Source organism: Coregonus lavaretus (genome assembly GCF_964263955.1).
Source record: "Coregonus lavaretus genome assembly, chromosome: 14".
NCBI classification, from domain to species: domain Eukaryota; kingdom Metazoa; phylum Chordata; class Actinopteri; order Salmoniformes; family Salmonidae; genus Coregonus; species Coregonus lavaretus.
Window position 1 is genome coordinate 48372842 of NC_140001.1, and position 144179 is coordinate 48517020.

General features: G+C 43.2%; 4 protein-coding genes across 6 annotated transcripts; all 4 read left to right on the plus strand.

Moving 5' to 3' along the window:
* The first annotated feature begins 15497 nt into the window (after window positions 1-15497).
* Window positions 15498-60005, plus strand: qsox2 (quiescin Q6 sulfhydryl oxidase 2). Its single transcript, XM_084176604.1, has 12 exons — window positions 15498-15833; window positions 41463-41563; window positions 41652-41700; window positions 50156-50261; window positions 50483-50573; window positions 52253-52398; window positions 52702-52851; window positions 52954-53083; window positions 53201-53323; window positions 58257-58407; window positions 58599-58787; window positions 59029-60005. The coding sequence occupies exons 1-12, from the start codon at window positions 15560-15562 to the stop codon at window positions 59532-59534; spliced, it is 2016 nt and encodes a 671-aa protein (XP_084032730.1). The 5' UTR covers window positions 15498-15559; the 3' UTR covers window positions 59535-60005.
* A 19543-nt stretch (window positions 60006-79548) lies between these two features.
* nacc2l (NACC family member 2-like) lies at window positions 79549-87671 on the plus strand (the record flags this gene model as incomplete). Its single annotated transcript, XM_084176411.1, has 5 exons — window positions 79549-80344; window positions 80464-80637; window positions 86576-86681; window positions 86882-86979; window positions 87106-87671. The coding sequence occupies 5 exons, from the start codon at window positions 79549-79551 to the stop codon at window positions 87669-87671; spliced, it is 1740 nt and encodes a 579-aa protein (XP_084032537.1).
* Window positions 87672-134693: 47022 nt separating this feature from the next.
* Window positions 134694-138218, plus strand: LOC311141479 (endothelial differentiation-related factor 1 homolog). 3 transcript variants are annotated; one of them, XM_084176822.1, is made up of 6 exons: window positions 134694-135444; window positions 135555-135646; window positions 136102-136153; window positions 136958-137118; window positions 137284-137377; window positions 137639-138218. In XM_084176822.1, exons 2-6 carry the CDS (start codon window positions 135569-135571, stop codon window positions 137698-137700), a joined length of 447 nt encoding a protein of 148 aa, XP_084032948.1. In that variant the 5' UTR covers window positions 134694-135444; window positions 135555-135568; the 3' UTR covers window positions 137701-138218. The 3 variants fall into 3 exon arrangements, with proteins under 3 accessions (XP_084032948.1, XP_084032949.1, XP_084032947.1); XM_084176823.1 differs by having other exon boundaries at window positions 135421-135435; XM_084176821.1 differs by lacking the exon at window positions 134694-135444 and having other exon boundaries at window positions 135482-135646.
* Window positions 138219-141059: 2841 nt separating this feature from the next.
* On the plus strand, window positions 141060-142347 carry brd3os (BRD3 opposite strand). Its single transcript, XM_084176221.1, has one exon. It carries the CDS (start codon window positions 141509-141511, stop codon window positions 141767-141769), a length of 261 nt encoding a protein of 86 aa, XP_084032347.1. The 5' UTR covers window positions 141060-141508; the 3' UTR covers window positions 141770-142347.
* Window positions 142348-144179: the final 1832 nt, after the last annotated feature.

Sequence of the window (144179 nt, forward strand, 5' to 3'; positions counted from 1 at the left end):
GGCTCGAACCCACTACCCTGGCGTTACAAGCGCCATGCTCTACCAACTGAGGAGTGACTTCCGTCTGGCCACTCTACCATAAAGGCCTGATTGGAGTGCTGCAGAGATGGTTGTCCTTCTGGAAGGTTCTCCCATCTCCACAAAGGACCTCTGGACCTCTGTCAGAGTGACCATCGGGTTCTTGGCCACCTCCCTGACCAAGGCCCTTCTTCCCTGATTGCTCAGTTTGGCCAGGCAGCCAGCTATAGGAAGAGTCTTGGTGGTTCAAAACTTCTTCCATTTAAGAATGATGGAGGCCACAGTGTTCTTGGGGATGTTCAATGCTGCAGAAATGTTTTGGTACCCTTCCCCAGCTCTGTGCCTCGACACAATCCTGTCTTGGAGCTCTACAGACAATTCCTTCGACCTCATGCCTTGGTTTTTGCTTTGACATGCACTGTCAACTCTGGAACCTTATATAGACAGGTGTGTGCCTTTCCAAATCATGTCCAATCAATTGAAGTTACCACAGTTGGAATCCAATCAAGTTGTAAAAACATCTCAAGGATGATCAATGGAAACAGGATGCACCTGAGCTCAATTTCGAGTCTCATAGCAAAGGGTCTGAATACTTACGTAAATAAGGAATTTCTGTTTTTTATTTTTTATAAATTTGCAAAAATGTCTAAAAACCTGTTTTTGTCATTATGCGGTATTGTGTGTAGAATGATGAGGATTTTTATTTATTTAATCAATTTTAGAATAAGGCTGTAAGGTAACGAAATGTGGAAAAAGTCATGGGGTCTGAATACTTTCCGATGCACTGTATCTTTGTTCTTCTTGTGCTCTTTCCACAAATGGCTCTGGCTTGCTGATAACATCTGATCTGATTAGACTCCCTATGTGATTTGACTCCTGTATTACTGCCTGTACTCAATAAAACGTCCAATGCCAAATTGAAATAATCTTACACAGTCATTCGATAGACAATGGTTCTTCCCAATCAGACCATAAAATCAACCATAAAACATATCTGTTTTCCTCAGTTAATTGTTTGGTGAATACATGGTGTTGCTTTGTCCTCAAACCTCCTTTGAATGAATGCTGTGTGTACCATGACATGTTAACCTGAGTTTAGCTAGTTAATCATATTGCTTTCCGTTTACATGCTATTATTTTGGTTATGTACTGTATTAATGTAGCAGGTTCTCCCCTTCGTGTCTCCATATAATTCAACATTTCCATCTGCTGTGTGTGTGTGTGTGTGTGTGTGTGTGTGTGTGTGTGTGTGTGTGTGTGTGTGTGTGTGTGCCCTAGGGCTCATGGGCATCATTTCAGCCATTGTGACATTATCACCTTGGCTGCTGTAGCTTCATTCACCTCAGTTGATAGGGGACTTAACATTCTACAAACACAGCAAGTATCTGCTACGCACTAGCTCAGCATCGTTTCATGTCATGTCAAGCAGCAGTTACCTAGCAATCTACTACAGCCATCTTCCACTTATGCACTGTTTTGAGAGAAAAGCGCTGTTTCCTGCATCTGTGTCGATACGCTCTCCATAAAGCGGCACAGGTCCAAATCCAGGCACTTGTCATCTCCCGTCTGGATTACTGCAACTCGCTGTTGGTTGGGCTCCCTGCCTGTGCCATTAAACCCCTTCAACTCAACCAGAACGCTGCAGCCCGTCTGGTGTTCAACCTTCCCAAGTTCTCTCATGTCACCCCGCTCCTCCGCACACACCACTGGCTTCCAGTTGAGGCTCGCATCTACTACAAGACCATGGTGCTTGCCTACGGAGCTGTGAGGGGATCGGCACCTCCTTACCTTCAGGCTCTGATCAGACCCTACACCCAAACGAGGGCACTACGTTCATCCACCTCTGGCCTGCTAGCTCCCCTACCTCTACGGAAGCACAGTTCCCGCTCAGCCCAGTCAAAGCTATTCGCTGTTCTGGCACCCCAATGGTGGAACAAGCTCCCCCACGACGCCAGGACAGCGGAGTCACTGACCACCTTCCGGAGACACTTGAAACCCTACCTCTTTAAGGAATACCTGGAATAGTATAAAGTAATCCTTCTTCCCCCACCCCCCATAAAAAAAAAAATTTTTAAAAAGGTGGTTGTCCCACTGGCTATCATAAGTTGAATGCACCAATTTGTAAGTCGCTCTGGATAAGAGCGTCTGCTAAATGATGTAAATGTAAAATAAACAGCCTGCCTGTCAGCTCTGAGCCGTCTGCATGGTCCTAAAGTCCGGCCACTAATACCGCTAAACTACATTTGCCTTTTAATCACGATTAGAATGATTTTACTAACCTATTTTCAATTGTTGGTGTTGAGCTAGGGTATAGCGACTGCTACCCAATTGATGCCCCTGCTTGGGCTTAATAAATACCCTAAATAGTAGATCCCGCCTTCATCTCAACTTCTGTACTTTCTCTTAACTAGCGCACTTGTCCTTCCTGTCTTTCAATGTTATCATCATTATGCCATTATTATGTGTGTATCCACATGTTATTCCCAACAATGGAGTCATTATATTTAGCTATATCAAATTATGGCCAGGACCTAACGTTTGATGAATTAACTTGTTACATCAAAGCCACATTATGCCCATACCCCACTTATTCTTTGACACATTGGGGTTAACTCCCTTACATCAAGCAAACACATACCAGACACTTTGTGGAAAGGTGAAGAAAAACAATTAGCTAGTGGTGGACTTTGTGTGTGCTTTTCTATTAAGGGTATGAATGGATTAATTTCATTGACGTACACACAGAGATAGCTCCAAGGGTGTACACACCCTTCTCTCCTTATGTCATATGCAGATCCATGTACTAAGGAATAAATGTTTGCATCATTTGCTTCATTTGAAATAGCACAGAGAAGAGATCAAAGATATTTGCCATTTGTGAATAGGCTGAGATCCAGCACTGGCGTAATGTCTACTGATGTAGGAGGCAACAGATGAAGCTGCAACTCCAACACCAGAGGGATATTCAGAATATCAGGAGTACTGCAGCCCAGTTCAGACATAAGCTGCAGGACCAGAGAGGAACATATTTAACCCTCAGGCAGAAGGAATTCAACACTCAGTGGAATGGATGTCTGCACTGGTTTCTCACCTCCCTCTCCTAGCTTACATAGCACAATAACAACATAGTGTGATGCTTTGGCTAATAACACAACGGGGCCCTGCATTACTGTGGTGTATAACAAAACGCTAGCTACGTATCCCCCAGTTACTCAACCACCTGCAATGACAAGAGTAGACTCTGCCCACATAACTAGAACCTAACCATAAATATTAGTTATTTCCTTCAACCCCGTTACACCAGGACATCACTCTAGCCATATTTTATTATTAGCTAGCTAGATGGTCTTGAATTAAGGTGTAGTTAATTAATTATACAGACACAAATAAATCATATCATAACCACCATATTGCTTATTTTCCAGAACATCATGCCAAACATTAGCACATTGAGAAAGAACCCCAAGAAGATAAGGAAACTTTACTGCCAGGAGGCTATGGCTGCCGCACTTGTGGAAGTGAAGGAGAAAAGGTTGTTAGTTAGGGATTGGCGGAGAGAGCCTCAGGCAAGATCAAACATGCCATGTCTAGCTAACATTTTGCTTTCTCCTCACAGATGGGACCACTGCCGCCTCCTCCTCAACCACCCCAGCTGGACCCCAAGACACGTGTTCTGCCTCCTATGCCAACCGGTAAAAAACGTTGTATTTTCTAAGCATTGAATCTAATGTACAACAGATGTAAAGACTTCAGCACTATCTAGCTATCACAGTTTATTAAATTCTCTCTCTCTCTCTCTCTCTCTCTCTCTCTCTCTCTCTCTCTCTCTCTCTCTCTCTCTCTCTCTCTCTCTCCACAAAATAAAAAGTACATTTAAAGTCAACAGTTCCTTGTGTGGCCGATTCAAGGGGGAGTTCCCTCCCACTAACGAGGACACACCGTCTTGGGTCCAGTGTGAAAACTGTAACAAGTGGTTTCACTTTAGTTTTGTGGAACGGGGAAGAGGAGGAGGATGTACAAAATACAGTGCATTCGGAAAGTATTCAGACCCCTTCCCTTTTTCCACATTTTGTTACGCTACAGCCTTATTCTAAAATGGAATACATTTAAAAAATCCTAATCAATCTACACACAATACCCCATAAAGACAAAATCAAAAACAGGTTTTTAGACATTTTTGCTAATGTATTACAATTCTAATGTCACGGTTTCGGCCGAGGCTGCTCCTCCTCCTGGTTCGGGCAGGCATCGGCGGTCGTCGTCCCCGGAGTACTAGCTGCCACCGATCTATGTTTCATGTTCGTTTGGTTTGGTCTTGATGTTGTACACCTGTGTCTAGTTAGTCCTCATTAGTGTTCTATTTAAGTCTCGTTGGGTGTGTCTGTGTTTGTGTGTGATTATTTCTGTCGTGTGTTGTGCTTGTATTTGCTTTCGCTCGGTTGAGCTTCACTCCACTGTGTTGGAGCGTTTACGCACATGTTTAGTGCGCCTTTTGTTTGTGTCGCCTTCGTGCGTAGTTTCGCCTTCGGGCAAGTTTTGTTCGTATTTTCCTTGTTGGAATTTGAACTAAAGTCTTTTGGACTATACTTCGGTGTCCTGCGCTTGATTCCACCACTACACCCACCTACAGCATTCTTGACAGAATCACACACCTTCAAGAATGGAATCAGCAGGAGCCGCAGCAGCCCAGGCGACGCTGGAGGACAAGGTCCGTGAACAAAGTGACCAGATCCTGCAGATGGGGTCCGCACTGCAGGAGGTGATCACCACCATCCGAGGCTGGGGGACTCCTCCACCGCCATCCTCCCTGCCAGCACCATCGGCCAGTCAGCCCATTCCCGTTCCGGAACCCCGAGGAGTTCGACTCTCGCTCCCGAGGGCCTACGATGGGACCGCGGCCGGGTGTCAGGGATTCCTTCTCCAGGTGGAGCTGTACCTGGCCACCGTGCACCCGGCGCCCTCGGGACATGAGAGCGTGTCCGCCCTGATCTCCTGCCTTTCCGGGAAGGCGTTGGAATGGGCCAACGCGGAGTGGAGGAGGATCGACGCGGATACCATCACCTACGACGAGTTCTCCCGCCGCTTCAGGGTGGTGTTTGACCATCCCCCGGAGGGGAAAGCGGCGGGGGAGCGTCTGGTCTTCCTCCGGCAGGGGAGGAGGAGTGCCCAGGAGTTCGCCCTAGAATTCCGTACTCTAGCGGCAGATGCAGGGTGGAATGAGTGGGCTCTCGTCGATCACTACAGATGTAGTCTTCGCGAGGACGTCCGTCAGGAGCTGGCCTGTAGGGACACCAGCCTCTCGTTCGACCAGTTGGTCGACATGTCCATCAGGCTGGATAACCTGCTAGCTACCCGCGGACGTTCCGAGGGGGGTCCGTCCATTTCACCCTCCAGCGCCTCCGAGCCGTGCCCCATGGAGCTCGGGGGCGCTGGCGCTAGAGAGCGGAGGAGGAAGAGCCCGAGGGGGCCTGTCTCCTGCACCAAGTGCGGTCGTGGAGGACACACTGCGGCCAGGTGCTGGGGAGGGTTCTCCGAGGGAGAGGACAACAGGCCACGCACTGGGGGGGCCTCCCAGGTGAGTAGACGCCCCGCTTACCCAGAGCTTTCTGTTGCGCACTTTTGTATACCTGTTGGTTTTCCACAGGTTGCACCTCATTCCCAGCATAAGGCGCTAGTAGATTCAGGCGCAGCTGGGAATTTTGTTGATCGAAAGTTTTGTTTAGAGTTAGGGATCCCTCTCCTACCTGTTGACAAACCTTTTCCCGTACATGCCTTAGATAGCCGCCCGTTGGGGTCGGGGTTGATCAGGGAGGTCACAGCGCCACTTAGGATGTGTGCGCAGGGGGGTCATGAAGAGACTATACAGCTGTATCTGATCGACTCTCCTGCGTACCCAGTGGTGCTGGGGATTCCCTGGTTAAGCACCCATAACCCTGCTATTTCGTGGCAACAGAGGGCTCTCGATGGGTGGTCTGCTCAGTGTGAGGGGCGATGTCTGGGTGTTTCCGTGGGGGCGACTTCGGTGGAAAGTCCAAACCAAGTGCCCGCACTGCACATTCCGCCTGAATATGGGGATTTAGCTCTTGTGTTTAGCAAAACTAGGGCGACGCAGTTGCCTCCCCATAGACAGGGGGATTGTGCGATTGATCTCCAGGCAGGAGCAGCGCTCCCACGGAGCCATGTGTATCCTTTGTCTCAAGAGGAGAGGAAAGCTATGGAGACTTACATAGCCGAATCTTTGAGACAGGGATACATTCGGCCTTCCATTTCCCCCACCTCTTCGAGTTTCTTTTTTGTGAAAAAGAAAGATGGAGGGTTGCGCCCGTGCATTGATTACCGTGGTCTCAATCAGATTACTGTGAAATACAGTTATCCACTCCCTCTGATTGCGACCATGACGGAGTCATTGCATGGGGCGCGGTTTTTCACAAAATTGGATCTCAGGAGCGCGTATAACTTGGTGCGCATTAGGGAGGGCGATGAATGGAAAACGGCGTTTAGTACCACGTCAGGTCATTTCGAGTATCTTGTCATGCCATATGGGTTGATGAATGCTCCATCAGTCTTCCAATCCTTCGTAGATGACATTTTCCGGGATATGCAGGGACAAGGGGTGGTCGTGTACATTGATGATATTCTGGTGTACTCGTCTACCCGAGCCGAGCATATAACCCTGGTGCGACGTGTATTGAGGAGGCTGTTGGAGCACGACCTATATGTCAAGGCAGAGAAATGTCTGTTTTTCCAGGAGTCGGTCTCCTTTTTGGGTTATCGGTTGTCCGCGTCAGGGGTGAGAATGGAGGTGGATCGTGTGTCCGCTGTGCGTAATTGGCAAACTCCAACCACTGTAAAAGAGGTGCAGCAGTTCTTGGGCTTTGCGAATTACTACCGGAGGTTTATCCGGGGTTTTGGACAGGTGGCAGCTCCCATCACGTCCCTTCTGAAGGGGGGTCCGGTGCGCCTGCAGTGGTCAGCTGATGCGGACAGGGCCTTTGGGAGACTGAAGGACCTGTTTACGTCGGCTCCGGTGCTGGCGCATCCGGATCCCACAATTCCATTTCAGGTTGAGGTGGACGCGTCTGAGGCTGGTATAGGGGCCGTTCTCTCTCAACGGTCCGGCTCGCCACCTAAACTCCGCCCCTGTGCTTTTTACTCCAAAAAGCTCAGCCCGGCGGAGCGTAACTATGACGTTGGGGACAGGGAGCTGTTGGCTGTAGTTCAAGCCCTTAAGGTGTGGAGGCATTGGCTTGAGGGGGCTCAACACCCTTTCCTCATTTTGACTGACCATCGGAACCTGGAGTACATCCGGGCAGCGAGGAGACTGAACCCTCGCCAGGCTCGATGGAGTATGTTTCTCACCAGGTTTGTATTTAAAATCACGTACATCCCTGGGTCCCAGAATGGTAAGGCAGATGCACTGTCCCGGCGGTATGACACGGAGGAGAGGTCCGTTGAGCCTACTCCCATACTACCGGAGTCTTGCCTTGTGGCACCGGTGGTGTGGGAGGTCGATGCCGAGATCGAGCGAGCGTTGCGTACAGACCCCAGCCCTCCACAATGTCCTGAGGGTCGGAGGTACGTTCCGCTCGAGATTCGGGATCGACTCATCTACTGGGCTCGCACGTCACCCTCCTCTGGACATCCGGGTATTGGCCGGACAGTGCATTGCCTTAGCACTAAATACTGGTGGCCTACTTTGGCTAGGGATGTGAGGGTTTACGTCTCCTCCTGCTCGGTGTGCGCCCAGTGTAAGGCGCCCCGACATCTGCCCAGGGGTAAGTTACAGCCCCTACCCGTTCCGCAACGACCATGGTCCCACCTCTCTGTGGATTTTGTAACAGACCTTCCCCTCTCTCAGGGGAATACCACCATCCTGGTCGTTGTGGACCGGTTCTCTAGGGCCTGTCGTCTTCTCCCTATGTCGGGTCTTCCTACTGCCCTACAGACCGCTGAGGCCCTATTTACCCACGTCTTCCGGCATTACGGGGTCCCCGAGGATATAGTGTCTGATCGAGGCCCTCAGTTTACCTCCCGTGTGTGGAGAGCGTTTATGGAGCGTTTGGGGGTCTCGGTTAGCCTTACCTCGGGGTACCACCCGGAGAGTAACGGGCAGGTAGAACGTGTTAACCAGGATGTGGGTAGGTTTCTGAGGTCGTATTGCCAGGACCGGCCTGAGGAGTGGGCGCGTTACATTCCCTGGGCCGAGATGGCCCAGAACTCTCTCCGCCACTCCTCTACTAACCTAACCCCTTTCCAATGTGTTTTGGGTTACCAGCCGGTTCTGGCACCATGGCAGCAGAGCCAGATCGAGGCCCCTGCGGTGGATGATTGGATGAGGCGCTCGGAAGAGACGTGGAACGCTGCCCACGTCCACCTGCAGCGGGCCGTCCTTCGTCACAAGGCGAGCGCCGATCTCCACCGCAGTGAGGGGCCGGTGTACGCACCCGGAGATCGAGTCTGGCTCTCTACCAGAAATCTGCCCCTCCGCCTGCCCTGCCGGAAGCTGGGTCGGCGGTTTGTGGGGCCCTTTAAAGTCCTGAGAAGATTGAACGAGGTGTGTTATAGGTTACATCTACCTGTTGAATATAAGAATATTAACCCCTCGTTCCATGTGTCTCTTCTCAGGCCGGTGGTAGCTGGTCCACTCCAGGACAATGAGATAGGAGAGACTCCTCCGCCCCCATTGGACATCGAGGGGGCTCCGGCGTACACCGTTCGGTCCCTCTTGGACTCCAGACGCCGGATGGGGGGTCTCCAGTATCTCGTGGAGTGGGAGGGGTACGGCCCGGAGGAGCGGTGCTGGGTGCCGCGGAGGGACATCCTAGACCCATCTCTCCTGTCGGAGTTCCACCGGGACCATCCCGCGCGCCCTGCTCCGCGTCCTCCTGGTCGTCCCCGAGGCCGGGGTCGGCGCACGGCTGGAGCCGCGCGTCAAGGGGGGGGTACTGTCACGGTTTCGGCCGAGGCTGCTCCTCCTCCTGGTTCGGGCAGGCATCGGCGGTCGTCGTCCTCGGAGTACTAGCTGCCACCGATCTATGTTTCATGTTCGTTTGGTTTGGTCTTGATGTTGTACACCTGTGTCTAGTTAGTCCTCATTAGTGTGCTATTTAAGTCTCGTTGGGTGTGTCTGTGTTTGTGTGTGATTATTTCTGTCGTGTGTTGTGCTTGTATTTGCTTTCGCTCGGTTGAGCTTCACTCCACTGTGTTGGAGCGTTTACGCACATGTTTAGTGCGCCTTTTGTTTGTGTCGCCTTCGTGCGTAGTTTCGCCTTCGGGCAAGTTTTGTTCGTATTTTCCTTGTTGGAATTTGAACTAAAGTCTTTTGGACTATACTTCGGTGTCCTGCGCTTGATTCCACCACTACACCCACCTACAGCATTCTTGACATCTAAAACAGAAATACCTTGCATTAGTATTCAAACCCTTTGCTATGAGACTTGAAATTGAGCTCAGGCGCATCCTGTTTCCATTGATCATCCTTGAGATGTTTCTACAACTTGATTGGAGTCCACCTGTGGTAAATTCAATTGATTGGACATGATTTGGAAAGGCACACACAGGTCCCACAGTTTACAACGCATGTCAGAGCAAAAACCAAGCCATGAGGTCAAAGGAATTCTCTGTAGAGCTCCGAGACAGGATTGTGTCGATCTGGGGAGGGGTACCAAAAAATGTCTGCAGCATTGAAGGTCCCCAAGAACACAGTGGCCTCCATCATTCTTAAATGGAAGAAATTTGGAACCACCAAGACTCTTCCTAGAGCTGGCCGCCTGGCCAAACTGAGCAATCGGGGGAGAAGGGCCTTGGTCAGGGAGGTGTCCAAGAACCCGATGGTCACTCTGACAGAGCTCCAGAGTTCCTCTGTGGAGATGGGAGAACCTTCCAAAAGGAAAACCATCTCTGCAGCATTCCACCAATCAGGCCTTTATGGTAGCGTGGCCAGACGGAAACCACTCCTCAGTAAAAGAAACATGACAGCACGCTTGGAGTTTGCCAAAAGGCACCTAATGGACCCATGAGAAACAAGATTCTCTGGTCTGATGAAACGAAGATTGAACTCTTTGGCCTGAATGCCAAGCGTCACGTCTGGAGGAAACCTGGCACCATCCATACGGTGATGCATGGTGGTGGCAGCATCATGCTGTGGGAATGTTTTTCAGTGGCAGGGATTGAGAGACTAGTCAGGATCGAGGGACAGATGAACGGAGCAAAGTACAGAGAGATCCTTGATGAAAACCTGCTCCAGAGCACTCAGGACCTCAGACTGGGGTGAAGGTTCACTTTCCAGTAGGACAACGACCCTAAGCACACAGCCAAGACAACGCAGGAGTGGTTTCGGGACAAGTCTATGAATGTCCTTGAACCTGATCGAACATCTTGGTAGAGACCTGAAAATAGCTGTGCAGCGACGTTCCCCGTCCAACCTGACAGAGCTTGAGAGGATCTGCAGAGAAGAATGGGAGAAACTCCCCAAATACAGGTGTGCCAAGCTTGTAGCGTCATACCCAAGAAGACTCGAGGCTGTAATCACTGCCAAAGGTGCTTCAACAAAGTACTGAGTAAAGGGTCTGAATACTTATGTAAATGTTTTATTTTTATAAATTAGCAAAAATATCTAAAAAACAGTTTTTGCTTTGTGATAATGGGGTATTATGTGTAGATTGATGCTGATAAAAAATCAATTTCATCCATTTTAGAATAAGGCTGTAATGTAAAATTTTTTGGAAAAAGTCAAGGGATCTGAATACTTTTCAAATGCACTGTATATGCACATGGTGTAGCTCTTGAAATATAAATCAGTTAAAATAATTTTTTGTAAAGTCTAGGGTGGGTGGGATGTGGAGGGTTTAGTTAAAATTGTTCAAGTGAAATTGCTCAACAGTAAAATGCCCCTGGTAGAATGTTTGTTGCTAATGCGAACTGAAAATAAAGCAAAAGACAGGTTAGAATTATTATATTCATAATTACTATCATTTTTAATGTTGATACTATTACTAATATAATTAATTACTAATAATCAAAGATGATTTAAATATTATCAAGGCTTTTAGGAAGCGAATATCACGAGATGTGCTTGTTATTATGCTTTTCTTGTCTTGTTCCTGAGAATAGTGCTCAAATAAATATCCACAGGGTGGCGACATTCTCTAAGAAATTAGAAGAAGTCCCATGGAACAAGCAAAAGTAAAATGCCCCTTGTAGAATAGAATGTTTGTTTGACGTAAATGCAAACTGAAAAAAAGAAGACAGGTTAGAATTATTATTTTCCTAATGACTATCATTTTGATTGTTGATACCATTACAATGAATTAATCAAAGATGGTTTAAATATAATCAAGGCTTTTAGGAAGCAAATAGCAAGACATTTGCTTGTTATGCTTTTGTTGTCTTGTTCCTGAGAATAGTGTACCAATAAATATCCACAGGGCGGCAACATTCTGTAAATAATGAGGATTGTGTCCCATGAAGTGGCAGGCGTCGATACTTTCATTGTTGATCAATAGAATTAGATGAAGTATAGGCAGAGTGTTCGCCAATGCGTTGATCACGTGACTGTTAAGCGGAAACCGTTAAGCAAAAATGTGTTTTCACCCGACGACGCCCTCGTTCGGACTATTGACCCCCCCAAAAAATTGGGTAAAGTAGATCAGACATACATTATACATACTTTGTTATAACCCTGATGGACATGTGAATCCATCATGTAATTTTGTTTTAACGGAAACACACATATATATGGTTTATTTTCCTTTCTTTTTTTTTTTTCTTTTTTTTTTACGGAAATAGTGTCAGATAGGGGGCATCAATACACTAAATTAATTTGGGGTACAGGTCAAAACACATGAAACATTCATGGGCATTTAGCTAGCTAGCTTGCTGTTGCTAGCTAATTTGTCATGGGATATAACCAGTGGGTTGTTATTTTATCTGAAATGCACAAGGTAACACGCTGACTACACCGAGCACATGCATGCGCATGTTGATTTTGTCCATCCACACCAGACACGATCACGACACATAGGTTGAAATATCAAAACGAACTCTGAACTAACTATATTAATTTGGGGACAGGTCGAAACACGTGAAACATTCATGGACATTTAGCTATCGAGCTTGTTGTTGTCCTGGGATATAAACATTGGGTTGTTATTTTACATGAAATGCACAAGGTCCTTTTCTTCCTGGATTTTTGTAGAATTTTGACCCATTCTGAGTCACACAAAATCGTGTGTTCTCTACTCTGACAATTAATCCACAGATAAAAGGGTAAACCTAGTTAGTTTCTAGTAATCTCTTCTGTGGACTTTATATGGCTGTTGGCAACCAACATGAAGATGCATCACCACAACCAACTGGACTGGAGTGTGGACCTCAGTTTAGCTTTCAATCACCCACGTGGGTAAATGCTCTTAAAAACCAATGAGGAGATGGGAGAGGTGGGACTTGAAGCACATCAAGCATAAACTGTATGCGTAGGCGGCTTCACAGAAATGGCAGCAGAAGGTGAATGATAAACTTTTGTTGCACACATATCCAGATGATGCTGTGTAACCATTTTGAGCAATGACACTGTTGGTGTGATCGAAGCGTTAGTAGAAGTAGTGAGATAGTGTATCCAATATCAGACCAGGTTGACAGCTGAAGCACATTTATTGTAGTGATTTTCACAGAAAAACTACAACGAACAATTTACTGAGTGTGCAAAGCTGTCATCAAGGCAAAGGGTGGCTACTTTGAAGAATCTCAAATATAAAATATATTTAGATTTGTTTAACACTTTTTTGGTTACTACATGATTCCATATGTGTTATTTCATAGTTTTGATGTCTTCACTATTATTCGACAATGTAGAAAATGGTAAAAATAAAGAAAAACCCTTGAATGAGTAGGTGTGTCCAAACTTTTGACTTGTACTGTACGTGTTTTAGCTCTGAAGCGGAAAAAGATGGCGGAAGTGGACGATGAAGTGGATTCTGAATCCAATGGCGGTAGAATCAAGGAGATTTGGAGCATTGTCCAAAACAATGGTGTGCGGTGATGATAATGTCCCTTCGTATCTAGTAGGAGTACGGTTTGTTAATGAGGAGCAGCTGAGGAGTTTACCAATCTTGAAGAAACCATTTGAGATATCCAAACTGGTGGAGAGAGTGCTGGGTAAAGTGAATGCTGTGAGGATCACAAGAGGCGGGCTTGTTTAGATCTGTTGTGCTCTGCGGATCAGAAGGAAAGTGCGTTGCGTCTCACCTGATTTGATACGTTTGAAGTGTCATGTGTGTCTCTTCAGAACAGGGCACCCCTCAAGGGGGTTATATCTGGCGTCTTGTGGGAAGTTGATTTTGAAGAGATTGGGAACTATGAAGCTACATCTTTCGATTGCCTTGGTGACAAGGGTGAGGTGGCCAAAGTCAGGGATGTCCAGAGCATGTCATATGCAGCAGCTGTTAAAAGTGTTGAGGGTTTGAATGGTGCTCCTGAAGAGTCCATGGTGGTGGATAGGCCTTCGCTGCAGGGGATGTCTTTCACCAGCAGGACCCTGACATTTTAAAGGTTAAGAAGGTGGACTTTGTGGCCTTTATAGCTATGGTGATTAATGGCACTGCCAAGGTGGAGAGAAGATCCAGGAAGATAGATATTATTGTGGATGCGGCGGAGTGGTTCCTGGGACTGAAAGATTTCTCTGCGGAGGAGTTACATGGAATATTGTCACAAGCCGTACCACCCTCTCAGGCCCTAGAGTCTGAGAAGGGAGATATGGAGATTTGAAAGAAGGAAGAAGTGGGAGTTTTGTTTTGGTCAATGTACTATTTTATTTGGGTTTCCCTATCACATATGGATTTTCTTTTTACCTTGTTTTGGTTTTTCAATCCGTCCAGTTGGTGGCGGCAATACACCTTTTTGTGTTGTAGTCCGTCATAAAACCCACAGAAGAAGAAGAAGCTGCTCGACATACGTCACAAATTTTGGCACCAGGCGTGTCCGTCCGTAAAGGATTTGAAAAAAGTGGATCCTTGCCTTTTGGCTGATCCCTTTGTGGTTTCAGGGTGGGTGAAAACAGAGTTGGGTGATGTGGAATCGGTGAGGGTAACCAGAAGTGGTCTTGTGATAATTGTTTGTGTTTCTGCTGGTCAGAGGGAGCAGGCGCTCCGTGTTAAACGAATGGGGACAAGAGATGTGAAGTGTTTTGCTCTCAAGAAAAGGGTGCCATTGAAAGGCGTGAATACTGGGGTAGTGGTAAATGTGAAAGCTGACCAACTGAAGGGGAAGATTCACAGTGTTTGTGATTCACGTCGCTTGGTGCGACGCAGACAGGGTGGCGTGAGTGGAGAAACTGAAGAGTCATTGTCTGTTCTTTTGATTTTTGATGTTGAGTCTTTGCTCATCTGGTATGAGCTTTTGTGCAGAATACATTACATTGTTACAGGTATCAAGCTTATGGGCATGTGGCAGCAGTGTGTAGGAGGGAGGTTCCTAGTTGTGAGAAGTGTGCAGAAGGGCATGAGAGAAAGGAAAGTGTAGCATTAGGGAAAGTATTTTTTACATTTTAGTCATTTAGCAGACGCTCTTATCCAGAGCGACTTACAGTTAGTGAATATTTTTTTTTTTTTTTATACTGGCCCCCCGTGGGAATCGAACCCACATCCCTGGCGTTGCAAACGCCATGCTCTATCAACTGAGCTACATCCCTGCTGGCCATTCCCTCCCCTACCCTGGACGACGCTGGGCCAATTGTGCGACGCCCATGAGTCTCCCGGTCGCGGCCGGCTGCGACAGAGCCTGGATTCGAACCAGGATCTCTAGTGGCACAGTTAGCACTGCGATGCAGTGCCTTAGACCACTGCGCCACTCTAGTGGTATGTGTTAATTGTAGTGGTGCCCATGGGGCTGTGGATCAGAAATGTCCCGTGCGAGAGAGACAGGTTGAGGTCTCCAGGATTAGAGTAGTGCAGAAGTTGTCATATGCTGAGGCAGTGAAGAAAGTAGAGGAAGATGGGTCAAGGGGGAGGGATCCTGAGAGGAATGGTGTGAGTAGTAGATCTGTACCAGTACAGAGGGATAAACCAACAAGTGATATATGTTTCAGTAAGATTGGATTTTGGGCATTTATAGCAATGGTTATCAACTGTACTGCAGGGATGGAATGTAAGTCGCAGAAAATAGAGGTAATGGTGGCAGCTGCAGAGAGGTATTTGGGTGTGGAGAGACTTGACATCAGAAGAGTTACAGGGTGTGTTAAGTGGTGGTGTACCATCCGTTCAGGCTGTTGGCCTGAAGTAGGAATAAATAGATTTAAATAGTGGAGTATGGTAGTTATTATTCTTTTTTGTTAATTTTTTTGTGAGTGTATTGTTAGATGGTAGGGTATTGGTTGTATTATTTATTTTTGAAAGCAAAGTATAAGGGAGTTATACTCCAGTCTACTAGGTGGCGGTAATGCAACATTTATTGGATGCCAACTGCCGTTAAACCTAATCGAAGAAGAAGAAGTAGAAGAAGTAGAAGAAGTGTCGGTCCGTAGCCTGTCCCTGTCGATCTCCACGATATGGCGACTCTGTGTGTTGACTGCTTCCCTTCGCTCCGAAAAACATGCTTTTTATTGTTCACAACGAGCAGTATTTTAGTGTTTCTATTTAATCCGTCTCTAACCACTCGGCTGTATTCTGAGGAGGACTCCGTGGTTATACTGACAAGCGCGACTGTCAAGCAGACTTTGCTCAACTCTTCCACCGCTTGGCTGGTCCAGTTCTACTCATCATGGTGTGGTCACTGCATCCAGTACTCTCCTACCTGGAAGGCACTAGCTGGCGATGTAAAAGGTGAGTCATATGGATATTTAGCTAGCTAGCATGGACAAAGAAAAGGTTTGCTAGCCTTTGCTAAATTATCCTTCTTTTGTTTCTGCTATCTTTTTAGCAGATAGCTAACTAACGTTAGCTGGCTAACATTATTAGCTGGCTATCATTATTAGCTAGCTGCTAACTAGCTAGCTTAGTAGCTACCTTAATTGTGTTTGGATTAAAGTGTGACACACTAGTTAGCTAACGTTACAAATAACGGTAAACATAGTCATAACGTTAGCTCTTGCGTGCGTGTTTTCTTAGCTAACTAGCTATTTCGATGTCGATGTTTTTTTCCTCAAATCTGCTCTTCTAGTCTGTCAACATATGGTACAGTTTAATACCGTGGTAACGTTAAAGTTGGTTTGAGATTAGATATTTATTTATTTTTTATTTAACCAGATAAGCCAGTTGAGAACAATTTCTCATTTACAACTGCGACCTGGCCAAGATAAAACAAAACAGTGCGATAAAAACAACAACAACAACACAGAGTTACATATGGAATAAACAAAAACGTACAGTCAATAACACAATAGAAAATATATATACAGTGTGTGCAAATGTAGTAAGTTATGGAGGTAAGGCAATCAATAGGCCATAGTGCAAAATAATTACAATTTAGTATTAACACTGGAGTGATATATGTGCAGAAGATGATGTGCAAATAGAGATACTGGGGTGCAAATGAGCAAAATAAATAACAATGTAAATAACAATATGGGGATGAGGTAGTTGGGTGTGCTAATTACAGATGGGCTGTGTACAGGTACAGTGATCGGTAAGCTGCTCTGACAACTGATGCTTAAAGTTTATGAAGGAGATAAGTGTCTCCAGCTTCAGAGATTTTTGCAGTTCGTTCCAGTCATTTGCAGCAGAGAACTGGAAGGAATGGCGGCCAAAGGAGGTGTTGGCTTTGGGAATGACCAGTGAGATATACCTGTTGGACCGCATACTACGGGTGGGTGTTGCTATGGTGACATTTACATTTTAGTCATTTAGCAGACGCTCTTATCCAGAGCGACTTACAGTTTAGTGAGTGCATAGATTTTTCATACTGGCCCCCCATGGGAATCGAACCCACAACCCTGGCGTTTCTAGCGCCATGCTCTACCAATTGAGCTACTTTATTCAAATGAAATCACATTTTATTTGCCACATGCACCGAATACAACAGGTGTAGACCTTACAGTGAAATGCTTACTGACAAGTCCTTCACCAACAATGCAGTTTTAAGAAAAATAAGTGTTAAGTAAAAAATAGATAAGTAAAATAAAATACAGTAGGGAGGGCTATATACAGGGGGTACCGGTACGGTACAGAGTCAATGTGTGGTGGCACAGGTTAGTCGAGGTAATATGTACATGTGGGTAGAGTTAGTGACTATGCATAGATAATAAATAGAGTGTGACCAATGAGCTAAGATAAGGTGGGGATTTGCCAGGAAGTGATTTATAGATGACCTGGAGCCAGTGGGTTTGGCTACGAATATGTAGTGAGGGCCAGCCAACGAGAGTGTACAGGTCACAATGGTGGGTAGTATATGGGGCTTTGGTGACAAAACGTATGGCACTGTGATAGACTACATCCAATTTGCTGAGTAGAGTGTTGGAAGCTATTTTGTAAATGACACCGCCGAAGTCATGGATCGGTAGGATAGTCAGTTTTACGAGGGCATGTTTAGCAGCATGAGTGAAGGAGGCTTTGTTGCGAAATAGGAAGACGATTCTAGATTTAACTTTGCTTAATGTGAGTCTGGAAGGAGAGGTTACGGTCTAACCAGACACCTAGGTATTTGTAGTTGTCCACATATTCTAAGTCAGACCCGCCGAGAGTAGTGATTCTAGTCGGGCAGGCGGGTGCAAGCAGCGTTCGGTTGAAGAGCATGCATTTAGTTTTACTAGCGTTTAAGAGCAGTTGGAGGCCGCGGAAGGAGTGTTGTATGGCATTGAAGCTCGTTTGGAGGTTTGTTAACACAGTGTCCAATGAAGGGCCAGATATGTATACAAAATGGTGTCGTCTGCGTAGAGGTGGATCTGAGAGTCACCAGCAGCAAGAGCGACATCATTGATATACACAGAGAAGAGTCGGCCCGATAATTGAACCCTGTGGCACCCCCATAGACTGCCAGAGGTCCAGACAACAGGCCCTCCGATTTGACACATTGAACTCTATCAGAAAAGTAGTTGGTGAACCAGGCGAGGCAGTCAGTTGAGAAACCAAGGCTATTTAGTCTGTTAAAAAGAATGCGGTGATTGACAGAGTCAAAAGCCTTGGCCAGGTCGATGAAGACGGCTGCACAGTACTGTCTTTTATCAATCGCGGTTATTATATCGTTTAGGACCTTGAGCGTGGCTGAGGTGCACCCATGACCAGCTCAGAAACCAGATTGCATAGCGGAGAAGGTACGGTGGGATTCGAAGTGGTCGGTGATCTGTTTGTTAACTTGGCCTTCAAATACTTTCGAAAGGCAGGGTAGGATGTATATAGGTCTGTAACAGTTTGGATCTAGAGTGTCACCCCCTTTGAGGGGGGGGCATGGGCAAGTTGCAGCGGAGGGTGCAGAGCTGGTGGCCGGGGTAGTGGTTGCCAGGTGGAAAGCATGGCCAGCCGTAGCAAAATGCTTATTGAAATTCTCGATTCTCGATTTATCGGTGGTGACAGTGTTTCCTAGCCAGTGGGTAGCTGGGAGGAGGTGCTTTTATTCTCCATGGACTTTAGTGTCCCAAAACTTTTTGGAGTTAGTGCTACAGGATGCAAATTTCTGTTTTGAAAAAGCTAGCCTTTGCTTTCCTAACTGATTGTGTATATTGGTTCCTGACTTCCCTGAAAAGTTGCATATCGCGGGGTCTGTTCGATGCTAATGCAGTACGCCACAGGATGTTTTTGTGCTGGTCAAGGGCAGTCAACTGTTCTTAGTTCTGAATTTTTTGAATGGGGCATGCTTATTTAAGATGGAGAGGAAAGCACTTTTGAAGAACATCCAGGCATCCTCTACTGACGGAATGAGGTCAATATCCATCCTTGATACCCAGGCCAGGTCAATTAGAAAGGCCTGCTCTCTGAATTGTTTTAGGGAGCGTTTGACAGTGATGAGGGTTGGTCGTTTGACCGCGGACCCATTACTGACGTGGGCAGTGATCGCTGAGATCCTGGTTGAAGACAGCAGAGGTGTATTTAGAGGGTAAATTAGTCAGGATGATAAAAGTTCGTAATTTAACATGTATTTACCTGTGGAGATGGCTGTATTCAAATTGCAGGGGGCAGGGACACAAGATGAGGCTGCTATGGTGGTGTAACCAGGGGAGACGGAGGAGGCAGTTGGTCCAGAGGAGGCCGTATTGGGGGTGACGGGGGGGTGGTGTGCGTGGTTGTGGTGGACAAAATCGCCGACAATGGCTTGGAGGAGCTGGTGTTTGTAATGGTGGGGTTGAGGGGCCGACGATGGTGTGGCCGGGAGAGTAGGCACGTGGCCTTCTACAGCTGGGGACTCCGGCGGCTCCTACAGGTGTTGCACACTGGGAGGCACTGGCATTGATGATGCAGCTGTCAGGAGTGGTTCCAGCAGGGGGTCCAGCAGAGGCGATGGCGTCAATGGTCTCATCCATGGCAGCGCTCTCCTGTGCCCTCTGTGTTCTGAGGGCTGCCCGACGCTCTTTCTCCTCTGCCTCGGCCCTCTCCTTCTCACTCCTCTCCTGCCACTGGCGCGTGTATTCCTCCCCGGTGAGGCATGTGGCGACCACAGGGAGTCTTCTGTATCGGTCTAGCCGATACCTCAGGACAGTTAGGATGTGCCCCAGGTCCTCCCTCTATTAGGGGGTGCTCTTCTAGAGCTAAGGCTGGGACTGGAGCAGGGGCTGAGGGTCCTCCTGTGGTCACTGGGGAGGAGGTGCTGATGGACGGCACAGTGCTGCTGGTTCCAGGAGAGGCGGTGGTGGGAGCTGGTAGGGACCGAGACGGCATTAAACGGGACCCTTCAATGGCTGAAGGGTCAAGAGGGAAGAGGCCACACTTCTTAAACCCTTCCACCACATAGCGCATGTCCTTGTAGCGTTGGTATGGGTAGCGGAATACTCTGGCAAATTCTGATTTGTTTACCATGTAGGAGTGGTCAAAATGGCTAAGGTCTACATAAACACATAGAACACCAAATACCTGCGTATTTGGTGTCAGCCTCTGACTGGTGAAGGGGAACCCATGGCTGGCGCAGTAGATACAGTACTGGTGCAAGCAATGTGGGTGGTCCACTGCGACAACCATGGGTCACCCGGCCGCTCAGCCTGTCCGCCTGGGTCTGCCGAGGTACACCATGCACCTTGGTAGATAAGAAAATAAAACTGTTACTAGCAGATAAAACTCGAATACACGTGGTAATCTCCTAAAAACAAAAGATGCCTAACCTTTGCAGCCTGGCGGATAGCCATCCCTACCCCGCAGTCCTCCATGGCATGGAACATATCCACCTCACTCCACTGCTTCCTCTTGACTTTCTCCATGCTGTGGTGGTAAATACATGCAGCTAAATAACTTGGCATACTATACACATATTAGAAAGATAACTCAATCTGAATATGTATAAACATTTACATTTCAAAGCTAAGGCATTGAAAGGTGATGATGAAAGATTAAACAGTAACTGAAAGTGTACCCACATTTTTTGTTTGATATCTGTAATGAAAATTAGCGTCCCAATTAGTTTAATATTGATGCATACATTGTAACATTTGACTAAATACTGCCTCTATGTAGCTATTGTAAGACGAAACATAGCCAACAGTGATAGGTGTCAAAAAGTTAATGGTTCAAAGTTCAAAATTAATTTTTGCAGATCGTGCAAAACGCCCCCGTCAGAGGACTCCAATTTTGATACGGTAAAGCTTGACAACATTCAGCTGTTTTCGTGATATGTATTATCTAACTGTTACGTTCTCCCCTCGGGTGTAGCTCGTCTGAGGAGGAGACGTAAATGCCTGTGGGTTTATGATAAAAACATTACATTTATATACTTACTTACAACACATCCCCCCCCCATAGTTGTCAACCCCCCGTTCTATTATTTTATTTTTCTCTCTGAACTAGGCACGTGACCGAGCATCCACAACCATGTTTTCTGCACCCTTTATATGATGAATTTCTAAATTATAACCCTGTATAACCAATGGTGGTGTATAACGCATAAGACGTTGGTTGTACATGCGGCTCAAAAATTTTTAAGGGTTGTGGTCTTTATACACCACAACAGGCAACACACTGGAGCCAACATAAACCTCAAAGAATTGTAAGGCAAACAACAGCGCCAGAGTCTCCTGTTTGATAGTGGAATAACGTGACTGACAGCTGATGAATCTGCGAGAGAAGTAACAAACTGGGTGATCTAGACCATCGTGTTCCTGTAATAGTACAGCACCTGCACCCACTGAACTGGCATCCACCTCCAACTTAAATGGTTTCTTGAAATCAGGGGCAGAAAGAACAGGAGAAATACACAATAGTACTTTTACAGAGTCAAAGGCAGATTGACACTCAGCGGTCCACTCAAAGGACACTGAAGGACTGAGTAACCTAGTCATTGGGGCTACAACAGTTGAGAAATTCCTACAAAATGTACGATAATAACCCGTCATGCCTAAGAATCTGCGTAATTCCCGTTGAGTGGCAGGGGCAGGAAACCGGGTGATAGCGTCCACCTTAGCTGTTACTGTACGAACCTGACCCTGCCCCACCTCTTTACCCAAATATGTAACAGTAGCCTTTCCAAACTCACATTTGGCTAAGTTAAGGGTCAAAGAAGCGCTGGCCAAGCGTGCAAACACAGCCCTCAATGTGCTCATGTGATCAAGCCAGGTAGTCGAATGAACAACCAGGTCACCAAGATATGCGGTACAATCAGGAACATCAGCCAATACAATATTTACCAAACGTTGAAACGTGGCGTTCCTCACTCCAAAAGCTATTACTGTGTACTGGCAGAAACTGTCGGGTTACAAAAGCAGACACCTCAGAGGCACGAGGGGTTAAAGGCACCTGCCAGTAACCTTTTAACAAGTCAAGCTTAGTAACATACGCAGCCGATCCAATGGTGTCTATACAGTCGTCCATGCGAGGTAAAGGGAATGAGTCAGGTATAGTAACATTTCACTTTTCTGTAGTCAGTGCAAAACCTTTGAGTCCCGTCAGGCTTTGGAATCAGCCATCGTCAGCCGCAACTCAGCACACCTGTAATAACCAGAACACACAAACAGAACAACCACTCTGAACCACACACACACTACAAAGGAAGATTGGGAGAAAGAAAAACATGTCACACGTAACAGTAACGCTTACAATTTCTTTCCTTTTTGCTTACTTAGCAGTTCTATCAACATTTTGCAACTAAGCTAGCAACATTAGAAAATCAGTTAGCTATATTTCAGAGGTAAAAAGTTGGATATTATGTGTGGTCTGTCGCGCAGTCGAATTTTACAATAGGCAGCGTGTCCCACAAAATTTGTACATGTATAACGTTTTTGAAAACTCTCAAAACCTAACTTACATAAATTGCACTGAAAATTGGTGGTCAGCTAGCTAGAAGGGTGTCTTTAGTCGCAAAACGTACCATTATTTTCCAGTCCATTTAAATGTTGAGCTCGAGGTGATTTAGTCCTCCAACCGCTAGAGAGTGTCCGACGTTAGGGGGAAATTAGCTAGCTACTTCTAGACACAAATGAGAGAACACCTCACTCTGACCATTTTACTCGCCCTAACAGAGCTGGTTATCCAGAGCGTTGGTAACTGTAACTGTGCTGATGGTAACAATATAATTACGCATTTCTGCAGACGTTTACTGACACCGGCCATATTCAACGGGTGTTGAAGCGTTCGTAAATTCATCAGTTATTCTGCGCTCTGGCACACTCAGACGAGAGTGCTCTGAAATTGGAGTAGATAGCCAGAGCGAATTTAAGAACACACCCTTTATTAACAATATCCATTGAGAACACACAACGACTATACTACTTTGCTAAGCAAAGAATGACGTGAATAATCAAGTCAATAAACGTTGGGTAGTTAGTTGGATAGCATATAGTTAATATACTGGCAAGTTCTATGTATTAGTAGCCAACTAACGTTAGGTAGCTAGCTAACATACCGGCACATACTGCTGTAATGATATGCGGTTCGTAAGGATACCGTAGCTAACAAATTGTCTGCCAACATAACGTGTAACGTAATTTATTTGAAAAGTCATTACTTTATTACATCGCTCATTTTCTTAACATTTGTCATCATTTGTTAAAGCAATGAATTTGTATCCGCTCTCGTCGGACTTCGGCTGCATATTTTCCACCATTTACTTCAAATCTGAAAACGTTTTGAAGCCACGCCCATTTTCTGAAGAATTGCATTATGGGGCCTAAAAGCACAGAAATATTGTCCACTGCTTGTATACTTCGTATTTTGGCGAATTTAGTACAACATACGGGAGCTTTTGGCATACTAACTATATCCATACTAAGACCAATAAGCATACTACATACTACATTTACGTCACAAATAGTGTGGTTAGTATGAGTATTCGAACACAGCTTTAAAATTTGTATTATAGGCTTTTATCATACTTCCGGGTTTCGGAATGTGGAAGTGACTTTGGTTGGGTAGGACTGATTCCGGTCCCTTCCTTGGTTACTGAGTACCAACAACAATGGCGGAGGCTAAGTCAGTATTTTTGTAGCGAACCTCTCTGTACAAGCAACGTGGAAGAGCGCAAAAAATGGGTTCATACTGTGAAAAGAGTTGAAGGCCCTACGTTTAATACTCCGTGGTAGCATCTTTGTATGTAGCCTACATTTCAACCAAACGGACTACACTGCTGCGACTGATCGCAAACTGCTGAAGATCAGAGTTGTCCGGGTTTCGTTGGAATAACTGGGGAGAAGATCTGCCACAACGGGAATCAGTGTATGAAAGGACGAGCTCGTCTCGGAGATGATATTCGTCCCATCCCTTCTTCCATTGAAGAGCTGGACGAGGACGTCTCTCTAGAGGTTGCAGCAGCAGACCACAACTACGCGATTCCTCCTCCAGGTACATCCACATCGCGTCCTATGTCTAACATTCAGCATTATAATATTCATGTGATTCTATGTCAATACACATCAGCTATGTAAAGGATGCTGCCATTACTAGCAACATTCAAACATTAAGAAAACAGGAGCTAGGCTAACGTTACACTAGCTCTATCAAAGGTAGACCAGTGATTAGCCTAACTCAAGTAAAGTCAGCTAACCCACATTTTCATTTTTGGGGAATAGAGTTTATCTACCTATTTTACAAGAATAGTGTTATTTTCATTAGGGTTTACCCTCCTACTTATCCACAGTGCTTAGGCTTTAATGAGGTCACCTATTGATTTTACCACTGTCCCTGATGTAGACATTATGAACAATGTCCAAACAGAAATGAAATATGATTTAAATCAGGGGAATCTAATCAAGTCACTTTCAACTACCACTGCACCGGAACGGATCAGAGAGCTAGAACATCAAATCCAGAAACTGAGAATAAGCCTCTTACCTCATTTACAAGTCAACAGATTCTGTGCTTCTGATGAAGATTTTCGATTCTATACCCATTTCCAGTCTAAGGAGGTTTTCACTGCATCTAAGCTGGTCCAATGCACTGAGAATGGGACTGATAACTGGACTGGAAACAATGCCCATTCCTAACCGCAAGTTGCAAATCATTGACAAGTTCTTCCTGTATTGCTGCCGTGTAGCTTTAGGATTGAAGGAGAAGGTCTTGTCTGACATCTTTAGAATAAGTGTCCCTACTGTCAGCCATGTAGTCATCACATGGACCAACTACCTGTACCTAGTCCTGGGTTCACTGCCCATCTGGATGACCAGAGAGCATGTGAATGTGACAATGCCTGACAAGTTCCAACAGCACAGTCCAGACGGCAGAGTTATCATTGACTGCACAGAAATAAGATGTGAGAATTCGACATCCCTCACTCTTCAGTCTGAGATATCCTCCCATGTGGAGCAGTTACCTTTGTCTCTGAGGTCTACACCAGTTCGATCTCTGACCGAGACCTCACAAGGCTGTCAGGAATTGTGGAGTTACTGGAGCCTGGAGATGGTATCATGGCTGACAAGGGATTCACCATCGAGAGGATGCTGGCTGATGTTGGGGCAAAGCTAATCCTTCCCCCGTTGAAAAGAACAGCAAGGAGGACACTGAAAGTACGCAGCTTGTCTGAGGATTCTGGTGGAGAGAGCCATCAGAAGAGTCAAGGAGTACCACATCTAAGACACAAATCAAATCACATTTTATTCGTCACATACACGTGTTTAGCAGATGTTATTGCGGGTGTAGCGAAATGCTTGTGCTTCTAGCTCCGACAGTGCAGTAATATCTAACAAGTAATATCTAACAATTTCACAACATATACACATATCTAAGTAAGGAATGGAATTAAGAATATAAACATATATGGACGAGCAATGACAGAGCGGCATGGACTAAGATACAGTAGAATATTACAGAATACAGTATATACAGTGGGGGAAAAAAGTATTTAGTCAGCCACCAATTGTGCAAGTTCTCCCACTTAAAAAGATGAGAGAGGCCTGTCATTTTCATCATAGGTACACGTCAACTATGACAGACAAAATGAGAAAAGAAAATCCAGAAAATCACATTGTAGGATTTTTAATGAATGTATTTGCAAATGATGGTGGAAAATAAGTATTTGGTCAATAACAAAAGTTTCTCAATACTTTGTTATATACCCTTTGTTGGCAATGACACAGGTCAAACATTTTCTGTAAGTCTTCACAAGGTTTTCACACACTGTTGCTGGTATTTTGGCCCATTCCTCCATGCAGATCTCCTCTAGAGCAGTGATGTTTTGGGGCTGTCGCTGGGCAACACAGACTTTCAACTCCCTCCAAAGATTTTCTATGGGGTTGAGATCTGGAGACTGGCTAGGCCACTCCAGGACCTTGAAATGCATCTTACGAAGCCACTCCTTCGTTGCCCGGGCGGTGTGTTTGGGATCATTGTCATGCTGAAAGACCCAGCCACGTTTCATCTTAAATGCCCTTGCTGATGGAAGGAGGTTTTCACTCAAAATCTCACGATACATGGGCCCATTCATTCTTTCCTTTACACGGATCAGTCGTCCTGGTCCCTTTGCAGAAAAACAGCCCCAAAGCATGATGTTTCCACCCCCATGCTTCACAGTAGGTATGGTGTTCTTTGGATGCAACTCGGCATTCTTTGTCCTCCAAACACGACGAGTTTAGTTTTTACCAAAAAGTTATATTTTGGTTTCATCTGACCATATGACATTCTCCCAATCCTCTTCTGGATCAACCAAATGCACTCTAGCAAACTTCAGACGGGCCTGAACATGTACTGGCTTAAGCAGGGGGACACGTCTTGCACTGCAGGATTTGAGTCCCTGGCGGCGTAGTGTGTTACTGATGGTAGGCTTTGTTACTTTGGTCCCAGCTCTCTGCAGGTCATTCACTAGGTCCCCCTGTGTGGTTCTGGGATTTTTGCTCACCGTTCTTGTGATCATTTTGACCCCACGGGGTGAGATCTTGCGTGGAGCCCCAGATCGAGGGAGATTATCAGTGGTCTTGTATGTCTTCCATTTCCTAATAATTGCTCCCACAGTTGATTTCTTCAAACCAAGCTGCTTACCTATTGCAGATTCAGTCTTCCCAGCCTGGTGCAGGTCTACAATTTTGTTTCTGGTGTCCTTTGACAGCTCTTTGGTCTTGGCCATAGTGGAGTTTGGAGTGTGACTGTTTGAGGTTGTGGACAGGTGTCTTGTATACTGATAACAAGTTCAAACAGGAGCCATTAATACAGGTAACGAGTGGAGGACAGAGGAGCCTCTTAAAGAAGAATTTACAGGTCTGTGAGAGCCAGAAATCTTGCTTGTTTGTAGGTGACCAAATACTTATTTTCCACCATAATTTGCAAATAAATTCATAAAAAATCCTACAATGTGATTTTCTGGATTTTTTTTCTCAATTTGTCTGTCATAGTTGACGTGTACCTATGATGAAAATTACAGGCCTCTCTAATCTTTTTAAGTGGGGGAACTTGCACAATTGGTGGCTGACTAAATACTTTTTTTCCCCACTGTACATATGAGATGAGTAATGCAAGATGTGTAAACATTATTAAAGTGACTAGTGTTCCATTTCTTAAAGTGGCCAGTGATTTCTATAGGTAGCAGCAGTCTCTAATGTGCAAGTGATGGCTATTTAACAGTCTGATGGCCTTGAGATAGAAGCTGTTTTTCAGTCTCTCGGTCCCAGCTTTGATGCACCTGTACTGACCTCGCCTTCTGGATGATAGCGGGGGTGAACAGGCAGTGGCTCAGGTGGTTGTTGTCATTGATTTATCTTTTTGGCCTTCCTGTGACATGTGGATGTATTTCAAGGCCTACCTTCAAACTCAGTGCCTCTTTGCTTGACATCATGGGAAAATCAAAAGAAATCAGCCAAGACCTCAGTAAAATAATTGTAGACATCCAAGTCTGGTTCATCTTTGGGAGCAATTTCCAAACGCCTGAAGGTACCACGTTCATCTGTAAAAACAATAGTACGCAAGTATAAACACCATGGGACCACACAGCCATCATACCGCTCAGGAAGGAGATGTGTTCTGTCTCCTAGAGATGAACGTACTAATCAATCCCAGAACAACAGCAAAGGACCTTGTGAAGATGCTGTAGGAAACGGGTACTAAAGTCTCTATATCCACAGTAAAACGAGTCCTATATCGACATAACCTGAAAGGCCGCTCAGCAAGGAAGAAGCCACTGCTTCAAAACCGCCATAAAGCCAGACTACGGTTTGCAACTGCACATGCGGACAAAGATCTTACTTTTTGGAGAAATGTCCTCTGGTCTGATGAAACAAAAATAGAACTGTTTGGCCATAATGACCATCGTTATGTTTGGAGGAAAAAGGGGGATGCTTGCAAGCCGAAGAACACCATCCCAACCGTGAAGCACAGGGGTGGCAGCATCATGCTGTGGAGGTGCTTTGCTGCAGGAGGGACTGGTGCATTTCACAAAATAGATGGCATCATGAAGAAGGAAAATTATGTGGATATATTGAAGCAACATCTCAAGACATCAGTCAGGAAGTTAAAGCTTGATCGCAAATGGGTCTTCCAAATGGACAATGACCCCAAGCATACTTCCAAAGTTGTGGCAAAATGGCTTAAGGACAACAAAGTCAAGGTATTGGAGTGGCCATCACAAAGCCCTGACCTCAATCCTATAGAAAATGTGTGGGCAGAACTGAAAAAGCGTGTGCGAGCAAGGAGACTTACAAACTGACTCAGTTACACCAGGAGGAATGGGCCAAAATTCACCCAACTTATTGTGGGACGCTTGTGGAAGGCTACCCGACACGTTTGACCCAAGTTAAACAATTAAAAGGCAATGCTACCAAATACTAATTCAGTGTATGTAAACTTCTGACCCACTGGGATTGTGATGAAAGAAATAAAAGCTGAAATAAATAATTCTCTCTACTATTATTCTGACATTTCACATTCTTAAAATAAAGTGGTGATCCTAACTGACCTAAGACAGGGAATCTTTACTAGGATTAAATGTCAGGAATAGTGAAAAACTGAGTTTTTAAATGTATTTGGCTAAGGTGTATGTAAACTTCCGACTTCAACTGTATATATACAGTCATTAGTTTCAATGCTTACATTTTCTTGGAAATGCTTTCTCCTAGTAGTAGATACAGGGGCAGGGTGGGCTTACCCTTTTTACATTTATTTATTATAAATCTCGTTTGTCCTCTAACCACCTAGCCAATTCTTTCATTTTCCAGTAGTTTCCTTTTATTCTCTCTGACAAGCAGCAGTTTAGCTATAGTATTATGCTCAACACATCAGGAAGTATGAACTGGTTTTGCACATATTACTGATTTAATCAGACGCACAAAAAAGACAACGTTTCGATCCTAGTTGGATTTTTGTCATGTCAGGTTTCGGTCAGAGTTGGATCTTGACGAAGATTTGACTCAGATCTAAACTGTCTTTTTTGTGCGTCTGATTTAAATCACAATGGGAGCATACCAGAGTTGCAGACATTCCTTTTTTCTTTGAAACGTTCTTCTATCCTGCACATTTTTCATTTTTTCCCATAGTAGTTAATTACCACTTTTCTCTGCAGAACTAGGTTGAATATATGCCTAATGAGAACTACAACTGCCTTAAGCCCAGCGTCCCACATAGTTTGAGACTTAATTTCTCTCGTGAATGATTTGATTTCTCTCTTGAGAAATGGGGCGTTGAGCTCACAAAAAAAAACCTGAACCAAATGGAATTCAAGTAATTGAACCGACGTTGGGTATTAGTTTAATAACCAAAAATATATAATTCAGTTAATCGCTCAGCACTAAGATGTACAGTTGAAGTCGGAAGTTTACAAACACATTAGCCAAATACATTTAAACTGATGTCTTTAGATGTTGCTTCAATATATCCACATAATTTTCCTTCCTCATGATGCCATCTATTTTGTGAAGTGCGGCAGTCCCTCCTGCAGCAAAGCACCCCCACAGCATGATGCTGCCACCCTCGTGCTTCATGGTTGGGATGGTGTTCTTCGGCTTGCAAGTCTACCCCTTTTTTCCTCCAAACATTTATTTTTTGTTTAATCAGACCAGAGGACATTTCTCCAAAAAGTACGATCTTTGTCCCCATGTGCAGTTGCAAACCATAGTCTGGCTTTTTTATGGCGGTTTTGGAGCAGTGGCTTCTTCCTTGCTGAGCAGCCTTTCAGGTTACGTCGATATAGGACTTGTTTTACTGTGGATATAGATACTTTTGTACCTGTTTCCTCCAGCATCTTCACAGGGTCCTTTGCTGTTGTTCTGGGATTGATTTGCACTTTTCACACACCAAAGTACGTTCATCTGTAGGAGACATAATGCGTCTCCTTCCTGAGCGGTATGACGGCTGCGTGGTCCCATGGTGTTTATACTTGCGTACTATTGTTTGTACAGATGAACGTGGTACCTTCAGGCGTTTGGAAATTGCTCCCAAGGATGAACCAGACTTGTGGAGGTCTACAATTATTTGTCTGAGGTCTTGGCTGATTTCTTTTGATTTTCCCATGATGTCAACCAAAGAGGCACTGCATTTGAAGGTAGGCCTTGAAATACATCCACAGGTACACCTCCAATTGACTCAAATAATGTCAATTAGCCTATCAGAAGCTTCTAAAGCCATGACATCATTTTCTGGACTTTTCCAAGCTGTTTAAAGGCACAGTAAACTTAGTGTATGTAAACTTCTGACCCACTGGAATTTTGTGAATTATAAGTGAAATAATTTTTCTCTAAACAATTGTTGCACAAAGTAGATGTCCTAACCGACTTGCCAAAACGATAGTTTATTAACAAGAAATTTGTGGAGTGGTTGAAAAACAAGTTTTAATGACTCCAACCTAGGTGTATGTAAACTTCCGACTTCAACTGTATACAACGGACATCATTGATAATGTTGGCCTAAATTCTCACTAAAAAGTATTCTGCCGAATTGCATGTTTTTAGGGAGGCAGACAGTGCAGGCTTGCCTGGTTCTTGAGAAGATGAGGAAACATCATATCAGAGAGAGCTGTTTAATACATTATACCTCTCTCTTTGTTGACACATGCTGTCGGCTGGCTGGCTCGTGAATGGCCGCCTACCAGCTGTTACTCTCTCAATGGGGGTCACTCAGGCTCATTGTTTCCTGTTGCCCCATGGGCTTGCATTTCTCCACACGAGTTGAGACACATTAAGGATTGTAGGCAGATTGAGAATAAGAACAGCCCAGGGACACCACTGGCTCCAGGCACATCCTTTATAAACGTGGGGGTGTAACCAACAGTTGTTTTGTATTGCCTTCAGAAACAATTAAATGATCGATCTGTTGCTTGCTCCACCAACAATGTATTTTGCCTATCCTTCCAGTGTTTTCCATTAGCGCCTGCCATCGGCTAATCAGCCGGTTACAGACTCAGTTTCAGCCGGCAACTTTTTCCACTTCATATTAACTAGGCTACTTTTCATTTAAACGTTTCAATTTGCTAGTCCGTCGAGCCCTCTCCCGCTAGAATGAACAATGTGCATATTTTAGCTACTGTAGACAACGCTACTATAAATAAACACTAGCTCTTGCATTTAGGCCTACTTGTAAACAAAGCCCATCCGTCTATCCTTCTGGTTAAAAGACATCAGTGACTGAACTGTAAACTCCTCCCTGTTGGCCCTCAGTTTTAAGTCTCTCGGTCTCGATGGAGATGATGGCATGGATGAGAGTCGTCCTTAATCGGTATCCGTTTCAGCGCAGGTAATGTCCTCTCAACAGATGCTGTTGACTGTTGTCCGCAGAACCAGTCTTTCCGTTGATACCACTCAGATTGAAATGATTGCATTATTTTCTGTCTCTTCCTTTGGTGTATGTCCCTAAGCTCAGGTGTTGGTCTTCCATCCCCTGTTTCGCTAGAAAATAAAACCTTGAAACCATTTCAGATGCAACATGTTAGCCATCCTGATCAGCTTACCCTAAAACTCATATTAATAGCCCGGGCATTGATTTTCTTAAATCACTGAACACAATAGGCGCTTATTAGAGACAGGCTTCTCCCTGACCGCACGTCACTGCGGTGAGAGCCTTTCATTTGGCTCACTAATTTGCATGGGCTACTGGTAGGCCTAGGCTTTTTGTCGATTAGCCGCAGATAAATTATGAAGATGGTGAATCATCACTGCAGGAACAATAGGTAGTGGAGAGCCACATTTTGGTCCAAATAAGATAATTTGGGCCCTTACGGAATCCAGGCATTAAAACGGAATTCAACAATAGAAAAAATATTTATTGACCTTAGGGAATCAACTAACTGTGTTGAAAATGTATTAATTTGCCCAAGTTTATCATAAGACATGAACAGAATGCATAATTGATTTCCTGCAACTTTCTGAAAAGGCAACGACTATGCCCCTCCCCTGTCTGTGTGTGTGGTGCGCGTGTGTACCACTTTGTGTAGCCGTTAGTGATGATGCTAATGTCAACAGTCTTCTGGTAGGTGGAAAGGCTTTCCCAAAAACCTTCTAAATTAAATGTTAACTACAAAGTAGCCTATGCTTACCTGGTATAATGATATCATGAATATTTTAATCAATCCAGTGGGTATTTGTTTTGAAAACACTACCATCACATGTGCACTACAAAAACTCTGCTAAACAACAGCCTCTTGTTAGGTGGCACTTTAATTAAATGGTAAATCTGACCTCAAGGAGTCTCCTGATGTGGTTTAAGCATTGTCATTAACTTAGACCATCCAATTTTGTTGTTTTTCTATTAAGTGTGATTTCGAAAAAATAATTAAGGTAAAAATCTAAGATACAATACTTAAGACTGATACTACCTTTATTATTTATTCATTTTAACCTTTCATTATTTTTCAAGATAATGTGGGCTGTTTACAGAATTTTTCTGTTTGAATAAAATACATACACTGAGTATACAAAACATTAAGAACACCTGCTCTTTCCATGACAGACTGACCAGGTGAAAGCTATGATCCCTTATAGGTGTCACTTGTTAAATCCACTTCAATCAGTGTAGATGAAGAGGAGACCGGTTAAAGAAGGATTTTTAAGCCTTGAGACAATTGAGACATGGATTGTGTATGTGTGCCATTTCAGTGGGTGAATGGGCAAGACAAAAGATTTAAGGGCCTTTGAACGGGGTATAGTGGTAGGTGCAAGGCGCACCGGTTTGTGTCAAGAACTGCAACGCTGCTGGGTTTTTCACTCTCAACAGTTTCCTGTGTGTATCAAGAATGGTCCACCACTCAAAGGACATCCAGCCAACTTGACACACCTGTGTGAAGCATTGGAGTCAACATGGACACCTTGTAGAGTCCAAGCCCTGACGAATTGAGGCTGTTCTTAGGGCAACTCAATATTAGGAAGTCACGTCTATATTAGGTTTTGAGCCAGAAATGCATGTTATAGTGAGTTTTTCCCCTAGTCATTTCTCAGTCAATACTCAATTCCCTAAATGGTCAGCAGATGGCGCCACAATCTGTTTGCTAGTTTTCTTGCTTGAAGGATGTATAGAAATTGTGCTTTCTCCCGTAGGGATTCTCTAAGAAGACATTTAAGAAAATCCACTAAATTGTCAACGGTCACACTCGAATGACGAGAAAGATTACATGTCAGAAGTGCCCTCTGTTTGAATATCTGAGAAAGGTGCTTTCTTTTACAGCAAAGAATCAAGGTACCTAACTAAATTACAACAGGCTACTATTTCATTTATTGTTGAAGGAGAATTAGGATTTACAGATCATATAGTCTAATTCAAAGTGAGAAATCCAGCATGCCATCATTGGAAATCTATATGATCTATATACCGAGCTGTGACGCAAAACTGAAATCTAGAAATCTACCCACGCTCCTCTCCTAGCAACAGTACCTAGCTACACAAGTTTTTAGCTAGCTAGCTAACGTGATATCCCGACAACATTGACACTCAATATATTTTTGTGCTAAGCCATGTTCATAATTGAAATCAAGCCAGATAGCCTACGTTATTGAAAATGTATCTGTTTCGTTAGTTGACGTTGTAACGTCAGTTGCTTACTTGCCGGCTAGCTTGCTAGCCAGGCTCCCGGGTTCACGTCTCGTCTGAGCAGCCCACTTATGGCACATATGCTAGGTGGCTAACTAACTCGTTGTACCTTGACAACATTGACCCTCAACATGCTTATTTTGTTCAATTATCTCAGCCATAGTCACAATTAAATTCAAGGCAGATGAACTATCTAACAGGCATGAGCTCAGATCGGCTACAAATGTTCATTTTTGTTGAATCTAACCAATGTCTTCACCATATGTAGCTAACTAGCTAGCTACAATCAAAACAATGCTCTTAAATTACATATAATAGCATAATGCATCGACAGTTTCATCAAACATAAGTAGAACGTTATAGCTATGTCTATTCTTGATCATCGGTATTAGCTACTCTTTGGCCATATCTCCAATATTATTTGGAGTCATCATACATATAAGTGTCCAGACAATGTTCTGCACTAAGATGGCTGTTGACTGACGTTGCAGTATCTTAGTCTGATTTATCCTGACTTTCTGGCAATTGTGTAATCAGGGCCGGTTCCAGGCATACAGTTGAAGTCGGAAGTTTACATACACTTAGGTTGGAGTCATTAAAACAAATTTTTCAACCACTCCACAAATGTCTTGTTAACAAACTATAGTTTTGGCAAATCGGTTAGGACAACAATTGTTTACAGACAGATTATTTCAATTATAATTCACTGTATCACAATTCCAGTGGGTCAGAAGTTTATAGTTAGTTGACTGTGCCTTTAAACAGCTTGGAAAATTCCAGAAAATGATGTCATGGCTTTAGAAGCGTCTGATAGGCTAATTGACATCATTTGAGTCAATTGGAGGTGTACCTGTGGATGTATTTCAAGGCCTACCTTCAAACGCAGTGCCTCTTTGCTTGACATCATGGGTAAATCAAAAGAAGCCAAGACCTCAGAAAAAAATTGTAGACCTCCAAGTCTGGTTCATCCTTGGGAGCAATTTCCAAACGCCTGAAGGTACCACGTTCAACTGTAAAAACAATAGTACGCAAGTATAAACACCATGGGACCACACAGCCGTCATACCGCTCAAAGTACGTTCATCTCTAGGAGACAGAATGCGTGTTCTGTCTCCTAGAGATGAACGTACTTTGGTGCGAAAAGTGCAAATCAATCCCAGAACAACTGCAAAGGACCTTGTGAAGATGCTGGAGGAAACAGGTACAAAAGTATCTATATCCACAGTAAAACGAGTCCTATATCAACATAACCTGAAAGGCCGCTCAGCAAGGAAGACGCCACTTCTCCAAAACCGCCATAAAAAAGCTAGACTACGGTTTGCAACTGCACATGGGGACAAAGATTGTACTTTTTGGAGAAATGTCCTCTGGTCTGATGAAACAAAAATAGAACTGTTTGGCCATAATGACCATCGTTATGTTTGGCGGAAAAGGGGGGTTGGTTGCAAGCCGAAGAACACCATCCCAACTGTGAAGCACGGGGGTGGCAGCATCCTGCTGTGGGGGTGCTTTGCTGCAGGAGGGACTGGTGCACTTCACAAAATAGATGGCATCATGAGGAAGGAAATTGATGTGGATATATTGAAGCAACATCTCAAGACATCAGCCGGGAAGTTAAAGCTTGGTCACAAATGGGTCTTCCAAATGGACAATGACCCCAAGCATACTTCCAAAGTTGTGGCAAAATGGCTTAAGGACAACAAAGTCAAGGTATTGGAGTGGCCATCACAAAGCCCTGACCTCAATCCTATAGAAAATGTGTGGGCAGAACTGAAAAAGTGTGTGCGAGCAAGGCCTACAAACCTGACTCAGTTACACCAGCTCTGTCAGGAGGAATGGGCCAAAATTCACCCAATTTATTGTGGGAAGCTTGTGGAAGGCTACCCAAAATGTTTGACCCAAGTTAAACAATTTAAAGGCAATGCTACCAAATACTAATTGAGTGTATGTAAACTTCTGACCCACTGGGAATGTGATGAAAGAAATAAAAGCTGAAATAAATCATTCTCTCTACTATTATTCTGACATTTCACATTCTTAAAATAAAGTGGTAATCCTAACTGACCTAAGACAGGGAATTTTTACTAGGATTAAATATCAAGAATAGTGAAAATCTGAGTTTAAATGTATTTGGCTAAGTTGAAACTTCCGACTTCAACTGTAAGTGACATAAGCAGTTTCTTAGGGACCCCCGACGCTACGGGACCCAAAACATGTACATTTTTTTAGGAACTCAGTGGGGTCTGAGTTTACCATTGAGAGTGAGAATAGCAGATGTTATGTCTGTCACTGACAGGGACTCAATTAGCCATGTCAGCTAACAATTGGTAGATTGGTAGTTAGTCTAGCCAGCTATCTAAACTTGTAACAATCATGACCGAATACCAACAGGGCACGCAGGGCACGTGCCCAGGAGCCTTGCCCTCCAGGGGGCCCGCTCTTGAGCAAGTCACTTAACCCTAATTGCTCTTATATGTTGCTCTGGATAAGAGCGTCTGCTAAATGACTAAAATGTAGGTGGGGGGCCCCCCAACTAGGACTGTGGTGGTCACGAAATTTCAGCAGCCTGTGATTGTCAAGCAAATAACTGCCGATCTCACGGTATTTGACCGTTAATTAACATAAACACATTTAGCATCTCCTGGCTTCCACACACAGCCTACAAGCCACTGATGCAGACCTTTGGAACAGCTACATTTTAAAAGTCAAATAAATCAATGAAATATAGCCACACCTTCACAATACATCCATTATTTATTTTAGACAGGTCTAAAGAAACATGATATGTTGAAAATGTAGTTTATTTCAGAAGAACAGAATAGCATACTCTGAGTTGTCCTTATGTTAGGTCCTGATCTGGCTATGCCATATGGCTGTGGGCTACACTAGTTCATTTAGCAGACAAGATTTGCTTAAAATTCTGTGGCATTATTTTATAGTATGAAGAATACAATTGAACAAAGCTGAATAAAATAGAAAGGATATTTTCTCCAAACGATTTGAGCACATGCTATTCTGTGTTGAGCGGTTAACAAATAAATAGGTACTCCTATATGCTTAATTTAGATTTATTAATGTAACTTTAGTTGTTCTACAAATGTTGGGCTATATGTTTTGATTTTTAATACATTGTAATGCTGCATGATGTGACTGATGATTTGAAAAAAGTCACTTGAAAGGCATTTTTGTGCAGGCTGTACACACTATACATCAGTTACTCATTCACAATTTGACAGTTACTTGATAATGCCTCAGAATTTCCCGGCGGCATCCCCTTTGTGTGGCAGTAATGCCCCCTAAAAAAATCCATGCCTTTTGCGGCCAGTGGCCGAATATAATAATTATAATTCCCTTCTCCCTGAGTGCTGCGTGCTCCGAAGCACCTCTCACTCACATGGCTCCCCATCAAATGATCGAGTCTTTCTCACAGGCTACAAGTGAAGACAGACACCATCGGGGACACAACTGCGCGTGTCCTTATCCAATTCCGAGGTGCATATTGAAGATATTGAAAACTGTCCACATTTACTTTTCGTCAGCCAACAAGATGAGTAGGCCTAACGAACAGCAAAAGCGCTAGCCTATGTCAATCTACTATACCCATATTACAAAAGTTGACTTATTCTGTGCGAGAAATAAATATTCCAAACATAGTCTGGGACAGTTGTGGGATGCGATAGATCCCAAATTAACTCCTCTGCTCTCAAAACACACATGACCGTCCACATTGACAACGTATCAAAGGTTTGAGCCACCCAAAAGGTACCAATTGGATGGCTCCCGCCACGACATTTCAAGCTAGCTGTGGAGTGAGCTTACGGCACATTCTTAAGTCTTTTACACTATTACATGATCACATACAAATGTTTGTGATTCCTACGTGACCCATTTGCCTTCAGCACTACTCATTCATGTTGCCTCTCTCTTAGATCATGGTACTGTAATTGTACTCCTCAGTCTTGCCTTCATCGTTGTCTGGACCTCTGGCAGTCTCTATGGGGGTGCCACAGGGTTCAAATCTCGGGCCGACTCTATTCTCTGTGTATATCAATGATGTCGCTCTTGCTGCTGGTGACTCTCAGATCCACCTCTATGCAGACGACACCATTTTGTATACATCTGGCCCTTCATTGGACACTGTGTTAACAAACCTCCAAACAAGCTTCAATGCCATACAACACTCCTTCCGTGGCCTCCAACAGCTCTTAAACGCTAGTAAAACTAAATGCATGCTCTTCAATCGAACGCTGCTTGCACCCGCCTGCCCGACTAGAATCACTACTCTCGGCGGGTCTGACTTAGAATATGTGGACAACTACAAATACCTAGGTGTCTGGTTAGACCGTAAACTCTCCTTCCAGACTCACATTAAGCATCTCCAATCCAAAGTTAAATCTAGAATCGGCTTCCTCTTTCGCAAAACAAAGCCTCCTTCACTCATGCTGCTAAACATGCCCTCGTAAAACTGACTATCCTACCGATCCTTGACTTCGGCGATGTCATTTACAAAATAGCTTCCAACACTCTACTCAGCAAATTGGATGTAGTCTATCACAGTGCCATCCGTTTTGTCACCAAAGCCCCATATACTACCCACCATTGTGACCTGTACGCTCTCGTTTGCTGGCCCTCACTACATATTTGTCGCCAAACCCACTGGCTCCAGGTCATCTATAAATCTCTTCTAGGCAAATCCCTGCCTTATCTTAGCTCATTGGTCACCATAGCAACACCCACCCGTAGTATGCGTTCCAGCAGGTATATCTCACTGGTCATCCCCAAAGCCAACACCTCCTTTGGCCGCCATTCCTTCCAGTTCTCTGCTGCAAATGACTGGAACGAACTGCAAAAATCTCTGAAGCTGGAGACACTTATCTCCCTCACTATCTTTATGCATCAGTTGTCAGAGCAGCTTACCGATCACTGCACCTGTACACAGCCCATCTGTGATTAGCCCACCCAACTACCTCATCCCCATATTGTTTTTTACATTGTTATTTATTTTGCTCATTTGCACCCCAGTATCTCTATTTGCACATCATGTTCTGCACATCTATCACTCCAGTGTTAATACTAAATTGTAACTATTTTGCACTATGGCCTATTTATTGCCTTACCTCCATAACTTACTACATTTGCATACACTGTATATAGATTTTCTATTGTGTTATTTACATTTAAGTAATTTAGCAGACACTCTTATCCAGAGCGACTTACAGGAGCAATTAGGGTTAAGTGTCTTGCTCAAGGGCACATCGACATATTTTTCACCTAGTCGGCTCGGGGATTAGAACCAGCGACCTTTCGGTTACAGGCACAATGCTCTTAACCACTAAGCTACCTGCCGCCCCATTATTGACTGTACGTTTTGTTTATTCCATATATAACTTCCATATGTTTGTTGTTTTTATCGCACTGCTTTGCTTTATCTTGGCCAGGTCATAGTTGTAAAATAACTTGTTCTCAACTGGCTTATCTGGTTAAATAAAGGTTAAATAAAAAATTGTTCTTCAGTGAGACAAGGTGGTGGTATTGGGGGGTTGCCCTCGGTCTCATTTAATCCGAGGCAGGCCTCTCCAGAGGAACACTGAGGGGGTAGAGAGGGATACATGGGAAGGATACAGGTATTCTGGTTGGAAATGGGATGCTTTTCGAGGCAAATAATTAATTACTAAAAGCTTCTAAAAATACATTGAGGAGCCATTGAGGAGCTATTGAGGAGCTGAGGGGAGGATACTTGTGTGTACAGTGCATTCGGAAAGTATTCAGACCCCTTGACTTTTTCCACATTTTGTTACGTTACAACCTTATTCTAAAATGGATTGTTTTTTCCTCATCAATCTGCACACAATACCCCATAATGACAAAGCGAAAATGTTTTAATGTTTGTACATTTATAAAAAATTAAAAAGAAACACCTTACTTACATAAGTATTCAGACCCTTTGCTATGACACTCGAAATTGAGCTCAGGTGCATCCTGTTTCCATTGATCATCCTTGAGATGTTTCTACAATTTGATTGGAGTCCACCTGTGGTAAATTCAATTGATTGGACATGATTTGGAAAGGCACACAGCTGTCCATATAAGGTCCCGCAGTTGAAAGTGCATGTCAGAGCAAAAAACAAGCCGTGAGGTCGAAGGAATTGTCCTTAGAGCTCCGGGACAGGATTGTGTCGAGGCACAGGTCTGGGGAAGGCTACCAAAACATGTGTGCAGCATTGAAGGTCCCCAAGAACACAGTGGCCTCCATCATTCTTAAATGGAAGAAGTTTGGAACCACCAAGACTCTTCCTAGAGCTGGCTGCCCGGCCAGACTGAGCAATCAGGGAGAAGGGCCTTGGTCAGGGAGGTGACCAAGAACCAGATGTGGTCACTCTGACAGAGCTCTAGAGGTCCTCTGTGGAGATGGGAGAAACTTCCAGAAGGACACCATCTCTGCAGCACTCCACCAAATCAGGTGTTTATGGTAGTGGCCAGACGGAAGCCACTGCTCAGTAAAAAAGGCACATGACAACCCGCTTGGAGTTTGCCAAAAGGCACCTAAAGACTCTCAGACCATGAGAAACAAGATTCTCTGGTCTGATGAAACCAAGATTGAACTCTTTGGGCTGAATGCCAAGCTTCACATCTAGAGGAAACCTGGCACCATCCCTACGGTGAAGCATGAATGATGGAGGCCCTTCAATGCAGCAGACATTTTTTGGTACCCTTCCCCAGATCTGTACCTCGACACAATCCTGTCTCGGAGCTCTACAGACAGTTCCTTCAACCTCATGGCTTGGTTTTTGCGCTGACATGCATTGCCAATTTGTGGGACCTTGTATGGGCAGATGTGTGCCTTTCCAAATCATGTTCAATCAATTGAATTTACCACAGGTGGACTCCAATCAAGTTGTAGAAACATCTCAAGGATGATCAATGGAAACAGGATGCACCTGAGCTCAATTTTGAGTCTCATAGCAAAGGGCCTGAGTACTTACGTAAACAAGGTATTTAAGATTGTTTTGGGTTCTTTTTTTTGTGTGCAAAAAATTATAACCTGTTTTCGCTTTGTCATTGGTTGTTGGAAAAGGGGGGTGCCTGACTGGCAACTCTTTCTATTTGGCTTTTTCTATACAGCGCCAAAATCCTTATTTATTGGCGATAAGATTGACCTGTGAACTTGGTTGTATTCCATTTCAGAATTTACTTTTTGCCTTTAGTTTCACTAAACTGACCACCTTCCGGAGACACTTGAAACCCTACCTCTTTAAGGAATACCTGGGATAGTATAAAAGTAATCCTTCAACCCCCCCCCCCCCCACCCCTCCCTCACAAAAAAAAATGCTCAAAAAATTAAGAATAACATTTTTTGAAAAATATAGAAAAATAATTGTAAAGTAGTTGTCCCACTGGCTATCATAAGGTGAATGCACCAATTTGTAAGTCGCTCTGGATAAGAGCGTCTACTAAATTACGTAAATGTAAATTCATTAAAGGCAGTTCGGAAGAGTTCGTGCATATATTATGATGTCATTTTGTGACGTTTCTGTTAATTTTTTACTTCGGTTTTTCCGGCTGTTTGGGCAGACACATTTTTTTCTAGAGGCAAGCCGTAGTTCGGAGCCGAAGTCTACACCCCTTCGTCAGTGATTGGTCAACTGTAGGGATTCTTCAATAAAGTCTTTGTTGTCTTCCAACGAGAGACGACTCGTTTTCATGCACATCTTAGATGTAAAATTGCGCGACTCAGCAAAAACATCGAAATTAATGACAGATTTCTTGAGTTACTTTAGGTTAATTCTGACTATTTTGAGAGTGTGCTGGCCATGGCATCTCAAAATGGACAAACAGTACTATTGCCGCTTTTTTCTCGTTTTTCAAGTGAAGGTCTTTTAAGTAGTATGCTGTCAGCTTTACTTCGCCTTTGTCCCTGTAACAACAACTGACATCCATTTTCTCTCTCTCTCACAGACTGGGAGCAAGCCATACGGATTGGCGTCCTGGACTGTGCTCAAGAGAATAACTTTGACATCTGCAAGGAGTTTGGCGTTCACTTCTACCCCACCTTCAGAGTATGTGCCAGCCAAGATTTGAATAATTTAGGCTCCTAATACGCCACTATTGTTTTACAGTTCTGCCACTTGTTCTTTTCTCCCTCAGTACTTTAAAGCACGTGGTCCCACATTTGATGTTGGAAAAACATACAAAGGTAAGATTTTGGTACCTGTAGGTGCATTTGGGGATTGTTTTTGGAACAAAATAAGTAGTTTGGATTAACTTAAATGTTCACGATATTGTGTCTGACAAGGCTATGCAGTTTGTAAATGTTGTTCCATACTGCCAAATGTGGACAGACTCAAACTACCGCTGCATTCTAGAATAATATGTCCCTCTCAAGGCAGTAGTTTTCGTACTCGACATTCTCCTCAAGTTGTTTCAATAAAGACCTACTGTTAGGGCTGGCACAATTACCGTATAACTGTAATCGACGGTTATGGATGAAGACCGTCATGGAAACAAAAGAACCATCATAACCGTTTAACAAAACAATATACACTACATGACCAAAAGTATGTGGACGCCTGCTCATCAAACATCTCATTCCAAAATCATGGGCATAATACGGAGTTTGTCCCCCCCCCCCCCCTTGCTGCTATAACAGCCTCCACTACTTCTGGGAAGGCATTCCGCTGGATGTTGGAACATTGCTACAAGTACTTGCTTCCATTCAGCCACGAGCATTAGTGAGGTTGGGCGCTGATGTTGGGCGATTAGGCCTGGCTCGCAGTCTTCGTTCCAATTCATCCCAAAGGTGTCCGATGAGGTTGAGGTCAGGGCTCTGTGCAGGCCAGTCAAGTTCTTCCACACCGATCTCGACAAACCATTTCTGTATGGACTTTGCTTTGTACACAGGGGCATTGTCATGCTGAAACAGGAAAGGGCCTTCCCCAAAGTTATGCCACAAAGTTTTCAGCACAGAATCATCTAGAATGTCATTGGATGCTGAAGCGTGAAGATTTCCCTTCATTGGAACTAAGCAGCCTAGCCCGAACCATAAACTGCCCCAGACCATTATAACTCCTCCACCAAACTTTACAGTTGGCACTATGCATTCGGGCAGGTAGTGTTCTCCTGGCATCCGCCAAACCCAGATTTGTCTGTCGGACTGCTAGTTGGTAAAGCGTGATTCATCACTCCAGAGAACGCATTTCTACTGCTCCAGAGTCCAATGGAGGTGAGCTTCACACCTCTCCAGCCAACGCTTGACATTGTGTATGGTGATCTTAGGCTTGTGTGCGGAAACCCCTTTTATGAAGCTCCCGACGAACAGTTATTGTGCTGACGTTGTTTCCAGAGGCAGTTTTTAACTCTGTAGTGAGTGTTGCAACCGAGTTTAGACGGTTTTTACGCGCTTCAACCTCGGCGATCCCGTTCTGTAAGCTTGTGTGGCCTACCGCTTCGCGGCTGAGCCGTTGTTGTTCCTAGACATTTCCACTTCACAACAACAGCACTTACAGTTTACTAGGGCAGCTCTAGCAGGGCAGAAATTTGATGAACTGACTTGTTGGAAAGGTGGCATCCTATGACGGTGCCACGTTAAAAGTGACTGAGCTCTTCAGTAAGGCCATTCTACTGCCAATTATTGTCTATGGAGATTGCATGGCTGTGCTCGATTTTATACACCTCTCAGCAACGAGTGTGACTGAAATGGCCGATTCCACTAATTTGAAGGGGTGTCCACATTTTTGTATATATAGTGTATATAAACTCAAAGATCATTCGTAAAAATCCAAATAACTTCACAGATCTTCATTGTAAAGGGTTTAAACACTGTTTCCCATGCTTGTTCAATGAACCATAAACAATTAATGAACATGCATCCGTGGAACGGTCGTTAAGACTGCTTACAGACGGTAGGCAATTAAGGTCACAGTTAAGAAAACCTGGGACACTAAAGAGGCCTTTCTACTGACTCTGAAAAACACCAAAAGAAAGATGCGCAGGGTCCCTGCTCATCTGCGTGAACGCGCCTTAGGCATGCTGCAAGGAGGCATGAGGACTGCAGATGTGGCCAGGGCAATAAATTGCAATGTCCGTACTATGAGATGCCTAAGACAGTGCTACCGGGAGACAGGACAGACAGCTGATCGTCCTCGCAGTGGCAGACCACGTGTAACAATACCTGCCCAGGATCGGTACATCCGAACATCACACCTGCAGGACAGGTACAGGATGGCAACAACAGCCCGAGTTACACCAGGAACGCACAATCCCTCCATCAGTGCTCAGACTGTCCGCAATAGGCTGAGAGAGGCTGGACTGAGGGCTTATAGGCCTGTTGTAAGGCAGGTCCTCACCAGACATCACCGGCAACAACATTGCCTATGGGCACAAACCCACCGTCGCTGGACCAGACAGGACTGGAAAAAAGTGCTCTTCACTGACGTCGCGGTTTTGTCTCACCAGGGGTGATGGTTGTATTCACGTTTATCGTCGAAGGAATGAATGTTACACCAAGGCCTGTACTCTGGAGCGTGATTGATTTGGAGGTGGAGGGTCCGTCATGGGTCTGGGGCGGTGTGTCACAGCATCATCGGACTGAGCTTGTTGTCATTGCAGGCAATCGCAACACTGTGCGTTACAGGGAAGACATCCTCCTCCCTCGTGGTACCCTTCCTGCAGGTTCATCCTGACATGACCCTCCAGCATGACAATGCCACCAGCCATACTGCTCATTCTGTGCGTGATTTCCTGTAAGACAGGAATGTCAGTGTTCTGCCATGGCCAGCGAAGAGCCCGGATCTCAATCCCATTGAGCACGTCTGGGACCTGTTGGATCGGAGGGTGAGGGCTAGGGCCATTCCCCCCAGAAATGTCCGGGAACCTGCAGGCGCCTTGGTGGAAGAGTGTGGTAACATCTCACTGCAAGAACTGGCAAATCTGGTGCAGTCCATGAGGAGGAGATACACTGCAGTACTTAATGCAGCTGGTGGCTATACCAGATACTGACTGTTACTTTTGATTTTGACCCCCCTTTGTTCAGGGACACATTATTCCATTTCTGTTAGTCACATGTCTGTGGAACTTGTTCAGTTTATGTCTCAGTTGTTGAATCTTGTTGTGTTCATACAAATATTTACACATGTTAAGTTTGCTGAAAATAAACTCAGTTGTCAGTGAGAGGACGTTTCTTTTTTTGCTGAGTTTAGTATTTATTGCGGTTTTGGGGCCTCTGTTTCATTTCAAATTGGGAAAATGAAACGCTAACACTTACTGTAGTAATTTGTATTTATTTAATAAAAGACAAAGTGTTGGTATTCCTGATTCCATATGATCATGAGTCACATAATCCCTGATGAGACCACAATCAGGAATAAAATAAAATTGTATTTGTCACATGCGCCGAATACAACAGGTGAATACCTTACAGTGAAATGCTTACTTACAAGCCGTTAACCAACATTGCAGTTTTAAGAAAGAATTAAAACATTTTTTTTTAAAGTAACAAATTAATTAAAGAGCAGCAGTAAAATAACAATAGCGAGGCTATATACAAGGGGTACCGGTACCGAGTCAATGTGCGGGGGCACCGGTTAGTCGAGGTAATTGAGATAATATGTACATGTAGGTAGAGTTATTAAAGTGACTATGCATAGATAATAAACAGTAGGAATGCAAATAATCTGGGTAGCCATTTGATTAGCTGTTAAGGAGTCTTATGGCTTGGGGGTTGAAGCTGTTAAGAAGCCTTTTGGACCTAGACTTGGTGCTCCGGTACCATAGAGAACAGTCTATGACTAAGGTGGCTGGAGTCTTTGACAATTTTTAGGGTCTTCCTCTGACATTTCCTGGTATAGAGGTCCTGGATTGCAGGAAGCTTGGCCCCAGTGCTGTACCTGGCTGTACGCACTACCCTCTGTAGTGCATTGTGGTCAGAGGCCGAGCAGTTGCCATACTATTCATTGATGCAACCAGTCAGGATGCTCTCGATGGTGCAGTTGTAGAAACTTTTGAGGATCTGAGGACCCATGCCAAATCCTTTGTCTCCTTAGGGGAATAGGTTTTGTCGTGACCTCTTGGTGTGCTTGGACCATGTTGGTGTCCACATCATGTTGGTGTCCACATCACCAACAAACTAAGGAATTTGAAGCTCTCAACCTGTTCCACTACAGCCCTGTCAATGAGAATGGGGGCGTGCTCGGTCCTCTTCTTTTTCCTGTAGTCCACAATCATCTCCTTTGTCTTGATCACGTTGAGGGAGAGGTTGTTGTCCTGGCACCACACGGCCAGGTCTCTGACCTCCTCCCTATAGGCTGTCTCGTCATGGTCGGTGATCAGGCCTACCACTGTTGTGTCATCTGCAAACTTAACGATGGTGTTGGAGTCGTGCCTGGCCATGCAGTCATGAGTGAACAGGGAGTACAGGAGGGGACTGAGCATGCATCAATGACTTCGTCCCTACAGTGACTGTACGCACATACCCCAACCAGAAGCCATTTATTACAGGCAACATCCGCACTGAGCTAAAGGGTAGGGCTGCCGCTTTCAAGGAGCCCAGAAGCTTATAAGAAATCCCGCTATGCCCTCCGACGAACCATCAAACAGGCGACGCGTCAATACAGGACTAAGATTGAATCGTACTACACCGGCTCCGACGCTCGTCAGATGTGGCAGGACTTGCAAACTATTACAGACTACAAAGGGAAGCACAGCCGCGAGCTGCACAGTGACACAAGCCTACCAGACAAGCTAAATTACTTCTATGCTCGCTTCGAGGCAAGTAACACTGAATAATGCATGAGAGTATCAGCTGTTCCGGACGAAGCCATGAAGTGCTTTGAAAGGCTGGTCATGGCTCACATCAACACCATTATCCCGGAAACCCTAGACCCACTCCAATTTGCGTACCGCCCCAACAGATCCACAGATGATGCAATCTCTATTGCAATCCACACTGCCCTTTCCCACTTGGACAAAAGGAACACCTATGTGACAATGCTATTCATTGACTACAGCTCAGCGTTCAACACCATAGTGCCCTCAAAGCTCATCACTAAGCTAAGGACCCTGGGACTAAACACCTCCCTCTGCAACTGGATCCTGGACTTCCTGACGGGCCGCCTCCCAGGCGGTAAGGGTAGGTAACAACACATCCGCCACGCTGATCCTCAATACGGGGACCCCTCAGGGGTGCGTGCTCAGTCCCCTCCTGTACTCCCTGTTCACCCTTTTATTTCAGCTCATGGAACATGGGACCAATACTTTACATGTTGGATTCACCTGGTGAGTCAATGTTCTGAAAAGAGCAGGCGTTCTTAATGTTTTGTAAACTTAGTGTATATACCATAAAACTTCAATTAAACGCCGAGTCTCAAATAGCCGCCTGTCCCTTTTAATAGCCGGGCAATGGCACATATTTCAGAAAACAAACACCTGTTTCAAATAAGTGCTGTGTCTAAATGAATTGTTTACGAGGTTACCATGAATTGTTGACAAGGTTTGTTTGATTTGTTACATTAAACAATTCAGTAATGACTCGAAAAAAATAATCGCAATCATCCATTTTTATCCCCATTTAAGAAACTGCTAGCCATTAGCTGTTGACAGCTGAGAATTGCTAGCTAACTGACAAGCACAAAAACAGTTAACAACTTCGGGAGTACAGACCCCCATATTTGTTTTCGCCCTCTAGTGGTGAAATAATAAATACAAATGCACTGTCAGGAGAATAATTATTGTGAAAGATTTATACGTTTTTAAATACCGGCATACTAAGACAACAGAAATGTGACACAGTATGTAAATGATAACACATTAGTGCAGGAAATACTTTTTTTTACATTCAAATGCTGGAAGCGAATGTGGAATTATCAGTGGAATTATCAGTAGAAATTGTAAGATAAATTGGCACTCCAAATGGAAAAGGTTGCCGACCGCTGGTGTAGCCTATTACCGGCAACTTCAGGAGAATAATGGCAGATTCTGCAAAGGCCAGCAGCAGTGGGAGGAGGGTCGGGAAAATGTTTTTTTTTCTTCTGGTTAGGCTATCTTGATCTCTCGCTCCCACTTGAGTCATTTGTGTGTCTTATTTAATCCAACAGTGTGCTTAAAACATCAAACAAGTTCAGTACATACAGTGCATTCGGAAAGTATTCAGACCTTCACTTTTTCCACATTTTGTTATGTTACAGCCTTTTTCTGAAATGGATTAAATTGTTTTTTCCCCTCATCAATCTACACACAATACCCCATAATGACAAAGCGAAAACAGGTTTTTAATGAACAAATTGTAATTATTATTATTAAATAAATACCTTATTTACATAGGTTTTCAGACCCTTTGCTATGAGACTCGAAATTGAGCTCAGGTGCATCCGGTTTCAATTGATCATCCTTGAGATGTTCTACAACTTGGAGTCCACCTGTGATAAATTCAATTGATTTGACATGATTTGGAAAGGTACACACCTGTCCCACAGTTGACAGTGCATGTCAGAGCAAAAACCAAGCCATGATATCGAAGGAATTGTCCGTAGAGCTCTGAGACAGTATTGTGCGAGGCACAGCTCTGGGGAAGGGTATCAAAACGTTTCTGCAGCATTAAAGGTCCCCAAGAACACTGGCCTCCATCATTCTTAAATGGAAGAAGTTTGGAACTTCCAAGACTCTTCCTAGAGCTGGCCGCCCAGCCGACCTGATAAGTCGGGGCAGAAGGGCCTTGGTCAGGGAGGTGACCAAGAACCCCAATGTGGTCACTCTGACAGAGCTCCAGAGTTCCTCTGTGGAGATGGTATAAACTTCCAGAAGGAAAATCATCTCTGCAGCACTCCACCAATCAGGCCTTTATGGAAGAGTAAAAGGCACATGACAGCCCGCTTGGAGTTTGCCAAAAGGCACCTAAAGGACTCTCAGACCATTAGAAACAAGATTCTCTGGTCTGATGAAACCAATATTGAATTATTTGGCCTGAATGCCAAGCGTCACATCTGGAGGACCACAGTTGTGCTATATATTCATTGGCCGTGTTACTACCACACCAGCAGTCACGAGTGATGAAGGCAGTCAAATTCCATGTGACTGTTTAGTCACTCTAATTAGGTTTCTCCAAGCTCTGATGCTGCTGATGGTCATTAGTAGCCTACCAAACTTGCTGCCTGGTACTCAGAACTCTATTGTCCCTGTAATCACTCTGACATAAATGCAAATGTCTTCGAAAATCTTACGCGGACCCATTTTGGACGCAGGCAATAAGGCAGTGATCGCTGAGATCCTGGTTGAAGACAGCGGAGGTGTATTTAGAGGGTAAATTTGTCAGGATGATATCTATGAGGGTGCCCATGTTTACAGATTTAGGGTTGTACCTGGTAGGTTTGTTGATAATTTGTGTAAGATTGAGGGCATCAAGTTTAGATTGTAGGTTGGCCAGGGTGTTAAGCATATCCCAGTTTAGGTCACCAAGCAGAACGAACTCTGAGGATAGATGGGGGGCAAGCAATTCACATATGGTGTCCAGGGTACAACTGGGGGCTGAGGGGGGTCTGTAGCAAGCGGCAACAGTGAGAGACTTTATTTCTGAAAAGGTGGATTTTTAGAAGTAGAAGCTCAAACTGTTTGGGCACAGACCTGGATAGTACGATAGAGCTCTGCAGGCTATCTCTACAGTAGATTGCAACCCCACACCCTTTGGCAGTTCTATCGAGACGGAACATTTTGTAGTTGGGATGGACATTTCTGAATTTTTGGTGGCCTTCCTAAGCCAGGATTCAGACACTGCTAGAACATCAGGGTTGGCGGAGTGTGCTAACGCAGTGAATAACTCAAACTTATGGAGGAGGCTTCTGATGTTAACGTGCAAGAAACCAAGGTTTTTACGGTTACAGAAGTCAACAAATGATAACGCCTGGGGAGTAGGAGTGATACTGGGGGCTACAGGGCCTGGGTTAACCTCTACTTCACCAGGGGAACAGAGGAGTAGTAGAATAAGGATACGGCTAAAGGCTTTAAGAACTGGTTTTCTAGTGCGTTGGGTACAGAGGAAAAAAAGGGGCAGATTTCCGGGTGTTGTAGAATAGATTCAGGGCATTATGTACAGACAAGGATATGGAAGGATATGAGTACAGTGGAGGTAAACCTAAGCGTTGGGTAAAGATAAAAGAGAGAGCATCACTGGAGGCACCGATTGAGTCGGTCTCCGCATGTATGGGGGGTGGGACAAAGGAGCTATCTAAGGCAGGTTGAGCTGGACTGGGGGCTCTACAGTGAAATAGTACAATATGAAATAAACGAAACAGCAATGAGCAAACCATATTGACATGGGAGAGAGGCATAAAGCAATCACAGGTGTTATTCGAGAGATAAGACAACAGCTGGTATTGGCGACACAGTTTGGGCTGAGGCTAAACATAAACAGGATGCGGTACCGTATAAAAAACAAAATAGACAAAAAACAAAAAAAACTAGGCTATTTACTCAAGGACACTACAGAAAACACAACCGCACTGCTACGCCATCTTGGATGGCCCTGCCGCTAATGTAAATAAAGTAGGCTAACTGTCCATATATATTTTTTTATCATTGTTTATTGTTATCGAGCAAAATAGTTATATTTATCACTATTACTTTTTGTCCATATCGCCCAGCTCTACTCTCATCTCTCTCACCAGGGGCAGATAGGGAGCTGCAGACAGTGCGACAGCTGATGGTCAACTTCCTCCAGAACCACACAAGACAGGACTGGCCTGTCAGCTGCCCTCCACTTGAGCCTTCCAGGTTTGACCAGTGGCACACCTTGGGCTTCAATACAGTCTTGAGACCAGAACAAATAGCCTATGCCATGGTTTGCTAAATAACCTCTGTCCTTTTACTCTACCATACGTCTGCTAATATGGGCTATTGTCAGGTTGTTTTTGAATCGCTCAATGAAAAGGGAGTGGCACACAATACAGGTGATTATCATATTAAATCGATTGTGTCCCATTTCCTCTTTTCAGCTCTGCAGATATATTGCCTTTGATGGGTCAGAAATCCAACCAATACACAGCTGTCATTGTTGAGAATGAGGACTCCTATGTTGGCAGAGAGGTATGATGAATTCAAATAAAACTGAACTGTACCTTTTCATTGTATTCATATACTATCAGACTTCAAAACAACTAAGTAATTGTTTTACTTAAATGCTGCTTTATAGGGTTAATGTGTGGGAGTTGAAATATATACACTACCTGTCAAAAGTTTGGACACACCTACTCATTCAAGGGTTTTTCTTAATTTTTATTATTTTCTACATTGTAGAATAATAGTGAAGACATTAAAACTATGAAATAAAACATATCGAATCATGTAGTAACCAAAAGAGTGTTAAACAAATCCAAATATATTTTATATTTGAGATTCTTAAAATAGCCACCCTTTGCCTTGATGACAGCCTTGCACACTCTTGGCATTCTCTCAACCAGCTTCATGAGGTAGTCACCTGGAATGTACTTCTTAAAAGTTAATTTGGGGATTTTCTTTCTTAATGCGTTTGAGCCAATCAGTTGTGTTGTGATAAGGTTGGGGGGGGTATACAGAAGATAGCCCTATTTGGTAAAAGACCAAGTCCATATTATGGCAAGAACAGCTCAAATAAGCAAAGAGAAACGACAGTCCATCATTACTTTAAGACATGAAGGTCAGTCAATCCGGAAAATTTCAAGAACTTTGAACATTTCTTCAAGTGCAGTCGCAAAAACCATCAAGCGCTCTGATGAAACTGGCTCTCATGAGGACCGCCATAGGAATGGAAGACCCAGAGTTACCTCTGCTGCAGATGATAAGTTAATTAGAGTTACCAGCCTAAAAAATTGCAGCCCAAATAAATGCTTCACAGAGTTCAAGTAACAGACACATCTCAACATCAAAGTTTCAGAGTAGACTGTGTCAATCAGGCCTTCATGGTCAAATTGCTGCAAAGAAACCACTACTAAAGGACACCAATAAGAAGACGACTTGCTTGGGCCAAGAAACACGGTCAATGGACATTAGACCGGTGGAAATTTGTCTGGAGTTCAAATTGGAGATTATTGGTTCCAACCGCCGTGTCTTTGTGAGACGCGGTGTGGCTGAATGGATGATCTCTGCATATGTATTTCCCACCGTGAAGCATGGAGGAGGTGTTATGGTGTGGGGGTGCTTTGCTAGTGATATTGTCTGTGAGTTATTTAGAATTCAAGGCACACTTAACCAGCATGGTTTGGGCTTAGTGGGACTATCATTTGGTTTTCAACAGGACAATGACCCATCACACCTCCAGGATGTGTAAGGGCTATTTGACCAAGTAGGGGAATGATGGAGTGCTGCATCAGATGACCTGGCCTCCACAATCCTCCGACCTCAACCAAATTGAGACGGTTTGGGATGAGTCGGACCGCAGACTGAAGGAAAAGCAGCCAACAAGTGCTCAGCATATGTGGGAACTCCTTCAAGACTGTTGGAAAAGCATTCCAGGTGAAGCTGGTTGAGAGAATGCCAAGAGTGTGCAAAGCTTTCAAGGCAAAGGGTGGCTACTTTGAAGAATCTCAAATATAAAATATATTTTGATTTGTTTAACACTTTTTTGGTTACTACATGATTTTGTTATTTCATAGTTGTGATGTCTTCACTATTATTCTACAATGTAGAAAATAGTAATAAAAAAAAAAAAAAAAAAAAAAACCTTGAATGAGTAGGTGTTCTAAAACCTTTGACCGGGAGTGTATAAAGTAATGTCAACTGTTCTATAGGTTATCTTGGACCTGATGATGTATCAAGGGCTGACAGTGAAGAGGGTATTGAGTTCAGACAAGAGCCTCACAGAGAAGCTTGGCATCAACTCTTTCCCCTCAGCATACCTTCTCCACCCTAATGGAACACATGCCATTCTGGATGTGTGAGTTGGCAACCTCTATTATATTTACTTCTCCAGGATCTTGTGTGTGTGGACTAGAAGAGAGTTCTGGTTCAAAAGGTTGGAGTCTTAACAAATGTGTTTTTGTATTTGGCGTAGCATCCCATTTTAATGGGTTCTATGCGCACAGAATATAGCATTGTTTTTTTTTGTTTTTTTACATGTAATCATTATTTTCTCCAAATATTTAATCCCAACTGTCAGTGAAATGTTTGGCTTCTTTATATAGTCTGTTGTATAAATCCAGACATTTAAAATGTTGCTCTGATGTTTCTGTATCACCAGGCGGAAAAGACTGCGCTTCTTCTTTTCCTCGTTCCTCAAGCTTCTCCTAGGGGTCCACAGAAAGCTGAGCACTACTGGAGCACCCCAGGAGCCCCTACTGGATGGGCCACGAGGTCCCGGGACGGCTGAGGCCTGGAAGGACTTTGAGAAGTGAGTCTGATGCTAACACAGTATCTTATATATGCATAACCTTTCGGTTACTGGTCCAATGCTCTTAACCGCTAGGCTACCTACCGCCCTGATTTTCTCCAGGTCTAAGGTGTACATGGCAGACCTTGAGTCAGGGTTGCACTACCTGCTGAGGGTAGAGCTGGCTACCCACCAAACCCTGGAGGGAGAAGAGCTCAAGACCTTCAAAGACTTTGTGACAGTGGTCGCTAAGGTAGAAGTGCCCTAAGGCTGAAGTGGGTCCGCACAAACAAGTAAACAATATTTGCCCTCTTGTTTCTATTAGAGAAGTAACATTTAGTCTGTCTTTTCTTTGATTCTTGAATCCCAGCTCTTTCCCGGTCGCCAGTCTGTGGTAAAACTCTTAGAGACTCTTCTGGAGTGGCTGGTCAGTCTTCCCCTGGAGAAAATCCCATTTGATGCCATCCTTGACTTGGTCAACAACAAGATGCGAGTAAGGGAGGCATTTTGTGTGATATTTCATTATCAAGTGCTCAAATAACTCAAATAAAATAACTGTTTAGCATAGTTTAAAGGGTCATACAGAAAGCGTGGGGAAGGGTGGCCCTTTTTGCAGAAGGGGTGTACTTTCCCAAGTTTTTGAATACATTTCTAATGGAAACAATCCATTTCCACTAGCGCTGGTACTTTCACCAAAAATGCTAGCCAGATTATTCTTAACATTGCTAAGTAACCAGTAATCAAATTTAGAAACAGTTTGGAGGAAACAACCACAGACTAGGGAAGTCAAATTAGTTAAACTATCCTTTTAAACAACAGATGTAACGAACGGTTCACAACATTTTCGGTTTGATTTTTGGTTCTCATTCGGTTTTAGTTTAGGAGGGAAAAAACTACGACAAAAATGAGTCTAATAAAAGTAGTTAACGTTTTTCTCCATCGTTTGTAAACAAAGTATTTCTGTATTGCAGTGGTAGACATGAAGACAAATTTGCCCTGGTACTTCGGGCCACCAAGCCATTCAAATCAGTGGCCAAGATTTAAATTCTTACTGGACAAAATAAAGGCATTTTTAAACGCTCATATGACCAGCAGCCTTTCCCCCAAAATATAGCGGTGGGGGGAGGGAGACCAGTGGTTAGACACAAGCTCAAGGGTGCACACTACACACAAGCTAGGGAAAAAATCGATAGTTACATATCGTAATATTATTTTGGACGATATTCTGTCAATACTTTGACTCCAGGTATCGAATTTGTAAAAAACAATTATTATTTTTTGCTAGGTAGCATTAGCTAGTGCTCATCGGCTGTACCTGCGCCAAAACTCCGGTATTTTTCATCCTATAGCTTGTTCTCAATGTTCTTTTTAAATAGTGTGCCAAAATGTTTTCAGCACTTTTATTTATGACTAATAAAAAATAAAAATAAATGCTCTCATCTACACCTTTCCAATGCTTTTATATATTTTGAGGGGAGTGAAGGTTAAGTGGCCAGGGCTTATTTTTATAATGAATGACAGCACGATGCCTCTCGCTTCCAACAAGTTAAGGATAGTATATCGATTGCTTTGCTACCTAAAATCTAAATAAAATGAACTGGTGAAATTACTGCAATACTCTTCATATATTTTGATCACTTTTCATGTCATTTTGGCCAGTTAATAACCACTGATCATGCAACATCGGTAGAAAGTGTGAACCTCTTTTATGAATCGATTAATGTTAGCTCCTGCATATGGCTACTTGTTGACAATATGAAAATCTGCCCCACTTGTATTTATAACTACAATGTTAATTGTAAATTACAACTTTATACTACTACACTACTAACTAGCTAGCTAATTATTTTGTGTATAAACCAACCTGATTTCATTGATCTGTAGCATGTTATCTTGAATGGGCCAAGTCAGCTGCAACACTCACCAGGGGAAGTTTGAGCTAGCATTTTCACATTGGACATGCTAGCTAACATGTAAAAAATTAAAAATAAAGTGGAAATTAACTATTTACTTTCTAGAATCATACAATATTTTTACATTACAATAAAGTACAGGGGGTTAAAGTATCCAAAACTCAATTTCCTCAAAAACACATTTTCATAGAATTTTGGGTTTTGCCAACAATGAGTGGCCGCGACATCCGACGGGTTCTTGTAGGCCGCCACACAATTAGTAGGGGGTGCAACAGTTCACTAAATCAATGATTCTATATGTAACTCTGTTTTTGGGTCACTGTTCTGTGGAGGGTTTCGGTCCAGAAGGAGGGATAAAAAAATAATAATGACAACGTGCATTTAACTGCAGTACACCACAATCAAATGAAATCCGCAGCACATAGGCCTTCTCAGCTTCAGCTTGTATTCAGTGACTTTCTGTTTATAAGTTATTTTTCAAAAAGACAAGACTGTCCACATTCTCTTCTAAGAGGGCAGATCTGTTGACTGCAGTGTTTACCATAGGATTGTTTACAGCAGTGGTGCTTCGTTTACGGCGTGGACCAAATGCACAACTGCAGAGCATTTATCACATTTTAGACAGTAAACTTAATAGTTAGAAGATATCTAGCTGGCAAACATTTAGTTGTGAATTACAAACTGCAATTAGATCACCTGGCGCATGCTGCACAACAGTGAGTGACTCACAAGGCTCCTGTCTCTCGTTGTTGTCTGCTTGTAAACAAACACCACGTAACTGGGGACTACCGTAAGCTTCATAATAATGTGACAGGTGAAATGAAGAAAACAATGTTCTTTATCTCCTAACGAATTTCACAAGTTGACTGCAGGTATTTACTTAAAAAGTAGCTACAAATATTCAAATGTATACAAAAATTTCAAATAAATACTTTCAACGGTATTGAAAAACCATCCTGTGGATTTTTCCAAATACCCCGGTATACGGTATATACAGTGCATTCGGAAAGTATTCAGACCACTTGACTTTTTCCACATTTTGTTACGTTACAGCCTTATTCTAATCTACGCACAATACCCCATAATGACTAAGCAAAAACAGGTTTTTAGAAATGTTTGCAAATGTATAAAAAATATAAAACTGATATCACATTTACATAAGTATTCAGACCCTTTACTCAGTACTTTGTTGAGGCACCTTTGACAGCGCTTAAGAGTTTTCTTGGATATGACGCTACAAGCTTGGCACACCTGTATTTAGGGTGTTTCTCCCATTCTTCTCTGCAGATCCTCTCAAGCTCTGTCAGGTTGAACATTTGAACATCTTGAAGAACAATCTGGCCTTAAATGGCCATGTACTCTTTTAATCTCCACCTGGCACAGCCAGAAGAGGACTGGCAACCCCTCAGAGCCTGGTTCCTCTTTAGGTTTCTTTCTAGGTTCCTGCCTTTCTAGGGAGTTTTTCCTAGCCACTGTGCTTCAACATCTGCATTGCTTGCTGTTTGTGGTTTTAGGCTGGGTTTCTGTATAGCAATTTGTGACATCTGCTGATGTAAAAAAAAAAAGGCTTTATAAATATATTTGATTGATTGATTGGATGGGGAGCGTCACTGCACAGATATTTTCAGGTCTCTCCAGAGATGTTCGATCGGGTTCAAGTCCGGGCTCTGGCTGGGCCACTCAAGGACATTCAGAGACTTGTCCCGGAGCCACTCCTGCGTTGTCTTGGCTATGTGCTTAGGGTCATTGTCATGTTGGAAGGTGAACCGTCGCCCCAGTCTGAGGTCCTGAGCGCTTTGGAGAAGGTTTTCATCAAGGATCTCTCTGTACTTTGCGCCATTCATCTTTCCCTCGATCCTGACTAGTCTCCCAGTCCCTGCCGCTGAAAAACATCCCCACAGCATGATGCTGCCACCACCATGCTTCACCGTAGGGATGGTGACAGGTTTCCTCCAGATGTGACGCTTGGCATTCAGGCCAAAGAGTTCAATCTTGATTTCATCAGACCAGAGAATCTTGTTTCTCATGGTCTGAGAGTCCATTAGGTGCCTTTTGGCAAACTCCAAGCGGGCTTTCGTGCCTTTTACTGAAGAGTGGCTTCCGTCTGGCCACTACCATAAAGGCCTGATTGGTGGAGTGCTGCAGAGATGGTTGTCCTTCTGGAAGGTTCTCCCATATCCACAGAGGAACTCTTGAGCTCAGTCAGAGTGACCATCGGGTTCTTGGCCATCTCCCTGACCAAGGCACTTCTCCCCAGATTGCTCAGTTTAGCCGGGCGGCCAGCACTAGGAATATTGTTGGTGGTTCCAAACTTCTTCCATTTAAGAATGATGGAGGCCACTGTGTTCTTGGGGACCTTCATTGATGCAGACATTTTTGTCCTTGAGTGGGCTAGCCAGAGCCCTGACTTGAACCTGATCGAACATCTCTGGAGAGACCTGAAAATAGCTTTGCAGCGACCCTCCATCCAACCTGACAGAGTTTGAGAGGATCTGCAGAGAAGAATGGGTGAAACTCCCCAATACAGGTGTGCCAAGCTTGTGGCGACAAACCCAAGACGACTCAAGGCTGTAATCGCTGCCAAAGGTTCTTCAACAAAGTACAAAGTAAAGGGTCTGAATACTTATGTAAATGTGATATTTCAGCTAAAAAGTCTAAAAACCTGTCTTAGTATGTCGTTATGGGGTATTGTGTATAGATTGAGGGGGGGGGGGAAACAATTGAATCCATTTTAGAATAAGGCTGTAGGGTAACAAAATGTGGAAAAAGTCAAGGGGTCTGAATACTTTCCGAATGCACTGTATATTGCAATATGACTTTTTGTCCATATCGCCCAACTAGGTCAATGTTAACTTTTTTTCTCACTGGCCCAAAATCTACTGGCCTAATTTCAATATCTACTGGAATAGTTTAAGTACATTGGCGTCAAGTGCGTCTCATAAATTGACTTGCTCTCTCTTTATATTCAGCTGTGTTTTTCCCCACGATTGCGTTTAGAAATGTTGTGCAATAACTGGGCTTATCAGAATGCATGTTTCTCTCCCTGTGGGACTCGCAACTTGAAAGCGCCTCCGGAGGAATACCAATAAAATAGTTTAGCCACTCTGGGCTTTTCTGATTTTGCTGTTCTGTACCATCACTCATCTTGTTGGCTGAGAAAAACGTAATGTGGACAGCTGTAGTACATGCGCCTTGGCAGAAATATTTGTTATGTTCCTAATAGGCACATTGTGTTCAAGAATGTAGTGCGGTTCACCTCATGTGTACCACATCCCGTGAACCGAGGGCCCATACTAGACGGTCCTGTTCAGATACACATATTGTTACAGCCTTAATATGACAGTATGTGGTAGATGTTATAATTTCAGCCATCAAAATGTAATGGAAAAACCTTGGTCCGAACCGACAGCTTGTGACAGACCAGTTTGGTTCAGTCCAGTGAACCATAACACCCCTGATCTACTCTGTGGCTTAGTAGTGAGTTTTTCTGACTCTCTCCCTGACCACCTTCAGATTTCAGGGATGTTCCTAAGCGACCAGCTGCAGTGGGTGGGTTGCCAGGGAAGCAGAGTCGGGCTGAGGGGCTACCCCTGTTCACTGTGGACCCTGTTCCATGTGCTGACCGTCCAGGCGGCCAGCCGGCCCGACGCATTGGCCAACACCAGTACGTACGCACGCACATACATGCAGCCATGTCATAGCGATACTGCTTACCTTCGAAAATAGATGGCAACATCACGATTGGTATCATCATGAATATCTCAACTGTGGTTTGATTATGAAATGTGTGCCTTGTCAAGAAATTGACTGTGCTTCTCTCTCGTTCCCCTGACCATCTCCCTTCTGTCCCACCAGGCCTGGAGGAGAATCCCAAGGCAGTGCTGCAGACAATGCGCAGGTACATTGTGAACTTCTTCGGCTGCCAGGAGTGTGGCAAGCACTTTGAGGAAATGGCTGTGGAGTCTCTGCCCCAGGTGAAGTCTGTGGACCAGGCGGTACTGTGGCTCTGGAGGAAACACAACCAGGTCAATGGACGCCTCGCAGGTGGGGAACCTACCTCTAAATCGGCATAGTTTGCGATCTCAAACCTAACCTAGAGAATATACTGTCATTTGAAGTAAATATTCCGTATAGTAGATATATACTGTGGTATAAGTTTGTAAGCAACGTGTGTTAGAGTTGAGTAGGCAGGTCAAAACGACTGGTCTTGACTTAGGAGAAATGGGCCAACAATAACTTGACCCTGTGTTATTCCTATGTTATTCACCCTCTGTCCTCTCTGTAGGGACAATGAGTGAAGACCCTCACTTCCCCAAGACCCAGTGGCCCAGCCCGGACCTCTGCCCCACCTGCCACGAGGAGCAGGATGGCATCCACGTGTGGAACGAAGACAAGGTGCTTATGTTCCTCAAGCAGCACTACGGGGCCGCCAACATCTCCCCCAAACACATGTACAGCAGTCAGCCTGAGCCAAACCAGGAGGCCCTCGGAGCTCCTGACAACAAGCCCATTAAAGCCACACAGGAAAAGACAGTGGCCCCTGAGAGCTCCCTACTCCATGCCAACCATGTCAAGCAGAGTGACGTGGAGGGAGCAGGGCAGGCGGGCACAGGGGCCCACAAGGAGACCAGGCCGGGGGTGAGCTTCCTGGGTCTAGGCTTCTCCAGTGTGGACATGAGTCTGTGCGTGGTGCTCTACGCTTTCTCCTGTGTCTTTCTCATGGTCATGTTCTTCTTTTTCCGTGTCCGCTCCAAAAGGTGGAAGATCCGCTACAATCGTCCACATGTGTAGCAGTCCACTGGTCCAGGTCTGCACATTTGCAGAGGTCATAGAGAACTGACTGAGCAAAGAGTTTTGGGGGGGAATTGAGTTTTCCTTTTTAAATGTAGATTAGAAGGTCACATTTTTTTATTTATTTGTTTATGTTTTGTATAATATTTGCTGTGAAGAAACAGTCTCCAGATGAAGTATTTTACAATAGAGACAGGTTGAAACAGTTTTAGTCCCATATCAGAACCCCATAACATTGTCATGGGGAAGGGACTTGACTGTACACTTTTCATGCCCAATACAATGTTTCTAAGCTATGATGGTAAGGAAAAATATTTTAGGATAAAACCATGAAAGTCCAATTACTCAAATGTTTTTTTTTTAAATTATTTTTGTATCTTTCTATGGAATTCAACGGTATTGGTCATGTTTTGATGGACTAAGGTGAACCTCTGGAATATTTGTATTGACCACTACTAAAATCTTAGTGTGAATTTATGATTTCAGCCTGAATTTATTATTTTCCAGACGTATCAAGTCGATCACTTATTACAACCTATTAATGTCAGTCCATAACCATGACAAAGAGAGGAGCAAGTACAGCCTTATTTTACCCAAGTGCTTGTTGTCTAAATACTTGGTGTACATTTGAAGTCCTCTGTATTCACTGAACTGTGTCCCAGACCCTAGGTGGCCTTAATGTGATTTCATCATTCATTCTAGTCAAGATAGTATGTGGTATAATACACTATATATACAAAAGTATGTGGACACCCCTTCAAATTAGTGGATTCGGCTATTTCAGCCACACTCGTTGCTGACAGGTGTATAAAATCAAGCACACAGCCATGCAATCTCCATAGATTGGTAGTGGAATGGCCTTACTGAAGAGCTCAGTGACTTTCAACGTGGCACCGTCATAGGATGCCACCTTTCCAACAAGTAATTTCATCACATTTCTGCCCTGCTAGAGCTGCCCCGGTCAACTGTAAGTGCTGTTATTGTGAAGTGGAAACGTCTAGGAGCAACAATGGCTCAGCCGCAAAGTGGTAGGCCACACAAGCTCACAGAACAGGACCGCTGAGTGCTGAAGCGCGTAGTGCGTAAAAATCGTCTGTCCTCTGTTGCAACACTCACTACCGAGTTCCAAACTGCCTCTGGAAGCAACGTCAACACAATAACTGTTTGTCGGGAGCTTAATGAAATGGGTTTCCATGGCCGAGCAGCCGCACAAAAGCTTAAGATCACAATGCCAAGCATCGGCTGGAGTTTTGTAAAGCTCGCCGCCATTGGACTCTGGAGCAGTGGAAATGCGTTCTCTGGAGTGATGAATCACGCTTCACCATCTGGCAGTCCGACGGACAAATCTGGGTTTGGCGGATGCCAGGAGAACACTACCTCCCCCAATGCATAGTGCCAACTGTAAAGTTTGGAGGAGGAGGAATAGTGGTCTAGGGCTGTTCTTCATGGTTCGGGCTAGGCCCCTTAGTTCCAGTAAAGGGAAATCTTAACGCTACAGCATACAGTGACATTCTAGATGATTCTGTGGTTCCAACTTTGTGGCATAAGTTTGGGGAAGGCCCTTTCCTGTTTCAGCATGACAATGCCCCCGTGCACAAAGCGAGGTCCATACAGAAATGGTTTGTCGAGATCAGTGTGGAAGAACTTGACTGGCCTGCACAGAGCCCTGACCTCAACCCAATCGAACACCTTTGGGATGAATTGGAAAGCTGACTGCGAGCCTGGACTAATCGCCCAACATCAGGGCCCGACCTCATTAATGCTCTTGTGGCTAAATGGAAGCAAGTCCCAACATCTAGTGGAAAGCCTTCCCAGAAGAGTGGAGATGGTCAGAGTGCATTACACACACCAAACTGACACCCAATCTTACTCAAATGTATTTGTGTTAATATCAGATGATCTGATGGTTTATCTGCCCGTACATTATTGTTCATTGCCTTTGAAAAGCTTATTTCTTTACTTAAAATGGATTTATTTGATGCATTCAATAGAAACATTGGATAGAAACTTGTCCGATAGATTTGGTGACATGATTGAGTAAATAGCATTTGCTAATTGAGTCACACATTTGCGAATCTGTATTCTGGTTTTATGAAATGTTGTTTGTTCCTCTGTGTTTATTCATACAATATCTGAACTCCGTCAAATCTTTCAGCTACCTGCAATGTTACTGTAATTTGAGACAAAATGTCTATACTGCATGTGATATGCAGGTACAGTGGGGAAAAAAAGTATTTAGTCAGCCACCAATTGTGCAAGTTATCCCACTTAAAAAGATGAGAGAGGCCTGTAATTTTCATCATAGGTACACGTCAACTATGACAGACAAAATGAGAAAAAAAAATCCAGAAAATCACATTGTAGGATTTTTAATGAATTTATTTGCAAATTATGGTGGAAAATAAGTATTTGGTCAATAACAAAAGTTTCTCAATACTTTGTTATATACCCTTTGTTGGCAATGACACAGGTCAAACATTTTCTGTAAGTCTTCACAAGGTTTTCACACACTGTTGCTGGTATTTTGGCCCATTCCTCCATGCAGATCTCCTCTAGAGCAGTGATGTTTTGGGGCTGTTGCTGGGCAACACAGACTTTCAACTCCCTCCAAAGATTTTCTATGGGGTTGAGATCAGGAGACTGGCTAGGCCACTCCAGGACCTTGAAATGCTTCTTACGAAGCCACTCCTTCATTGCCCGGGCGGTGTGTTTGGGATCATTGTCATGCTGAAAGACCCAGCCACGTTTCATCTTCAATGCCCTTGCTGATGGAAGGAGGTTTTCACTCAAAATCTCACGATACATGGCCCCATTCATTCGTTCCTTTACACAGATCAGTCGTCCTGGTCCCTTTGCAGAAAAACAGCCCCAAAGCATGATGTTTCCACCCCCATACTTCACAGTAGGTATGGTGTTCTTTGGATGCAACTCAGCATTCTTTGTCCTCCAAACACGACGAGTTGAGTTTTTACCAAAAAGTTATATTTTGGTTTCATCTGACCATATGACATTCTCCCAATCCTCTTCTGGATCATCCAAATGCACTCTAGCAAACTTCAGACAGGCCTGGACATGTACTGGCTTAAGCAGGCGGACACGTCTTGCACTGCAGGATTTGAGTCCCTGGCGGCGTAGTGTGTTACTGATGGTAGGCTTTGTTACTTTGGTCCCAGCTCTCTGCAGGTCATTCACTAGGTCCCCCCGTGTGGTTCTGGGATTTTTGCTCACCGTTCTTGTGATCATTTTGACCCTACGGGGTGAGATCTTGCGTGGAGCCCCAGATCGAGGGAGATTATCAGTGGTCTTGTATGTCTTCCATTTCCTAATAATTGCTCCCACAGTTGATTTCTTCAAACCAAGCTGCTTACCTATTGCAGATTCAGTCTTCCCAGCCTGGTGCAGGTCTACAATTTTGTTTCTGGTGTCCTTTGTCAGCTCTTTGGTCTTGGCCATAGTGGAGTTTGGAGTGTGACTGTTTGAGGTTGTGGACAGGTGTCTTTTATACTGATAACAAGTTCAAACAGATGCCATTAATACAGGTAACGAGTGGAGGACAGAGGAGCCTCTTAAAGAAGAAGTTACAGGTCTGTGAGAGCCAGAAATCTTGCTTGTTTGTAGGTGACCAAATACTTATTTTCCACCATAATTTGCAAATAAATTCATAAAAAATCCTACAATGTGATTTTCTGGAGAAAAAAATTCTCAATTTGTCTTTCATAGTTGACGTGTACCTATGATGAAAATTACAGGCCTCTCTCATCTTTTTAAGTGGGAGAACTTGCACAAATAGTGGCTGACTAAATACTTATTTTCCCCACTGTATGAATGGAAGCACTTACTGTAGCCCTAAACTAAGTTAGAGTTAGTGCTTCTTAAAATAGAATGCTCTACAATATTGTGAATAGAACAGATATGTTTTGTTCCAGGTGCTGGTCCTTGATAATGTTTTTGTTTTTGCCAAAAGTAATTTTATTGGAACTTTGAATTCACAGTAGATTGTATGTGTAAATTGACTATTCCCTGAGCAATTCTGTGAAATACATAATATTATGCCACATAAACATAGACAAAGCTTACTGACTTGCAACTCAATTCATTGTACAATTTGCTACAAAATGTAACTAGTTCAGGTTGTCGCCAGGATCTGATGGAACTGGAAAATACAACTTTTGAATTATGTAAATAGGTGTTAATGTTGCTTGTTACTTCTAGTGTGCGTTATCGCTATGTGGAGAAAACTCATTTAAATGGGTCACAAAGTCTTGTGTCACTGCTGCTTCATTGTTGAAAAGGTGATGGACAAGTTGCACAAACCGTTTTGGCACATACTACTTTGGAGCTGCTGGAAAATATTGATTTAATTTGTCTTTTTATTTTTACTCTACTGATGTACATTTAATTAATATTTCTTACTATTTCATTTATTTTTGTTCTCACAGTGCATTCTAATTTTTTCATTTATTTTCAAGTTGATAATAGATCATTTGAAATTGTAATTTGTTTGAAAAATAAAAATGTTGCCATTATAATAACATCTGAAACTCTAGTGATACTGGCCCTACCACTGTTAAGTATAATGTAACACAGGGTAAATATTCACATATTCAGGACCAACCCAGATTGAGAATGGTTAGTGCTATCCGGGATCCTTGGGACGTCCCTACCCTAACAATAACATTTTTATTCAATGGGTTGACATCCGAGTTGGGACGTCCCTGGATCCTGTTTAGACTTTTCCGTTTGAGAAGAGGTTGTTGTCCAGAAAGCAGCAGGCATTTAGGCCTACCTGCAAACAACCACAACGAGGGTGGAGTGTTCCAGAAAGCCAGCTAACTTTGATAAACCGTCAAATTAACTCTTGATTTTCTGATTTAAGCTAAACCTAAATATGCATTGTTGTTTGTTGAGTCAATTATACCATGCCAATTTCAAGTATATTTCTCGAAAATAAGTTATTTAAGATGATGTGGTACAGTTCACTGGCCAACTCATTGATCCTACATCCTGGAACAGCCCCAAGGCGATAGCTGTTGTGTTCATCTTTACCTTATTCCCTATTTGAGTTATTACAAATATTTATTTTTATATGTATGATTTACTTTGAGTGTGTACATTTTCTGTGTAAAAACAAATGTCCTTTTGAGTATATTGCGTTTTATTTCATTGTGTACAATAGTCGTGGTCAATAGTTTTGAGAATGACACAAGTATTGGTCTTCACAAAGTTTGCTGCTTCTATGTTATGATATATTTTTGTCAGGTGTTACTATGGTATACTGAAGTATAAATACAAGCATTCCATAAGTGTCAAAGGTTTTTATTGACAATTACATTAAGTTTATGCAAAGAGTCAATATTTGCAGTGTTGACCCTTCTTTTTCAAGACCTCTGCAATCTGCCCTGGCATGCTGTCAATTAACTTCTGGGCCACATCCTGACTGATGGCAGCCCATTCTTGCATAATCAATGCTTGGAGTTTGTCAGAATTTGTGGGTTTTGTTTGTCCACCCGCCTCTTGAGGATCGACCACAAGTTCTCAATGGGATTAAGGTCTGGGGAATTTCCTGGCCATGGACCCAACATTTCAATGTTTTGTTCCCCGAGCCACTTAGTTATGACTTTTGCCTTATGGCAAGGTGCTCCATCATGCTGGAAAAGGCATTGGTCGTCACCAAACTGTTCTTGGATGGTTGGGAGAAGTTGCTCTCGAAGGATGTGTTGGTACCATTCTTTATTCATTGCTGTGTTCTTAGGCAAAATTGTGAGTGAGCCCACTCCCTTGGCTGAGACGCAACCCCACACATGAATCGTATCAGGATGCTTTACTGTTGGCATGACAAAGGACTGATGGTAGCGCTCACCTTGTCTTCTCCGGACAAGGTGTTTTCCGGATGCCCCAAACAATCGGAAAGGGGATTCATCAGAGAAAATGACTTTACCCCAGTCCAGTACAGCAGTCCAATCCCTGTACCTTTTGCAGAATATCAGTCTGTCACTGATGTTTTTCCTGGAGATAAGTGGCTTCTTTGCTGCCCTTCTTGACACCAGGCCATCCTCCAAAAGTCTTCGCCTCACTGTGCGTGCAGATTCACTCACACCTGCCTGCTGCCATTCCTGAGCAAGCTCTGCACTGGCGGTGCCCCGATCCCGCAGCTGAATCAACTTTAGGAGACGGTCCTGGCGCTTGCTGGACTTTCTTGGGCGCCCTGACGCCTTATTCACAACAATTGAACCTCTCTCATTTGAAGTTCTTGATGATCCGATAAATGGTTGATTTAGGTGGAATCTTACTAGCAGCAATATCCTTCCCTGTGAAGCCCTTTTTGTGCAAAGCAATGATGACGGCACGTTTCCTTGCAGGTAACCATGGTTAACAGAGGAAGAACAATGATTTCAAGCACCACCCTCCTTTTAAAGCTTCCAGTTTGTTATTCTAACTCAATCAGCATGACAGAGTGATCTCCAGCCTGGTCCTCGTCAACACTCTCACCTGTGTTAACGAGATAATCACTGACATGATGGCAGGGCTGAAATGCAGTGGAAATGTTTTTTTGGGGGATTAAGTTCATTTTCATGGCAAAGAGGGATTTTGCAATTAATTGCAATTCATCTGATCACTCTTCATGACATTCTGGAGTATATGCAAATTGCCATCATAAAAACTGAGGCAGCAGACTTTGTGAAAGTTAGTATTTGTGTCATTCTCAACTTTTGACCATGACTTTACAGTGATATTAGGAGATTGAGAATGACTGTTGCCCGACTAATATTGCCTCACACTTACCCTACAGAATGTCGGATGCAATTCTTTTAATTTTTTATGTTTAAGTCAAGGCAGCGCGAGTGCAGTTTAATCTATCTTCAATGTCAGATAGGCCGTGATCAGTTACTGTACAATGAAATGCTGAAAAATAGAACGCGGTGGCGGCAAAAAAACGTGAAAGAAAATATTTTAATGCTCAGGATCTTTAATATTGTAGCAACCTTGATAGGCACCTTACAATCTATCACAGATGTATTGGTTACAGTTGCCTCACCATCTCCTGGTTAATTTTTGTTTACCTTCTTTGGTAACACTTTACAATAAGGTTCCATTTGTAAAGGGTGTTATTAACAGTTAATATTTTGTAAATGCATTATAAATGGTTATTTTGTCAAAATAGTGCAATAACTGGTCAGTGTTTGCCCGCCTTGTCATTTGTCCATATCCGATTGGCCTGTGTTACCTGGAACTTGCCTGCCAAGGAAGTCGTCTCCATCTGGTTCTGCTCCTCAATCCTGTAGTGAAGTACACGGAGAACAGCGGCATGCTGCTAAGCGGACAGGATTGACTGCGAGAGGTTCGGAGCAGATTAACATAAAGAATAGTTTCGCTGCACTGGTGGCTGATTACCTGTGCCTTCATCGCTGGGATTGCCTGTGTCTGCGACTGCAATGCTGAATCCAACTACACTGACTCCAGCAGCGGCTTTGTCGTTGAGTTCGGCTCCTTTCCCTCTCTCTGGATCTGACGGTGCACTGCCTGCTGTGGGAGGTCTGGACCTATCACCGGGAGCAGCAGGCGTACGCTATCCTGCTTCTCGTGGGCCCGTGAAAGGTTCAACGGATTGTGTTGGGGTTGGAATGGGTGGATTTCTCCATTCCCTTCTCTGGTCGTTGTATTGGGCAGCTCAATGGTGAGACATTTCTCAGTCCCTGGAGCAAAAATGTTGTGCTATCCAGGAGCACGAGTACAGGACATCAATAAGCTGCTCCTAAACATTTTAAACCAGCATCAGGAAATGTTGTCTATCAGAGTTAATGTGGGATTCAAAGACATTATGAAGGGCAGCTCAAAACAGCTGAAGATGGATTTTGGAGAACTGATTGGGTCACTGCTTGACACCAACAAACGCCCAATAATATCTGGCCCTCGGTCCTCCCTAAATCGTGGCATTGAACGTTTCAGCAGGCTTTTCGCCCTCCATAACTGGAAATGAGACTATTGCAGGTCTGTGGGTGTATTTATTGACAATTTTGATACCTTCTGGAAACAAAGCTCGTGTTATTGTTCGTGGATCCTTTCACAGCATTATAAGGCTGCATTGAGACAATGACTTATCAATGACCCAAGCCCATCTCAGTTAATCCCTACCATTGTGTCGCTGAGTTGTCATAATGCCTCAGCAAATGTACATTTTCCCAGGGGTGTTGGAAGACACAATGTAATCTAATGTATGTCCCTCTTACTGCTCTGTATGCAGTAATCATATGCCTATGAACCAGAGTTGTACTGTTGGCACTGAGGTGGTGTGCCCTAGTAGGAAGTGCACTGTGTGCAGCTCACCCTGCACTAACAATAAAAAACATGAGCATGTCTACTTCTGCTAAGCTTCCCAATAAAGCAATGAAAACAATCAAGCATCCCAGAAAAATGCTATAAATAGCCCACGTTAACATAAGAAACAAGGTGAATGAAATCAATAAATTGCTAGTAACAGATTATATTTATATTTTGACAATCTCTGAAACTCACTTAGATAATACCTTTGATGACACAGTGGTAGCAATACATGGTTATAACATAGACAGAAATGCCAAAGGTGGAGGTGTTGCCGTTTTATATAAAATCAAATTTTATTTGCCACATGCACCGAATACAACAGGTGTAGACATTACCGTGAAATGCTTACTTACAGCCCTTAACCAACAATGCATTTATTTCTTAATAAAAAGTTAAATAAAACAACAACAACAAAAAAGTGTTGAGGAAAAAAAGAGTAGAAGTAAAATAAAGTAACAGTAGGGAGTCTATATACAGGGGGGTACCGGTGCAGAGTCAATGTGCGGGGGCACCGGCTAGCTGAGTTAGTTGAGGTAATATGTACATGTGGGTAGAGTTAAAGTGACTATGCATAAATAATTAACAGTGTAGCAGCAGCGTAAAAAGATGGGGTGAGGGTGCAAATAGTCCAGGTGGCCATGATTAGCTGTTCAAGAGTCTTATGGCTTGGGGGTAGAAGCTGATGAGAAGCCTTTTGGACCTAGATTTGGCGCTCCGGTACCGCTTGCCGTGCGGTAGCAGAGAGAACAGTCTATGACTAGGATGGCTCGAGTCTTTGACAATTTTGAGGGCCTTCCCCCATTTTTAAATTCCTCATCAATCCAAGGGGATTTAACAGTTTTCAGTCATGTTCTTAATGGGTGCATGGTTATTAGTAACTTGGATAAGCAATTTCATAAATGGTGTCAAGTGCAGCGTCTGGTTGCTTCTCATTACACATCACAGACCAACAAATATTCTTTACATCAACAACATAGGAATCACTACAAAACATATTGTATCACTACATCCGATGGATTTGGATAAAGCTTAAATAACCACATTCCTGTAAAGCTTAAAGATGATCTCATGTTAATTACTGTTGAAGTAATATGGCTACAGGTTCATCTGCCTCACCATTGTGGTGGGAAGCTGCTATAGACCAAGTGCTAACAGGCAGTATCTGGATAACGTGTGAAATGCTTGATAATGTATGTGATATCACCAGAGAGGTTTTCTGGGTGATTTAAATATTAACTGGCTTTCATCAGCCTGCCCCCTCAAGAGAAAGCTTCAAACTGTGACTATTGCCTGCAACCTGGTTCAGGTTATCAGTCAACCTACCAGGGTAGTTACAAACAGCACAGGAATGAAATCATCAACATGTATTGATTACATCTTTACTAATGCTGCAGAAATTTGCTTTAAAGCTTTATCCAAATCCATCGGATGTAGTGATCACAATATAGTAGCCATATCTAGGAAAATCAAAGTTCCAAAGGCTGGGCCTAATATAGTGTATAACAGGTAATACAATATGTTTTGTATTGATTCCTATGTTGTTGATGTAAATAATATTTGTTGGTCTGTGGTGTGTATTGAGGAGCAACCAGACGCTGCACTTGACACCATTTATGAAATTGCTTATCCAAGTTACTAATAAGCATGCACCCATTAAGAAAATGACTGAAAACTGTTAAATCCCCTTGGATTGATGAGGAATTTTAAAATGGTATGGTTGAGAGGGATTAGGCAAAAGGAATGGCAAATAAGTTTGGCTGCACAACCGATTGGCAAATGTACTGCAAATTGAGAAATCATGTGACTAAACTGAATTAAAAGATGAAGAAACTACACTATGAAACAACGATAAATGACAAAGAATGATAATAAAAAGCTTTGGAGCACCTTAAATTAAAATTTGGGCAAAAAGGCAAATTCAGCTCCATCATTCATTGAATCAGATGGCTCATTCTTCACAAAACCCACTGATATTGCCAACTACTTTAATGATTTTTTCATTGGCAAGATTAGCAAATTTAGGCATGACATGCCAGCAACAAATGCTGACACTACACATCCAAGTATAACTGATCAAATTTGAAATTCGTAAAGTGATTGTGAAAGAAGTGAAAAAATTGTCTATCAACAATGACAAGTCACCGGGGTCTGACAACTTGGATGGAAAATTACTGAGGATAATAGTGGACGATATTTCCACTCCAATTTGCCATTTCTTCAATTTAAGCCTACTAGAAAGTATTTGCCATCAGGCCTGGAGGGAAGCAAAAGTCATTCCGCTACCCAAGAATAGGAAAGCCCCCTTTACTGGCTCAAATAGCTGACCAATCAGCCTGTTACCAACCCTTAGTAAACTTTTGGAAAAAATTATGTTTGATCAGATACAATGCTATTTTACAGTAAACAAATTGACAACAGACTTTCGTCACGCTTATGGGGAAGGACATTCAACAAGCACAGCACGTACACAAATGACTGATTGAGAGAAATTGATGATAAAAATATTGTGGGAGCTGTTTTGTTAAACTTCAGTGCGGCTTTTGACATTATCATAGTCTGCTGATGGAAAAACTTGTGTTATGGCTTTACACCCCATGCTATATTGTGGATAAAGAGTTACCTGTCTAACAGTACACAGAGGGTGTTCTTTAATGGAAGCCTCTTCAACATAATCCAGGTAGAATCACGAATTCCCCAGGGCAGCTGTCTAGGCCACTTACTTTTTTAAATCTTTACTAACGACATGCCTTGAGTAAAGCCAGTGTGGCTATGTACGCGGATGACTCAACACTATACACGTCACTACAGTGAGTGAAATGACTGCAAAACTTAACAAAGAGCAGCAGTTAGTTTCAGAATTGGTGGCAAGGAATAAGTTAGTCCTAAATATTTCCAAAACAAAAAGCATTGTATTTGGGACAAATCATTCACTAAACCAAAATCTTGTAATAAATCATGTGGAAATTGAGCAAGTTGAGGTGACATGGTCATGGTCAAAACATGTTGAAACAACAGTAGCTAAGATGGGGAGAAGTCTGTCCATAATAAAGCGCACTCTGCGTTTTTAACAACACTATCAACAAGGCAGGTCCTACAGGCTCTAGTTTTGTCGCACCTGGACTACTGTTCAGTCGTGTGGCCAGGTGCCACAAAGAAGGACCTCGGAAAATTACAATTGGCTCAGAACAGGGCAACACGGCTGGCCCTTAAATGTACACGGAGAGCTAACATTAATAAAATGCATTTAAATCTCTCATGGCTCAAATTGGAGGAGAGATTGAATTCATCATTACTTGTTTTTATAAGTGTTGACATGCTGAATGCACCGAGGTGTCTGTTTAAACTACTAGCACACAGCTCGGACACCCATGCATACCCCACAAGACATGCCACCAAAGGTCTCTTCACAATCCCCAAGTCAAGAACAGACTATGGGAGGCGCACAGTACTACATAGAGCCATGGCAACATGGAACTCTATTCCACATCAGGTAACTGATGCAAGCGGTAGAGTCGGATTAAAAAAACAGATAAAAATACACATTATGGAACAGCGGGTACTGTGAAGAGACACACACAGTACACATAAGACATAAACTCTACACACACGTGCACATGGAAATGGCGTGGTGGCCTGAGGGAAAACACTGAATGTGTTGGGTAAGGTGTTATGAAATTTAACGTCATGTAGTATTTTAAACTGTATGTAACTGTCTTATTATGCTGGACCCCAGGAATGGGGATCCATAATAAATACAAATAGTGAGCTAATATTTACCTCCAGCTATTAACCATTTATAAATGCTTATAAGATTAACACTTCATGCAACCTTATTTTCAGTAGTTCCACAGTTGAACAATAGTTTTTGTCTCACTTTGGGTGTGATGCATTGTTGCTCTGACCCAGGAACTGAAGTGGTTGGCTTTCGTGATGTGTCTCGAATGACCTTTGAAACCCTGATACCCTGGCCAAATTTACATCCAGGACATTATTCAATCATCATTACCCTTTACCAGATTATATCAACACAAACTTACCACTTCTCTGTGATAGTCCAAGTATGGTGAACGTTCTGGTGTGAAATGGTAACCGTAATACCTTCGGTTGGTGAAACAATGGAGGAGGTCTCCTCTCACAACGTTGAATGTTTGGGTCTTCATACCCACCATTCATTGACTGAACATGTTTAACAAAGTGTTGAATCTTCTCACATGTATGTAGTGATGAGTACCCAAAACTGTCTATAAGTATGTCTAAGCTCTGAGTGAACCCAAATCATCTATAAATGAATTACCCACATGTACAGTGGCTTGCGAAAGTATTCACCCCCCTTGGCATTTTTCCTATTATGTTGCCTTACAACCTGGAGTTCAAATTGATTTTTTGGGGGGTTGTATAATTTGATTTACACAACATGCCTACCACTTGATGAAAATGCCAAATATTTTTTTTTGTGAAACAAACAAGAAATAAGACAAAAAAAACAGAACTTGAGCGTGCATAACTATTCACCCCCCCCCCCCCCCCCCCCAAAGTCAATACTTTGTAGAACCACCTTTTGCAGCAATTACAGCTGCAAGTCTCTTGGGGTATGTCTCTATAAGCTTGGCACATCTAGCCACTGGGATTTTTGCCCATTCTTCAAGGCAAAACTGCTCCAGCTCCTTCAAGTTGGATGGGTTCCGCTGGTGTACAGCAATCTGTAAGTCATACCACAGATTCTCAATTGGATTGAGGTCTGGGCTTTGACTAGGCCACTCCAAGACATTTAAATGTTTCCCCTTAAACCACTCGAGTGTTGCTTTAGCAGTATTCTTTGGGTCATTGTCCTGCTGGAAGGTGAACCTCCGTCCCAGTCTCAAATCTCTGTAAGAATGAAACAGGTTTCCCTCAAGATTTTCCCTGTATTTAGCGCCATCCATCATTCCTTCAATTCTGACCAGTTTCCCAGTCCCTGCCGATGAAAAACATCCCCACAGTATGATGCTGCCACCCCCATGCTTCACTGTGGGGATGTTGTTCTCGGGATGATGAGAGGTGTTGGGTTTGCGCCAGACATGGCCAAAAAGCTCAATTTTAGTCTCATCTGACCAGAGTACCTTCTTCCATATGTTTGGGGAGTCTCCCACATGCCTTTTGGCGAACATCAAACGTGTTTGCTTATTTTTTTCTTTAAGCAATTGCTTTTTTCTGGCTACTCTTCCGTAGAGCTCAGCTCTGTGGAGTGTACGGCTTAAAGTGGTCCTATGGACAGATACTCCAATCTCCGCTGTGGAGCTTTGCAGCTCCTTCAGGGTTATCTTTGGTCTCTTTGTTGCCTCTGATTAATGCCCACCTTGCCTGGTCTGTGAGTTTTGGTGGGCGGCCCTCTCTTGGCAGGTTTGTTGTGGTGACATATTCTTTCAATTTTTTTATAATGGATTTAATGGTGCTCCGTGGGATGTTCAAAGTTTCGGATATTTTTTTATAACCCAACCCTGATCTGTACTTCACCACAACCTTGTCCCTAACCTGTTTGGAGAGCTCCTTGGTCTTCATGGTGCCGCTTGCTTGGTGATGCCCCTTGCTTAGTGGTGTTGCAGACTCTGGGGCCTTTCAGAACAGGTGTATATATATACTGAGATCATGTGACACTTAGGTTGCACACAGGTGTACTTTATTTAACCAATTATGTGACTTCTGAAGGTAATTGGTTGCACCAGATCTTATTTAGGGGCTTCATAGCAAAGGGGGTGAATACATATGCACGCACCACTTTTCCGTTATTTATCTGTTATAATTTTTTGTAACAAGTAATTTTTTTCATTTCACTTCACCAATTTGGACTATTTTGTGTATGTCCATTACATGAAATCCAAATAAAAATCCATTTAAATTACAGGTTGTAATGCAACAAAATAGGAAAAACGCCAAGGGGGCTGAATACTTTTGCAAGGCACTGTATAACTGCTAAAATTATACTTTATTTTAAAGTGGCAATCCTCGGACCATTAACAAATGAGTTACCAACATTTATAACTGCTGAAAATATACCTAAAATTGCAATATACAGAAATCGCTCCGCCATTTCCTGGTTGCTAAAATCCTAGTTTGCCTAATTTCAGTTTATGTGACAAAACAAGCAGTCATTGTTTAAAGAATCATTGTACCATCTAAACCGCTGTGAAATATATTTTCCATAACCAAAAATATGTTTTCAGCTGTTTGAAGCTGGTGTACGAAACCAAAAGTAAAAGACGCAAAAACGAAACTTAAGAATGGGAAGCATAGAAATAGCGCACATAGAACACATCTACCACTTCTTAGACTTGATGTCAATGAGAATGACAGATCTATAACCTTTAAAGAAAGTGGAAACTACTGACCATTATTAATTAGTTAGGCCTACCAATATAGAGTGGATTCGGAAACTATTCAGACCCCTTTACTTTTCCCACATTTTGTTACGTTACAGCCTTATTCTAAAATTGATTAGTTGTTTTTCCTCATCAATCTATACACGATACCCCATAATGACAAAGCAAAAACAGGTTTTTAGAAATGGAAATATCACATTACATAAGTATTCAGGCCCTTTACTCAGTACTTTGTTGAAGCACCTTTGGCAGCGATTACTGCCTCGGTTGTCACACCTGTATTTGGGGAGTTTCTCCCATTCTTCTCTGCAGATCCTCTCAAGTTGTCAGGTTGGCTGGGGAGCGTCTCTCCAGAGATGTTCGATCAGGTTCAAGTCCGGGCTCTGGCTGGGCCACTCAAGGACATTCAGAGACTTGTCCCGAAGCCACTCCTGCATTGTCTTGGCTGTGTGCTTAGGGTCGTTGTCATGTTGGAAGGTGAACCTTCACCCCAGTCTGAGGTCCTGAGCGCTCTGCAGCAGGTTTCTGTGCTCCAGTCATGTTTCCCTCGATCCTGACTAGTCTCCCAGTCCCTGCCACTGAAAAACATCCCCAAAGCATGATGCTGCCACCACCATGCTTCACCGTAGGGATGGTGCCAGGTGTTCCTCCAGACAGGCGAAATAGTTAAATATTGGTTTCATCAGACCAGAGAATCTTGTTTCTCATGGTCTGAGAGTCCTTTAGGTGCCTTTTGGGAAACTCCAAGCGGGCTGTTATGTGCCTTTTACAGAGGAGTGGCTTCCGTCTGGCCACCCTACCATAAAGGCCTGATTACTGGAGTGCTGCAGAGATCGTTGTCCTTCTGGAAGGTTCTCTCATCTCCAAGGAGGAATTCTGGATCTCTGTCAAAGTGACCATCAGGTTCTTGGTCACTTCCCTGACCAAGGCCCTTCTCCCCCGATTGCTCAGTTTGGCCATGGCTTGGTTTTTGCTTTGACATGCACTGTCAATTGTGGGACCTTATACAGACAGGTGTGGGCCTTTCCAAATCATGTCCAATCAATTGAATCTACCACAGGTGGACTCCAATCAAGTTGTAGAAACATCTCAACGATGATCAATGGAAACAGGATGCACCTGAGCTCAATTTCGAGTCTCATACCAAAGGGTCTGAATACCTCTGTAAATTAGGTATTTCTTTTCCTTTTTTTTTTATATACATTTGCAAAATTTTCTAAAAAACAGTTTTTCACTTTGTCATTATGGGGTATTGTGTGTAGATTGATGATAATTTGTTTATTTAATCCATTTTAGAGTAAGGCTGTAACGTAACAAAATGTGGAAACGGTGAAGGGGTCTGAATACTTTCCGACTGCACTGTATAACTTCTAAAAAATATACCTTAAAAGAAAGTGGAAACCTTCTTGCCATTTATTAATGTTAAGTTGCAAACATTTATAACAGTATATAATCTCCTCAAACATAGTAAGAACAAAATGGAATTTAATAGAATGATACATTGGGAAAACCATTTTAATTGCCGTGACTCAAATCTGTAGCGTTTCATTGGTATAGTACCCTAGCTAATGTATTTTTCTCCTTTTTTAACATTACAAGTCAGAATGGAACATATTAACTATTTTAAAATACAACATGGTCCCCTTCTGTCTTCATCCGTTTCTTTGTTGTTAAGCATTTTCCTGTCCTGGAGTCTGAGACCTTGTGGGAATATGTTGGAGAGTTTATGACAATTTAGCATAGACAATAGCTACATTACTCTGCTAGCATCATTATCCTGATTTCTACCATTTGGGCTTAGCTAGTTATGTTATCCACTGGTAGCTAATAATAATAATAATAATAGCTAGTGTTTAACATTACTTGCGAACACTGATAGCTAGCTACCACAGATGAAAGGGTTTAGCTAGTTATCAAAATGTTTGCTAATACACTAGCTAGTTAGCTAGCTAGCTTGTAAGTTAGTCTTTAATTTTATACCGCTCATGCTAGTTTGCTGACAAAGGATAATGACTAGCTAACTTACCAGCTACCTAGCTAGAGACTGTAGCTGAGTTCAAAGGTTAGATAACTAGCTAGCTAGCATGCTAATCCAAAAAATCTACCTAAACAAATTGCATGGAAACTCTGTTATGTTGATGTTAGCTAGCTAGCTGGCAGCTAACATTTGCTAGCTAGCAAAGCTAACTAGCTAGCCAGAAAACATGATCAATGCAAATATTATCTTGTGTTATATCATGTAGCAGAATGTCTATATTCAAAAATATGTTTTAGGTTTCACCTAATGCTAGCTACCTAACGCAAAGATTTGTATAACTTACGCAAGATAGAAACAACCTGTCGTTTCCAATGGGAGCAAATTAATCATAGGGGCAAAACAAGCAAGAAGGTGGGCAGAGCCAAGCATGAGCTAGCGAGAGCCTTTTGGCTCATTCTAGCATGTATTTGCATATTTTCGTTAGGGAACGCCTACTCTGAAGTGCGCGTGTGCAATAACTCAATTCGCCCTTGCACTCCTTCTAAACAACGCAATTTTGTTAAACTTTGGGAGTGGGTAAAGTCTACAAAACTTAGTCCACTCTGTTCGTAACAGATTCTATACTGAACAAAAATATAAACGCAACAATTTCTGTCTAGTGGGTGGCCTATGTACTCCCAGGCCCACCCATGGCAGCACCCCTGCCCATTCATGTGAAATCCATAGATTAGGGCCTAATGAATTTATTTCAATTGACTGATTTCCTTATATGAACTGTAACTCCCACTGGGGAACCAGGCCTAACCAATCAGAATGAGTTTTTCCCCACAAAGGGCTTTATTATAGACAGAAATACTCCTCAGCATCTCGCTTCATCTTCTCTCACTGCCGGCCACTGGGCTTCCTCTCACCACCATATGTGGTAGTGAGTGGAAACGCCAACCGGATGCTTCACAGCTAGCTAGCTGAGCAGCATGCTAAATTATACATCCGAACTTCTGTATTCAAAAGTGAAACAAATTACATAGAGAATTTACCCTCTCTCCTCTGTGTGAAAATGTGTATCTTGTGAACAATGTTTATTTTGCGCAATCTCTCTGGCCTTTGCACATGATGTCAGTGTCAACTCAACATTCTGGGCACGTTCCAGGTCGTCTTTATTTCAAGTGTGTTTCACAGATGGGCAGATCTCACAAAGTCGTGGGAATCTTTCAGAAACCTCGAATAAAGAAGTGCACAAATGCATCATCAGGGTTTCAGATGTGGGGTAAGACACATGGGAGTTGACCATTGGTCTGAAACCAACCATTTCTGTTCCTGGAACAGAGCAACAATGCATCACACCCAAAAGTGAGAAAATATCTATTATTTAACTGTGCAACCATTGAAAAAAAGGTTGCATGATAATACAGTACATAAACGTTCAATATTATACGCATTTGTAAGTGCATTTATAAATGGTTAATAGCTGGAGGTAAATAGTGGCTCACTATTTGGCAAGCACTGACTGGCTATGGCACTATTTTGACTAATTTGTTATAACCCATTTATTAATGGATTATAATGCTTTTACATATGATTAAATAACAGTTAATAACATAATTACAAACCCGTTATAAACCCTTTACAAATTGAACTTTATTGTAAAGTGTTACACTTTCTTGTTTATGCGCAATCAAGATGATGTTATTAGTTCCTTGTGAGGCTTTGGGGATCTCCTGTTGTGACCACTGTTAGAAATCTGGCGCTGACACACAATAGCGCTTTCCAATTACCCCACCATGTTTAAAACGATCATGTCGGTCATTGTTGTATCCATAGCTCCAAATGAATCTAAAAGCGGTTACATTTCCTCAGCCCTATTAGTTTACAAAGTGGCAGGCTGTTCAAATTACAGATTGTGCCTTTTAATATATCAAAATCCTTTTAACTCTCTAGCCTATGTTTGGAAGGGTGTCAATTCATTAGAACAAGACATATTATTGTTATTCAGTCCACTGCTAACATCACATCTGCAAACCCATTGGGTCCTTAAGGAACAAGTCTCCGCATGCTCCACCTAGTATGTAGTGTTACAATGGTCATTAGATTATCACTGCAGTACAAATCCTACATTAATGCTGGAAAGATACTCAGAAGCTGACTTTCAAAATCAAGTTATCATGCCCTTCCTCATTCTTTAATTGCAAGAATATCCATTTCAATATAGTCTTTAGAGAATAATCCTAGCAGTATCGGATAATAACCACTTATCCTCCATAACCTATGAGTTATCCTTGCCATATTATAAGAAATAACAGGCACATCCAGCTCTTTCTTTAATCACAGATGAGTAGTCATTTGTGTGCGGTGCCCTGTGTGGCTGGCTCCTAGTTGGCACATAGACGCAGTATGCACACTATGTACTCAGCATGCCAAGTTGGGACAGGCACTGCATTGCAGCGCTGTGCATTTGCCCAAGTCATGGCACACAGGCTGAGTCTGATCACACAGTGTAGATAATCTACTGTAAAGAACATACGTCGACAGTATTATACCATAGTGTGCGTGACAGCCCGTATGTCGGAGCTCTTTATCCGTCTTCCGTATTTTAGACGGTCTCGGTAACAATCAATCTTCCGTCTTATTAATCTCTGAAACAGATGAGGTATGTAATACATGTCTCCATTTCCCGGCTCTATAGTACACAGTCACCCTCTGCAGGGCAGTTATCCGCATTAGCTCTCTCTATGTCCTTAAATGACTCCTCCTCTCTGTCTCACACCCTCCCTTCCTCTGTCTGTGTCTATAGCCTACCCCCCCCCTTTCCCTGTGACACATACGCTAGACGTTGCATTGATTGTGCATAGAGAACCTCACCCTCTTCTACCACCTCAGTCTCGAATGGAGAAGGAGAGAATTGGAGTGCTTCTGTTCTTTCTGGTGGGCAACCTTATCTTTTATCTGAATTTATGTTTGACTTGTTTAGAGAGGACTGTGCAGTACAGGTTAGAGACTGTTTGTAATAGGAGGATGAGTGTTGGATGACTTTCTGTGCAGGTAACAGTTAGTCCAGTATATTGAATACCTGAAAGCTTATGCAGAGTAGTTCAAAACTTATATCTCATTCCTCTGTATCAACAATCATGAAGTTCTGGAAAAGAAATGTTAGCTTACTGACAGTTTTTGTAGGAAATAGTAGCAAAGATACTGTGAACTCTTACTCTTTTTGTAAATAGCACATTAATATGCATGTTGTATTGTCTGAATGTGGATAACTTTTTTCTCCATCTCCTCTTTCTCTCTCTTTCTATCTGTCTCTGTCGGCAGATGCCCTTTCAGCCGGTCCTGTCTCCAGTGAAGACCTGCTCTTATCATAATGTCCCAGCTCCTGCATGTGGAGATCCCCAACTTTGGCAGCTCTGTGCTGGAGAGTCTGAATGAGCAGCGCCTGCAGGGCCAGTACTGTGACGTGGCCGTCATGGTCAACGGCCAGTCCTTTAAGGCCCACCGCGCCGTGCTGGCCGCCAGCAGCCTCTACTTCAGAGACCTGTTCAGCGGCAGCTCCCAGGGCCTGTTTGAACTACCCTCCTCGGTCAACCCGTCCTGCTTCCAGCAGATCCTCTCCTTCTGCTACACGGGCAGGCTGACCATGGCCGCTAGCGAACAGCTCGTGCTCATGTACACGGCCGGCTACCTCCAGATCCAGAACATTGTGGAGCGCAGGATGAATCTCATGCTAAAGGCCAACTCTCCACACTGCGATTCCCAAACGGCCACCACCGAGGATCTGGGCTTCGAACCGCCGAGCCCCAACTACAGCCATCCGGCCCTGTTGCCAGGCGACACGCTAATGGCCACTTGTAGGATTAAGCAGGAAAGATGTGAGTCCCCAATGAGTGAGGAGCACACAGCCAGGGGCCTCAAGGGCTACGCCACAAGGAGCAGTGCGTTATGTTACATGGGGGCAGGAGGGAGTGGCATGGTACCCAGAGTACAGTCGTACCCTATGGCCTCTGGGGAGAGCTCTAGCCCAGGAGCCTCCAGCCTCCCAGCCACTGACAGCCCCACTTCCCACCCCAACGAGGAGGAGTTTGAAGAGGAGTTCTACGGCAGCAGCAATACAAACGGGGCTTACGGGCAGAATTATGGGCACCCCACCAACTCCTACAGCAGTAAATGCTCCATCCTCTGGGTTACTTTTTAGAAGCACCAGTAGTTCTCATTTGAGCACAACTTCAGCTTTAGAATATACTGTCTGGGATTGAAATTCTGCCTCCTCTTGTTCCCCCAGTGCAGGATAAGTTGGACATGTTGTCCCTACCTCTGGCCACTGAGGGGCGCTGTGTGCTGATCGGCAGGGACACGATGGCGCTGCCACCCAGTCTCATCAGCCAGATTGGCTACCGCTGCCACCCCACCCTGTACACAGAAGGGGATCCCGGGGAGAAGGTGGAGCTGGTGGGAGGTAAGACACAAGCAGTGACCCATGACATAGGCCACTCTAGTAATATGTATCTCTATGGTGCATCTCAGCTCGTCTCAAGCACTGACTCAATTAACACTAGAACCACTGGGCCTTTTAGCCTGTAAGTACCCGCTAGAGAATGTTGCTGGGCGTCCCCATTAGCGTCCGCATCAAATGAATATCAACCTGCAAGGTTGATAAGCACTAACTCTTGAAAAATATTGTAAAGGATAAATTGAATGAAGAAATATTCGTCGAAATATATCCATGTAAAAATATAACAACAATAGTGATTTGTTTAGATAGAGTCAAGGATATGTTTTGAATAATTCTACAAAGTCCTACTGAAAAACGTATAGCCTATTTTTATTTCCCTTACAATAAAAACATTAGTGTAATACATTTTATACAATTTATTTGTAGATTTTATTAGTAATAGAGTTATAGTAAGTATTACAGTCCAGTTACAGCTTCATTAGACAAAGTATAAAAAATATATACAGTGGGGGAAAAAAGTATTTAGTCAGCCACCAATTGTGCATGTTTTCCCACTTAAAAAGATGAGAGAGGCCTGTAATTTTCATCATAGGTACACGTCGACTATGACAGACAAAATGAGGGGAAAAAAATCCAGAAAATCACATTGTAGGATTTTTAATGAATTTATTTGCAAATTATGGTGGAAAATAAGTATTTGGTCAATAACAAAAGTTTCTCAATACATTGTTATATACCCTTTGTTGTCAATGACACAGGTCAAACATTTTCTGTAAGTCTTCACAAGGTTTTCACACACTGTTGCTTGTATTTTGGCCCATTCCTCCATGCAGATCTCCTCTAGAGCAGTGAAGTTTTGGGGCTGTTGCTGGGCAACACAGACTTTAAACTCCCTCCAAAGATTTTCTATGGGGTTGAGATCTGGAGACTGGCTAGGCCACTCCAGGACCTTGAAATGCTTCTTACGAAGCCACTCCTTCGTTGCCCGGGCGGTGTGTTTGGGATCATTGTCATGCTGAAAGACCCATCCACGTTTCATCTTCAATGCCCTTGCTGATGGAAGGAGGTTTTCACTCAAAATCTCACGATACATGGCCCCATTCATTCTTTCCTTTACACGGATCAGTCGTCCTGCTCCCTTTGCAGAAAAACAGCCCCAAAGCATGATGTTTCCACCCCCATGCTTCACAGTAGGTATGGTGTTCTTTGGATGCAACTCAGCATTCTTTGTCCTCCAAACACGACGAGTTGAGTTTTTACCAAAAAGTTATATTTTGGTTTCATCTGACCATATGACATTCTCCCAATCCTCTTCTGGATCATCCAAATGCACTCTAGCAAACTTCAGACGGGCCTGGACATGTACTGGCTTAAGCAGGGGGACACGTCTGGCACTGCAGGATTTGAGTCCCTGGCGGCGTAGTGTGTTACTGATGGTAGGCTTTGTTACTTTGGTCCCAGCTCTCTGCAGGTCATTCACTAGGTCCCCCCGTGTGGTTCTGGGATTTTTGCTCACCGTTCTTGTGATCATTTTGACCCCACGGGGTGAGATCTTGCGTGGAGCCCCAGATCGATGGAGATTATCAGTGGTCTTGTATGTCTTCCATTTCCTAATAATTGCTCCCACAGTTGATTTCTTCAAACCAAGCTGCTTACCTATTGCAGATTCAGTCTTCCCAGCCTGGTGCAGGTCTACAATTTTGTTTCTGGTGTCCTTTGACAGCTCTTTGGTCTTGGCCATAGTGGAGTTTGGAGTGTGACTGTTTGAGGTTGTGGACAGGTGTCTTTTATACTGATAACAAGTTCAAACAGGTGCCATTAATACAGGTAACGAGTGGAGGACAGAGGAGCCTCTTAAAGAAGAAGTTACAGGTCTGTGAGAGCCAGAAATCTTGCGTGTTTGTAGGTGACCAAATACTTATTTTCCACCATAATTTGCAAATAAAATCATTAAAAATCCTACAATGTGATTTTCTGGAGAAAAAAAATCTCAATTTGTCTGTCATAGTTGACGTGTACCTATGATGAAAATTACAGGCCTCTCTCATCTTTTTAAGTGGGAGAACTTGCACAATTGGTGGCTGACTAAATACTTTTTTTCCCTACTGTATATATATATATAATAATAATATAACCAGCGAGGTGCGCAGGTGAAATTATTTGCCGTATTCTTAAACAAAAGCACCAGTGCATGAATAATTGTAAAGGATGAATAGCATAAATAAATATTTGTGGAAGTATATCCATGACTAGATATAAAAACAATAGTTATTTGTTTGGATAGAGTCAAGGATATGTTTTGTATAATTCTACAAAGTCCTAGTGAAAAACGTAGACCTATAGCCTATTTTCATTTCCCTTACAAGAAAAATATTACAGTGTAATACATTTGAGCAACTTTATTTGTAGATTCGATTAGTAATAGTATTACAGTCCAGTTACAGCTTCTTTGACAAAGTAGAAAACAAAAAATATATACTAATATAAACAGTCAGGTGCTCAGGTGAAGTGATTTGATGTATTCCTAAACAAAAGCACCAGTGCATGAACAATTGTAAAGGATGAATAGCATAAATAAATATTTGTGGAAATATATCCATGACAAGATATAAAAAACGTAATTTGACATTGTCCTCTTTTTCCCGAGTGGGAGCTATGGTGCATAGGGAAGAGGGAGAGCAGGACGCGCTGCTGCCTTGGCTGCCTCCTTGGTGGACTGCTTGGTGGCTGTAGCTGCTTTCTTGGCTTTCATGTGGTTCTCACGAAGCTCACATGCCAGATCCATGATGAAGTCTCTGCTGACTATCTTGTCAAGGCATTGCTTGTACAACACGTGTGCATTGATAGCAGCCATGTCGAGCACATTGTAGAACACTGCAACAGGCCAGCGGCAAGTACCTCCTTTACAGAGTACAGTCTTGTCATCTGGTCGAGTGCATCCAGACCAAGCTATTGCATAAAACAAAATAGCATAGAAAAGGTTAGAATTATATAGAATAATACTAATAATAATATCAATAATATTAATGTAATACAATATAATGAAAGGAGATAATATTTGGTGCATGGCAGATGGAAAGGCTATCTGTAATGGCAGAGCTACGTACAGTGAGGGAAAAAAGTATTTGATCCCCTGCTGATTTTGTACGTTTGCCCACTGACAAAGAAATGATCAGTTTATCATTTTAATGGTAGGTTTATTTGAACAGTGAGAGACAGAATAACAACAACAAAAATCCAGAAAAACGAATGTCAAAAATGTTATAAATTGATTTGCATTTTAATGAGGGAAATAAGTATTTGACCCCCTCTCTCAATCAGAAAGATTTCTGTCTCCCAGGTGTCTTTTATACAGGTAACGAGCTGAGATTAGGAGCACACTCTTAAAGGGAGTGCTCTTAATCTCAGTTTGTTACCTGTATAAAAGACACCTGTCCACAGAAGCAATCAATCAATCAGATTCCAAACTCTCCACCAAGGCTAAGACCAAAGAGCTCTCCAAGGATGTCAGGGACAAGATTGTAGACCTACACAAGGTTGGAATGGGCTACAAGACCATCGGCAAGCAGCTTGGTGAGAAGGTGACAACAGTTGGTGTGATTATTTGCAAATGGAAGAAACACAAAAGACCTGTCAATCTCCCTCGGCCTGGGGCTCCATGCAAGATCTCACCTCGTGGAGTTGCAATCATCATGAGAAGGGTGAGGAATCAGCCCAGAACTACACGGGAGGATCTTGTCAATGATCTCAAGGCAGCTGGGACCATAGTCACCAAGAAAACAATTGGTAACACACTACGCCGTGAAGGACTGAAATCCTGCAGCGCCCGCAAGGTCCCCCTGCTCAAGAAAGCACATATACAGGCCCGTCTGAAGTTTGCCAATGAACATCTGAATGATTCAGAGGAGAACTGGGTGAAAGTGTTGTGGTCAGATGAGACCAAAATCGAGCTCTTTGGCATCAACTCAACTCGCCGTGTTTGGAGGAGGAGTAATGCTGCCTATGACCCCAAGAACACCATCCCCACCATCAAACATGGAGGTGGAAACATAATGCTTTGGGGGGGTTTTTCTGCTAAGGGGACAGGACAACTTCACCGCATCAAAGGGACGATGGATGGCGCCTTGTACCGTCAAATCTTGGGTGAGAACCTCCTTCCCTCAGCCAGGGCATTGAAAATGGGTCGTGGATGGGTATTCCAGCATGACAATGACCCAAAACACACGGCCAAGGCAACAAAGGAGTGGCTCAAGAAGAAGCACATTAAGGTCCTGGAGTGGCCTAGCCAGTCTCCAGACCTTAATCCCATAGAAAATCTGTGGAGGGAGCTGAAGGTTCGAGTTGCCAAACGTCAGGCTCAAAAACTTAATGACTTGGAGAAGATCTACAAAGAGCAGTGGGACAAAATCCCTCCTGAGATGTGTGCAAACTACGAGAAACGTCTGACCTCTGTGATTGCCAAAAGGGTTTTGCCACCAAGTACTAAGTCATGTTTTGCAGAGGGGTCAAATACTTATTTCCCTAATTAAAATGCAAATCAATTTATTACATTTTTGACATGGGTATTTCTGGATTTTTTTGTTGTTATTCTGTCTCTCACTGTTCAAATAAACCTACCATTAAAATTATAGACTGATCATGTCTTTGTCAATGGGCAAACGTACAAAATCAGCAGGGGATCAAATACTTTATTCCCTCACTGTACCTTTGTGCGATTGTAGTCTGTCACTGTCTCCGGTTTCTTCTTCTGGTAACTGCCGATGGCAACAGTGGAATGCATGGTGCTGAGGATTGCAAATACTCTTAGTGTTGCTTTACCACTCTTTCATCACTTCATCACTGATGTGGACTAAAGCTCCGCTGGTATGTTGTTTTGTGCAGAGGGCGGCAGCTCCAGTCAGTTTGTTCACTGTTCCGAGCAGGCTAGTCTTCTTTGCCAGACTCCTGTCTCACTGTTGCAGTTAGGATCACCGTCTCAGTTGGCCCTGTTCTGGTTTTTCTGTGGCGAGACTCAGGCATCAGAGGCAGAGGCTCGAATCAGATGAAGAATCTTCATCAGCAACGTTGATTTCAAGATCAAGATCTGATCCACCATCCGATTCCAGCTCATCTATATTCTGCAGCATTTTCGATGCTGTCAGTGTGTCCATTCGTTTGGTTTGGCTTGCCATTGTGAACTACACACATTGTATGTTGTTCTCAGTGTCTGATTTTACTCTCTGAGGGGAGATGATATACCATTTCCAGCCTTAATAATTTAATTTAAATAGCCTTAAAAAATAATTTGAGCACCCACAATTCTTTATTATTACACTATTGTTTCTTTATTCAAACCCCTTCACCCTCGTCATTCAGATCATTCAAATTCAATCACCCTCTTCACCTTCCTCCTCATCATTCAGTTCATTCAAATTCAGTTGTGAAGTCACATGCACAATTATCCGTTTCTCTCTGGTTTCTATCACCCATTCATCCATTGACAACACTCATTCAGTGAGGAGAGAGATGCATTAGCGCCTGGGTACCAATGCCCTTCGGCACATTTGTCTTGGCCCCTTAAGTTAGTAATAGCTGTTTTAAAAAAAACAGGTAAACAGCCTCTAAATACCTTTCTGTTTGTGATTTTTTTAAATCGGACAACTGAGCAATCTAAAATATAAATATTTAGGGAAAGTCAGGGAAGGAGCAGGACGTTGCTATTTTTTGGGGGGCATATTTTTATTTATTTACAAAATCAAACGTCAGTAGTCGTTGGCCTATGGCTGTTGTAGTGTTAAAGACCTAAGCCCTCACGTGCAGACAGTTTATTTTCTTCTTTCCAACTGTATCATACAATACAGAGATGTTATCATGGACATAGAGATCATTAGGGAGGCCCGCCGTTTTATTGTTTTCATCATGGATGTGAACGTGAGTAGCATTGCTCTGTCCTTTTCCACAGGTTCTGGTGTATATATGACTCGTGGCCAGTTGATGAACTGTCATTTGTGTGCTGGCATTAAGCACAAAGTGCTGCTGCGTCGGTTGCTCGCCACCTTCTTTGACAGGTTAGAATGTTCAATTCTACAGTGCATTTGTAACTATATTGTCGTGGCCAGATTGTGGACCTAGACAGTAGACTACTAGCTCTTTATAAAGCATATTTTGTAATATCAGACAGAGAAAATTAGAGTGGGGGGGTAGAGAAAATGATAGAAAGGATAAAGAGAGAGCCCTATGATTACTGATTAGGCTATTGTATACATAGAAACACTCTGGCCAATAGCTGTGGAACTGGAATTCGCTCCTCCACCAATGATCCCAGCCGAAAACCGTTGGACAACCGAGTCCTAAACACTGTCAAACGTAGGTGCCCTTCTGTTTTCTCAGGTGTTAAACATCATACTGTATTAATTTGGCTCAACACTGTATGTAAAGTAGACAATATGCATTTCTTTCAATGTTGCCTTGTCTCTTTCCCCTCTTTTGCAGTCTACTGTCAGAACTTTGCACCTAATTTCAAGGAGAGCGAGATGAACGTGATCGCAGCCGACATGTGCACCAACGCACGGCGTGTGCGAAAGCGCTGGCTGCCCAAGATCCAGTCCATGCTCCCGGAGACCAAGGAGAGCAGCAGGAGCTCCTGCAAGGGGCAGTCCAGGGCCTGTGCGTCATCCCAGACAAGCGTGCTGTCGTCAGCCTTGCCCTTTGAAATGGACTTCAGACACCTGACGTCGTCCTACCTGACCCTAGAACAGCAGCTCTACGCCGAGAGCCGCAAAGAGACTCTCCTACCTCACCTGCAGTTTGTGGGGACCACCAGGTCAGAGGAGGGGGCTGCAGCAGCAGGGCTGGCTGAGTCTGAGACAGAGTCTGGGCCTGAGCGAGGAGGACGAGGAGCCCAGGCAGGCCAAGGAACTGAACGCCACTCTGAGCGCTTGGAGAGAGCAGCTGAGGTTCCTTCCCTCAGCACACAGGGTAAGGCTGGGGCCGGGGGCTCCCCCTCCTCCAAACACACAGGGCAGCAGGAGGACAAGTCGCTAGGAGATGACCAGTGAGCTCCTAACATCCCTCTTCTCCACCAATCTATATATGTCTATGTATGTGTATTTAAGCTTTGGCTACTCTACTGCATGTAACATCGCAGCAATTGCAGTTCAGACATGCACTTAAAAGAAAACTGATGAAAAATTAAATGCAGTATAATAATTCCCTGAATAAGAAGAGGAGAATGCTACTACTGTGGCCCCTGATGGACTCACTGATAGATAAGGTGGGTGAACAGACATGGGGCGAATGTTGCCGTCTGTAGTTTGTACTCTTGTAAAGCCTACAAGACCAGAGGTCTAGGATTGGCTTTTATGTGCATTTACCCTCTACTACACCACTGGTCATAATGTATGGCTCACTACCAACACTTCGGTAACACTTTATTTTATAGTACAGAAATTACCTGGTATTTTACTTAGAAATTGCATGGTAAATTGGTAATTATACAATTATAATAACCTACATTTGTTTCTTTTAGGCTCATTGCAAGTAGCACCACTCATCACCATTTGGTACCAGGTAGTTACCAATAGTTTAAAGGTCTTTGAAGTAAGTAGCAGAAAGTACCCATTGATACCTCACAATTTCCTAGAAAATACCAGGTAATACCAAGTCATTTCTGTTCCTTAAAATAAAGTGCTACCAACGCTTCTTTATTGAATTCAGTTTCTAATTGTTCTGCTTCCACCTAATTACCTCTGATGTGAAATTATGTTCATCTATATAATCAACTGTTGGCACTGAATAAGACAAACATTACCAATAACAAAGTGGGGAGGCCACACACTATTGCTTCTATATTCCTTTATTTTAACCAGCTTGAAACTGTCGGTCCACTGCGATGCGTTGAAGGTATAGCCCCAGTGAGATTGATCTGTTCTTTACCTTATATCCAGGACTGTTTTGATAATACTGATTGGAATATGTTAAAATATTTATCCACCCAGGACTCATCCATCAGCATTGAGGAATATACACCATCAGTCACAGGCTTCATTAGGACGTGTTGATGATGTTCCCACAATAGCAATCCGGACATACCCCAACCAAAAACCCTGGATGAACAGAAATATCCGTACCATGCTGAGAGCCCATACTGCAGCATTCAATGTCAGCAGAACGAACCCTGATGACTCGGTTGCGTTCGATGCGTATAAGGCAAGTAGTTACGAGCTCCTCAAATCCATTAGGGACGCAAAAAGACATTACAGACTCAAACTTGAATCGATGTTTGACAACTTAGACACGACATGTGGCAAGGACTAGCTGTGTGGTGCCCACCGAAGCCTCCCTCCCAGACGAGTTTAACACATTCTATGCTCGCTCTAAGGGAGACAATACCGAGCTATCCATGAAGAATCTCGATGCTCCGGATGACCAGGTGCTTTCACTCTCAGAGGCTGATGTGAGGAAAACTCTCAAAAGAGTGAATACTCACAAAACCGCCGGACCAGATGGCCTCCCTGGCCGCATTCTCAGAGTGTGTGCTGACCAGCTGGGGAGGGTATTCTCAGACAACTTCAACCTGTCCCTGGCTGTAGTCCCCACCTGCTTCAAGGAGATTTACCATCATCCCAGTGCCCAAGAAAAACAAGGTGACATTCCCAAAGGACTATCGACCCGTCTCACTCACCCCAGTCATCATGAAGTGCCTCGAGAGGCTGTTCATGGCCCATATCAAGGCCAGTATGCCAGGCACACTGGACCCACGCCAATTTGCCTACCGCTCCAACAGATCCACGGAAGATCCCATTTTTTAAGTAAGCATTTCACTGTAAGGTCTACACCTGTTGTATTCAGCGCATGTGACAAATAAAATTAGATTTGATTTGATTTCCGTTGCTATTCACACGGCCCTAACACATCTGGACAAGAGGAACACCTATGTGAGAACGCTGTTCATTGACTACAGTTCAGCATTCAACACTATTGTTCCCTCCAAGCTCGACACCAAGCTCACCTGCAACTGGATCCTGGACTTCCTGGCGGGCAGACCATAGGAACAAGACCTCCTCCATACTGACTCTTAACACAGGGGACCCCCAGGGGTATGTCCTCAGCCCTCTGCTGTACTCCCTGTTCACCCATGACTGCGTGGCTTTGCACGACACCAGCTCCATCAAGTTTGCTGATGACACCACAATTGTAGGCCTGATAACCAACAACGACGAGTCAGTCTATAGGGAGGATGTAAGTGAACAGGCATTGTGATGCCAGGATAACAGCAGCTAGAATTTGTCCGTCCACAATTCAACTGTGGGAACATGGCGGCTCTCAACACCAGGCAACAGAAAGAGCTGGCCGCTACTATAAGAGAGCTTGTTTGTGAGGAGATTACCTCTGCCCCCGACTTTAAAACCAATAATTAAATCATTGGCCGTGCTCACTGCTAAAGTGGATACCTATTCAACTAAAGTGGAAAGTCTGGAGAAGACAGCCAATGCGACAGAGGTGGGACTCCATGACCTGGAAACAGTACAAGCTAAGTTGGAAGGGATAATCAAACTCCCGTAAATTCAATGTGCGGGTCACAGGACTTGAAACTGGTGTGGAAGTGGGCAACCCAACTTTCATGAGCAATCTTTTCTATGAACTGTTCGGGCAGGAGAAGCTGGGTCCCATACAGCTGATTAACAGCGCGCATCGCACGGGTCAACTCCAACGGCTCTCGCTGTATGAGTGTACGGATCCACAGCTTTGAAGTCTAGCGGTGCATTGTTCACCTTGCAGTGGAATCCGAGGGTCTGACCTATGCAGGGAAGAGGATCAGCATCTACCCAGACCTGAGTGCCGAAATGCTAAAACAGAGGGAGACCTACAACGAGGTGAGATACCAGCTACGCAAGCTAAACCTGAGATGCGGCTTCATCCACTCGACAAAACTCCTCTTGACCTTCCAGAACACAACACACACGTTTTCCACTGCCAAGGAAGCTCAAGACTTCTTCAAGAAGCACATCAAACCCAACACAAAAGGGGACAAGCCGACAGAAGGAACCCCATGACTGGCAAATTTTTTAAGGTATGCTATCCATGCACATTCACGCGGCCTAGCCTATGGCTATGATGCTGCCCTCAGCATAAGACAATGATGAGGACACCCCCTAATGTTTGGGTACAAGGAACAATATTACTATTAATTGCTGAGCATTAAACTTCTTATAAGTATATTGCCTATGGTCCTGGACATCTACACAGTAATGGCACCACACCGATTAATGAACAATGGACAATATATTGAGGTTCATACGTACTGGAACTGCTTTCTTCTGTCTACAGCGTATTGAATCCATTTGGGCTAAATATGGCAATATACAGTAAATATACAAAAGTTATGTGGATACCACTTCAAATTAGTGGATTCGGCTATTTCAGCCTCACCCGTTGCTGACAGGTGTACCAAATCAAGCACACAGCCAAGTAATCTCCATACACAAGCATTGGCAGTAGAATGGCCTTACTGAAGAGCTCAGTGACTTTCAACGTGGCACCGTCATAGGATGCCACCTTTCCAACAAGTCAGTTTATCACATTTCTGCCCTGCTAGAGCTGTCTCTGTTATTGTGAAGTGGAAACATCTAGGAGCAACAACGGCTCAGCCGCAAAGTGGGAGGCCACACAAGCTCACAGAACGAGACGGCTGAGTGCTGAAGTGCGTAGTGCGTAAAAATCGTCTGTCCTTGGTTGCAACACTCACTACTGAGTTCCAAATTGCCTCTGCAAGCAACGTCAGCACAAGAACTGTTCTTCGGGAGCTTCATGAAATGGGTTTCCATGGCCGAGCAGCCGCACACAAGCGTAAAATCACCATGCGCAATGCCAAGCGTCGGCTGGAGTGGTGTAAAGCTCACCGACATTGGACTCTGGAGCAGTGGAAACGCGTTCTCTGGAGTGATGAATTACACTTCACCATCTGGTAGTCCGACGGCCGAATCTGGGTTTGGCGGATGCCAGGAGAACGCTACCTGCCCGAATGCATAGTGCCAACTGTAAAGTTTGGTGGAGGAGGAATAATGGTCTGGGGCTGTTTTTCATAGTTCGGGCTAGGCCCCTTAGTTCCAGTGAAGGGAAATCTTAACGCTACAGCATACAATGACATTCGAGACGATTCTGTGTTTCCAAATTTGTGGCAAAAGTTTGGGGAAGGCCCTTTCCTGTTTCAGTATGACAATGCCCCCATGCACAAAACGAGGTCCATACAGACATTTTTGTTGATCGGTGTGGAAGAACTCGACTGGCTTGCAAAGAGCCCTGACCTCAACCCCATCGAACACCTTTGGGATGAATTGGAATGCCGCTGCGAGCCAGGCCTAATCGCCCAACATCAGTGCCCGACCTCACAAATGCTCTTGTTGCTGAATGGAAGCAAGTCCCCACAGCAATGTTCCAACATCTAGTGGAAAGCCTTCCCAGAAGAGTGGAGGTTGTTATAGCAGCAAAGGGGGGACCAACTCCATATTAATGCCCATGATTTTGGAATGAGATGTTCAACGAGCAGGTGTCCACATACTTTTGGTCATGTAGTGTAAGTTAGTGGCTATTGCTCTACTATCTTTTCTTTAATTTTGTATAGATTTTTTGCTACTGGCAAGGAGAGATGGCCAGTCCCATATGGGCTACTACTACACATTAGCTTTTTTGCTTTTGCTTGTTTTTCTTCTTGTTGATTCCTTTCCCCCTCTATTTAATACAATTTGTATGTCGCTCTGGATAAGAGCGTCTGCTAAACGACTTAAATGTAAATGTATTTAGGCTACTGAATGTATCTCCCAGGGAGGACTTGCCTACAGGCAATGATGAATTATTATATACAGTAACATCTAGAGTATAGACTTACATTTTTACACATACCCTCTTATTTTTTTGCACATAGTATAGAGCACTTAAAGGAGGGAAAATATATGTTTAAGGTCATTCAAAGCATATTGCTAATAATAAATTAATATAATGGATTAAGTGCTATTGCTCCTACAGCTATCCTATTTTTGACTGTTTAGGCATTAGGCTTGCATATCTGTCATATCTTTTACCCATCCTTACTCATCAAGTCTGCTAACTTAACTGCACAGGTCTGAATTGGTTACTTATTTTATGTTTTACTTAACAATAGGCCGTCACTCGCAGTTATGCTACAACCCTGTAATTATAGTGCAGGGCGGGGGGAACAGCGGAAGGAGGGCTGGGAGCTAGGAAGGAGGGGGGCTGAGAAAGGGGGGGCAGGGAAAGGGAAATGGTTTATAGAGAGGGTCTAATGGGTGGGGAGCGACCAATGGGTTGGTTTCCCTGTGGGTTGTGCTTTTTATTTTATATCCATGGGCTTATCAACACTAAAGATAACAATTACATTTTAGAAATACAATGGCAACACTAGCTATTTTCTCGTGGAATCTGAAAGGCCTTAATAATCCTATCTAACATTCCAGCTGTCTTGATATTCAAGCATGAAACCATATTGATATAGCAATGTTCCAAGAAACCCACCTGCTCCAAAAGGCTGCACATAGAATAGAGAACAATTTGTACAAACTGGCTGCTTTTTCATCAGCCCCAAACAAAGCTAAGGGTGTTATCATAATGACGCATAAGAAACTCAAAATCACAGTATCCCTGTTAAAGGCAAAGACCAAGAAGGAAATGAAATTGCCTTTATCAATGTGTATGCTCCAAATTCATATGATCCTACGTTTTTTGGATTCTCTGAACAACATATTGTTAGAATTAACTGAATTCCAACTGGTTATTGGGACAGACACGAATGCCATTTTGGACATGCGGGACAAATCTAATAAGACCAACAACAATCCACAGGCAAGTAAGGCTCTACAACACACAGTGCATTCGGAAAGCATTCAGACCCCTTGACTTTTCCACATTTTGTTATGTTACAGCCTTATTCTAAAATGGATTTAAATGTTTTTTTTCCCCCTCATCAATCTGAACACAATACCCCATAATGACAAAGAAAAAACAGGTTTTTAGACATTTTTGCAAATGTATTAAAAATAAAAAACTGAAATATGACATTTACATAAGTATTCAAACCCTTTACTCAGTATTTTGTTGAAGCACCTTTGGCAGCGATTACAGCCTTGAGTCTTCTTTGGTATGACCCTGCAAGCTTGGAACACCTGTATTTGGGGAGTTTCTCCCATTCTCTCAAGCTCTGTCAGTTTGGATGGGGAGCGTCGCTGCACAGCTATTTTCAGGTCTCTCCAGAGATGTTCGATCGGGTTCAAGTCTGGGCTCTGGCTGGGCCACTCAAGGACATTGAGACTTGTCCCAAAGCTACTCCTGCGTTGTCTTGCCTGTGTGCTTAGGGTCGTTGTCCTGTTGGAAGGTGACCCTTCGCCCCTGTCTGAGGTCCTGAGCGCTCTGGAGCATGTTTTCATCAAGGATCTCTCTGTACTTTACTCTGTTCATCTTTCCCTCAATCCTGACTAGTCTCCCAGTCCCTGCCGCTGAAAAACATCCCCACAGCATGATGCTGCCACCACCATGCATCACTGTAGGGATGGTGCCAGGTTTCCTCCAGACGTAACGCTTGGCATTCAGGCCAAAGAGTTCAATCTTGGTTTCATCAGACCAGAGAATCTTGTTTCTCATGGTCTCAGTATGAAAAAAAATAAAGTATGAAAATGTATGCTTTGGATAAGAGCGTCTGCTAAATGACTAAAATGTAAATGGTCTGAGAGTCCTTTAGGTGCCTTTTGGCAAACTCCAAGCGGGCTGTTATGTGCCTTTTACAGAGGAGTGGCTTCCGTCTGACCACCCTACCATAAAGGCCTGATTGCTGGAGTGCTGCAGAGATCGTTGTCCTTCTGGAAGGTTCTCTCATCTCCAAGGAGAAATTATTGATCTCTGTCAGAGTGACCATCGGGTTCTTGGTCACTTCCCTGACCAAGGCCCTTCTCCCCCGATTGCTCAGTTTGGCCGCGTGGCCAGCTCTAGGAAGAGTCTTGGTGGTTCCAAACTTCTTTCATTTAAGAATGATGGAGGCCACTGTGTTTCTGGGGACCTTCAATGCTGCAGGCATTTTTTGGTACCCTTCCCCAGATCTGTGCCTCTTCACAATCCTTTCTCGGAGCTCTACGGACAAGTCCTTCGACCTCATGGCTTGGTTTATGCTTTGACATGCACTGTCAACTGTGGGACCTTGTATAGACAGGTGTGTGCCTTTCCAAATCAGGATGATCAATGGAAACAGTCTCATAGCAAAGGGTCTGAATACTTATTTAAATAAGGTATTTTTGTTTTGTATTTTTAAGAAATTAGCAAACATTTCTAAAAACCTGTTTTCACTTTGTCATTATTGGGTATTGTGTGTAGATTGATGAGGAAAACAATTAATTTAATCAATTTTAGAATAAGGCTGTAACGTAACAAAATGTAGAAAGAGTCAAGGGGTCTGAATACTTTTCGAATGCACTGTATATGGAGACTGTCTCGTGCCAAAAATAAGGGGTTAAATACATTAAATAAAAAAATAAAAATGTTTCCTGACCTTTCTTACATCTCTCAGATATAGGAAAGACACTTCAGAGCAAACTTCATTTAGATTTTTTTTTCTGTTATTCAATGCATTTGTAAGGCCAAATACAATTGGTCATCAAACAGGGTCGTGTTTTGGAGGACGCATGGCTCTCGACCTTCGCCTCTCCCGAGTCCGTAGGGGAGTTGCAGCGATGAGACAAGACAAACTACCAATGGGATACCACGAAATTGGGGAGAAAAAAAGGGTAAAAGTAAAACAAACAAAAAATTGGTCATCCCTGGCCCAGACAATTCAACAATCAAAATAAGTTACACCAATATGCCTCAATTCTACGGATCAAATCATCTCATTTATATGCTGATGATATCTTATTTTATATAGACAATGTATCTCAATCCCTCCCAAATACTTTGAAGATGATAGACAAATTCCGCTCCAGCTCAAGTTATAAAATAAATCTAACCAAATCTGCCCTGCTCCCCCTCAAGAACCTGACAGAGGACCCCATCTCTACTTATGGAATCCCAATCATTTCCCATTTTAAATATTTAGGAATAGATATATTTCCTTCTTTAGACAAAACCATTGTCAAAACCTTCAACAGAACGCTCAGTAAAGATGCGGGAGGAGGAGTGCTTGGTAGGGTGGGAAGGGGTGGGAAACATGGTTTCCGGGTGGGTAGGGAGGATGCAGGCGTGTGGATAGGGACTGAGGGGGTTGGGGGAATGGTTTGGTGAGAGGGAGCCTTTTTTGTTTATTTTCTTTGCATACAAAGTATTACAAAACTGTTGATACTGTTCTTTATGTTTGTATGCATTTCTCTGATAGTTTTTTTTCCTTCTTTCGAGTGGCATCCCACAGGTACGAAAAAATATGTATGTGGAAATATGAAATGCAAATATGATAACTGAATATATGAATATATCTGAATTGATTTGACTTTGAATGTTATACCTGTACCTGTAACCCCCTTCTGATAAAATGACAAACTTAATCAAAAGTTTGTAAAAATAAATAAAAAAGGAAGCAGAGGAGGGACACATGCCCCGATCCACCTCAATGGGGCTGCAGTAGAAAGAGTCAGCAGTTTTAAGTTCCTCAGTGTCCACATCACCGAGGACTTGACATGGACCAACAGCACCACCACTCTTGTCAAGAGGGCGCAACAGTGTCTCTACTTCCTAAGGCGGCTGACGATATTCCGCATGCCACCCCGGCTCCTCTCCAAATACTTACGCTGCACCATCGAGAGAGTCCTGAATGGTTGCATCACGGCCTGGTAAGGGAATTGCTCCATCCACGACAGCAAGACCCTCCAGCGTGTGGTGAAGACGGCCCAGTATATCACTGGGACCGTGCTCCCGCCCATCCAGGTCATCTACTTGAAACGGTGCCTGAGGATGGCCCGCAGCATCATCAAGGACCCCACACACCCCAGCCAAGAGCTTTTCACTCCCTTAATGTCTGGCAGATGGTATCGGAGCATGAGGTCTGATATCAACAGACTCAGAGACAGTTTCTATCTACAAGGCATCAGACTGCTGAACACTTGAACTGGACTGACCATCTGCACTGACTCTCTGCACCTTAGCACACATGCACTCACTCACATACACACCCACACAGATATACGCGCACACACACATGCGCACACATGCTACACACACATCACAACTGCTGCTACCAGCCTTATTATTATTGCTAAATAATGCACAATTTAAACACGTGCCCACCAAACCCCCCTTCCCCAAAACACGTGTAAATATTGGACTATAAATTGTGCCTTCCTGTATTATACTTATGCTAAAATGTTTATTCTATTCTACTGAGCCATTTCCTTTATGTTCGTATTCGTATCTTTTATAATTTCTTATTGCTTTTGCATTGTCGAGAAGGAACCTGCAAGTAAGCGTTTCGTTGGACGGTGTATACCATGTTTATCCTGTACATACGACTAATAAAACTTGAAACTAGATGCTTAAGGCTCTCCGTCCAGTCCCTCCATCTATAACATAGTTTCTCACACTCATGTTCTGAAACAAGCTTGAGCGCAGCAGTCATGGCTTACGACGATACAGATGCAATAAACTGAAACATTTGTCAAAATCCTCTTTGTTTTGATGTCATGTGAAAGGCAACAGAGCTACAAATAGAGGATGGTTAAGCTGGGAGAAATTTGTGCATATATTGTATGTTAGGTTTGTTGACTTGGTTCACAATTACTGTTACTTGGTTGACAATTAATGTCATGCTTTAAACCCACTCTCCCACAATCAATACATCCAGACGGGTTTGTATTACACAAAGTTTGGTCTGGCTATTGGCAGATTTTCAAAACATAATGACTGGCTGTTTTTTATGAGTGAAGGCACACATGGTCTCTTTATTACACTTTTGCTATAAGGAAATAATTGAGTCTTGTTTATAGAAATACATGTCAATACTTATACTACCCACCACATATTACAACACAACAGTACCTTGGACAACTTGGACATTGGAGCGGGAAGAATGATGAGGGTGAATGTTCATGTGTATTTGTTGTTTTGTGAGGGTCTTTTGTGAGGTCCTCCTGGTAAATGAGATTCTCCAGGAGGATGTGTCCGTGAATGTGAAGAGGAGATACCGGAAACTTCCAGACAGCGTGGAACCGGTTGTTCTGTTTGAGGTGCTCATTCTCCAGCCGACATAGGTTCCAAATACACCGTCTGAAGGAAGAAGAACCCTTAACGAAAAAACAGACTTCTGGCAAAAAGTTGTGGTAATCTTTGGCCAATTTGCCTAAAAATTTGCAAATTAGTTTTGTGGCAAACTGTTGCGGTAAATTTGCAGCAACTTGTGAACTTCTGGCAAACAATTCTGGGAAACTTGTGGTGAACATTCTACTGTTTTCTGCAAATTTGCGGCAAGCTCATATTTTCACATGAAACTTAGTTTTGTGGCAAACTGTTGCGGTAAATTTGCAGCAACGTGTATACTTCTGGCAAACAATTCTAGGAAACTTGTGGCGAACATTGTTTGCTGCAAACTCAGTATGAATATGCTAATTAAATCAGTTTTTTTGTTACTGTGTGTTAAACATTGAAATGTATCTACATAAACCAAATCCCATAACTGTAAATGAATTTACTTCACAGTGAAAAAAATGTTAAATGTAGTAAATATACTAAACAACATGTATTTAATGTCTTTAACAGATAAAAATAAATCCAATACAACTTGAAATCCTCAGCATGGTAATGAAGAAAATAGTAAAGACTGGATATTTCCCTAATAAATTGTTTATTTAATATTTTTATGTAGCTACACCATTTACATGAGAGAAATGTGAACACTATGGGGATGTTGACCTTGGGATGTTTAAAGGGACCACTACATAATTATTTACATGAGCCAGGTATTAACTGAGCAATAGATTAACCAATGGAAGTTTAAAAGATAATTAACAAAATGGTAATAATTAAAACAAAAACAAAATTAAATGCAGTTCAGAACTATTGCCTTTTTGAGTGAACTTTGGAGATGGTGGCCCTGTAGAAAGTCCTTCATCCAAAGTTTGTTGAATGCATGCACTGAAACAATCAGAAAACAAAACAAATTTAGGATACTGAAAACAATTACTAATAATTTATATTTTGGCATCTTAAAAGGTAGAAATTGAGTTATGCCTAATATGGCAATTCATATTATTTTTCCAAAATGAATTATTGTTATTCCAAAAAAAATGCTGGGTTAAAAATAACCCAATTTTGGTAATTTCGACAACCCACTGCTGGGTCAATATCAGACAAACACAGCATTGGGTTAATTCAACCCAATGGGTTTGGGTTGTGCTTCTAACCCAGCACCTTGGGTTGTGCTTCTAACCCAGCACCTTGGGTTGGGGGATTGACCCAGCAGCTGGGTAATTTATGTAATCCTTGGGTTAGTTTCAGTGTCATCCTAATTTCTATTTTAATTGCATATTTTTGCCTTCTCTACATCCCACCCCCTCCATTTCCTACACACATAATAAACATACAATGTTGAATTTCAAATAATGATTTTCTATTGCCTGCATTTCAGAACATACATCATATCAGAGAATGTACAAGAATATCTACATTTAAAATAGCACATTGAAACAAAGCCCTGTTGTCTAAATATACACTGCTCAAAAAAATAAAGGGAACACTAAAATAACACATCCTAGATCTGAATGAATGAAATAATCTTATGAAATACTTTTTTCTTTACATAGTTGAATGTGCTGACAACAAAATCACACAAAAATTATCAATGGAAATCAAATGTATCAACCCATGGAGGTCTGGATTTGGAGTCACCCTCAAAATTAAAAGTGGAAAACCACACTACAGGCTGATCCAACTTTGATGTAATGTCCTTAAAACAAGTCAAAAAGAGGCTCAGTAGTGTGTGTGGCCTCCACGTGCCTGTATGATCTCCCTACAACGCCTGGGCATGCTCCTGATGAGGTGGCGGATGGTCTCCTGAGGGATCTCCTCCCAGACCTGGACTAAAGCATCCGCCAACTCCTGGACAGTCTGTGGTGCAACGTGGCGTTGGTGGATGGAGCGAGACATGATGTCCCAGATGTGCTCAATTGGATTCAGGTCTGGGGAACGGGCGGGCCAGTCCATAGCATCAATGCCTTCCTCTTGCAGGAACTGCTGACACACTCCAGCCACATGAGGTCTAGCATTGTCTTGCATTAGGAGGAACCCAGGGCCAACCGCACCAGCATATGGTCTCACAAGGGGTCTGAGGATCTCATCTCGGTACCTAATGGCAGTCAGGCTACCTCTGGCGAGCACATGGAGGGCTGTGCGGCCCCCCAAAGAAATGCCACCCCACACCATGACTGACCCACCGCCAAACCGGTCATGCTGGAGGATGTTGCAGGCAGCAGAACGTTCTCCACGGAGGCAGGTAGCTTAGTGGTTAAGAGCGTTGTGCCAGTAACCGAAAGGTCGCTGGTTCTAATCCCCGAGCCCACTAGGTGAAAAATCTGTCGATGTGCCCTTGAGCAAGGCACTTAACCCTAATTGCTCCTGTAAGTCGCTCTGGATAAGAGCGTCTGCTAAATGACCAATTATTATTATTAATTATTAGAACGCGCTTCAGTAGTTGAACTAAAGGAAACAAGCCACATACCATACTGTAGGCAAAAAGCAGGCACAAATGCATTAAAAAACAAACTAAAAGTCAATTTAACAGAGCTGTAAATAGTGCCTTAAGAGCATATTAGCATTGAAATTAGAAACTCATGGCTCATTCATCCATTGATCTATTATTATGTCACGATCGTTGAGAGACGGGTCAGACCAAGTGTCACGATTCTCTAAAGCAGAACCCAGAAGCAGACCAGGACAAGGTGAGTTGAATGAAGGTGAGTATTTATTTAAAGACTTAAATGTGGAAACAGGAGAATCCAGGTGACGGAGCTGGCAGTGGAGGTGAGTTGGTGGGAGTGAATGGGCAGATCCAATGATGTCTCTGAAGCCACAGACGACCAGGCAGCGGTGGAGTGAATATTCCGGGAGAGTAACTGTAGACAGAGGAAACAAAGGTGAGTTCACAGCAAGCAAAAAGTACAGAACAGCAAAACTAACTCTTAGTAATCTGAGGCTGATACGCAGGCACAACATACTGTTCATGGCTAACCATCCGGCAGGGAATGGATGTCAGGTCAGAGCTTATGATGTGGAGAGGTGATGATCAGAACCAGGTGTGCAGATAGCTGATGAGATGCAGGTGCGGGTAATGGAGAGCTCTCCCGCCTTGCTTTGTCGCCCGGCAACCAGACAGGGTGCGTTCAGGAAACTCAGGAAAAACTACTCCAGGACAGAAAACAGGCAACTCAGGCAGAAACCGACTCAGGAAGCGGGATTCATGACACCAAGGTGCAGCGTGGTATGCATACATGTTTATTAAATAGAATAAACACTTGACAAAACAACAAAAGCAACGAAAACGTGAAGTCCTATGGGCTATACACGAAACAAGCCAAACAGGAACACAAACAAGATCCCACAACCGAGGCAGGAAAACTGGCTGCCTAAGTATGATCCCCAAAAAGAGACAACGAGCGACAGCTGCCTCTGATTGGGAACCACACTCGGCCAAACATAGATATACAAAACATAGAGTTTCACACCCTGACCAAACTACCTAGAGAATAACAGTCTCTCCAGGTCAGGGGGCGTGACATATTATTATCATCCTCCTGTCACTTCTCACACTACATACAAGAGCAGATACTTATCCACTATTGTTCAGTGGAAAAAAGACATTCTCGCAACAGTCTTACTGCGGGGAATTCTGTTCCTGGCAGCTGGTACACCGTGGTATGTAGGAATTCCCATGCTGGGGCACAGTGGGAAAGTTGATATCAAACACATAATAGGACTTGAAGCACACATCCCGTGCCCCAAGCAGTGTAGCTTGCTCCAATGCCGGTCCACTAATGACTGTAAACACCTGTCCCCAAGTGCCAACACAAATGGGTAGGGTCTGGTCACCTCCGCCTGGTCAGGTACTCAACCATGTTAGTCCCAATCTGTTAGAGAAATCATTTGATTTTAGAATATGAGGACTTGTGCAAAGCATGGAGGCACACTGACAATGCCATCATACACACAATTTATTTTGTATATTGTATAGCCATTTACATCAATCAACACCCAATTCCTGTTTGATGTCTACATCTTCCATTAATTTGGGGCTGGGGCTTATAGGTTCATTTACACAACACTAACCACGTTTCCATCCAACTATTTCATGCGGATGAATTACCTGAAGCATTAAATAAAGTCACGATGGGCTGATGGAAACATGAAATGCCGGTACAATTTTATAAATGCCTACAGATAATATGTTCATTCGACATGGTGGGATCTTTTTGTGTCATTGAAATTGCACGAGAAATGGCGTTGGAAACTCCTTAATGCGCAAATATTGATATAATAACCTAACCATCTAATCTAAGTAAACTTAGAGTCACACAATGATATTTTGTGTGGTGCTCCCACTACGACTTGTGAAAGCATGCAGTTTATTAGGCTACAGATTAAATAAATTAAGATGAACTTCACAGGATGGTGAATGTGCAAGGTGATGAGCTTGAGGCTCCTTTCCAATAAATATTGAGGGTTTTATTCTGGTGACATGATGATCAATGCCTGACTGCCGTTTGACAAATACAAATAACATTGTTCTTATCCATATTAAATTCATAATGTAGATAGCCTACCCCCACTGTATGTGTGAGCTGTTGGCTAGAGTGGGCACATTTGCTATATAAACGCAACAGTTTGTGACAAAACCATTTAACTTATATATTTTTTAACAGTACATTGGAATTTAACAGCAAAAGTAATTTTTATGTGCACTACGTCATCACGCACAGTTTGTTGGAAACATCTCTGGTGGGAAAATGCGCATATTGTTTTATGCAAATGTTCTAATATTCACATGAAAATCTGTCGCAAATTGGATGGAAACCTTCCTAATGTCTTGAAGTGTGCAATTATGCGTAACAGATTTTGGAATGCTGTTCCTTTCATTCAAGGTTTACAAAATGCAATCATCTAATTTCCCAATCAATCTCCTTATGCCTATCCACTATTTAGCTAAACGTACAGGCTGCAAGTAAATGAAGGACTTTCGGGTCTCATTGAAGCTGGGTCAGAATGTCTTCCTGACTATCTTGTAGACTGGTGTTGGGAGGACCACTGGCAGAAGTCTTAAAGCGATGTCACCTTGTGTATCTGGAGAGAATAATGTTTAGTGAATAACTTGATTGTTTCAGGCTAAAGATAAATGAGCATCTGAGGCACCACCAGCAGGGTCATTTCAAACTATACTTGTATTTGTATTTATTAGGGATCCCCATTAGTTCCTGCCAAGGCAGCAGCTACTCTTCTTGGGGTCCAAACACATTAAAGCACTTACATTGCATATAAAACAAAAGATAAAACAGTACATCAGTACATTATTACACCACTACATATCTACAATACAAAATGTATAATACCACCATACAACAATATTACAATGTACATGTGTGTAGAGTGCGTGTGCCTGTACCTTTGTTTGTGTCTCTTCACAGTCCCCTCTGTTCCATAAGGTGTATTTTGCGTCAGTTACCTGATATGGAATAGAGTTCCATGTAGTCATGGCTCTATGTAGTACTGTGTGCCTCCCATAGTCTGTTCTGGACTTGGGGATTGTGAAGACAGCTCTGGCTGCATCTTGTGGGGTATGCATGGGTGTCTGAGCTGTGTGCTAGTAGTTTAAACAGACAGCTCGGTACATTCAGCTTGTCAACACTTATTTCAAAAACAACTTTTAAGGGCCAGCCGTGCTGCCCTGTTTTCAGCCAATTGTAATTTTCCTAAATTCCTCTTTGTGGCACCTGACCACACAACTGAACAGTAGTCCAGGTGCGACATAACTAGGGCCTGTAGGATCTGCCTTGTTGATAGTGTTGTTAAGAAGGCAGAGCAAGTCTTTATTATGGACTTCTCCCCATCTTAGCTACTGTTGTATCAATATGTTTTGACCGTGACAGTTTACAATCCAGGGTTACTCCAAGCAGTTTAGTCACCTCAACTTTCTCAATTTCCACATTATACATTACAAGATTTAGTTGAGGTTTAGGGTTTAGTGAATGATTTGTCCCAAATACAATGCTTTTAGTTTTGGAAATATTTAGGAGTAACTTATTCCTTGCCACCCATTCTAAAACGAACTGCTGCTCTTTGTTAAGTGTTGCTGTCATTTCAGTCTCTGTGGTAGCTGACGTGTATAGTGTTGAGTCATCCACATACATAGACACACAGGCTTTATTCAAAGCCAGTGGCATGTCGTTAGTAAAGATTGAAAAATGTAAGGGGCCTAAACAGCTTCCCTTGGGAATTGCTGAATTTACCTGGATTATGTTGGAGAGGCTTCCATTAAAGAACACCCTCTGTGTTCTGTTAGACAGGTAACTCTTTATCCACAATATAGCAGGGGGTGTAACACATACGTTTTTCCAGCAGCAGACTATGATCGATAATGTCAAAAGCCGCACTGAAGTCTAACCAAAAAGCCCCCACAATCTTTTTATCATCAATTTCTCTCAGCCAATCATCAGTCATTTGTGTAAGTGCTGTGCTTGTTGAATGTCCTTCCCCATAAGCATGATGAGAGTCTGTTGTCAATTTGTTTACTGTAAAATAGCATTGTATCTGGTCAAACACAATTTTTCCCAGAAGTTTAATAAGGGCTCGTGACAGGCTGATTGGTCGGCTATTTGAGCCAGTAAACGGGGGGTTTAATATTCTTGGGTAGCGGAATAACTTTTGCTGCCTGGGGGCGCTGCACAGAAATAGTAGATGTTGAATTTTCTAAAATGTCTATCATTACAGCTTGATGATAGTGGAAAGACAAAAGGAGATGGAAAGTGAAATAATGATGTAATTTTCGGTGCAGCCTGTCCACCCGAAATGAAAAGCAACCACTGCTGTCAGATGTCTTCATTCTTCGGAAAATAGTGTAATGTAAAATGTACATAATGGCATCCAGTCACAACAAAGTGTGCTTTTACCAGCATGCTGGTAAGTAGCTTGCTAGCGTACGTTCTGCTTGAGCCTTACGGTTGGTAAACAAAGCCAAAGCAAGGCGTAGGGTAGGCGCACATGTGATGAAGGTTTTAAGGGGCTACATATTTAAATGAGTTAAGATGATAAGACGCTACCATTGGTGTATTATATTTATGACTTTATGTGAAGTTGCATAAAGCCGGAAGTAAATCCTTGGTAATGCCTGCCTCCTGAATCCAAGTGTTTGACATGTGTGGACGGGACCAGTAACTTTATGATAACATTTTATCAATGTACCAATTACAGTAATTTTCCTACTTGGGTCACCCTACTTTGAACTGGTTTCATCCAAATATAATAACATTTTCGAGACCTTTAAGGGCTTTCTGTATCGTTCTCTAATGTTGGTGAGGCAAATTAACCTGTTTTAATGACACTCCTGAATCACTATGATCAATAAAAGTTTTTCTTGAATGTACTTTTAACAGAGCTGAGATTTACTTCAAAGTGCATTCACCCTATTGCTTACACCTATCAAGTTGTTTCAGATCTACACAAGTGCCTAGGGAGCAGGGGTTGGGGGTTTCTTCTGGACAGGGCCTAACTATACTGGCCCAATTCAAATAAAATAAAATGTAATAAAAATAAAAATGTATTGGTCACATACACGTGTTTAGCAGATGTTATTGCAGGTGTAGCGAAATGCTTGTGTTTCTAGCTCCAACAGTGCAGTAATATCTAACAAGTAATATTTAACAATTTCACAACATATACCCAATACACAAATCTAAGTAAAGCAATGGAATTAGGAATATATAAATAAATATATGGACGAGCAACGTCTGAGCAGCATAGACTAAGATACAGTAGAATAGTATAGAATACAGTATATACATATGAGATGAGTAATGCAAGATATGTAAACATTATTAAAGTGACTAGTGTTCCATTTATTAAAGTGGCCAGTGATTTCTAATCTATGTATTTAGGCAGCAGCCTCTAATGTGCTAGTGAAGGCTATTTAACACTCTGAATATTCAAAAATGGTCTGTTTGCTAAAATTTCTACAAACCTGTTTTTGCTTTGTCATTATCGGTCATTGTGTGTAGAATGATGAGGGGGGAAAAAAACAATTTAATCAATTTTGGAATAATGCTGTAACGTAACAAAATTTGGAAAAAGTGAAGGGGTCTGTTATGACGAGTTTCTGTCAGGGCGTCAGTGAAATGCGGTAGGCGAAGTCAAGCGCAGGACACAGAGCTGATCAGAAGACGTACTTTACTCGAAGGTAAAATAAATAACAACAACCTCCACACAGGGAGGGAACAAACCCGCACACTAACGACTGCCGAAACATGAAACAATCACACACAACACACAATGTAAGACAGAGGGTTAAATAGGGAAGACATCACTACATAATGGGAAACAGGTGTAACCAATAAAGACAGAACAAGTCGAACATAGAAACATGGATCGGTAGCAGCTAGTACTCCGGTGACGACGAACGCCGAAGCCTGCCCGAGCAAGGAGGAGGGGCAGCCTCGGCTGAATCCGTGACAGTACCCCCCCCCACCTCCCTTGACGCGCGGCTCCAGCCAGGTGATGACGCGGAGCAGGGCGGGTCGGATCCACCCGGGTCGGATCCCGGGTGGAAATCCCTCAACATGGAGGGATCTAGGATGTCCCTCCTAGGGACCCAGCACCGTTCCTCCGGACCGTACCCCTCCCACTCCACGAGATACTGCAGGCCCCCCACCCGACGCCTCGAATCCAAGATGGAACGGACCGAGTACGCCGGAGACCCCTCGATGTCCAGTGGGGGCGGAGGAACCTCCCGTACCTCAGACTCCTGGAGTGGACCAGCTACTACCGGCCTGAGGAGAGACACATGGAACGTGGGGTTAATACGGTAATTAATAGGAAGTTGTAACCTATAACAAACCTTGTTCAATCTCCTCAGGACTTTCAATGGCCCCACAAACCGCCGACCCAGCTTCCGGCAGGGCAGGCGAAGGGGCAGGTTTCGGGTCGTGAGCCAGACCCGATCCCCCGGTGCATACACCGGAGCCTCACTGCGGTGGCGATCGGCGCTCGCCTTTTGTCACCTGATAGCCCGCTGCCGAAACCACTCATCCACCGCAGGAGCTTCGATCTGGCTCTGATGCCAAGGTGCCAGGACCGGCTGATAACCTAACACACACTGGAAAGGCGTAAGGTTAGTAGAGGAGTGGCGGAGTGAGTTTTGGGCTATCTCTGCCCAGGAGATATAACCCGACCACTCCCCCTGCTGGTCCTGGCAATAGGACCTCAGAAACCTACCCACATCCTGGTTAACTCTCTCCACCTGCCCATTACTCTCGGGGTGAAAACCTGAGGTAAGGCTAATCGAGACCCCGAGACGTTCCATGAACGCCCTCCAGACTCTAGAGGTGAACTGGGGACCCCGATCTGACACAATATCCTCAGGTACCCCGTAGTGCTGGAAGACGTGTGTAAACAGGGCGTCAGCAGTTTGTAGGGCTGTAGGGAGACCTGGCATAGGAATGAGACGGCAGGCCTTCGAAAACCGATCCACAACGACCAGGATCGTGGTGTTCCCCTGCGAGGGGGGAAGGTCATTCACAAAGTCCACCGATAGGTGGGACCACGGCTGTTGTGGAATGGGTAGGGGTTGTAATTTCCCTCTGGGCAGGTGTCTAGGTGCCTTACACTGGGCGCACACCGAGCAGGAGGAAACATAAACCCTCACGTCCTTGGCTAGAGTGGGCCACCAGTACTTCCCACTAAGACAGTGCACTGTCCGACCGATGCCAGGATGACCAGAGGAGGGTGACGTGTGAGCCCAATAGATTAATCGATCACGAACCTCGAGCAGCACGTACATCCGACCCTCCGGACACTGGGGGGGAGTAGGCTCGGTACGTAACGCCCGCTCGATGTCCGCATCAACCTCCCACACCACCGGTGCCACCAGACACGACGCCGGGAGTATGGGAGTGGGCTCAATGGACCTCTCCTCTGTGTCATACAGTCGGGACAGGGCGTCTGCCTTAGCGTTCTGGGAACCTGGTCTGTAAGTGAGAGTAAACACAAATCGAGTGAAGAACATGGCCCATCTTGCCTGACGAGGGTTCAACCTCCTCGCCGCCCGGATGTACTCCAGGTTACGATGGTCAGTCAAAATGAGAAAAGGGTGTTTAGCCCCCTCAAGCCAATGCCTCCACACCTTCAGGGCTTGAACCACAGCTAACAGCTCCCGGTCCCCCACATCATAATTGCGCTCCGCCGGACTGAGCTTCTTAGAAAAGAAAGCACAGGGGCGGAGTTTTGGTGGCGTACCCGAGTGCTGAGACAGTACAGCTCCTATCCCAGCCTCGGACGCATCCACCTCAACCTGGAATGCCAAGGAAGGATCCGGATGTGCCAGCACCGGAGCCGAAGTAAACAGGTCCTTCAGATGCCTAAAAGCCCTGTCCGCCTCAGCTGACCACTGCACCGACCCTCCCTTGCTCTTGTATCGAGTACTTCAGGATGTAGGAGACTAGTTAAACACTTAGATGGAGGGTTGATTCAGAGTTATTTACTATTACAGTACTGGATTCGCATGACAAGCGGTACGGGCCTAGCCTATTGTCATCCGAATGACTTACATAGAAAACCTCTCAGTTTATATAATGCTTTCCAAGCTAATTCCATCCAACAGTTGCCCACCATTATTGAGTGTCACTCATCACCTACAATAGGATCCCCCTACATGGTATCGTGTTGCACCCTAGCCAGGATATTCCACCACATACTCCTTCTCAGATTAGCACAAGTGGCCCCCAAGCTGTCTTGGCACGCAGACCTTCTGGCACCCACCAGTGACAGAAATAATTACATGGCGTGTCCTCCTCCTCTCAATTCCATACCGCTCATGAGTTTAAAGACATTAACAAATACTGTATAAAAAACGTTATATCAGGGTCTGAATACTTTCCGAATGCACTGTACGTTATATCAATCCCTCATTTTCTTTCTTTTTGTTGTTGCAAGTAGAATTCCACCAATATAACATTACTTGAACCAAACAAACCAAACATACAAATGAATTCCTAATCTCATGACATCATCCCCGAAAATACATTGATTCATGACAATTTGTAAGTTACATGTAGACTACAATATAGTCAGATGAATATATCCCAATAAAAATAACTTCAGTCTCCATTCTCCATATTCATTCAGAGGAACCCCAAGCTTTTCTCTGTTCACTTGGGGCGCTACCTGATCGACTGAGGTAGTCTTGTTTCCACATTTTCAATCCTGTCTTTCTCTAATATGTTTCCCATAGCTTTAGTTAATTTCCCAAAACCTTCCTATTCTGATGGCAAGTATGTACAACATGCATCTCCCCTTATAATCGCATACATTCACCCTTTATCTACTGTAATAGCATCCAATGCTATGCGATTATCAATTGCATATTGTTCAAAGAATGACATTTCAGACCCAATTGCTTGAAAATCCAAGACTGTTAATAGGTACCATGTTAAACTCTGTTCCACCCTGACTCTGTTCCCATAATATGCCTGAGGAGAGATACAAAGGATGACACTCTGGTTTCAGTCCCTGATAAATCAGGACAGCCTTGGACTAGTTAGGATTGAGGAATTCGACCAAAGGTCAGATCAGATGTAAATAGCATAAACATTCCTATGTCACACACACCAAACCTCAAGATAGGAAGCAATTAAGTTCTTGCCTAGTAACATAGATATGTACCACTCTAAAAATCCATATCAATCCCCCCTCTTTGGGAATACATAGTCCCATATCAATACCTCCAAATACTTCAAATGTATATATTGACTAATATGTGAATACCGTTAACCTAATAATCAACATGTTCATGATATCAGTCACAATCCTTACATTAATTTACATGTTTGAAACAGTAAGATTCAAAAGTTTCTACTCTAAATAAATCATATAAGTGTATCCTAAGATATTACAATAAGGTATTGCTGTTTTACATTTACGTCATTTAGCAGACGCTCTTATCCAGAGCTACTTACAGTTAGTGAATACATATATATATAATTTCTTTTATACTGGCCCCCCGTGGGAAGCAAACCCACAACACTGGCGTTGCAAACGCCATGCTCTATCAACTGAGCTACATCCCTGCCGGCCATTCCCTCCCCTACCCTGGACGACGCTGGGCCAATTGTGCGCCACCCATGAGTCTCCCGGTCGCGGCCGGCTGCGACAGAGCCTGGATTCGAACCAGGATCTCTAGTGGCACAGTTAGCACTGCGATGCAGTGCCTTAGACCACTGCGCCACTCAGGAGACAAATGGTTTTAACCATAATATCTATTTAAGACAGTTAACTCGCAATTGTACAAGCAATACCCTTCATGCTGAAAATAGTTTCAACATCTTTAGTTACTAATATATACTAATGATTTACTTAAATCACTCAGTCATCTTATAAATCATAAACAAAACCAAATTACTCATCTCAACCAAATTTAAAATGACAATTCTTAGTGATTCACATTGGTCCTATCACTCAAAATTAAAACCCTCAACTTTAGCACCCATTACAACTTTCAGAGTATACATTTATATTAACATACAGTATAAATATTCATAATTCTATTATGACCTTCCTCATCCTGAGAATAACTACAGATTATTATCTCAATGCATTCTTAGTACTATTAATTTAGCAGTGTATATACCTCCTACCAAATTAGCAAATTTAGATAAATCCAAATGTATTATCGACACAGCTAACCAACCCCTTCCTTCCCCGGCACTTAAATCTTCTGGCGTCTCTTCATTATGTTCTTCAGACAGCTTCATAGTTCAAAATGAATTGACCATGACAATGTCCCAACTTCAATGTCTCATCCGAGTCACCACCATTTCTACCCCCCATTCTGTCTTATCCATTTGCAAACTAGTACACCAACAACATGAGAAATGTTGTATTTGAACAGATATCTCTCCATTCTCACTCATGGTGGACTCCTGTCCCACTCCCGCGAGAAAAGCATGAGATAAAAGACAGTTGATAGCTTCGATTGGATGTTGTACACCGGTTGCAGGTAGAAGTGGTGCTGTACAGGAACGTCTTCAACGCCTCTGATGTTCATCTTCAGCCGGGTTTACAACTTTCTAGGCCAAATTATCCCTGCTATGCATCAAGACACCATCTGTATTTACCTCAAGAGAAGACAGAACATAACAGTTTAGTTTGAGTTCATTTTTCTAATCCAAGAAATCCAAACAAGCATTGACTATATGACAAATTATTATGTTTTACCAATTATTCTTAATACCAATTTCTAATATACTCCCCAATTGCTGTTAGGGAAACCCTCCACAGACAGAGAAATCAATGGTCTGAAAGTCAGGTGATTCTTGAAATTCTGGAAGATCTTGAAGTTCTTGGATGTTCTTGGAGGTCTGTCCCTCCGCCGAGGGAATCAGCCAGAGCATGTAGCTCATCAGTAGCATTTCCATGGCCATCGTCTCCCATCACCTGATTCTTGTCAGCTCCAGCGTCCTCAGCTCCCTCATCTCTAGGTCGTTGCTTTCCTGGTAGTACTCTGTTGCAGTGGTTTAGATGATACCATGTCGATCTCCCCTCTATCCGTACATCCGTTGGTGTAGCCTGGGTGATAATGTATGGTCCCTTTAGCTCTGAACCTTCTGTCACTAGGGTCTCGGATCATGCAGAGTCCTTCTCCATTTATCAACATCGTTATGTGGAGTGTGTCCTTCTGGCAGCATACTAATAGGGAAGTTGAGAGTCCCTGCTGCAAAGACACACAGACACATCTTCCTCCTCTGGGTTGGAACACTTCTACAGTGGGACACATGGATGCAGGTATCTCTCTCTGCTACTTTCCCCTCCATCGATGTAGCCAGCAACACCTAGTACTGATCTCCCAACCTAGGTTTTCTCGATCTCTTACTTCTGTAATCCTTTACCGCCAGTCTCCAGGCCGCAGACAACGCCCAGATTCTCCTGTTAGGTTGGGCAGAGAAGCCTTCACCCGTGGGAAGAAAGTCTTAAGAACATTGTTAGGTGAGACACCGTATGCTACTATACCCTGTCTTCTTATCAGTCAGGAGAAGCCTTGAAATTAGGGAGTGCTCATTCTTGCAGCTTGTTATAGGTCACTAGTTTCAGAGACAGGCCTCCTCTACACCCTGCCTCCTACCACACATACACTTGCACCTAAAACATTTAATCTAACCCATAACACATTAATTACTACTGCTCATATTCTTTACCAAAAAGCCCCATGCGACCAGTACTTCCCCCCTTTGGAAACATGACTCACATTGTGATTCATGCGTTCAAAAAACAAAACGATGACATTAAACCAAAATAATAAATTAAATTAAAATGACAACTTTTGATAATACCTTAACTTAATTGTATCCAATAAAGTCATTCAAGGAATATTAAAATTGACTAGCGACAGGTGTTCCTCATTCAGGACTAGCTCTCTCACTCTGACCTTATTATGGTCTGAATCATATATAGGACTATTGCCAAATTATAAACTTCTTCATAAGTATCAGTATTATAAATTACACTCAACTCTGTATAATAAAAAAACCTTACATTCCTCATCCTATGGCTCTTGGCTTTCCAGTGTGGGTGATCAATTCACACTAGAAAGTCAGGACGGAGTTCAGAGGTCATTCAAACCCTTCAAAGAAGTGTTTAATTATATAGTATAGACTAATCATTAACAAGTCAAAACATTTCATACATTTTTTATCCCAAGTGTACATTACATTTCTTCTCAAAAGAAATCACGTGTTTACCCAAAACTCACTCATAAAACAAAAACTTCAGAAAATTCCCTGTGTGTGCCCCTTTAAGGCTTATCATCTCTAACCCGTTAAAACCCCCTAAAATAAAAATAAAAACCCTATATAACCATTATAATAGGTGGGTTCTGTGTGGTTATTTGAAAAACCATATTGGAAAACAACAAACAAAAATAGCCAGGCCTTATTTAATTTGGTAGCACCCTTTTACGACCTAATTATAAGACTGCCAAATTTTACAAACTGCTCCCCCTAGCCCACAGACTTTGGAAACATTCCAATGAGAGATAAGGAAATCCCCATTTTCCTGGAAGAGAAAGTATACATTTCGTTAACATTCAATTACAATCATCAATCCAAAAATATTAATTACACACAAAACATGATGCAGATATACCCTGTCCTACCCCACATCAATAATCGTTTGTTTCAATTTAATTCCTCATAACTACTCCAGAAGAAGATACATAAAATCTCTCAAAAGATGAAAAGCTCTCAAGGTTCTCTGAGTTTACAATGAGTATTTTTAATTGATTACCCTTTAGACCTCATTCTCTGTAATTCTCACAATGATTATTAAACCCCAAAATCGGCTTCATTTGATCTCATATCAAATCATCATGGTATCGTTACTGGATGACTTTCCACCGACATAGTACATATCTGTTTCCCCTTAGATTGTTCCAGTCATCCCTCTAAATGTAATAGTTTAGACATTCGCAAATATAATCAATTACTACGCGTAAAGAATCAGTGATATTTGATCCCAAGCGTCTACTAAAAAGTTGTTTGAGATGTGATCTCCTACATCTTCCTTAACATACCTACTGTAGGGTACTTCCACCAATCCTATAAGAAATTATCCTACTCAAAACACATCAGATAATACCAAGTTTCATTAAGTTGACTACACCTTGTAATATAAACCTATAACCCCTTTCCGGTAATGCAATCATCGCAACTTGTTGCATTGATGTATTCAAATATAAACCTATTATTTATTAAATCCAGAACTTACAAAACAAATAAAAATACTTCCCCATCAGCGTAATAGTAAAAACTACCTTCCATTGTTCAACGTACCAGAAACAGATTATGGTTTCTAGCATTAATTAACTATTCAACTATTCAGACCTCTTCTTCACATTACCCTCTGCGTCCTTTACATCCCAGCGAGCACGACTCTCTTTCACCCGCTTATTAAATTAATATGCCATTTAGCAGACACTTTTATCCAAAGAGACTTACAGACATGTGTGCATACATTTTTACGTATGGGTGGTCCTGGGGATCGAACCCACTACCCTAGCGTTACAAGCGCCATGCTCTACCAATTGAGCTACAGAGGACCACATGGCATTAGTAAATTCATGGCATTAGTAAATTCTATCCACAAACCACTACTACCTAATAACATATTTTCATTCACATTACTAGAAAGTATTATTTTAATACCAGTTTACTCAAACAATCCATTTCGACATTTCTCATCTCCCAATTAACCTACTTTCCTTTTAACACAGAAAACCCTCTACAATCTCTATTATCCTCTACCGCTGTCTTTCCATCTAACGGTACTTTAGCAGGTGACAAATTATTGTTAAGTTATAGTCAAAACAAATAAAACATATATTCACAGGGATGCCACTTTAATTACTATGTTATCCTAGCTGCCATGGGTTGGTGGGACAATCCCTTTCGTATAATCTTACCAATTCAACCAGTGATCTGGGTCAACAGCATCAATGTAACAGTTTCCTTCCTTCCCTACATGGGCTTGAACCAGGGACCCTCTGCACACATCAACAACAGTCACCCTCGATGCACCGTTACCCATCGTTCCACAAAACCTGTGACCCTTGCAGAGCAAGGCAAACAACTACTTCAAGGTCTCAGAGTGAGTTACGTCACCAATCGAAACGCTACTAGTTCGCACCGCTAACTAGCTAGCCATTTCACACCAATAACACTCATCCCCCTTTTTACTTCCTCCTTTTCCGCAGCAACCAGCGATCCAAATACACCAAACTTAACCCATTATGACACTTACAGCTCTCTCACATTCAGCGAGCCCCAGTTGCTAACACACGCAGACCAACACCTGGAAACTCTCCAGACAACAAATAGAAACCATTCTCAAAGAACGTTCTGCATTTACCTCTATCGTAGGGTTAAAAACTAACTTGACAACTTTCCCAATCCTAGATTGCTGTTGTAGCTTCATGTTTGGTTCAGTTTCTCTGTTACGATATTGGGTCAGTAATATTTCTGTAGTGATCTCAGCTAAAAGGTTCTATATTCCTCAGTTAATGTTATCTTTCATACTCTGCTTCCTTCCAACACTGCTTCATTATCCCTGGTGTTTTTTAATACTCTTTTTATTATCTTTGTCCCCTTGCTTCACTACCCATTAAGATAAGACACTTGCTTCCCTGTGGTTCGTCACTATACTATTATTGTCCCCTGTTATCAACTAAGATAATAGCCACAGCTCTTATGAAACCACCAATCCGCCATTATTAGAAGTCAGCAGATCTAGGTAACTGTCCTTTCTAAGTAGGCTACAAGTAATAAACCAAACACTGGCTGTAGTTGACAACCATATATTGAATTTGTATCCATAGTATTCATATTCAATCTATTCATTGACATTAAGCCACCATTCTCAATCGTTTAATCTAGCAAACCATTAGGCAACACAAAAAAATGACTACCTCGAAATCATCTCGCTATTCCTGTTAAATAAGTGAGTCTTTCAATTTGAACCAAGCACGCTGCTAAATCTTCCATTCTACATCACCAAACCAAATACTTTGTAGTATCTGTCTAAGCAACACATACCAACAGTTGAATTACACTCAGAAACCCAGATTTCAGTCTATGCCATTGAAATGATAAAGAAATCCTGCAAATAGCCCAATTACACTGGTTTATCGTCTTACCATCTGATACAAAATGAAGTTCCTTCACTTCATCGCCTTAGCTCCGCAATGATAATTAGTTTAATGGAAACCCTAAATTGGCTTTGTACTATGTTATAAGTTACGTCTAGAAATTCCACTCCTTATGGGCAGTTCATTTCTTAAACCTTATCTCTATCAAATGATCCATTAATGGCACCAACTCAGAAAACCTTTATTCATTATTTCCCACCCCTGATGTATGTCTACGTTTGGGTGAGCAAGTTAATATCTAAATATTATTTTAATTATTACTTTATCACGTCTCTAGTAATCGATTACACACAGAAAATTATTCCTATTTTCATATCTTCACATAATCCATTTAGAACGTTAGAAACTCCTAGGTACTCACATCCAACAATCCCTTCGTGTTTTTTAACGATTCTCAATCGACACAAATCAACTTCTTCAAACATACTCCAAGCAGAACCAAAAAAACAGACTGTAGTTTCCAGGACACTGACCTTCCTGTCACGGTTCTCTAACCTTCAAGAAACCCCATCAAAGTCAAGCCTTTCATTAAAACATAGACTTTTCCACTACTCTCTAAAATAACCTCACGCTCTCCATACCACTCCTTGATATTCTATGACCTAATTCTGTTATAAATCGGAACTTCTTATCCCAACTTATATCAAATGATCATACACATTCATATAATTGATTGTGCACCCTGTAGGGATTTATTATTCTCATGAATAATATGACTAGCTTGGAAGGAATGCATTAATGATTAAGGCATGGAGGGTCTTGTTTCACTTGGCAAGCTGTGATTGATGTGAAGAGCTGTTTTAGGGGGTAAGATAAGATAATAATTTGTGTCTCCAAATACTAGACTATATTGCTTCTTTGTGATCTGTGAACCATCCTTGGACGTAGGAATGGTGTCTAGGGGAGCTGGCTCTTCTCACCATGACAGGTTGTTATGATAAGAACTTATGCCTGGCAACAGGGATGCGCCAAGGGCCTGGGACCAACCGGTGCGCCAACGGATTGGCTGAGTAAGTCTAAACCACGCTCAGTGTCTACTCTGATAGGCCCAGCAGAGAGCGGGAACTGAGAACTGTCAGAGTATTTGAAGAAGAATCTGTAACAATGGATTAGTTTTTCTCTGTCTGCCCTGCGTGGTGTTTCAGTGAGCCCGTATACGAACCAACATACTTATCATTCATACATTTTGCATATAATAAATTTAGCTTGGATTGAATATCTCTTGATTCTTATTCCAATACCAGATCTGAATTACGCAATTTCTAACAACCCTTCAGATTAAAATTACATTCTGCTCTTTGTTCCTAAAATAGCCTATGTTGTTCCATTCAATTATTTAAGTTTGTTAGCTGACTTTTCGCCCTATCTTTAATCTATCCCTTTTAAAAATACCTTCTTGAGGATCCTCATTATCTGTCCATGCTGATAAATCCCTGATATATGGTTCCCCATAGAAAAATCCTAATTTACTTAACATCCATTCGCACATTGTCTGATTTTCACTACTTTTAAAAGAGACTTGTTTTAAATGCGGATTTGTCTGTAATAATTTCGTCATTTCCTTTCTCTCTCTTAGAGGTAAAAGAAGCTCTGATTTACTCTTAATGGTGACTGTCTTTCCAGATACCGGTCTACTAAGTTGGCTATCCATTACTTTTATTAGTTCATGCAATATTAGTAATCAAATACTTGAAATCCCCAACTTGATCTTTATAAAAAATGTGTTTGCCTATTTTGTCATTGGTGCCATGATTCAACATGCTTAATTGAATCTGCTCTGATTCTTTATGCAGTATGAGTTATTGTTCTCTCTCTCTTGACTGTTTTGAGTCATTTCATAAAGGACTCATTTTCTCATAGGGCTTTTACAATATGGTTGAGGCCTTGAACCTCTTCACATCTAACACTTTATCATGATTCTTTCACACCACAGGACTCAAACCTATTTAGCACACTTTATGATTATTCAACACCACATGACTTAAACCTATTTGTCACACTTTATGATGATTCTTTCACACCACAGGACTTAAACCTCACTTTATCACACTTCATGATGTCGTCATGTTGAGGACTTGAACCTCTGAACAACTTTATAATGTTTTTTTTTAACATTACAGGACTCAAACCTCTATCTTTACACATTAAAAGACCCTACACCCAATCTTGTTAAACCCACTCTCCTTCTCCTCTGTTGTTTTCTACACATTAATATGAACAAACCCTGTTTAGAATCATAGCACCATGTCATTGTCTAATTTGATATTTCTCCTTACATCTGTTTACGTACTTGAATACCACTCATCTGTCCCCCCCAACATTTTTTTTTTGCATTTTAAACATTCGTCACAGCTCAGCTTTACCACAGATAAGCAGAATCTAACCTAATCAACAAATGAAAGTCTGCTTACCTGTTAGTTCAGCTGTAAACTGCATCCTGTTCGTTTAGACTCCAATCTGTTATGACGAGTTTCTCTGGTATTGAGGACTTCAGGATGTAAGAGAATAGTTAAACACTTAGATGGAGAGTTGATTTAGAGTTATTTTATATTACAGTACTGGATTTGCATGACAAGCGGTACGGCGTAGCCTACTGTCATCCGAATGACTTACATAGAAAACCTCTGTTTATATCATGTTTTCCGAGCTAATTCCATCCAACAGTTGCCCACCAGTATTGAGTGTCACTCATCACCTACAATAGGATCCCCCTACATGGTATCGTGTTGCACCCTAGCCAGGATATTCCATCACATACTCCTTCTAAGATTAGCACAAGTGGTCCCCAAGCTATCTTGCCACGCAGACCTTCTGGCACCCACCCGTGACAGAAATAATTACATGGCGTGTCCTCCTCCTCTCAATTCAATACTGCTCATGAGTTTAAAGACATTAACAAATACTGTATAAAAAAAGTTATATCAGGGTCTGAATACTTTCCGAATGCACTGTACATTACTTACAGTAATATATAACTTTTATGAGAAACAGAGTAATATAATGTGTTACTGTCTTCAAATATTGTAATATTATTCCAGTTACTTTTCCAAATAACCCGTATATATTACTTTCAGAAGCACATCTCTACCGGCGTGTGTATATATATATATATATATTTTTTAAGCCTTATCTCCTGCTTTATTTATTTTTTGTCATTTAGCAGACACTCTTATCCAGAGCGACTTACAGTTAGTGAGTGCATACATTTTTCATACTGGGCCCCCGTGGGAATCGAACCCACAACCCTGGCGTTGCAAGTGCCATGCTCTACCAACTGCTAACAGAATTCATGCTGTAGGCTAACTCGTTTACAGTAAAGCTGAAAATCAAACAAAGATGGCAGCTGTGTTTACCTTTTCCTTGTGGAAATGCTCCCAATATTTTGAGTTAATCGAGGAGAAAGAAAACAAAATTTAGTCAATTGCAAACTCTGCAAAGGCAGCATTGATCTCTTCATCCAGAAACACCACATATCAACTGAAAAAGCCTCTGGCGGTCATGTACAAAGGTACAAAGCTGGTAGCCAAAGTTCCAGAAATATGTGATAAAGGAGAAATCTATAAACATTATGATAATACATTTCTAACGAAATGTCATAATAAACAATAGAAATGTCTGATAAAAGCAATTCAAAACTGCAATAATAACATTGCTAAGAATGTGTGACTCCCCTTGTGGGTCTCGAACCCAGGCCACCAGCACCAAATAGCCTAACCACTGTCCTAATTAGGGATAACTCTATGGAATGTGCTAATTGGGCCAGTATAGTTAGGCCGTGTCCAGAAGAAACCCTAAATCCTCCTCCCTAGGCACTTGTGTAGATCTGAAACAACTTTATAAGTGTAAGCAATAGGGTGAATGCACTTTGAAGTAAATCTCAGCTCTGTTAAAAGTATACTCAATAAAATATTTGATTGATAATAATGGTGATTCAGGAGTATCATAAAAAATATTAATATGCCCCACCAACATTAGACAACTATACAGAAAGCCCTTTAATTGCTGAAATAACTATATAAAATCTTTGATGAGAGAATTGTCAGATTAACTGACACCTGACGAGGTGGCATAGTGTTGTAATAAGATTAGTGTACTGTGAACCAAGAGGTTGTGAGTTTAAATCCCAGGTGAGGACATGTTGAATAATAATTACTGTATAAAAGAACATGCACGATGTAACCATGTATTTCAAAGTGTGTCAAGTATGTAAGTTGAAAACACTTCATAAAGTAGAATACGTTTTTAATGAGTTTGCTAGATATCAAGTAAGCAACGTGTGGAAAGAGTACATCAACAGACTGACATTGCTCTGCAAAAGCAATATTTTTACCTTGCAACCGTGACTGAAGATTGTTGACACTGCTGGAAGTATTTTCAAGCTATTTGCTAGCTTATGTTAGCAAGTAGCTAGCTAGCCCACGTAGCTAGCTAAGTGTGGAGAGACTTGTGTTACATCGATGGACTACCATCGCTTGTCCAATATTAGTCTGGACAATAGAACAAGTAAACATTCACCCAAGGCTGAAAAAAGTCAAAAGAATGTTGGTTGAGCTGGAACACTAGCGCAAGGTCATAGCAAATGAATTGAAACAAACCTTTGCTGAGCATCTTCTGACAGGAGTGATGCTTAGAGTTCCATTTTCCCTAAATTGCACAATCAAATTATCCCTTTTTATTTTACCACTACAATCTGTTCTTAGGACGAAACTGAAAAATAACAACTTGTGTAAAAAGTAAACATCCGCACCTCGATGGTGTCAAGTGTGCTTGTCTGCGTAACGAGGAATTAGGTAAAAAATGGCAACTTCTGACTATTTCTGGTCCAGCGATCGATACCAGCAGAGCTCGCTGCACAGCCTTACATCATTACAAAGACGAGATTCTCCTGACTAAAATGGTGTCTACACATTTTCTTGACAAAAATTTAAATATACACATTTTGAGATATTTGCCGAAATAGATTTCCCTATTTCCCCAAAACCATGGCAGTCTCAAAATTCTAAGAGCAGCCTTTTATTTAAAGATGCACTACGCAGAAATCGCTCAGCCATTTCCTGTTTGGTAAAATCCTAATAGTTTGTCTAATTTCAGTTTATGTGACAAAACAAGCAAGTATAGTGTAGAGCAGGGGTTCGCAAACTTTTTCAGTCGGGCTTCCAGCATTGGGGAACATCCCGCGCTCATCCTGCTCACACGCGCACCACATCTATTTCTATGGGCACAAGCACTGTTCATGACACAAACTGTTTCACCCCTCTTGTTGGCCAAGATAACATTTTGAAGGTTTAAAGCTTATTTCCTGCAATTCTACACATTTTGTCATGGGGTGCCGAGAAAATTGTGCTGTTTTAAAGCTCATTTTCTTGCAATTCTATAACCTTTTCCGTGCCTAATGTGTATTCATGTGATATTTGAGTGACTCAAACATTACAACAAAATCTATGGGCTAAAAAACCTAGCTAAAAAACATTAGCTGGCATTGGCTAGTTGATCTGGACATTTCTGACAAGTTATAAAAGCTCTCTAAGGTATGCAATGACTGACATGACAAGAGGAAACAGATGATGCACTGCCCAATTTTGAAGCTGGTGTAGAAATCGGAAAGTAAAAGACGCAAAAACGAAACTTAAGAACGGGAAGCAAAGAAATAGCTCACATTGAACAGATCTACCACTTAGACTTGCTTTCAATGAGAATTACAGATCTATAACTCACATTTCTATGTGAATTTTGTCAGGATGCCCAAAAAGTTAAAAATTGCAGCTTTAACCAGCTAACTATTTATCTGCTACCATTTGTCTTTTTTGTTTGTCTTTTTTGTGGTTTACATTTTGTGGTTTGAACTAGTCCTCTATGTGAAAGTGTGGCAATAACTTATAAACTTTTCATTATCTACTCCTCTGATGGCATGGCTGGTAGGCAGGCAGCAAATTAACTATTCTGATGCATTAACTATTCCATGAAAAAGTGTTATTGTCCTTTCAACACATTCAAACCAAATATGCTATCCCATGTAACGAGATATGCTATCCCAATATCAGATATTGACTTCTTGACTTTTGGAGCTCTGTAGGGGACTTATCGACCACATTCCGGGGGAGCTTACTGATATTCTGTCCAGGGGTTTGAATTGTATGTCATGTTATCTAGTAGGTAATAGGTAGATACATTTGAAGTCGGAAGTTTACATCTTAGCCAAATACATTTAAACTCAGTTTTACACAATTCCTGACATTTAATCCTAGTAAAAATTCCCTGTTTTAGGTCAGGTAGGATCACCACTTTATTTGAAGAATGTGAAATGTCAGAATAATAGTAGAGAGAATGATTTTTTTTGCTTTTATTTCTTTCATCACATTCCCAGTGGGTCAGAAGTTTACATACATTCAATTAGTATTTGGTAGCGTTGCCTTTAAATTGTTTAACTTGGGTCAAACGTTTCGGGCAGCCTTCCACAAGCTTCCCACAATAAGTTGGGTGAATTTTGGCCCATTCCTCCTGACAGAGCTGGTGTAACTGAGTCTGCTCGCACACGCTTTTCAGTTCTGCCCAAAAATTTTCTATAGGATTGAGGTCAGGGCTTTGTGATGGCCACTCCAACAACTTCACTTTGTTGTCCTTAAGCCATTTTGCCACAACTTTAGAAGTATGCTTGGGGTCATTGTCTATTTGGAAGACCCATTTGCGACCAAGCTTTAACTTCCTGACTGATGTCTTGAGATGTTGCTTCAATATATCCACATAGTATTCCTACCTCATGATGCCATCTATTTTGTGAAGTGCACCAGTCCCTCCTGCAGCAAAGCAACCCCACAGCATGATGCTGCCACCCCCGTGCTTCACGGTTGGGATGGTGTTCTTCGGCTTGCAAGCCTTCCCCTTTTTCCTCCAAACATAACAATGGTCATTATGGCCTGTGGCAGATCAGGGTGTTGGGTCAAGACGTTTACACAGATCAGACACGGACAGATTATTACTAGCTCGGTTTCAAGGGTGTTTATTAATAAAATAATCAAAAGAAAAGGATAGGTCTCCCCCATGAGACCCTCTCCAGGATACCGTCTCCAACTACACAGAAGTTACCTTACTTCACCCAGTCCTCTCCCATGTGCTGCCCTTCTGGCAGCTTTATGGGCCTTGCACAGCTGGTGAGCAATCCGCCCTTAATTACTCACCAGCTCCCAATCAGCCCAAATTAGTCCTGTCCGGAGAGCCCGTTGAGACCTGGCACGTCCAGCAGATGGAGCAACCGCCTGGTGATGTATACTCCATCTGTTACCAGGCCTCAACGAGTCTCCCCCTGTTGGCTGTCCTGCTGTATGCCCCCCCCCCCCACCCCTACCCCCAGTTCTGTCGGGGAGGGGACGGTCATCAGTGCAACGTCTGTCTCCCTTCTCAATAGGGCATCTGTGTTTCCATGCTTCGCCCCTGACCTGTGCACAACAGAAAACGAGAAGCGTTGAAGGGACAAGAACCACCTGGTGACCCAATCGTTTGTGTCTTTTCCCCTGGCCATCCAGACCAGGTGAGCATGGTCCATGACCAGGGTGAAGTGGGTACCTAACAGGTAATACTTGAGTGTCTAGCGCCCACTTCTCTGCCAGACACTCTTTCTCAACAATATAGTTTTTTTTTTCTCTCGGTATCAGCTTTCGGCTGATGTACATGATGGGGTGCTCCTCCCCATCGTGTATCTGGGACAGAACGGCCCCTAGTCCCGTATCACATGCATCTGTCTGGACCACCATCAGCACCTGGAAATTGGGCGTTACGAGAATCGGATGGGAGTACAGCGCTTCTTTCAGACGGCTGAACGCCGCTTCTGTCTCGTCCGTCCATTTCACTGTTTTCAGGAGGCGGGCCCTGGTTAGATCGGTGAGGGGGGAAGCTATAGCCGCAAAGTTGGGAATAAACCGGCTATAGTATCCTGCCAGTCCCAGGAAGGACTTGACCTGTGTCTTGGTGCGTGGAACGGGCCAGTCACGTACCGATCAAATACCCCAGGTACTCCACCTCCTCGAACACTAGCTTGCATTTCTTGGGGTTTGCGGTCAACCCGGCTTGTCTGAGAGTGTCCAGCGCTGCCTGGAGGCGCGTCAGGTGCTCCTCCCAACCTTGGCTGTGGATGATGATATCATCCAGATAGGCCGCTGCGTATTGCTGGTGGGTTCGAAGCACTCTGTTCATCAGTCGCTGGAATGTGGGCGGGGCTCCGTGGAGACCGAACGGGAGCACCCGGTACTGGTACAGACCGTCTGGTGTCGAGAATGTCGTCTTCTCCCGGGAGGAGGCTGCCAATGGTACCTGCCAATATCCTTTGGTCAGGTCAAGGGTGCTGATGTACCGGGCCTTTCCCAATCGGTCGATTAGCTCGTCCACCCTCGGCATGGGGTAGGCGTCGAATACGCTTATGTCGTTCACACCCGGGAAATCATTACATAAGCGGAGGCTACTGTCCGGTTTGGGCACCAACACGATGGGGCTGCACCATGCACTGTGGGACTCTTCAATGACCCCCATCCTCAGCATAGCCTCCACTTCTTGTTTCACGGCTTTCTGTCAGGCCTCCGGAATTCGATACGGCATCTTTCTTACCGTTTCCCCGAACACTGCCGTGTTCCGATCGACAAGCTCCCGGAGCTCTTGCTTCTGGGCCGGGTCGAGGTCCTCACTGCTCGGGACCACCACTGGTACCGTTGGCGTCCTGGGTCCCGACCATAACACGGCCAAGGCTGTCCTCTTTTGCCACTTCTTCAACAGGTTCACGTGGTAAATCTGTTGAGGTTTCCGTCTCCCCGGTTGCCGTACGCGGTAGTTGACATGTCCCAGTTTCTCGACCACCTCGTATGGTCTGTGCCATGTGGCCAGGAACTTACTTTCGGCCATGGGGATCAACACCAACACCCTGTCTCCCACCTGGAATTCTCGGGGCTGGGCTCCCCGATTGTAGACCTGGGCTTGGGCGTGTTGGGCCTTCTCCATATGTTACCTCACGACTGGCCATATGGCTGTCATCCCCGCTCCTGCATCGTCTCCACGTGCTCTACCACGCTGCGTAAGGGGGTCGGTTGGGCTTCCCACACCTCTTTGGCGAGGTCCAGTAGGCCACGTGGCCTCCTCCCGTAGAGGAGTTCAAACGGGGAAAACCCAGTGGAGGATTGGAGTACTTCTCGGATTGAGAACATTAGGTGGGGTAGTAGCTGGTCCCAGTTCTTCCCATCCTGCTCGATGACCTTCCGCAGTATCTGTTTGAGCGTTTTGTTAATGCGCTCGACGAGCTCATCCGTCTGCTGGTGAAAAATGGAGGTCCGGATCTGCTTGATCTGCAGGAGGGCACATAACTCTTTCATGAGGCGGGACATAAACTCTGTACCTTGGTCTGTCAGGATCTCGTTCAGGATGCCCACCCGGCTACAGAGGTGGAACAGCTCCCGGGCGATTCCCTTGGATACCGCCGCCCTTAGGGAAATGGCCTCGGGATACCAGGTTGCATAGTCTACTATTACCAAGATGTACCTGTTTCCTCGTGCAGTCTTTACCAGGGGTCTCACTATGTCCATGGCGATGCGTTCAAAGGGCACCCCGATGATTGGCAGGGGGACCAGAGGGTTTTCGGAAGTGTGCTTTTAGGGCAGTGAGTTGACACTCCGGGCAGCTGCTACAGTAGTCTTCCACGGCCCTCCTCATCCCGGGCCAGTGGAACCGGGCGGCGACCCGTTCCCGGGTCTTCTCCATTCCCAGGTGTGCCCCCAACAGGTGGGTGTGGGCCAGCTGATGAACGGTTCCTACGTACCGTTGGGGCAGCATCAATACCTCTCGAAGTTCCCCCTGTTGGCACGACACCTGATACAAAAGGTTATTCTTAATTTGGAAATGGGGGTATCGCCAGTCACTCACCCCCGGAAGTAGCTGTCCATCCACCGCTATCACTTGGGCTGCGGCAGCTTTCAAATTCGGATCCTCCTACTGGGCTGTCCCGAATTGTCCCCTCAGTTGGCCCCCAACGGGGGTCTCGACTGGCCCCTCGAAATCGAGAAGGGGAGGCTGGGCTCCTCCTCCAGTGGTTCCTCGGGGGTTCGGGTTCCGGCTCCCCCTCCGACTCCGGATCCGTAGAGTCAGGTGGGTTAACCGGTGGCTGCCTGGCCGCACAGGCGAGGGGTCGTCCCTGCTCCCTTCTTCGGCCGGCTCGTATCTTTTTTTTCAACTCGTGCCCCCATAGGGCCGCGAACAGAGGACAATCCCATCCCACTAGAATAGGTACCGGTAGCTCTGGTACTGCACCCACCATCATCTGGCAGCTCCCTTGTGGTGTCATGATGTTGGTCCTAACGGCGGGACACCACTTTGTGTCACCGTGCACACAGGAAATTGATATCTCCCTACCCCGTTCGGTCTCCTGGTTCAGCAAGCTCGTGGTTACGAGCGTAACCATGCTTCCGGAGTCTAATAGGGCTTCTGTGTCGTGTCCATCAACATTCACAGGGACCATGGGTGCCGTTGATTCACGGTGCACCCAACAGGAGGTGACATAATTCACGGCGTGACCCACCTGGCCTCCGGTGCTAGCTGATGGCATTGACTCCTCTCGAGCAGGGCAATTCCAGGCAATGTGCCCCCGGGCGCCACACTCAAAACACCTCCGTTGGTCTCCATCTACCTGGGGTCATCGGTGGCGGGTCGGCCCTTCCCCAGCCGTCTCTCCATGGGTTTGTGGTCCCTTGGCCCTGCTGACTGTCGGTTCGGGGTACCCCGCGGTGGGGTTGTCCTTCCGTCCCCTCGCACAGGTCGCCGACTCGTCCCGGCTCCCCCTCAGTAGGGCCTGAGTGTTCTGATTCGTCTCCACTGCTTCCAGGAGGCCCTCCATGGTCTGGGGCACGCATAGGCTTGCTGCCGTCTTCATGTCGTGGGGTAGCGCCCATACGAAGCGATCCAGGACCACTTTGTCGAGGAGGGAGAGGTTGGATACGTCGGTTAGGAGCCATGCCCTGGTGACTTGCAGAAGGTCGCTCATCTGGGTTTGGGGGGATGCGTCGGGTACGAACCTCCAGTCGTGGAACCGTTAAGCCCGATGGGCCAGGCTGTACCCGTAGCGGCTGAGTATCTCCCGTTTGAGTCCGTCGTAGTTAGATGCCTGTTCGTCGTTCAGGTCCCAAAACGCCTTTTGGGCATTCCCAGAGAGGAACGGGGCCAGCAGACTTGCCCACTTTGGCCTTGGCCATCCTTCCCGTAACGCTGTCCGTTCAAACGTATAGAGGTATGTTTCAATGTCATCATCTTCCGTTAGCTTGATTAAAAACTGGTTGGGATGGGATTCAGGAGACGCTCCTCCTTGCAGCTTCCTGACTTCCTCCACGAGGCGGACGTTTTGTAGTCGCTGTTCCTCCAGCGTTCGTTCCTGAACCGCCTGTTGTGCTTGTTGGGCCCAGACGAACTGAGCTATCAACTCATCCATGCTGATGCTGTGTAAACGGCAACCATGATCTGACCACGTTGTCAAGGTGCCCGTATTCTCCACCACTTGTGGCAGATCAGGGTGTTGGGTCAAGATGTTTACACAGATCAGACACAGACAGAGTATGATTAGCTCGGTTTCAAGGGTGTTTATTAATAAAATAATCCAAAAAAAAGGATAGGTCTCCCCCATGAGACCCTCTCCAGGATACCGTCTCCAACTACACAGAAGTTACCTTACTTCCCCCAGTCCTCTCCCATGTGCTGCCCTTCTGGCAGCTTTATGGACCTTGCACAGCTGGTGAGCAATCCGCCCTTAATTACTCACCAGCTCCCAATCAGCCCTAATTAGTCCTGTCCGGAGAGCCCGTCGACACCAGGCACGTCCAGCAGATGTAGCCACCGCCTCATTTTGGTATACTCCATCTGTTACCAGTCCTTGACGAGTCTCCCCCTGGTGGCTGACCTGCTGTACGCCACAGGCCAAACAGTTATATTTTTGTTTCATCAGACCAGAGGACATTTCTCCAAAAAGTACGATCTTTGTCCCCATGTGCAGTTGCAAACCGTAGTCTGACTTTTTTATGGCGGTTTTGGAGCAGTGGCTTCTTCCTTGCTGAGCGGCCTTTCAGGTTATGTCGATATAGGACTCGTTTTGCTGTGGATATAGATACTTTTGTACCTGTTTCCTCCAGCATCTTCACAAGGTCCTTTACTGTTGTTCTGGGATTGATTTGCACTTTTCGCGCCAATGTACGTTAATCTCTAGGATACAGAACGCGTCTCCTTCCTGAGCGGTATGATGGCTACGTGGTCCCATGGTGTTTATACTTGCACACTATTGTTTGTACAGATGAATGTGGTACCTTCAGGCGTTTGGAAATTGCTCCCAAGGATGAACCAGACTTGTGGAGGTCTACAATTTTTTTTCTGAGGTCTTGGCTGATATCTTTTGATTTTCCCATGATGTCAAGCAAAGAGGCACTGAGTTTGAAGGTAGGCCTTGAAATACATCCACAGGTACAGTGGGGAAAAAAAGTATTTAGTCAGCCACCAATTGTGCAAGTTCTCCCACTTAAAAAGATGAGAGAGGCCTGTCATTTTCATCATAGGTACACGTCAGCTATGACAGACAAATTGAGAAAAAAAATTCCAGAAAATCACATTGTAGGATTTTTTATGAATTTATTTGCAAATTATGGTGGAAAATAAGTATTTGGTCACCTACAAACAAGCAAGATTTCTGGCTCTCACAGACCTGTAACTTCTTCTTTAAGAGGCTCCTCTGTCCTCCACTCGTTACCTGTATTAATGGCACCTGTTTGAACTTGTTATCAGTATAAAAGACACCTGTCCACAACCTCAAACAGTCACACTCCAAACTCCACTATGGTCAAGACCAAAGAGCTGTCAAAGGACACCAGAAACAAAATTGTAGACCTGCACCAGGCTGGGAAGACTGAATCTGCAATAGGTAAGCAGCTTGGTTTGAAGAAATCAACTGTGGGAGCAATTATTAGGAAATGGAAGACATACAAGACCACTGATAATCTCCCTCGATCTGGGGCTCCACGCAAGATCTCACCCCGTGGGGTCAAAATGATCACAAGAACGGTGAGCAAAAATCCCAGAACCACACGGGGGGACCTAGTGAATGACCTGCAGAGAGCTGGGACCAAAGTAACAAAGCCTACCATCAGTAACACACTACTCCGCCAGGGACTCAAATCCTGCATTGCCAGACGTGTCTCCCTGCTTAAGCCAGTACATGTCCAGGCCCGTCTGAAGTTTGCTAGAGTGCATTTGGATGATCCAGAAGAGGATTGGGAGAATGTCATATGGTCAGATGAAACCAAAATATAACTTTTTGGTAAAAACTCTACTCATCGTGTTTGGAGGACAAAGAATGCTGAGTTGCATCCAAAGAACACCATACCTACTGTGAAGCATGGGGGTGGAAACTTCATGCTTTGGGGCTGTTTTTCTGCAAAGGGACCAGGACGACTGATCCGTGTAAAGGAAAGAATGAATGGGGCCATGTATCGTGAGATTTTGAGTGAAAACCTCCTTCCATCAGCAAGGGCATTGAAGATGAAACGTGGCTGGATCTTTTAGCATGACAATGATCCCAAACACACCTCCCGGGCAACGAAGGAGTGGCTTCGTAAGAAGCATTTCAAGGTCCTGGAGTGGCCTAGCCAGTCTCCAGATCTCAACCCCATAGAAAATCTTTGGAGGGAGTTGAAAGTCTGTGTTGCCCAGCGACAGCCCCAAAACATCACTGCTCTAGAGGAGATCTGCATGGAGGAATGGGCCAAAATACCAGCAACAGTGTGTGAAAACCTTGTGAAGACTTACAGAAAACGTTTGACCTGTGTCATTGCCAACAAGGGGTATATAACAAAGTATTGAGAAACTTTTGTTATTGACCAAATACTTATTTTCCACCATAATTTGCAAATAAATTCATAAAAAATCCTACAATGTGATTTTCTGGAATTTCTTTTCTCATTTTGTCTGTCATAGTTGACATGTACCTATGATGAAAATTACAGGCCTCTCTCATCTTTTTAAGTGGGAGAACTTGCACAATTGGTGGCTGACTAAATACTTTTTTTCCCCACTGTAAATCCTCCAATTGACTCAAATGATGTCAATTAGCCTATCAGAAGCTTCTAAAGCCATGACATCATTTTCTGGAATTTTCTAAACTGTTTAAAGGCACAGTGAATTTAGTGTATGTAAACTTCTGACCCACTGGAATTGTGATACAGTGAATTATAAGTGAAATAATCTGTCTGTAAACAATTGTTGGAAAAATTACTTGTGTCATGCACAAAGTAGATGTCCTAACCGACTTGCCAAAACTATAGTTTGTTAAGAAGAAATGTGTGGAGTGGTTGAAAAACAAGTTTTAATGACTCCAACCTAAGGACGGAGAGCTGATTGTCCTCGCAGTGGCAGACCACGTGTAACAACACCTGCACAGGATCGGTAAATCTGAACATCACACCTGCGGGACAGGTACAGGATGACAACAACAACTGCCTGAGTTACACCAGGAACGCACAATCCCTCCATCAGTGCTCAGACTGTCCGCAATAGGCTGAGAGAGGCTGGACTGAGTGCTTGTAGGCCTGTTGTAAGGCAGGTCCTCACCAGACATCACCGGCAACAACGTTGCCTATGGGCACAAACCCACCGTCGCTGGACCAGACAGGACTTGCAAAAAGTGCTCTTCACTGACTTGTCGCGGTATTATCTCACCAGGGGTGATGGTTGGATTCACGTTTATCGTCGAAGGAATGAGTGTTACACCGAGGCCTGTACTCTGGAGCGGGATCGATTTGGAGGTGGAGGGTCCATCATGGTCTGAGGCGGTGTGTCACAGCATCATCGGACTGAGCTTGTTGTCATTGTAGGCAATCTCAACGCTGCGCGTTACAGGGAAGACATCCTCCTCCCTCATGTGGTACCCTTCCTGCAGGCTCATCCTGATATGACCCTCCAGCATGACAATGCCACCAGCCATACTGCTTGTTCTGTGCGTGATTTCCTGCAAGACAGGAATGTCAGTGTTCTGCCAAGGCCAGCGAAGAGCCCGGATCTCAATCCCATTGAGCATGTCTGGGACCTGTTGGATCGGAGGGTGAGGGCTAGGGCCATTCCCCCCAGAAATGTCCGGGAACTTGCAGGTGCCTTGGTGGAAGAGTGGGGTAACATCTCACAGCAAGAACAGGCAAATCTGGTGCAGTCCATGAGGAGGAGATGCACTGCAGTACTTAATGCAGCTGGTGGCCCCACCAGACACTGACTGTTACTTTTGATTTTTACCCCCCCTTTGTTCAGGTGCATCTTTTCCATTTATGTTAGTCACATGCCAGTTTATGTCTCAGATGTTGAATCTTGTTATGTTCATACAAATACAAATATTTACACATGTTAAGTTTGCTGAAAATAAACGCAGTTGACAGTGAGAGGACGTTTCTTTTTTTGCTGAGTTTAGTTTATGTTTATGTCCTCTATCCCTGTTATACACCCTGATTTAATAAAATAGTACACTACAGTTCATTTAAACAGCAGCCATGTCGTTTTTCTCTCTGTATGTTTAAGAGAAGGAGTGTGACGTAGTCCCCAGAAGTCAGCAAAAGGGCAGCCTTCCTTGCTACTCTTGTGACCCAGCAACCAAATGAGAACCTTACAGTATTACTGATCGTGTGCTACAGTTAATAGTGTACAGTGCATTTGGAAGGTATTCAGACCTCTTGACTTTTTCCACATTTTGTTACATTACAGCCTTATTCTAAAATTGATTACATTATTTTTCCCCCCTAATCAATCTACTCACAATACCCCATAATGACAAATCAAAAACAGGTTTTTAGAAATGTTTGCTAATTTATAAATAAAATAAAAAACGGAAATATTACATTTACATAAGTATTCAGACCCTTCACTCAGTACTTTGTTGAAGCACCTTTGGCAGTGATTACAGCCTCGAGTCTTCTTGGGTCTGACGCTACAAGCTTGGCACACCTGTATTTTGGGAGTTTCTCCCATTCTTCTCTGCAGATCCTCTCAAACTCTGTCAGGTTGAATGGGGAGCGTCGCTGCACAGCTATTTTCAGGTCTCTCCAGAGATGTTCGATCGGTTTCAAGTTTGGGCTCTGGCTGGGCCACTCAAGGACATTCAGAGACTTGTCCCGAAGCTAGTCCTGCATTGTCTTGGCTGTGTGCTTAGGGTCGTTGTCCTGTTGGAAGGTGAACCTTCGCCCCAGTCTGAGGTCCTGAGCGCTCTGTAGCAGGTTTTTATCAAGGATCTCTCTGTACTTTGCTCCGTTCATTTTTCCCTCGATCCTGACTAGTCTCTGCCGCTGAAAAACATCCCCACAGCATGATGCTGCCACCATCATGCTTCACCATAGGGATGGTGCCAGGTTTCCTCCAGACGTGACGCTTGGCATTCAGGCCAAAGAGTTCAATCTTGGTTTCATCAGACCAGAGAATCTTGTTTCTCATGGTCTGAGAGTCCTTTAAGTGCCTTTTGGCAAACTCCAAGCGGGCTGTCATGTGCCTTTTATTGAGAAGTGGCTTCCGTCTGGCCACTCTACCATAAAGGCCTGATTGGTGGAGTGCTGCAGAGATCGTTGTCCTTCTGGAAGGTTCTCCCATCTCCACAGAGGAACTCTGGAGCTCTGTCAGAGTGACCATTGGGTTCTACCCAAGGCCCTTCTCCCCCGATTGCTCAGTTTGGCTGGGTGGCCAGCTCTAGGAAGAGTCTTGGTGGTTCCAAACTTCTTCAATTTAAGAATGATGGAGGCCACTGTGTTTTTGGGGACCTTCAATGCTGCAGACATTTTTTGGTACCCTTCCCCAGATCTGTGCCTCGACACAATCCTGTCTCGGAGCTCTACGGACAATTCCTTCGACCTCATGGCTTCGTTTTTTATTTGACATGCACTGTCAACTGTGGGACCTTATATAGACAGGTTTGTGCCTTTCCAAATCATGTCCAATCAAGTTGTAGAAACATCACAAGGATGATCAATGGAAACAGGATGCACCTGAGCTCAATTTGTAGTCTCATAGCAAAGAGTCTGAATACTTCTGTAAATAAGGTATTTCTGTTTTTATTTTAAAGAAATTTTCAAAAATATGTAAAAACCTGTTTTCGCTTCGTCATTAGGTGGTATTGTGTGTAGATTGATGAGGCAAAAAACATGTACTATAAATTTTAGAATAATGCTGTAACGTAACATAATGTGGAAAAGGGGAATGGGTCTCAGGGATGTAGCTCAGTTGGTAGAGCATGGCGTTTGCAACGCCAGGGTTGTGGGTTCGATTCCCACGGGGGGCCAGTATGAAAAAGTAAAAATAATGTATGCACTCACTAACTGTAAGTCGCTCTGGATAAGAGCGTCTGCTAAATGACTAAAATATAAAAATGTAATGTCTGAATACTTTCCGAATGCACTGTATATGGACTCCATCCCTGTAGTCTTCTGACTTCTGGGGGTCTACCTCACACTCCTTATCTTCAATCAAAACTGACACATTCCTCTCTGTGAGATACCACCATAACAACCATTGCCTGATTTAGAACAGATTCTAGAAAGAAGATCCACACTTTAGCTCATCCTATGAAACATTTTCAGTTGCTACCTTCTTGAACCTCCTGATTGCTCTTTTAAAGCGATGCTCTAGTTCTACACATGGTGTATGTCTTTCTTTTTTGTATCGTTTTCCTATTGAGAGGGGATGCACGCTCAAGTTGTTCTTCCAGGTTGTGATCAAATGCTCGTTATTTTCATGGTTTCTATATGTTCTATATTTTTCACCATGTTAACGGGCCTTTACTAAATGTTTGTAAAATGTACAACCTTTTGTGTTTTGTCAATTTTCTGAAGATGCATATAATTATAGTAGGCTATATTTTATGGTATACTGACCTAATCTGATCATAGGGAAACAGAACATAAGTAGTTGCCTATACAATGTTTTACAGACATCAACCATAACTTAAGAGGTCCTTAATGGTGTTCTACTGCTGGATAAATTGCTTTGTAATGACCCAGTGTCACAAATGATGGCTCCTATTGATTGTGCAGCATACCCTGGGATACCCTTGGGTGTAATGTAGCTGGACACATTGGTCAACTAACGTTAGCTAGCCATGCTGCCTCATCATGCTAGTTGTGTTACACTCAGCTATAGTTTTGTTTCATTACTGGTAGCATGTTTTATCTATCTGTGATCACGAGTGAGCATTGCTTAAATGTTTGATTAGATGGATAGTCATGGATACAGCACACTATTGATTACAGCCAACAACATGTGCCTTACCATAATTACTCCAAATGCATCTTCTGTTTATTTATTAAATACCTTTCAAAGTCTGTTGGACATATACCTTTCTCTGGACAGTATTGCAGTCAATTGCTGCACATAGCCTCATCTTTGCTTCAGTAGGTATCAGGATCTTTGACAAACACATGAGGTTCCAGCTCAACATTTTCATAATCATGCTGGAAATTAGCTTTGGGTAATGATTTGTTTTTCATATTGCTTCCCCTCCCCCTAAACAAAAACAAAGAGAACATTTTACAGTAAACAAGGTATTTATTGACGTCGTATGTGTCTTATCGTGATTTTTTTAATTATTCTGAGACTTAGGACTAGTAGTGGAAAAACTTGCAAGGACATTGATTTCTAGCTATTTACGCCAAGTACGTTTTTTGTTTTGTTATTTGTGAGTTGAGAATTAGCTAGCTAGCTCAATATCTATGGGGACAAGCAAGCTATCTACCGCCAAGAAGAGGACAGGGACCATTTGTGTGCTACTGAATATGCATGACGTTGTTCATTAGGAAACGGCAACTACCTAGTGCACTCGTCCTAAACAAAGTAATCTCTATTTCAATTAGGTAAGTCAAGCCTACCAAACTTAGTGCACTCTGTGTATTACAGGTTCTGGTTTTGGAAACAGAAAACGGTATGTAGATCAAATGTTTCATTGATGAGAAAATTAGCAGAATGTCGGCCAAAATCCATCTCGCTCCATCTTCTCCCACTGGGCTTCCTCACATCACCATATTTGGTAGTAAGTGGAAACGCCAACCGGATGCTTCATATTTATACATCCGGTGAAATCGGTATCCTTGTTCTAGCTGCGAAATTACGGGTGTGTTCGTAAATTCACTCTGCAGTACCAGAGGGCGTTCGTAAATTCAGAGCGTTGTCAGATTGTCCGTTCGTAAATTCAGAGCATTTCGCTCTCGGAGCGCAAACTGGACGCTCTGGCAGGAGAGTAGGTTTGACCTCACAACTGCAGTCAAACACCCAAGCTAACTGGCTAAAGTTAGCTAGCGTAGCTACTTCCAGACATTAATTAGAGAACACCTCTGACCATTTTTCTCGCCCTAGCAGAGCTGGTTAGGCTGTTTCAATGTTATCTAGAGCGTTGGTGACTAACTATGCTGCTGGCAACAATTTAATTACGTTTTTTGCCGACGTTTACTGACACTGGTCATATTTAACGTGTGTTGCGCGTTCGTAAATTCATCAGTTATTCTGCACACTCAGACGAGAGCGCTCTGGAAATCGGAATAGATAGCCAGAGTTAATTTACGAACGCACTCTACATCGAACACAACGGTCGGCCATCTTGGAGACGATCTCCAGTTCATATGCCGCGTTCAAAAATACTGGGAGCTCGCACTCTCCGACTTCCGAGCCTTCAATCAACTGGGAATTCGGAGAAAAAAAACGAGATACTCGGGCATCTTTCTAGAGATCCGACCTGAAGATCACTGACGTCTTGATTTGACCTCGTATTTTTCCGAGTTCCCAGTTATTGTGAACGCGTCATTATTATAGCTCAACGCGTGAAAGTACGGTATGTGACGTCATTATAAAACTGCTGTGACGCTGGGGTCGACTATTCGGTCAATACGGTACTTTCATAGTTACCACGTTATATTAGCGAACGCTAAAGTTATCGCATACCATACTGACTTTACATTTTGTATCTAAACCAACCTGTTTATACATTGTTGCCATCAAGGTACACTCAAGAACATGGCAGAAAGTGACTGGGATACCGTGACCGTACTGAGAAAGAAGGGACCATCTGTCGCACAGTCGAAGTCGAAACAGGTAGCTAACGTTAGTTAGGTAGCTAGCAAGCTTGGGCTAATGCGTTAGCGAACGTTAGCTGATAACTAGCGTAGTCTGGTTAGCCAGCGTCTGAACACGCTTGTCAGTGAACTGGGACCTAGCTGGCTTGGCTATCTTTGGCTTAAAACCTATTTACTTTTTCTTACTAGCTGTCTACCCTGCTAGCTTATTTGCATTCGAACTTGTAATAAGTTGGCCGACGTTTGCCAGAAATGGTTCCAAATGTACCTAGCTAGCTAGTAGTTAGCTAAAGACTACAGTCTAGTTATGTTAACCAAAGATGGTGGTGTTGTTATTATTGACTTTCCCTTTAAACTTTGGTGTGTGTCCTGTAATGTGGCTAAGTAGGTAACGTTTAACTAGTTATAATTTATGAACTTGCTACACAGCCAGAACACATTGACACAACAATGTGATACGTTACTGTCTTTTAGGCTGTTGCAGCAGCTCAAAGACGTGGGGAAGAACTTGATACCACTAAGAAATGTAAGAACTCCCATCAATTTGTTCCTGTCCTTGTGTTATCTTTTGGTTTTGAAGGATGTTGTGCCATGTCTGTGGTTATTTATTATTAAATGTTGAGATAACAGATGGATTGCTTGCTACACACCATCTCAATAATGTCATCAAGGCCTTTAGTTTTTACTCAATTACAATTTTTGTTCTTTACTGCCAATTCGAATTTCATTATCTACAATGATGGAATCATGGCAGTATTGAGCAAGTGTTTGATTTCCCAGGGGAAGTGTACTGAAGGGGAGTAAACATATTCATATTTAAACACAAAAGCACAAACACACATTTGTCTGTGACGTAAGTCTAGAAATATAGTTATTTAAATCTGCCAATACAGGTTGTTAGAGCCATTTTGTATGATATGTAACTAAAGGGGCCACCCATTGTCTTTCGACAGCTAGGCTACATCGGCCATCAAAGCAGACTGCTGTCAAACTCTGACATAAGACAATGTCAGTCAACGTCAATCTTGATTCTTGGGATCCACAGGGTGTACTTTTTCCAGCCCAGTAACATACAGTAGTTGATTAAACTCAAGTGCTTTATGATTAGTTGAGTCAAGTGTGTCTACTGGGCTGGAACAAAAACCTGAAAACCATGTGGGTCCCCAGGATCAGGAATGAAGAACAAAGGGTGGCCCTTTTTGTTTGAGTCTTGTATCTTAGAATACATGTAATATTGTACAGCATTTGCCTGATAGTCCCAAGAATTAGATATTGTTGTTGAATTTGTGTTAGCCTATATTACCCCTCTCTTCTTCTCTCCCTCTCTCAGGGGCTGCAGGACAAAACAAACAGCACGTGATCACCAAGAATACAGCCAAGCTTGACAGAGAGACTGAAGAGCTTCAACACCAAAGAGTATCTCTGGAGGTGGGCAAGGTCATCCAGCAAGGCCGGCAAAATCAGGGCCTGACACAGAAAGACCTGGCCACTGTAAGTACACTCTCCCAAATGTGGATGAAGAGATTAAAATATAGGAACTGTTCATTTTCACTGAGGGTTGTTTATTGAAGTGTATTTACCTTTGCTTAGCAGGGCTTGGATCAAATTAAATTTTCTATACCAGTCATGGATATGTTGTTGGTCAATTTTTTTTAGAAAATCAATGAAAAACCACAGATAATTGGAGATTACGAATCTGGAAAGGCTATCCCCAATAACCAAGTCATGGGAAAGATTGAAAGAGCAATTGGTGAGTTTTTATTTACAGGTCTTTTTTCTGACACTGACATTCTACATTTTCTAGCATAGCTTCATATGGATTTGTGGTTGTCAAATCATCCTTCTCGCAGCATAGGCCTGTTTGACACCATTATTGGGTTATTTTTGTACTAACTAGTCTGATTACAATAATATATGATTATATCAGTATCACTAATGGAACAATAAAGCCCAGGTGTTTCGAGATGGTGTCAACAAAAATCTGAGCGTTTTTCCTCCTTGTTGTCCATAGGACTGAAGTTGCGTGGGAAGGACATTGGGAAACCCTTGGAGGCAGTCCCAAAGAAAAAGTGAAGGCAAAGCCTCGAAGCAGCTTAGCCTACAATATTACCACCACAGCTGACAGCCTTGCAAATTCTCCAGAGAGCTAGCACACCTTAACCAGTTTATTTAACTTGGGCTGCTACTTTCTTTTACTGCCCTGATTCCAGTAATGAATGTGAAGCTTGCAGGACCTGATTTAAACATCAACATTGCATTACTAGATTCAAATATACTGTGGTTTTGTTTTGCATCTGGCTTTCAGCAAACTACAAGAAGAGAAAATTGATTTTTACTGAATGGTTTTAATGTCTACAATACTATCTTCTATACTCGCTGAGGTCTGTCTCCATGTTCTGTGGTCATTCCCTTTCAACTAGACATGAATAAGTTTGGCATTTTGGCTAAAGGGTTTTATTGTAGCGTATGCTTTTCTAACATTTATGCAAGAATGCTGCTTTCATGGGCTGGTCTCTCCCGAAAAAGTGATTTATTAAATCTCAAGGGACCAAAAAGTTAAACTAAATAATAAAATCTGGAATATGAAACCATTGTGTCTTGGATTGATTCTCGGACACACTGTTGCCATAAGCAGTACCAAAGACTTAAGCCATATGTCCACCAGATACACATGTGTTTTGCCATTTGTGCCATTTGTGTACAGATCCTTGCTACATGGGGCCATGCATTATAATGCTGAAACATGAGGCGATGGCGGCGGATGAATGGCACAACAATGAGCCTCAGGATCTCATCAGGGTATCTATGTGCATTCAATTGCCATCAATAAAATGCAATAGTGTTCGTTGTCCATAGCTTATGCCTGCTCATACCATAACCCCACCGCCACCATGCGGCACTCTGTTCACAACGTTGACATCAGCAAACCGCTCGCCTGCTCACATGACGCCATACAGGTGGTCTGCAGGTGTGAGGCCGGTCAAAACTTGAGTTATCTGTAACAGGGATGTAAACAAATTTGTGCACAACAATACTATTGTTTTGTGTATTGGAACATTTCTGATATATTTTATTTCAGCTCATGAAACATGGGACCAACACTTTATATTTGTGTTCAGTATAGTTTGTTTCTAGCCTTCTGTCTCAATCTCAAGCAACATCAATACATTTAACTGGTTGTCATATAGAGTACTGATTTGAAATCACTAGCTTCACCTGCATGATGGGATGCTAAATTACACAAGCCATTCTGTTGGCTGGTTTGCACTACCCAAGTGTAGTAATGATGAATTCTCCCAGTGTCCTCCTTACCCGGAGACAAGTCCTTCAGCCGGTATCTTCTTGTCTCTAATAACACAATAGTCAGTATAATTTTGGCCTCTATGGTGCCACTCTTCCCCATGGGGAACATTTATGAACTTCTGTTTGTACCACCGCACGGTAATGCAACGCATTAATATTGAACGCATGTGGTACACAGAACGCACTGCAGCCGTGCTGCATCCCAAACTTACTAGCCTGTTCAACCTCTCTTTCGTAACGTCTGAGATCCCCAGAGATTGGAAAGCTGCCGCGGTCATCCCCCTCTTCAAAGGGGGTGACACTCTAGATCCAAACTGTTACAGACCTATATACATCCTGCCCTGCCTTTCGAAAGTTTTTGAAAGCCAAGTTAACAAACAGATCACCGACCATTTCGAATCCCACCGTACCTTCTCCGCTATGCAATCCGATTTCCGAGCTGGTAATGGGTGCACTTCAGCCACGCTCAAGGTCCTAAACGATATTATAACCGCGATCGATAATAGACAGTACTGTGCAGCCGTCTTCATCGACCTGGCCAAGGCTTTCGACTCTGTCAACCACCGCATTCTTATTGGCAGACTAAATAGCCTTGGTTTCTCAAATGACTGCCTCGCCTGGTTCACCAACTACTTCTCAGATAGAGTTCAATGTGTCAAATCGGAGGTCCTGTTGTCTGGACCTATGGCAGTCTCTATGGGGGTGCCACAGGGTTCAATTCTTGGGCCGACTCTTTTCTCAGTGTATATCAATGATTTCGCTCTTGCTGCTGGTGACTCTCAGATCCACCTCTACGCAGACGACACCATTTTGTATACATCTGGCCCTTCATTGGACACTGTGTTAACAAACCTCCAAACGAGCTTCAATGCCATACAACACTCCTTCAGTAGCCTCCAACTGCTCTTAAACACTAGTAAAACTAAATGCATGCTCTTCAATCGAACGCTGCTGGCACCCGCCCACCCGACTAGAATCACTACTCTCGATGGGTCTGACCTAGAGTATGTGGACAACTACAAATACCTAGGTGTCTGGTTAGACTGTAAACCCTCCTTCCAGACTCACATTAAGAATCTCCAATCCAAAGTTAAATCTAGAATCGGTTTCCTATTTCGCAAAAAAGCCTCCTTCACTCATGCTGCCAAACATGCCCTCGTAAAACGGACTATCCTACCGATCCTTGACTTCGGCGATGTCATTTACAAAATAGCCTCCAACACTCTGCTCAGCAAATTGGATGTAGTCTATCACAGTGCCATCCGTTTTGTCTCCAAAGCCCCATATACTACCCACCACTGTGACCTGTACGCTCTTGTTGGCTGGTCCTCACTACATATTCGTCGCAAAACCCACTGGCTCCAGGCCATCTATAAATCACTTCTAGGCAAATCCCCGCCTTATCTTATCTCATTGGTCACCATAGCAACACCCACCCGTAGTATGCGCTCCAGCAGGTATATCTCACTGGTCATCCCCAAAGCCAACACCTCCTTTGGCCGCCATTCCTTCCAGTTCTCTGCTGCCAATGACTGGAACAAATTGCAAAAATCTCTGAAGCTGGAGACACTTATCTCCCTCACTAACTTTAAGCATCAGTTGTCAGAGCACCTTACCGATCACTGCACCTGTACACAGCCCATCTGAAATTAGCCTGCCCAACTACCTCATCCCTATATTGTTATTTATTTTGCTCATTTGCACCCCAGTATCTCTATTTGCACATCATCTCTTGCACATCTATCATTCCAGTGTTAATACTAATTGTAATTATTTTGCACTATAGCCTATTTATTGCCTTACCTCCACAACTTGCTACATTTGCACACACTGTATATATATTTTCTGTTGTATTTTTGACTTTATGTTTTGTTTTACCCCATATGTAACTCTGTGTTGTTGTTTTTATCGCACTGCTTTGCTTTATCTTGGCCAGGTCGCAGTTGTAAATGAGAACTTGTTCTCAACTGGCTTACCTGGTTAAATAAAGATGAAATAAAAATAAAAAAATTAATAAAAGCGTTGCGGACTGCTCCATTGCCAATGAATGACTTCCGCCGCAAGTCCATTGACAATGAATGGCTTCCGCCGGAACGCAGTGTTTTAACGCATCCGGTGGAAAAGAAGCTTTGACTTAACTCTGTGGCAGCACCAACAAATACACCTCGGCTCAGCAATGTCTGATTGATTTATGTTGTAAAACCTGCGTCAAGATTGCAAATCACTACGGAATCGCATTGAACAAACCTCACAGAAAACAAATCCAGTTGATATACATACTTTTCTTTTTAAGGAAGCTGGATCGCTAACGATGTTACGTTAGCAACAAGCTAGCTAACGTTATCTATATCCACATGTACGTGTGGTGGTCAACAGTATGGTCGGGGACGGTGTCATTTACAAGCTACTGACAACCAGATTATCTCAGTTAGCTAACGTTAGCTAGCTGCTTAATCTGTCGCGCAACCCGAACCGTTTTCTTTGATAACTCCAAAACTACGTCAACGCTACCCCATCCCTGCCCACCCAGGCAGTCAGTGGCAACAAAACAAGAGATCGGAGAGATGACGGCAACATCATGTCTGAGAGATATCCTTTAGCCGAGAAAGCCCTCTCGGAGGGCTATGCGCGATTTAGGTTCAAGGACACATCGCTGCTCATTTGGCAACAGCAGCAAATGGAGCTGGAACAGGGCCCACCGAGTAACTACCTCAGTAGGAGTCAAAGTACGTGGTACAGTCAGAATGGAAACCAGGCAGTCGTAGTACGGGACAAACGAACTGTCACAGTGGATCCAACTGCTGACACTGGAAGTTCCAGAATATGTTTGATTATGTGACAGTTATAGTGACACACATGTATTCATATGCCCTATGCTTCTATATTTGTAAACGGCTTGTACAAAAATATATGGTGCAGACTGAAGTTGATTATTTGTGTGCTGAAAGACGTCTGCCAGAAATATGTTATGACCATTCAATGGCCGACTAATGTGCTGGTCAAAGCAAAGTAAGCCTGTGCATTTACATTGGGGTATGGCAGTATCATTTATATAGCATTTTTGCATTTCAATGCAGTATTATTGTAAACTGACGAACTGCGGTATTGTCAATATATGCGCTTGTATCACAACACTTGTAACAAAACAATTGTTGCAACAGCAAGTGTAGGTTAATTATGTGTATTGTCATGTGAAATAGAAGTCTGCACTTTCAATTCAATTTCTGTCTGTTACAAACAAACCTTTAACATAGCTATGTCCCTGCCTTCTATTGGCTGTAACAGCTGTGATGTGGATAGGATACAAAGAACCAAAGAGCTCACAATTGTATGTTGGTGGTTTATTTATGAAAACAAAGGAACTCAGAAAATAAGGGATCCCATGTAAATAATTACATAAAATATAAACTTATTGTTTGCCCTGCATCCCCATGTAATTTCACCCTTCAATGAATCTTACATTTCTCAAAAGACACGTCTACAGAAGTTACTATACTGTGCTACTAAATATTTAAGTTACAGCAGTATGCAAATACATACAATTGTTTTATTTAAATAAAATTTACCTATGACCAATAACTAAAATGAACAAATCAGTGAATATAGTGAAAACACGTCCTTAAAGTGCCTTCTGAAAGTATTCACACCCCTAGACTTTTTCCACATTTTGTTGTAACAAAGGGGTATTCAAATTGATTTGTCTGTCAATGATCTACACATGTCAAAGTGGGAAAAAATTCTAACATTTGTAAGACAAAAAAAATAAAACACTCTTGATTAGATAAATATTCAACCCCCTGAGTAAATACATGTTATACTGAACAAAACTATAAACGCAACATGTAGTGTTGGTCCCATGTTTCATGAGCTGAAATAAAAGATCCCAGACATTTTCCAGATGCACAAAAAGCTGATTTGTCAAATTGTGTGCACAAATTTGTTTACATCCCCATTAGTGAGCATTTTATACTTTGCCAAGATAATCCATCCACCTGACAGGTGTGGCATATCAATAAGCTGATTAAACAGCATGATTATTACATATGTGCACCTTGTGCTGGGGACAATAAAAGTCCACTAAAATGTGCATTTTTGTCACTACACAATGCCACAGATGTCTTAAGTTTTGAGGGAGCGTGCAAATGGCATGCTGACTGCAGGAATGTCCACAGAAGCTGTTGCCAGAGAATTGAATGTTAATTTCTCTACCATAAACATAGTTTTAGAGAATTAGGCAGTACGTCCAACCGGCCTCACAACCGCACACCACGTGTAACCATGCCAGCCCAGGACCTCCACATCCAGCTTCTTCACCTGCGGTATCGTCTGAGGCCAGCCATCCGGACAGCTGATGAAACAACCAAATAATTTCTGCACAAACTGTCAAGTTACACGTTTTTAATGTCACATGCACAAGTACAGTGAAATGCCTTTCTTGCAAACTTAAAACCCAACAATGCAATAATCAATAACAATGTAAGACTAGAAAAAACACAAGAAACAAGACATGAAGAACACAGTAAGGATTCAGAACGTATTCAGACCCCTTGACTTTTTCCACATTTTGTGTAAAGGAAAGAATGGGGCCTTATTCTAAAATTAATGAAATTGATTTTTCCCCTCATCAATCTACACACAATACCCCATAATGACAATGCAAAAACGGGTACAAAATAATATCTAATTTACATATGTATTCAGACCCTTTACACAGTACTTTGTTGAAGCACCTTTGGCAGCGATTACAGCCTTGAGTCTTCTTGGGTATGACGCTACAAGCTTGGCACACCTGTATTTGGGGAGTTTCTCCCATTCCTCTCAAGCTACAGTGGGGGAAAAAATGATTTAGTCAGCCACCAATTGTGCAAGTTCTCCCACTTAAAAAGATGAGAGAGGCCTGTAATTTTCATCATAGGTACACGTCAACTATGACAGACAAATTGAGAAAAAAAAATCCAGAAAATCACATTGTAGGATTTTTTTATGAATTTATTTGCAAATTATGGTGGAAAATAAGTATTTGGTCACCTACAAACAAGCAAGATTTCTGGCTCTCACAGACCTGTAACTTCTTCTTTAAGAGGCTCCTCTGTCCTCCACTCGTTACCTGTATTAATTACTCGGAACCTGTTTGAACTTGTTATCAGTATAAAAGACACCTGTCCACAACCTCAAACAGTCACACTCCAAACTCCACTATGGCCAAGACCAAAGAGCTGTCAAAAGACACCAGAAACAAAATTGTAGAC

Excerpts from the sequence above, each read along its gene's own strand:
- qsox2 (XM_084176604.1), top strand. The coding sequence starts at position 15,560 with ATGGCGACTCTGTGTGTTGACTGCTTCCCTTCGCTCCGAAAAACATGC. Across the intron at positions 41,564-41,651 it reads ACTTCTACCCCACCTTCAGA|TACTTTAAAGCACGTGGTCC; the intron begins GTATGTGCCAGC and ends TTTCTCCCTCAG. Across the intron at positions 53,324-58,256 it reads TGGTCAACAACAAGATGCGA|ATTTCAGGGATGTTCCTAAG; the intron begins GTAAGGGAGGCA and ends GACCACCTTCAG.
- LOC311141479 (XM_084176822.1), top strand. The coding sequence starts at position 135,569 with ATGGCAGAAAGTGACTGGGATACCGTGACCGTACTGAGAAAGAAGGGA. Across the intron at positions 137,119-137,283 it reads CACAGAAAGACCTGGCCACT|AAAATCAATGAAAAACCACA; the intron begins GTAAGTACACTC and ends AATTTTTTTTAG. Across the intron at positions 137,378-137,638 it reads AAAGATTGAAAGAGCAATTG|GACTGAAGTTGCGTGGGAAG; the intron begins GTGAGTTTTTAT and ends TGTTGTCCATAG.
- brd3os (XM_084176221.1), top strand. The coding sequence starts at position 141,509 with ATGTCTGAGAGATATCCTTTAGCCGAGAAAGCCCTCTCGGAGGGCTAT.